The sequence below is a fragment of the Dasypus novemcinctus genome, chromosome 1, assembly GCF_030445035.2.
Source record: "Dasypus novemcinctus isolate mDasNov1 chromosome 1, mDasNov1.1.hap2, whole genome shotgun sequence".
Classification (NCBI taxonomy): domain Eukaryota; kingdom Metazoa; phylum Chordata; class Mammalia; order Cingulata; family Dasypodidae; genus Dasypus; species Dasypus novemcinctus.
The window spans coordinates 19,804,999-19,949,177 of NC_080673.1; the positions used below are offsets into that span (position 1 = coordinate 19,804,999).

The 144,179-nt window shown below is 41.4% G+C and overlaps 1 protein-coding gene across 12 annotated transcripts; it reads left to right on the top strand.

Annotated features, from left to right (window-relative positions):
• The first annotated feature begins 37,785 nt into the window (after nucleotides 1-37,785).
• Nucleotides 37,786-89,288, top strand: MFAP3L (microfibril associated protein 3 like). 12 transcript variants are annotated; one of them, XM_058309093.1, is made up of 5 exons: nucleotides 64,992-65,125; nucleotides 65,717-66,147; nucleotides 78,300-79,132; nucleotides 84,638-84,683; nucleotides 88,982-89,288. In XM_058309093.1, exons 2-4 carry the CDS (start codon nucleotides 65,853-65,855, stop codon nucleotides 84,668-84,670), a joined length of 1,161 nt encoding a protein of 386 aa, XP_058165076.1. In that variant the 5' UTR covers nucleotides 64,992-65,125; nucleotides 65,717-65,852; the 3' UTR covers nucleotides 84,671-84,683; nucleotides 88,982-89,288. The 12 variants fall into 12 exon arrangements, 11 of the variants coding, with proteins under 11 accessions (XP_058164629.1, XP_058164934.1, XP_058165014.1 ...); XR_009188411.2 differs by lacking the exon at nucleotides 88,982-89,288 and having other exon boundaries at nucleotides 78,300-79,341; nucleotides 84,638-84,733; XM_058308646.2 differs by lacking the exons at nucleotides 64,992-65,125; nucleotides 84,638-84,683; nucleotides 88,982-89,288 and adding an exon at nucleotides 37,786-38,605 and having other exon boundaries at nucleotides 78,300-83,947.
• Nucleotides 89,289-144,179: the final 54,891 nt, after the last annotated feature.

A 144,179-nucleotide genomic window follows, 5' to 3' on the forward strand; every position in this document is an offset into this window, starting at 1 on the left:
CAAAAAGAGCTGGGAGATTATCAGAGGGGTTGCCTTATGCACACCTCAGCAGAGTCCCAGGGACAGCTAAAGTATATTCAACGCCAGGTATTGGTTCTTCTGAGGGCTACAGAGACCCACAGGTTCTATGGTCATGGTAGATGGAGTTCAGTGCCATGTCAGTTGGCCCTACTTTGGAGTTTGTGTTTCTGTGTGATGGAGCTGAACTTAGATATGATCTTGGTCCACAAGCCTCTCCTGTTACTTTTGACTGGAACTGTGATTGGTGCTGGGGTTTAATGTATACCCAGGGGACCTGAATCTCTGGACTGACCATGTGATAGCCAGACCCTGAGCCTTAACAGTCTTCAACTCCTACACTCTGGTTTATTGGACTTACCCCACTCAGCTAACATAGAGGTGAAGAAGGTCAACCACCACACCAGGAAGCCAAGAGTGCCTACAACCGAAAGCAGGAGGATTGCATCCAGTATCCATGTGGAATCTGAGTCCCCTCTTCATATAGATGTGGAGTGGACACAACCATTCTAAGGTCCACAGGTAACTATATCAGCATTTGTTAAAATCTCGACAAGATCTAAGGCAGTGTCTCAAAGGTCTGTTTAATAAAATAATGTCGCTCTGAAGAACTTTGGGGTTGTCCCACTGCAGAAGCACAAGGCAGATAAGGACTTACCATAAGACTTTGGTATACTCAGTTAGATTTGGTATACTCAGTTAGATTCACAAGAAGGCCCACAAAAATTTTTAAGAGAGATGCGGGAGCGCGCGGGCGCCCAGGAGACGCGTGGACGGAGGAGACAGAGTCGCGGAGCCGCCGCGGGGTGCGCTGTGGGTCCCGTCGCCCTCCCAATCCCGGCCCCGCACGGGCGGGCAGGTGCTCACCATCTCCCAGGAAGACCACGTACCTTCCTGAACCGCGGAGCGCGGTGGGATCTTCGTGGTGCACTACATGGGGATGCTTGAAGATGGAAAGAACTTTGATTCTTCTTGGGACACAAACGAGCCCTTTAAATTGACACTAGGCGAGCAGGAGGTGACCCGAAGCTGGGAAGAAGGGGTTGCCCGGAGCAGTGTGGGTCAGAGAGCCAAACTGTCTCCCCAGGCTACGCCTGCGGTGCCACGGGGCACCCCGGCACCATCCCACCAAACGCCACCCTCCTCTTTGAAGTAGAGCTTCTAACACTGGGATGACAGGAAGGGCCTCCGCCCTCCACTCCACGTACCTGCACCTGCCGGGCAGGGATCTGGGCCTCCAGGCGCGCACGTGAACCCACGAGGAGCTTTTCCTGGCGTTCCCCTCCACGTTTGGTATAAACATCTGCCCAGATGTTTGTATAAACATTTCCCATGTCCTCTCCCCCTTTCTCCTCGTGTATGTTGACTTTAATGATATGCCATAAACCTCAAATTATTCACTTTTTGTTTTGGTTTTGGGGTGGAAATTCAGTTTCAGTCTTTTGGCTCTAGGTTTCTAGTTAAGTGTCTGCTCAGGTATTAACTGAACTAACAACGGGTTACCTTTAGGAATTGGTGTTGGGGGGAAGGGTACAAGAATCTTTATTTTATATTATTTTTTTGGGTGGGGGGTGATATTTTTATCTATTATAGGTTAAACATGCTTGCTGTTGTGCTGCAAAGCCATAGCAGATTTGAGGTGCTGTTGAGGGAGTAAAAGGTCCTCCCCAAGACTGAAGGGGGGAAGAGGAGAGCCTTGGCCTCCACCAGTCCTGCCCTATCCTTCCCTCGAGCCCTCTGCCTTTTGAAAGCAGAGAGCTTTCACTGTGGTGTTGGACACCACGGGAATCTGTCCCTGGGCCAGCAGGGACCTCTGAAGCCTTTTCCATGGCCTGGCCTCCCCCCTTCCCGCCCCACTGTAGTTTTTCTAATGGATTTTCAGGACTTTTGTTCACTTGTCATAGTTGTCACAGCTCCACCACTTCCGAAATTTTAAGAACTTTAATCTGAAGTTTCAATTGAAGGTGCTGTTTGTAGACACTTACCATCCAATGAGAGCCCAGCTGTCTGAGAAACCCTTGAGTATCTTCTTAAGAAAATGATGCTGGTCATCACAGCGTCAGCATCTCCTGTTTTCTGAAGCTCAGCCCCTGCTGCTCATCTCTAAGTGTCCTGGCTTTTCCTTTCTTCTCTCACCCTTTGCTGGCCTGTGTAGTGCTTTGGTGAGAGAAACTGTTGCTGCCCCACCCTCCCATCTCCAGCACCACATAGGAGTTTTGAGTTATTGCAATAAAAGTGCTTTATGCTGACTTTTCTCAAAAAAAAAATTTTTTTTTTTTAAAGAGAATTGTATTGGCAAAAACACCACAACCTGGACTAAAAGAGACAGAGATAGTGCAAACTGAAAATATGGCTTTGGATCTCCAAACTTCCATAGGCAGGAAGCAAGCAGAGAAAACCACTCAACTGAAAATAATGGCACCTTTCATAGGAAAGAATGACTTGGAAGGTAGAATCAAGAGTCTAGAGGACAGACACAATATCCATGGAGAATTATTCCTGAGGAGTGGTACTGAATCCTGACCAAGGAATTCCCAACATGTGCTTTGCATGATTTCAGAAGTGCTATGGACCAGGGACTAGTGCCCCCCCCCCACCCTTTATAATGGGAGTGCTTATAGTAGTTACCCTATGCCTGTTCTACCATTGCCTGTCGGATGAGTGGGAGGTAGATGAGCTGAGTCTAGTTCACAGGTATTCAAATTCAAAGGAACTGTACCTGAGAAACTACAGATCCAGTGAGCTTCATTTGCATCTGGACCTGACTCAGATCATGAAATCCTGGATTCCAAGCTGCTGCTGTAATGGGATAAGACTCTGGGTGACTGGGGAAAGGTAACTATATTCTACAAATGGGAGAAATATGAATCTTCGGGGCCATAAGGAGGACTGAAATAGTCAACCTGCAAGAAAGCCCCAGTGATCCTTGCCTCTGGTATTCATGTCCCTCAACACTGAGTAGTTCTGGCCTGTGTAACAAATAGATTATTGTGGAAATGGTGGAGTGTGTCTGAAGAGGTTACATCATAAAAGACATTGCAGCTTCCACCTTCCTGCCTTAATCATTTGCTCTGGCAGAAGCCAGGGGCCATATCATGAGGACACTCAAGCACCTCAATGAAAAGGATCACATAGCCATCATCACTTGGCTAGACATGTGATTGAGCCACCTTGGAAACAGATTCTCCAACCCTAGTCAAGCCTTCAGATGCAGGCAATTTTGCCCAATATCATGACTGCAACTTCCTGAGATAACTCCACACCAAAACTAACCACATAAGCCTCTCCTAAATTCATTACCTACAGAAACTGTTTGAGGTAATTAGTATTTATTGTTGCCTTAAGTCGCTAAGTTTTATGTACATATGTACACACATATACATGCATGAAAAACAATTTTTTCTAGTTCCCAATCCTCCTTACTCTGAAGTTAAATTCATGTTGTACTGGTACTGGAACTGTTCATTAACATAGGCACAAATTAACTCCTATACCATAGAACAGAGTGTTCCAAGATCCACTGAATGTAAAGTTATAAGTTTCCATGGGGAATCAGAATTTTATTTCATTGTTTTTATGCCATCCCTTGTGTATATGGACATCTCCATCACAGTTACGGTCTTCCTGACATCTGGATGAGATGCTACATCTTCCAACAGCTAAACTTATTAAGCAAAAATCTCACCTCAAACCTCAAACCTGCTAGTCCCAAGCCCACATCCCTAATTTTAAGGCAAATGGGGATAATGAGGAGAGATTTAAGAGAGACAGAGCCTGGAAGAGTGCTGACAATTTTAACTGTGTGAAGGCAGAAGAAAAGGTAAATTAGAGAAACTTATAAAAGTAAAATAAACCTTCCATTTACATGATTCAAGCGTTTTCAACAGTAACCAAAATTGTCTAGCAGAGCCTCATAAAAATGAATGGCCTGTTTGTTTGTTTTTTTAACCACAGTCATAGAGTAGTTGACTTATAAATTTATTTACAATGCCCACATTTCAATCAGGGGATTATTTGTCACTGCAATCAAAAGTAATATGTTTCTCCAAAGAAAAACAGAGAGAGAAAAAGGGAAATAGATGGAGAGAGAGAAAGAGAATTAAAGGGAAAGAGAGAACACACAGGGGATGATTAGATGGCCCCTTGTTGCTCAATCTTCATTTTTGACTAGTGAGAATACCTTTCCCCCATGCTTTAACGCATTAGAAAGCTGGAGCTTCATTCACTGCTATTATCATTGGAAAACATTCCAAGGCTTTGAGAAGTAATTTGGCAGTGTGTATCAAGAATCATTAATATGTTGTTTATACCAACATGTTAAATATTGTGGATTGGCTCACTCAGCATTAGTTCTAATCTCCTTCTTGTGCCTTTGAGCATGGCAAAAGCTAAAGTCTGTATTTCTCAGACTCCCTTGCAACTACAGCTATAAACATAATTTAAGTTCTGTCATTTGGATGCCTGGATTCAGAACTGAGTTGAGATGTAAGAGGCAAGGCATCCATTTTTCTGGCACAGATAATGACTAAGGCAGCCTAGGTTTATGGCATGCACTTCTTGGTTTCATGGCTTTCTTATCTTGGCAGAATAAGTGAAATTCTGGGGTAGACACTGTTCCTGGAAGCTCCCTCTGCTTTTTCAATCATTCCAACAATTTTGGAAGCCACAGAACACATGATAATAAATACTTTATTCTAAATTAGCTAGAGTTGTTTCCGTTATCTGTAGCTGAATGACCACCAATATAAGCAGGTGGACCAAAGGCCCTCAAGACCACGGTAGTTGTTTGGCATTGTTTATGAATTCCAAACACCGATATTGGATTGTGTTTGCAAATTGGTCTGTTCCTCTGGGCATATTTGATTGTATTAAATTCAGAGGTTTCACTTTTACTTGACTAAATAATGATTAAGGCTTTGATTGGGCCATGAAAGTAGGACATTGAGTCCCTGCCCCCTGGTGGGAAGGAACTCACAGAGAAAACGACATGGCAGAGGAGTTAGTTGGAGTTTTGATATTGGAGTTCCGGGAAGTGAACTCACAGAGCAGCAGATATGGGAGGAAGGAGAGAAGGCTCCATTAGACATGGCAGAGGCCCCGGGAAGAGAGACGAGCCATTTGTCTGACAGTCTACAGCTGACCTTGTGGAGAGAGCAGAGCAGCCCAGAGAGAAATAAGTCACAGGAGAGAGACAAGACTTATCCCAGCCTACAGCTGATATTGGAAGCTGGGACCACGAAACCTGAAGAGGAAGCCTGAACCCTTGCGCACATCGGCAACCATCTTGCACCAACAAGTGGCAACAGATTTTGGTGAGGGAAGTAGCTTATGCTTTATATCCTGGTAACTAGAAGCTTCTACTCCAATAATAAATACCCTTTATAAAAGACAACAGATTTCTGGTATTTTACATCAGCAGCCCTTTGGCTGATGAAAACAACCACCTTCAGACTTGGTCCATTAAAAAGACTCACAGGACACAGAATTTCTTGTACTCACAGTTACAATTTATTTCAGCAAAAGGATACGGATTAAAATCTCAAAGGGAAAAGGTACATAGAATGAAGTCTGAAAGAAACTAGACACAAGCTTCCAAGAGTCCCTCCCCCAGGAATCATAGGGGTCATTCTGAATTTCAACAGCAACTTGGTGTGACAATATGTGTGAGTGTTGCCAATCAGGAAAGCTCTCCCCAGCCTAGCTGCCCAGTGTTTTGACTGGAGACCAGTCCCATAGGCACACAGAGCCTGCGAGACAGATCTCAGTCACTGAAGCTCCAGAACATCAAGGGAAAGTAGGCATTCACCATATATCACGTTGTTTGTATAAACTATTTGGACACATTGGTACAGCATGGCTCAAGGCCCCAGACATGCAAAATACTCACCACTTAAGACATTCTGAGAACTCAGTTCCCTGAAGCTAGCCAAGCCATAAACTCCTGGGACTTGGAAACATATTTTTTTCATTTAAATTTGAATATTTATTTGTTTAATTTAGGAATGAATTTCCTTCCCTCCATGTAAGAAAGTCTTTCACATTTCCCTGAAATACTTGCATAACATAGTTTATATTCAAATTCCTTTTCAACTATCAACTAATTATATCCTCAGTATATAGGAATTACAAAGTTTATCAATGTAGATTTAATTAAAATCTGAAAGTTTTAAGGAGAGTCAAATATCTGCTAAGCATTTTATTTTAACTGGTAATACATGTTTATTATGATTTTAAGTTCCCTTACAAGAACCATAATTTTCTTTGAAACTCATGGTACCTAAGAGAATGTCACTTTAAAAAATTTTGCCTTGCAAAATGTTAATAGGAAAAACAGTTAATAGGAAAAAAATAGGTGGTTATAGGAGAATGCTGTACTTTTTGCATGATTTTTATGTAAACTTGCAACTGCTCTAATAAAAAAAAGGTTCTGCATTGATTGGCATGCCTTATAGTTATCTCAATTTTGAGCTTCAGGGTGGAACTTTTCATTTACTCATTCATTTAACCAATACTCATTGAGTGTCGACTATTGTAAACACTCAAGATATAGCAGTGAACAAAACAGAAATTCTTGGCCTCATGGAGTTAACAGTGAGGGATAAGGTAGGTGAGGGAAGATCGACAATAAGGAAATATGTTAGCATTGCACATAATGGTGAATGAAGAAAATAAACCAGGGTAAGCGTATTGGAGGGCAGAGGCAGAGTGCTATTCTAAGTAGAGCGCTCAGGGAAGACTCCCAGGACAGGGAGCATTTGAGCGGCATTCCGTGGTAAGCGTTCAACTCAGGGTGTGCTTGAAGGACTCTGAGCATGAAGTGTACTTGACCTGTTCAAGAGTCCAGAATGGCTAAAGAGGAGTAAATAAAAGAAAGCTGTAAAAGATGAAATCAAAGAGACGGAGGTGGCCAGACCAGGTAGTCCTTGCAGGCCATGCAAGAGTTGGAAATATTATTCCGAGGGAAATGGAAAGTCCTCGGAGGATGTTTAGCATGGCAGTACCATAAGCTGACTTGGATTTCCCAGACCACTCTGCTGCAGCAAGGGAAGTGGTTCTGAATGGAGCCAGAGTAGAAGCCCTGAGACCAGTTAGGAATCTGGGGTGGAGGACTTCTACTTTAATTAGAGTATTCAGGGAAACGGACTAGGCCCAGTGGTTAGGGTGTCCACCTACCACACCGGAGGTCCGCATTCAAACCCGGGGCCTCCTTGACCCGTGTGGAGCTGGCCCATGCGCAGTGCTGATGCGCACAAGGAGTGCCCTGCCATGCAGGGGTGTCCCCTGCGTAGTGGAGCCCCACGCGCAAGGAGTGCGTCGCATAAGGAGAGCCACCCAGCACGAAAGAAAGTGTAGCCTGCCCAGGAATGGCGCCGCCCACACTTCCCGTGCAGCTGAAGACAACAGAAGCGGACAAAGAAACAAGACGCAGCAAATAGACACAGAGAACAGACAACCGGGGGAGGGGGGAAAATTAAATAAATAAATAAAAATAAAATAAATCTTTAAAAAAAAAAAGTGATCAAGCAAGACCACCTCTGTGATCGCATCACATTTCAGGCAATATCTGAATAAAGCAAAGGGCAATTCATGCAGCTATCCAGAGAGAGACAGAAGCAAGTATTGCATGATTCCTCCTCGCCTATAATTTGAGTCTGTTAACTCATCTTGTTTCTGTTTTCAGCTTGACTTAGCCTATTTGCTTTTCTTTCCTGATCCCCAATTTCAGATTTCTTCATTCCCATTTTATTTCATTGTACTTTTGTAAACAGTTCCATGCCTTTTTCATTTGGAATTTAGAACGGAAATTGAAAGTTTAAGTACTAACCTGAAATAGGGTCTTAGGTTCAGACATATTTAGTGTTTCAATAGCTTGATTGCCCAGAGGCTGTCATAGGTGATCATTAGAGTCATTGAAAAGCAATCAAAGCTAGAACCCAATGGAGTTCTTAGTGATTTCGCATTTAAGAGTAAAACTGAGAAAAGAGAAAATGAAAACATTTCTCGCTGCACTTCATAAATATTGGAACCTGGCTTGAATGTTCAGATTCTTTGTCGCTCCACATGCTTGGGGCACTGGAACTGCCTCAGCTGACAGACTTGTTGCGGTGTCTTCTTCTCTCCAGGATCCTTGAAACCTATCCAAAACATTTCCTGAGGGAAGTAACAAAATAGGAGAGAGACTAGGACCTCCGGGGGGCACCTAAATCACCACTCTTCCAGCTCTTTGACACATAACAAAAATTAAAACAAAAAGTAGAGAAGGAGGGAAGAAGGGAAGGAGAAAGGAAGGAACAAGGATGGTTTCGTGAAGTAGAGGGATTGAAAAGCTAATCGGACTCAGTTTAGTAGTGCCTGGGAGGAAAAGAATTGCACATAACTGTTCATTGTAAAAAAGCCTGGTAATGTATATTTTTAAAAGTTATCAGGCAGGGAGTGAGTGTAGCTCAGTGGTAAAGCACCTTCTTCACATGTATGAGTCCCAACCTGGTAACTCCTAAAAAAAATAATAAAGTTATCAGGCAAGATCTCCGGGTGGTGAGATTACAGAGAAGGTTTTCCCGGCTACATCTTTTGACTGATTAACTGAAATAAACATCCAGTCGTCCTATTATAAGTAAAAGGATAAATTAGTCAAAGCTTCCCACTCTGAATGCTTCACCCACTGACCTGCCCTGAACTGAGGCTGACGCCGTCCCAGGGTCTCTGGTCTAAGAAATGGAAAGTGTAGATGCCTGTCCTTAGGTGTCAGCTGCGGTTCCCAGAAACGTTGCTCCACCTCCTTATTCCTAAGAACACCAGCATAGCCACGTCTTGTTTGCAGCCCCAAACCCGAGTTACTGAGCAGTGTGCAATTAAATGGAACCCTGACAAACTGAAAATTCTTTTCAATCCTTAAAACAAGTGTTTATGGAACACTTCCATGGAGCAAGAACTCACTAAACTGCATTAAAAAAGGTGAAAGTGGGAAGCAGCTGTGGCTCAGTCAGTTGGGCTCCCGTCTACCATATGGGAGGCCCTGGGTTCACAGCCTGGGCCTCCCTGTGAGGGCAGGCTCGCCTGCACGCTGCAGAGAGCCGCCTGGCCCGCAAGCACCACAGAGAGCCGACTCAGCAAGGTGACGCAACAAAAAGGGAGACAAGCAAAAACCTAAGAACCGTCAGCAAATGAACACAGAGAGCAGAAAACAAGCAAGCAATTGGGGGGGTGGTGGTAAATAAATTAAAATAAATACAGACACAGAGGAACACACAGCAAATGGACACAGAAAGCAGACAGGAAGCAAAAAGATGCAAGGGGGGGAATAAAAAAATCATTAAAAAAAAAAAATGAATGTGCTTCCCCAAATGTTTAATGTGTACACTGAATATTTAGACTATCCAGAGAACAAAATATACCTATCATCGCTACTGAGCAGAGGAGACAAACATGAGAAATGTCAGGCCCTTGAAGCTTGTAAGATCTAAAAAGTTTTAAAGGGGATCTTGGAAAATATCAATTCTGTATATGGAAAAGCCAGAAAAGTAAAAAGAATTTTGTGAACTGCTTTCTAGACAGGGGCTGCTTTCCTGATCTTGTATGCCCAGCACCTCCCCAGAAGCTGCCTGCAGTGAAAACCCAGGTAACGTTTATTGAACTAATCACCTCACTTTCTCTGCTTTCTGAAATATTCATAACAATTATTCCTTCTCTCCTGCACATACGAAGTTAGATATTTAATGAATACAGGCTTCGTGTCAGACAAATAAGCCCGGAGGAACATCCAGTGTTTGGAGAACCGATGGGGGATTTCGCTCCAGGTGCCACGTGAGTTCTGTCCTGCTAATGCTGGAGCTCTCTATTCCAGTTCCCTGTGGTTACAAAATCTGTGAGTCCATGGTCTTCACAGAAGTGCGAGACAGACAAAAACCCTAAGAAAAGGATTTGGCAACAGAGGTGAGGGGGGAAAGTCCTCTTGTCATATCTTAGTGAATCTTCTAACTACCGGTGATAGGCATGTTTAGGAAAATCGTAGGCTCATGAAGAAGAAGAAGAATGAAGCTAAGTGTTGTTGTTATTTAAATATATTACCTAATTTAGTCCTCAAAACAACCAGATGCAGAATTATTAGCCCCATATGACAAGGGAGGAAAATGAGATTCTGGGAGATTGCCACACCGCTAGTTGGGGTAAAGCGCATCTTCAGGCTCAGGAGGTCTGACCCAGAGTCACAAAGCAAGACTGTCACGTTAAGGACGAGTTGAGCAGCACCTGCGCGAGCAGCTCCGCCTAGTGCAGGGCTGGGTTGCAGCGATCCAAAGGGGTGCCGGCGGCCAAGCAGCCCCGCAAATGTGTTTGTGAAAGAGGGAAGAAAAAGAAGAGACAGAGGAACGGAGTTCTATAGCAGGATCAGGGGCAGTTAGGGACTTCCGCGTACAAATAGATTTTTGACTCATAGTTGCTAAAGGGAAAGGAGTCTGAATCAACTCAGTCCCTATATCGAAGACTCAGGAATATGCAGCCATAGATTTGTTGTCAGTGGCCATTGGGAAGAAAGAACAAACACGAAAGGCTTGTGGAAATGACAGTCGTGAGAAAAGCCAAGCTTCAAAAATTTGTGGCCACCTAGGAAATCTCAAAAATCTGTATGTAGTGTTGTTTCCAATTGTATTGGAGTCCCAGGCTATATAGTGAATAACTCCACGCTAGAAATGCAAAATGAAGTAACAGACTTTGACCACCAGGCGGCAGGCTTACTGCATGATGATTTCTTTAAAAACTAGCAAAAGATTACACTTTTTATTTGGACTGAAATCATTAAAGAACTCCAAATATATCTCATAGTTCCAGGAATTATGACTATAATATTTTTAATCATACTATAGTCTGGACTTTCATGACTAATTTTGACTAAAGCAGTTCATTCCATTAACTGTAAAATACAAGATAAATATATATAAGTGACTTCATCATCAAGACATATTTATACACATTAAATATAAAGTATAATGTCTAGACTATTCTAAGTGGTAGTGGAGAAAAAGTGGCATATAGAAATATTGATTTTCCAATTAAGATTTTTAAATTATTTTGTCTTTCTGAGACCTGTATAATTTTATATTACATATTCCTGCAAGTATCAAGTAGTTTTAAAATGCTTAAATCTTTATTCATTCTAGCAATTAATAAAGTTTATTTTCAACTTTTTAAAACTGGTGACCTTATGATTTTAATTTTTATAACATTTAAAAATATATTTCATATACTATTAAAAAATTAAAATGGTAAACTCTATTTGTTAATCATGGTAAATTTATGTTTACTTTCAAAATATTTACTGAGTCTATTACAGTTAGATACCATATTTTTCTTCATTGACCTTATTTACATTAAGAAAATCCCTGGCCTCACTAACAAATCTAATAAATCACCAAACATGCCTTTGCCCCCAGCAATGCTTTGAGCATCAAGAGATAAGAGAGAAGGTTCCTGACTTCAAGAAGCGCCTAATCTTGTTATGCACACAAGACAGATAGAGTCCAATATCGCTGAAAACTTTCTAAAATTCCTAAATATGTGATTGCATATATATTCCCCCAAAAAATGCTTACATTATAAAAATAGAAAGCAGCTGGTTTGATTTTTGGATGGCAAATGATCATCTAGGTCCTCACTCATTAATTCAGTTACTCATTATCCCCTCATTCTACAACCCAACCTCACAGATTCACACATCCATGCTACAAGATTCCAGTGATTAAAACCTTGTATCTCAGAAAAATTTGATGTTACTAAGGACTGCAGGTGCAGGAATATAGAGAGAAAGGCAAAAGGGCTATTTGGGTGGAGAGAGAGACCTGAGAGAACAAAAAGAAGCTTTAATTATTAAGGACATTTGGAGGACTCTTTCCTTAATTTACTTTTTAAGATAATATGCTCTTTATACCCAACTATGGTATGTGCAAAATAAGAGTGCTATCCCCAAGATATTCAGGTTTCCTAGGGGCAGTGACCCTCCATAAGTTGATTATTTTCATGCCAATCACTCCAACCAAAATTCACTGCCTTTATTTAAATATTTTCTAGGTATTACGAGTAGAATCCGATGTAAGTTTTCGAAAACAGCCCATTATAATTGAAGAGCAGGAAAATAAAAACTACTTCATGCAGAGCCTACTGAATTTCAAAGACTCTGGGTGAATCCTGTTTTGCCAATTTAAAATCGTGTGGCTGCTTGAAAGCCAGGGAAACAGCGAAAAGGGCCAAATGAAGCTCTTCTCCAGGTTCCATGTTACGTGGAAGGCTGGTTATACCACTGGTCCATACATAATCATCAGCCTGCTCGGAACATCTGGCAGACTTTGGAGAGTCACATTGCCTTTCCTTGAGTCACTCTTCCTGTTCTTGGTTAAATATTACAGCAGTTGGCATAGTACCTTGTGTGACAGAACTGGGCCATTCTGATGCTGCTCCAGAATGTTCCTGATCCTGATCCTTAGGCGTATGAGTCTGGTGATAGTAATACTGTGATAATCCTGAAAAAAATAAAATACACCCATATTTCCTTGTTTATTTGGGGCACTTATTTAATTAATGACATCCCGATTTAAAAAAAGGACTTCAAGTGACACAATAAAAATACCTGGTCAGGCATTGGGAAGGAGGGATAACCCCCACAGGGTGCACCCAACATCCTGTGGGTGTCTCATTTTCACCACCCCATTTTGCAGATGAAAAAACAGGTTCTGAGGCCCCATTGCTCTTGCTGGATTTAAGACAGAGAATAGGTGCTGAAATGGGACTCCACGTCTCTTTGCAGAGCAGCGCGAGACCCTCTCTGCTAGGATTTTTTCAAACTGGAGGCCGTACCCAGGAAGACTCCCTTTTTGCACTATGGTCCTAACTTGAGCCTTCCCTGCTGCTGCATTCCTGCCTCAGGCTCATCCTCCTCAGCTTCCATTACTGAGCACCTCAGATACTATGGACTCCAGCAAAAGGACAGTCAGATTCCACTACCTCTGATGGGACTCTTGTCTTCTACAAGCCCTGGAACCGCTCTGGGATGTCACAATCCCGTCAACATATTACAGGTTATTATTATTTTTTTGTCTTTATTTTTGTTTAATGTTACATTAAAAAAAATATGAGGTCCCCAAATACCCCCCAACCTCCTCACCCCACTCCTCCCATAACAACCACCTCCTCCATCATCATGGGACATTCATTGCACTTGGTAAATACATCTCTGAGCACTGCTTACAGGTTATTCTTAACATCTGCCATTTCCCCATTTCCTTTATCCAACTTCATCATGCCTTCCTTTCCATCTTCTTTCCACTCCTTTCTCTTCTTGTCCTTGCATGGCCCTGTTACAGGAACTGGTTTCCTTCCCCAGCTTATTGTCATTAGCCTTCCTCTCATCTGAGTTCCCACCATCATTCTCTCTCAAGATGTCCCTCTCACTTACAACTTTCATCCTTTATAAGAAATCAGGATGCATCTCAAAAAGGGCTTTTTAATTTATCTATCCTGAGTTGGCTGGATCCTTGTCCATTATAAAATGCTCTTAAAACTCATCAAAGCTAATTTTATTCTGAAGAGCCAGGAATCAAGATGTTAAGAGCTGGGGTTCTCGAAATATGATGACCACAAATGCAAGCTATGAAGGTTCCCAAAGGTATTTCTAGCCTGAGGTAATGTGAAATTAAATGCTTTATGGTCTCTTTATAAAAACCATTCTTACTAAATATAAAAATGTTAGAAAATAATGCAAATTATAGGAAAACCAAAATGTATCATCAGTGATCAACTAGAGATAGCCCCTGTTGACAATTCATTGCACTTGAAATATTTCCATGTATATCTTTTTATCTTGTGGATAGAACTTTTTTTTCTTTTTTAATTAGTCACATGTAATACACAAGAAAGCTTTTGTTGTCCATGTTATAGCTCAATCCTTTGATTACTTTTTCAATAATTTTCAATTATTCATTTGGGCTTTCAGGGTAAATATATTATCTTTTTCTGAAAATGAAAACTTTTGTCCTTTATAATATATAATTTTTCTGTTTCATCTCTTATTGCTTTGGTCGTAACTTCTAAAACACTGTAAAATAAAAGTTGTAATAGACAACTCTTTTATCCGAACTCAATGGGAACATTTGTAGGTATTTTGCTATTTAGTTTGAGAAAAATATCCTGTATCACCTTCAGGAAATTTTTATTCTTTGTTTCTAAGGAATTTTTCACAGGAATGGTTATTGTAGTATGGTTGTTGTATTATTTATTCCACAGAAAAGGTTGGTGTTCTATTAAAATATAATAGTTTATGTTTCTTTTAAGTTGGGATGTAACTCACATACCATAAAATTCAGCCTTTTAAAGTGTGTGGACAGTTGGTGGTTTGAGCATGTTTGCAAGATTGTGCAACCATCCCCACTATCTAATTCCAGAATATGTATACCACCCCAAAAGCGACCCTGTATCCATTTGGCAGTCACGCCCTAATCCCCACATCCCCCAGCACCTGGCAACCATGACTTGATTTTCTGTCCTATTTGCCTATTCCGGATGTTTTTTAAGGATGGAGCCATACAATACATGGTCTTTTGTGTCTTGGCCTCTTTCCCTTGGGCTGGTGTTTTCGGAGTTCCTGTATGTTGTGGTATATGTCAGTACTTCATTTCTTTTTAAGGCTGAATAGTTTTCCATTGTATGGATATGCCACATTTTGTTTGCCCTCTCATGATTTAATGGACATGTAGGTTGTTTCTACTTTGTGGCTATTGTGAATAATGCTGCTACAAACATCTGCATACAGGGTTTGGTGGACATATGTTTCAGTCCTCAGAATTGATATAGCATGTGGTTATTCTCTGTGTGACTGGTTGGAGGGCATCAGGCAGTTTTCCATGTGGCTGCATAATTTTACATTCCCACCTGCCATGTACAGTTTCTCGACCTCCTCACCAACACTTGCTACTGCCTGTCTTTTTTATTACAGCAGTCATGGTGGGTGTGGGGTGGTGGTTCATTGTGATTTTGACTGGCACTTCCTTGATGGCTGGAGATGTTGAGCATCTTTTCATGTACTTTTTGGCCATCTGTATATCTTCTTTGAAGAAATGTTTATTCCAGTACTTTGCCCAATGATTGACTATATTGTTTATATTTTTATTGTTGAGTTGTGGGTGTTCTTTGTATAGTCTGGATACTAGACCTTTATCAGGTATATGATTTGCAAGTATTTTGTTCCATTATTTGGACTGTATTTTAACTTTCCAATGTTGTCATTTGAGGCCCAGGAGTTCTTTTATTTTGGTGAGGTTCACTTTGTCTACTTTTTCTTTGATTGTTTATGCTTTGATGTCATATCCAGGGAAACTGACCTAGTCCAAGGTGACAAAGATTTACACCAAAGTTTTCTTCTGGGAGTTTTGTAATTTTGCATCTTGGGTTTATGTAGGTCTGTGATTCATTTTAAATTGATTTTTCCATATAGTGTGAGGTAGGGGTCCAGTTTTGCTTTTTTTGCAGTAGATCTCTGTTTGTCCCAGCACCATTTGTTGAGGAGAATATTCTTTTCCCATTGAATTGTCTTAGCACCCAAAATCAACTTTTAAAAAATATGTGTTTATTTCTGAATATTATATCTTTTTAATATCCACTGAGATAATCATAAGATTTTTTCTTTTGATATGAAGTATTGTTAGAATTCTTAATTTTGTACTTTCTTTACGGTTGTAATAAATCCAACTGAGTCATGATGAATTGTTCTTTGATAGTCTATTAAATTCAATTGTCTATTTTTAAAATACCTGGTAAATTGATCAGTGTAAATGGCATAGAAGAGAAAACTGTGGGAACCCCTTAAGTCCTTAGCACATAGCCACATGCTGAATGACCTAGATATAAGTTAAAGGTTAACAAACCTCCCCAGAGGGGAGAGAAAGGATAGATGGTATCATAAACTACAATCTTCCCAAAGCAGTAAACATCCTTGGTAAATATCCTTCCTACATCACCACAGCCCGTGTACATACTTCAAGGGACCCTAGTAGGAACTGTTTTTTCATACCCTATGGAATGACCTTCTAAACCCCTTACATATCACCCCTCATTTTCTCATCTCTTTGCAGAGTGCTAACTTCATTCATTCTTTGACTGGCTGCCAAAGGTGCTCCCCTATCCATAAGCCCCAATAAAGCTTATGCCTGACTCAGTGCCAGGTGTGTTCTGGGGTTTTGTGGTCTCAACAGCCTGTGCCCTTCTGGAGTTGGGTTGTCACAAAAACAAAGTTCTCTATTCCTGTTCTTATCAACTCACCACATTTTACTACAGCAAGTTCAGTAATACATATTAAATGTAATACATATCAAAAATCACATTGTGGAAAATGTTGTTTCCTTTTCTGCATTTCTAGCTTGTTTTTGTGCAGTCTTTGAAGGTGATGAAACTTCTAAAAAATAAAAGAAAAAGAAAAGCCATAATCAGAGCCGAACATATAACAGGAAACAAAACACAAATCAAAGAGTGCAAAAAAATAGGAGAAATAAAAGTTAACTAAATAAGTATATGAATAATATTGTATTTTCTCCTAGAGAAATAACCATTCAACCATTACAAACCTTAACAAGTTTTTTTACATAGAGAAACACAATTCAAGAAAAGAAACTCAGTCAGGGGTGGGGTATTGAATGAGTTACAAAACTTGAAAAAAAAAAATCAGAGGCCAAGAAATTCTTTTAGTAAGAGCAAATGGTGAAGCGGACTTGGCCCAGTGGTTAGGGCGTCCATCTGCCACATGGGAGGTCCGAGGTTCAGACCCCGGGCCTCCTTGATCCATGTGGAGCTGGCCCATGTGCAGTGCTGATGCACTCAAGGAGTGCCCTGCCACGCAGGGGTGTCCCCCGCTTAGGGGAGCCCCACGCGCAAGGAGTGCGCCCTGTAAGGAGAGCCGCCCAGCGCTTATGAAAGTGCAGCCTGCCCAAGAATGGCAATGCACACATGGAGAGGTGACACAACAAGATGATGCAACAAAAAGAAACACAGATTCCCATGCCGCTGACAACAACAGAAGTGGACAAAGAAGAACATGCAGCAAATAGACACAGAAAACAAACAACTGGAGCGGGAGGAGGGGGGAAGGGGAGAGAAATAAATAAATCTTAAAAAAAAAAGAAAAGAGCAAATGATCATAGGCCTTTTCTGTAAGAGAGCTGCTGAATTATCCTTAAGTCTTCCAAAACAAAAAACAAACAAAAACCGAAAGAACCAATTCTACAAAAAAACATAATATGGTATGGTTGCTTTAGAGCCACAATTCCACATATACCACCTACAAACTACTCCATGGCAATACTGCATGCTCTTCTCTGAAAGCTTCCTTGAATTGCATCCATATAAAAAAGAAAACTTCTCACTTCTTCCTACCAACACGTTGCACTAACATGACACTAATGTTAGCTCCTTCTTACATTGTTCTTTTTCTTTCTTTCTTTTTAAAGAAATCAGTTTTGTTGATACTTAGTAATAAAGCATACAATCCATCCAAGGTATACAATCAATGGTATTTAGTATAACATAGTTGTGCATTCATCTCTCCAATCATTATTAGAGCATTTTCATTATCTCAATAATAATAAACAAAAAACAGACAAACAAAAAATTCATCACCTCTCAATCTCCCTATGCTTCCCCATCTGTACATAGGTGCTCTTTCTGGTTATTCTTGCATATTTATTTATTATCTTTTATTTTTATTTATTTATTTTTTAAAGACTTATTTATTTATTTATCCTCTTCTCCCCTCCTCCCCAGTTTCTGTTCTCTGTTTCTATTTGCTGCGTGTTCTTCTTTGTCCGCTTCTGTTGTCAGCAGCACGGGAATCTGTGTTTCTTTTTGTTGCGTCATCTTGCTGTGTCAGCTCTCTGTGTGTGCGGCACCATTCCTGGGCAGGCTGAACTTTCTTTCGCGCTGGGCAGCTCTCCTTACGGGGCACACTCCTTGCACGTGGGGCTCCCCTATGCGGGGACACCCCTGCGTGGTAGGGCACTCCTTGCACGTGCATCAGCACTGCGCATGGGCCAGCTCCACATGGGTCAAGGAGGCCCGGAGTTTGAACCCTGGACTTCCCATTTGGTAGACAGACGCCCTAACCACTGCGCCAAGTCTGCTTCCCTTATTATCTTTTAAAAACACTTTTATTTAGATGCAGTCACATACCATACAATCTGTCCAAAGTGTATTATCGATGGCATTTAGTATAATCACAATGTTGTGCACCCATCACCACAAAAAATTTTAGAAAAATTTCATTACTCCAAAAAGAAAAACTCCACACCTCTTAGCAGTCACCTCGTATTCCCTCTATCCTTCCCCAGCCCTACATAATGAACTAATCTAATTTCATCTTTATAAATTGATTTATATTTACATTTTATATAAATGTAATCACATAATATGTAGTACTTTGTGTCTGGTTTCTTTCACTTAGCATAATCATTTTTTTTTTTTGGTCTGATACTAACATCTTGTAATATTAACATACAGTTTTTCACTTTCAAAGAAAACTGGTCTTATACATGCAATTTTGCTCATATTCATATTTCAAATGAGGTTTTACTACACTGTAAATCTCATTTTAGCTTTTCTTTTACATGACCTTAGACTTTCCCTTTCAACCACTGTCATACACATATAATAGCACTGTTAGTGACAAACATTATGTTGCGCGTTCACCTTTTCTGTTAATTTCCAAAGATTAATACACATCCTTTTTTACCAATTCTGCGCAAGTTAACCCTCAGCTCTCCTATCCCTAACCTCATTCTATTTTCTGGTGACCCATATTCAAGTTATAAACTCTATGGGATTTCACAATAGATCTTATAGATTTCATGAGTTCATAATAGCACAATCGTACAGTATATGTCCTTTTGTGTCTGCCATGCTTCACTCATCATAATGTCCTCTAGGTTCATCCATGTTGTCATATGCTTTATAACTTCAATTCTTCTTACTGCTGCATAATATTCTGTCATGTATATATACCACAGTTTATCCATTCATGGGTTGATGGACACCTAATTTGTTTTAATCTTTTGACAATCATGAATAACACTGCTATGAATATCTGTATGCAGATGTCTGTTCATGCCACTGCTCTCAGTTTTTCTGGGTATATACCCAGCAGTGGTATTGAAGGGCCACCTGGCAAACCTGTTCAACTTCCTTAGGAACTGCCAAACAATCCTCCACAATAGCTGTACCAGTCTACATTCCCACCAGCAGTGAATAAGTGTTCCTATCTCTCCAAATCCTCCATAATACTTGTACCTCTCTGACTTTGTAATAGTGACTGTAGCAATTTGATATAGTTAAGAATTCTGAAAATAGATATTGGATTATGTTTGCAATCTGGTCTATTACTGGGCATGATTGAGTTATGATTAGGGCTTTGATTGGGCCACATCATTAGGACGTTGAGTCCCCACCCCTTGGTGGATGTGGACTCACAGATAAAAGGTATGGCAAAGGACAGAGTTGGAGCTTTTGATGCAAGGGTTTTCGATGTTGGAGTTCTGATGTTGGAGTTTGATGCTGAAGTCTTAAGCAGGAGCCCCGGGAAGTAAGCTCACAGAGGAAAAAGAAGCCAGCTCCAGGAAGAGAGGAATCCTGAGCCCAGGAAGAAGCAGGCCTTGGGAAGAGAGCAACCTTGAAACTAGAGAGAAGCGAGACCCTGGAAGGGAGGAACCCAGGAAGCCTGAACCCTCACAGACGTTGGCAGCCATTTCGCTCTAACACATGGAAATAGACTTCTGTGAGGGAAGTAACCTATGTTTTATGGCCTGGTAACTGTAAGCTCCTACCCCAAACAAATACCCTTTATAAAAGCAAGCAGATTTCTGGTATTTTGCATCAGCACCTCTTTGACTGACTAATACAGTGGCCATTCTAATAGGTGTGAAAAAATAGCTTTATTTTTGGATATACTCATAGTGGCAACAATTAAAAACTACAGCAGGGGGGGTACTGGGTTCCTGGCCAGTGGTGCTCTGTCGTGGTCCCCAGGGGAGCAGCGACAGTCTCCCAGGTGCAGCGGCGGGGACCAGGAGGGAGTGAGGGTTCAACAGTGAGCCCCTGACGCTAATGACTATGCTTGTGAGCTGATAAGCCTAAAATAAGAACAAGGCCTAGAGGAGCATTGTGCCTGGGAATTTCCTCCTGTCAGCCTTCATGTTACTCAAATGTGGCCAGTCTCGAAGCCAAACTCAGCATGTAAATGCAATGCCTTCCCCCCAGCGTGGGACATGACACCCGGGGATGAGCCTCCCTGGCACCGAGGGACCACTATCAACTACCAACTGATGATGCAACTGGAAAATGACCTCATACGGAAGGTTCAACGCGGATCAGCGGAATATCCCTGTCTACATAAAATAACATGACTTTAAAATGCTGTTTGACCTAATGTAAGGGGGAAATGGAAAGGAGAAATGAGTTTATATGGCTACGAGTCTCTAAAAAAGAGTCTGGAGGCTGTCAGAAGGATTGCCCTTATGCACAACTGAGCAGAGTCTGAGAGACAGATAAAGCAGATACAACCCCCAGATATTGGTTCCTTCGAGGGCTAAAGAGACCCATGGGAGTTATGGTCATGGCCGATGGGGTTAACTACCAGGTCAGATGGCCCCTCTTTGGAACTGGTGTTTATGTGTGATGAATCTGGACTCAGATGGGATCTCTCTTCATAAGACTTTCATGCTAATGTGCTGGAGGTGCAGTTAGTGTCGGGGTTTAAGATATATTTAGGGGATTTGAATCTCTGGACTGACAATGTGATAGCCAGGTCCTGAGTCTCAACAGACTCCAGCACCTACAATCTGACTTATTGGGCTCACCACACTCAGCTAAGATGGAGTTGAAGAAGGACAACCACCACACCATGGAGCCTAGAGTGACTACAACTGAAAGTGGGAGGATTGCATCCAGCATCCATGTGGAATCTGAGCCTCCTCTTGACATAGAGGTGCAATGGACACAACCAATCCAATGTCCACATAGAAAAGGTGGCATTGGATTGAGAAAAGTGGACATGATGGCTGATGGGTATGGGGAAAGGCAGGAAGAGATGAGAGGTGGAGGCGTCTTTGGGACATGGAGCTGCCCTGGATGGTGCTTCAGGGGCAATCACCGGACATTGTAAATCCTCACAGGGCCCACTGGATGGAATGGGGGAGAGTATGGGCCATGATGTGGACCATTGACCATGAGGTGCAGAGGTGCCCAAAGATGTACTTGCCAAATGCAATGGATATGTCATGATGATGGGAAGGAGTATTGCTGGGGGGGGGGGGGGGGAGAGGTGGGGTGGGGGTGGTAGGGTTCAAAGGGACCTCATATATATATATTTTTTAATATAATATTATTACAAAGTCAATAAAAAAATAGCTTTAATTCACATTTCCCTTATAGCTAGTGATGTTGAGCATTTTTTCATGTTTTGTGTGGGGTTTTTTTGCCATTTGTATTTCTTCTTTGGACAAGTGTCTATTCAAGTCTTTTGCCCATTGTTTTAATTGGGTCATTTGTCTTTTTATTGTTGAGTTATAACATCTCTTTATATATCATGGCTCAGACATGTGGTTTCTAAATATTTTCTCCCATTGAGTTGGCTGCCTTTTCACCCTTTTGACAAAAGTCCTTTGAGTTCCAAAAGTACTTAATTTTGAAAAGGTTCCATTTATCTATTTTTTCTTTTGTTGCTCATGCTTTGGTTGTAAAGTCCAAGAAACCACCCCCTACCACAAGATCTCGAAGATGTTTCCCTACATTTTCTCCTAGTCATTTTATGGACCTGGCTTTTATATTTCAGTCTTAATCTGTTTTGAATTGATTCTTATATAGGGAATGAGATAGGGGTCCTCTTTCATTCTTTTGATTATGGATTTCCAGTTCTCCCAGCACCATTTGTTGAAGAGACTGTTTTGTCCCATTAATGTGGACTTGGTAAGTTTGTTGGAAACCAGTTGGTCATAGAGGTGAGTGTTTATTTCTGGACTCTCAATTCTATTTCATTAATCAATGTGTCAAAACAGCCAGTATCATGTTGTTTTGACCACTGGAGCTTTGTAATATGTTTTAAGGTGAGGCAGTGAAATTCCTTCCACATTGCTCTTCTTTTTTAAGATGCCTTTGGCTATTTGGGACCATTTTCCCTTCCAAATAAATTTGGTAACTGGCTTTTCTATTTCTGTGAGGTAGGCTGTTAGAAATTTGATTGGAATTGCATTGAACCTATAAATCAGTTTGGGTAGGATTAACATCTTACTGATATTTTGTCTTCCAATTCATGAACACAGAATGTTTTTCCATTTATTCAGATCTTCATTGATTTCTTTTAGAATTGTTTTGTAGTTTTTTGAATATAGATCCTGTATATCTTTGGTTAAATTCATTCCTAGGTATTTGAGTCTTTTTGTTGTTATTGTAAATGGAATTTTCCCCCTGATTTCCTCCTTAGATTGTTCAATACTAGCATACAGAAACATTATTGATCTTTGCATGTTGATCTTTTATCTGCACTTCACTGAACTTTTTCACACATTTCAGAATTTTCATAGACATTTCAGAATTTTCTAAATATAGGATCATGCCATCCATGAATAGTGAGAGTTTTGCTTCCTCTTTTCCTGTTTGAATGCCTTTCATTTATTTATATTCTTGCCTAATTGCTCTAGCTAGAACTTCTAGCACAATGTTGAATAACGATGGTGGCAGTAGGCATCCTTGTCTTGTTCCTGATCTTAGAAGCAAAGCTTTCAACATTTCCCCATTGAGTACAATGTTGGCTGTGGGTTTTTCAGATATGCTTTTTATCATATTGAGGATGTTTCCTTCTATTCCTATCTTTCAAAGTGTTTTTATCAAGAAAGGATGCTGGATTTTGTCAAGTGACTTTTCTGCATCAATCAAGATGCCCATGTGACTTTTTCCCTTCAATTTTCTAATTGGTATTAATTAATTTTCTTATATTGGACAACCCTTGCATACCAGGAATAAATCCCACTTGGTCATTGTGTTTATGTCTTTTTTTAAGGAGGCACCAGGGATTGAGTCTGGGACCTTACACATGGGAAGCACGCGCTCATGCCACTGAGCTATACTTGCTCCCAAGTATAAATCTTTTGATATGCCATTGTATTCAACTTGACAATATTTTGTTGAGAATTTTTTGCATCTAAATTCATTAGAGAGATAGGTATGCAATTTTCTTGTAGCATCTTTATCTGGTTTTGGGATTTGGTGATATAGGCTGCATAAAATGTGTTAGGTAATTTTCCCTCCTCTTCAATTTTTTGGAAGAGTTTAAATAGGATTGGTGTTAATTCTTCTCAAAAAGCTTGTTAAAATTCACCTGTGAAGCCATCTGGTCCTGGACTTTTCTTTGTTGGGAGATTTTTGATGACTGATTCAATCTCTTCATATGTGATTGGTTTGTTAAGGTCTTGTATTTCTTGTAGCATCAGTGTAGGTTGTTTGTGTATTTCTAGAAATCTGTCCATTTTGTATAGGTTGTCTAGTTGTTGGCATACAGTTTCTCATAACATCCTCTTATGAGCCTTTTTATTTCTGTGGGTTCAGTCATAACTCCCCCCTTCCATTTCTGGTTTTATTTATTCACATCTTCCTTTTTTCTTTGTTAGTCTAGCTAAGGGTTTTTCGATTGTATTGATCTTATCAAAGAACCAGCTTTTCGTTTTGTTGATTTTATCTATTGTTTTGTTGCTCTCAATTTCATTTATTTCTGCTCTAATCTTTATTATTTCTTTCCTTCTGCTTGCTTTGGGAATTGTTTGCTGTTCTTTTTCTAGTTTCTCCAATTATTCAGTTAGACCTTGATTTTAACTCTTGTTTTTTAATGTAGGCATTAGGGCTATACATTTCCCTCTTCAAACTGCCTTTGCTATATCCCATAAGTTTTGAAAAGTTGTGTTTACTAATTTCACTTAGTAAAATGTTGCGACCTAACATGTGGTCTACCTGGAAAAATATCCATGAGCAATTGAGAACAACGTATAACCCACTGATTTGGGGTGGAACATTCTGCATGTATTAGGTCTAACTTGTTTACCATACTGTTCAAGTTCTCTGTTTTCTTGTTGATCTTCTGGCTAGTTGTTCTATCTAATGATGTGAGTGGGGTGTTAAAGTCTCCAAATATTATTGTAGAGATGTCTATTTCTCTTTTTAGTTTTGTCAGAGTTTGCCTTGTGTATTTTGGGACACCCTGGTTAAGTGCACAGGTATTTATGACTATTACTTCTTCCTAGTGGATTATCCCTTTTATAAATACATATTGGACTTCTGTATCTCTTAGAACTTTTTTTACATTTAAAGTATGTTTTGCCCAATGTTAACATAACTATCCCTGCTCTTTTTTGGTTACTGTTTGCATGGAGTATCTTCTTCCAGTCTTTTATTTTCAGCTGCTTTGTATCCCTAGGTCTAAGGTGAGTCTCTTGTATGTAGGCAAGATATGGATGGTTCATCTTTCTTTATCCATCTGTCAGCCTACATCTTTTGACTGGGGAGTTTAATCCATTCATATTCAATGATATTGTGGTAAATGCCTTATTTACTCCCACCATTTTATTCTTTGGTTTTCATATGTCACATCTTATTTTTGTCTGCCTTTTTACTTTTGGTAATCCTTTCTGCTATTCTTGTCTTGTATACTCTCCTCCAAGCCTCTCTCTCCTGCCTTTTTCTTTGGGGCTGTAAGGCTCTGTTTAATATTTCCTGCAAAGCTGGATTCTTTTTTACAAACTCTCTTAGTTTCTGTTTGTGAATATTTAAAACTCACCTTCATATTTGAAGGGCAATTTTGCTGGATAAAGAATTATTGGCTTGCTGTTCTTCTCTTTCATCCCTCTTACATTATTAATCTGCTATGCTCCTGTAAGCTGATCCCTCTATACTAGAAGGCATGAGTCAGGAAGAGTCTAATGAAGGATAATACTGTGTTCTCAATGAATGTTTTCTGGAAACATGCAGAGGATGTATCTAGTTTTGTCTCTTTTGAGGACCTCTCTTAAATAAAATACTTACATGAGCACAGTTGGCACACAACTTAGCACTGCTCCAACCAAAGGGTTTTGTGTCTGCACCTCAGGCTTAGGATGGTGATCAGGCATGTTTCCATAGAGCTTTATAGTCTACATCCATACACAGTATATTCAGCACTTTCATACATGTTATCAAAAGCTTCAAAGGAAAAGATTATTATTCCTATTTTATATACATGAAGTGTGACTCAAATGGTGGGAATACACTGGTGGGAGGAAAATAGGCTGGCCAGAAGACGTCAGCAGGAGAAGGGAGGTTCCTGAGGACTCTTCCCCTGAGCAATTCAGCATGTTGCAGGTCAGCTACTACATCGCCACATAAAGCCAGGCCTGTTGAAAAGAATTCATTATATTCCACTCCTGGTTGGAAATATTATGTATCACTAAATCAGAACACAAGAAGTCACAGATCCCATGGAATCCATGCTCTCTCTCCATCATTCAGTTTCACTCAACAGCATGGTACATGTCCATGCACTTGTTTGTTTGTTTGTTTGTTTGTTTATTTTCCTCCCCTTCCCCCCCCACCCCAGTTGTCTGTTCTCTGTGTCTATTTTGCTGTGTGTTCTTCTTCTTCTTTTTACTTCTTAAAAAGATTTTCTTTCTCCTTCCTTCCTTCCTTCCTTCCTTCCTTCCTTCCTTCCTTCCTTCCTTCCTTCCTTCCTTCCTTCCTTCCTTCCTTCCTTCCCTCCCTCCCTCTCTCTCTCTCTTTCTCTCTTTCTCTCTTTCTCTCTTTCTTTCCATGACCATTGACCATGAGGTGCAGCGGTGCTCAGAGATGTATTCACCAAATGCAATGAATGTCCCATGATGATGGAGGCAGTTGTTGCTATGGGGGGAGGAGTGGGGTGAGGGGGGTGGGGGGTATATGGGGACCTCATATTTCTGAATGTCCATGCACTTGTGACCCCAGAAGATCTTTCTGAAGATGAAGTAGTTCACTATAGTATTCTCAGAAATAAATCTAAGTGCTAAAATGGCTATCATAGCCACTGATATTTGGAGCCTAAATTTAAGTCAGCATTCCTTGCACCTAACCATCAAGGTTTTTTTCCCAAAATAAATCTTACACCAGCTTTGAAATGACTTATGCATGTTATAAACAGGGCCCTAGATGACACTTAACTTAACAGGGATATCATTAAAGGAAGAGCTGAGGCTGTGCAGAGGTCTCACACAATGGACCAGAGATACTATACCCTTTTGTCCAGAAACACTGGACTGTTCAATAGGTTTGCATGCTTTTTGCTAATAATGGTGACAAGTTACACTAGCCGCTATTCCTTACCTAATCCTCCTTGTGACCAGAGGAAAGCTTCATAAGATGGTTAGGCATAATCTTCCTAAGACCAGATCAAAGAGAGATAAAATACAAACGCTAATGACATCTTATTTTTACTATCTCTCTGTATTATGTTTTGATCTGAGCACAGTAACCAACCAAGCAAGACTCCATCAAACACCCTTTGCCAGAGCAAAACCTCTCTGTGCAAACTCTGCTCTGGAATGGCTAAAGAATGGAGCTATAGCAACTCTGAGACAATTTAACTGAATCAGAGAATCTCCATAGACTTCCCACTTCTCTTCATATCAGATGAACCCATATTTATAAGACAAAATATAAGGGCAGTGGAGTCCCTGACTTCAGCACCTGACCCTTCCCTGCAGAAGATACAGAACCTGTGACTCCTTACCATGTTTAATCCTCATAGTGATATGCATTAAAGTTAAAAAGCACTTAATAGTAAAATAGAATGGCATTGGAAAGCGGCTGTGGCTCAGTCAGTCGGGCTCCCGTCTACCATATGGGAAGCCCTGGGTTCGCGTACCGGGGCCTCCTTGTGAAGGCAGGCTGGCCCGCATGCTGCGGAGAGCTGCTGGCCCGCAAGCGCCACGGAGAGCCGACTCGGCATGGTGACGCAACAAAAAGGGAGACAAGCAAAAAAGCAGAAGAGCAGGCAGCAAACGGGCACAGGGAGCAGACAGCAAGCAAAAAGCCACAAGGGGGGGTATAAAAATAATAGAATGGCATAAACCCTGCAGGCAAGCAGGAGCCCCTTGGACGTCTCTCCTAAGACTCCATTCACTTGGGCATTTGTAGCAGTTTGATATTGTTTATGAATGCCAGAAGTAGCTATTGGATTATGTTTGTAAACTGGTCTGTTCCCCTGGGTGTGTTAGATTGTGTGTTAGAGTCAGAGGTTTCATCCTTTTACTTGATTAAATTAAGATTGGGGTTTTGATTTGGTCGCATCAGTAGGACATTGAGTCCCCACCCCCTTGGTGGGCAGGAACTTACAGAGAAAATAACATGGCAGAGGAGAGAGTTAGAGCTTTGATGGTGGGGCCCTGGGAAGAAAATGGGCCTGATAGTCTGCAGCTGAAATGAGCCCCGAGCCCCTGGGGAGAGAGACAAGCCTTATGCTAATCTACAGCTGAGAACAGAGTGGGACCAAGGAGCTTTAGGAGGAAGAAGAGGCTGAGCCCTCGCAGACGTCGGCAGCCATCTTGCTCCAGCACGTGGCAACAGACTTTGGTGAGGGAGGGAACTTACGCTTTCTGGCCTGGTGACTGTAAGCTTCTATTCCAAACAAATACTCTTCATGAAAGCCGACAGGGTTCTGGTACTTTGCGTCAGCACCCCTTTGGCTGACTAACACAGCATTTGATAGAAATCTTCAAGATGGATGGGTCTGATTGTCCAGACATCTGCATAGAGACTTTCTTTTTATTCCTTTCTTTGGAAATTTTATGTGCATAAGAATTCCTGTACAGATTGTATACCTAAACAACTCTGTTAAATTTTTTGGTCAATTTAAGGCATGTGGCGCCTCCTCTCCAAAATAACTTGCTTCTAACAAAACAATCATTTTAATTTTTAGGTGAACAGCTATTTCATATGATGTCACTGCATTTCTTTCATATACTTCCTTTCCTAGTATAGACCAGTTTAACTGAAAATGTTTACATTACTACTAAGTTCATATTTGCAAGGACATGAGATGTGGTCTCTATCCTCAAGGGGTTTTAACTCTGCTTTGGAAAAAGCAGCAATGGACATTAAGTGTGGTTTTCATAATGAAGCAATTTTACATGTTATATCAGATAAAAATTAAATCGCTTATTTTGCTTTTTAGTAAAATTCTTCAAACTAATTGAAATGTAGAATTCATTTGATTTTTATTGTCACTGATATTTATTCTCACTGCAGTCCTGTCACTGAGAACTCATTCATCATACTTAATGCTTTTATTAATCCTCTACTACAAATAAATCATGGGATAAGAGTCACTCTCCAATTTGTTTTATGGCTTTAAAAAATAAGAATCCTAGTTCTTTTGTAAATGAACTGTCACTATAAATTATGCAATGTTCCTAAATTGTTAAACAAATCTGGCATATTTATTTTATATTAAATTAAAATATATGTATTAGACTTGATTTTCCCACTTATTTGCATATTAGATTTACTGGTCCAAAATATTGCATCTAAAACTCATGAATTCTATGGCTTATTTCTTGTAATGATATTAGGAGCAAATCCTACTGAAACTCATACAACATTGCCCAATTTACCATTTCATCATGGATGTGGTAGTGATCTATAGCCTCATAGAATGATACAATCTGACATTTAATGCAATGAATGAAAAATATTCTCATTTCAAAATTACCAATATGCATTTATTTCTATTAAAGATATTGATTCCGTTGAAAAGTTGCACTCAGTTGACAAGACTATAAAGTAAAGATATACATACATTTTTAAAAATTCCCATCTCTTGCCTCTCCATGGTTGCACACCTTAACTTCTCTCAAGGAACTCATTGCTCTAATCACACCTCCAGAAATAGCTGCAACTCTGAGAGACCTAATGGGTTTGGGGCCTCTAAGGACCCAGGGGAAAACCACAGAACTGTACGTAACTTCGAAAGGACCCAGGCAGGTGCCTAGAGCAACAGTGCCTGCACATTAGAAACTAGTGGGTCTGGGAAGCGGATATGGTTCAGGTGATTGGGCTTCCACCTACCACATGGGAGGTCACTGGTTCAGATCCTGGTGCCTCCTAAAGAAGACAGGGAACCGACGCGATGGGGCAGGTGCAGAGAGCTGACACAGCAGGATGACACAACAACAGACACAGGGAGGGAAAATATAACAAGAGACACAACTAAGCAGGGGGCAGAGGCGGCTCAAGTGATTAGGCACCTCCCTCCCACATCAGAGGTCCCAGGTTTGGCTCCTGGTGCCTCCTAAAGAAACAAGGATGACAAACAGACACAGTAAGTGCAAACAAGGAGGGGGTGGGGAGAAATAAATAAATAAAATAAATCTTTAAGAAAAGAAACTAGTGGGTCAAAGCCTGTGCTTGTGAGGAGTAGGAGGGGTAAAAGGGCAGTGGGAAGGTCACTGCGGCCGTACCACCAGGCGTCCAACGCTGATGCCACTGCGAGGGGGAGACCTTGAGGGGGAGAAGCTGGAAGAAGCTGGGGAGTTTGAGCAAAGAATGTCTTTGTAAAGGGGAAGGTGTTTGATAGTATAGAAGCCTCTTTAAAGTTGGCTGTACTGCTTTCTTAAAGTGATTTCTTAACAGTTAGATGCATTTTATAAGTAAATCACAAACACAGAAAAGAGGGTATATTCAGTGTGGGTCAAAAAGCTATGATCCTTGAATTATGTAACTTCTGTGTTTCTAGCTTATCTATCAGATAGTATTTTTAATATTTTGTATTTAGAATAAGGAAACCAATGCCTAAGTCAGTATCTTATGAAAACCTTGTATCTGTAAGAAATCAATTCATTCAACCACTTAAGCATGTGGTTTTGAAACAGTCCTGGGTTTAAGGGCTACAGCTCGGCTTGCATCTGAGAAAAGTCTCTTGGATTTTTCCTGTTGTGAACTTGGTTCCTCATCCCCCATTATTCTTCCCATGAGTCTTCCCCATAACTTTGTGAAAGGAGATTTTTATAACATTCCCAAGAAAAAATAAACAGCATGAGAGTCAATATGAGTGAAAATAAGAGAGAAACAGAAAACTAGATTAAGGCATTCAGAACCCAAAGCATCCCAGTACCAAAAGGAATATATAGGTACTTCAAATCCGAACAACTCCAAGCTGTAAAATAATGTAAGGAAAAGTGAAGGAGCGTGACTTTCCTATAAATGACTATTTTAGTGCTCATTTGTAACATCAACACCTTCAGGACTCTGGTTCTCCAGCTTTTCTGGTATCCTAAGCAATGGGGGTGCAGGGGGCATGCGGGGTGCAGGCTAGTTGGTAAATGGCTAAGAACCCACAGGCAATTCTGCTGGAGTGAACCCATTATCTAGCATGTCTCTCATGGGCAATAAGCAATCGTGGACTTTTAATGTAATTAAATGTAATATTAATGGAATGATCAAAGATTCTGAAGACTGGCTGGGTATTCCCCATGTTAAATTTGGTCCATTTTCAGTAATTCGTACTACAGGCCAAAGCACACACACAGTATTATAAATCACTGAAATCGATCACATAGAGACAGATCTGCAGTTCTTTTATACTCTACTCCGTTTTCTCCCTGTCATTGCTAGCCAATGTCATTATGTTGAATAGGAATTCTTGGCTGCATCTTGGAGCTACTTCACCCCACATTCCATACTTTTGAAAAACAAATTGTTAAGTTCTATTCAGTTTAAGGAAATTGTCCCCATTTACATCATAAATCCAATCACAATACTGTTCATGATTCAGAGATGTTTAATTTCAAGAGCCTTTAAAATTTCCATTAAAGCAATAAAGAAAACTCATTAAAATTAATAAAAGAAATGAGCATCTATTATAAGGGAATCCATGAACCATGGTGCTTGTGATGGTTAGGCTAATGTATCAACTCGGCCAGATAATTGTGCCCAGTTGTTTGGGCAAGCAAGCACTGGCTGATTATAATATCAGGAGACTTATGGACTTTAGTCACCAGTGAGTTTACTGCATAGAGGGCTAATTACATCTACATCAGTCAAGGAGATTGCCATCAGCCATGATTGATGCGTTATCCAATCAGTTGAACGCCTTAAAAGGGGAAGTGATTTCCATGCTCAGAGAGAATTTCCTAGCTGTCTTTGGACAGCCAAAGTTTGCCTCCCGGAAACTCATCAAGGACCTTCATTGGACTTTCATTGGAGCCCCTGGTTTGCAGGCTTCCTGTGGAAACTGGACTTCTGCATCCCCAAAGTCACGTGAGGGACTCTCATAAAATCTCATACTATTGACAGATATCTCCTGTTGATTCTGTTTCCCAAAAGAACCCTAACTAATACAGTACTGAACAAATAGCCATGAACTATCCCCTAGTAACTTCTCCTTCAATGTTTTTCATGCATTTGTGCGCAGCTTTGGCTTACTAGCAGCTTTGCCTTTTTGCTGGCTGATGGAAGTCAGGGAGAAAAGTATTGGTAACATCTGAAACTTCAACGGAAAGAAAAGCAGAATTAGTAAACTACAGACTTGTGGCCAAATCCTGAATGGTGTTTCAGACCAACCAAGGGGACTGAATATCTGTATTTTAAAAGGCCTGCCCCCAAGATACTCCAACAAGGAATTCTAACATCAATTTCCAGCATGCAATTCAACAAACCTTTATGGAAACCTATTATGTGCCAGAAACTACACTAGACAGAAAAAGACTACTAAAGTGAAGCTGAAGAGCTTATAGAAGCCTGAAAATCCACGTGTGGTCCAAACGAAAAACCGTATTCCCCCAACAAAATAATTGCAATTATTATAGTTACAACTACGTGATCCATAAGTAAAAAATATTCATGAGTCTATTCACCTATGAAGAAGAACAAGCCAAACACAATCATTCCTGTAATTATGGTAGAAATTGTATTTATTATTTGGGGGAGAAATGAAGGGAAAGTATCACGCTACAAATTACCATGTTTGGACTACGTCTTTTGCAACAGGGCTGAGAAAGATTTCAGTTTGTTAGGAAACGTCATTCCTAAGGCTGAATCATGCCAAATTCGAGATATCATCAAAACTAAATTTCATTGCTCTAGGGGCAGCCCTGCCCCAAACCCCTTACCCTGGAGTGACAGCCTACTTGGCCATGTGCAGGGTCTTTCTGTTTCCCACTCTGGAGCCTCTTGGCGGGTACCTGGGCTTTTTCTATCAAAATCTCACCCCGCAGAGGCAAGGAAAAGGCCCAGAGAAAACGAGCCAGACATCCACATGAAACAGGACTTCTAGCAATAAATTCTCCCAGGTCCTTCAAATCCAACCAAATGAAAACTGGTTTTCTCGAACTCTGGCCAGGCTAGAATTTAATTCTCCCCATTCTCACCTCTATAGGCTCCCTGGATATGCAGACAATCCCCCAAAAGGGCTTTGTGCTCCCCTGACATCTGGGTTGGTCTCTCCCCTCCCTTCTTCAGACACCACTCAGGAGCCTGGTGTCCACGCTAAGACTTTTGGTACTGTATTTATCCAGAAGAAAAAATGTCTAATTTCCTTGCCTTTCCTCTTTATGTCTAGTAGACATCTACTCAAAATAGAGAGGTATGGAAATCACCAGCAGATAAAATGACAACTGACTCCCCAGATTTACTTTGGAATTCTCAACATGCCGCAGGAAAGCCGCAGTTATGCCTGCTGAGGTTGCAGTGAAGCTGCTGGAACCTCATCTGGGCTTGAGTCTCCCTCGGCTCTAAGTGTCCTTTAAAGTGGATATAGGGCCTCTCTGTCCAGGCTTGGGATAAAGGATTCTCCTTGTGGACCATGTTCTTGGAAAATATGTTGGCTTCTTTGGATGCTTGTTTTGCCACTTGTTAACCAGTGATTTTGTTTGTTTTGGATTCCTTGGGTCCCCCAACTGTGACCTCCTCCTCCTATGATGGGAAAGTGGATATTTGGCCTTCCCTCATTCCTGAGGAAATTGTAAATTAGCAGACTCAAACTCCAATCCATGCACAAAATACGGCTTTTCTAGAACCCAGGGGAAGAAATTACCCATGAGGTCAAATTCTTTACAAAGCCCCTCTGAGGCTCAGGCCCATGACTTGGTTTTCTGCTTCCCTCACCAAGAGGCTCCTTCTTCTAACCTTCCCGAGCGAAAATCAACCCACCTTTCAGGAAGCCTCACCCCCCTGCCCAGGAGGTGATGTCCTGAGATCACCCCTCCCCCTCCAAGGATCCAGGTCCCCAAATCTGAGTCACTGTCTGGAATGAAGCCCTGGGGCCAGGGATGTGGCCCTGATGGTCATTAGGGTCCCATTAAACAATTTCAAACTGTTTCCTGGCAAAGAGCTCAGGAAGGAAGGGCTTCTGGTGTGGAGGTCAAGGGAGGTCCAGCCAGGGTGAGGCCCTTCAAGCTGCGTCTTCTGCCCGCTGCGAGGCACAGGCAGGCCCTTTGCTCTTCTGATTTTTCCAGCTGGGTAACTGCTTAGACCACACAGGCTCATACCGCTCACGCCCCGAAGGACCCACAGCCATGCACAGGCTGAAGCCAAAATGAGGAATCATTTCTTACTACTGACTCATACTTTTCAAGAGGCCTTGCTTGCTCTCTTCAGCCAGCAAGTCACAAGACTGCACAGAGAAGTTTTTGCTTTCTTCCATTTCACCCGCATCCCCCTTCCAATCTGTGTCACTTCAGACTCCCAGGAACAGGGAAAAAGCCAAATGTAGCACCATATACCTCACTGTCCTTTTCTAGCAAGGATGTAAAGCAGATACTTCCAGTGTTCCATTCACTCTCTGCTGAAAGCAGCAGAATTTAGGAAAAGAGGTGCTGGTGAATGCCACCTGGATTATATTCGTAATCGACCAGAATCCCTGTGTGAAAAGCAAGTGGAAAAATAAGCAGCTACTTTACTACAAGAGTCTCCGGGATCTCCAGAATAAGTAATTGTTGCTTAATAAGTACAAACATGGACAACTGTATCACACATAAAGGAAAACAAATTTAGGGGCTACTTGAAGTTCTGGATCGACAGTCATTATTTTTCCTTTTATCCATATGACTTAGAACAGTGCTTCTAAAATATAACGTGCAGAATCAACTGGAGGGCTTGTTAAAATATCTGCCTCCTAGACCATCCTATTCAGGAGGTCTGTAATGGATTCATCATGCCCTAGGGGATTCTGAAGCTGGTGGTTGGTCTCCACATACCTCACCCTACCTACCACTCACCCCGGTCCTTGCTATGTTCATTCAACAGACAAGATGAGCTGGCAGAACTGTAAAAAATGTGTTAATTCCTAAATGGTTGATCTGCCCTTGCGGGATGACATGCTTTCAATGGAAAAAAAAAAAAACTCTTCTAGTAAATAAACCTATAATTAGAAGGTTGTAACTAAACTTGTGGAAACACAAGTGAGCGATAGCCATGGCATTTGTGGATTAATTAGCAATACAATGCTGAGTTTCATGTAATTCCAGATTGATAAATAAGTACATCGGACTGGCTCACAAAACACTTCCTGACTTCTGGAGCTGAAGAAAATTCATGGGGTTTAAGAAGGTCATATCTGAGATATCTCGTACTTTACTCAAAGGAGCATAACCATCCAGCTGTTTGCAATATGATGTGACTTTGCACTGATATTTTTTTTCTTTGCAATCTATTTACAATTCTCATGAAGAATTTTAAAAATTAATGAACTTTATATACTAGAGGGATGCATGTATCTATCATTTATTTATTCATTAGGTAAACTTTTATGGAAGGAACCAAAGATCCAGTGATGGTTGGGATATGTTCCCTACTATCAAGTTGCCTAAGGTGTAGTAGAAGCAATGAAGGTCAGTAAATCAAGGTCAGGTGTCGAAATGGAGACAAAGTTCATGGTATAGATGCAGTATTTAAGAGGAAGTCACATTGGGGAGCTCAGGGATTTCACAACAAAAGTGTATGAGTTGATTTTGAAGGTTTAAGAGTTTGCCAGGTAAACAAAGGGAAAGGAGAGACAGGTACTAACATGTCTGAGGACATGGAGGCATGAGATCACACGGAAAGTAACCTGGATTGATACTGGGGGACTCAAGGAGGACACTGGCCAGGATTAACCTGGAGAGGGAGGCAGGGACCAGTTCCTGCTTAAAACTGGGACTTTGTTCTGAAGGCACTACAAATCCATTTAAGGATATGTATTGTGATATGATTTCCTTGGAAAGAAGAATTTAAGGAGGCATAGAGGATGCATTGGAGGGACTCCAGAAAGAGGATCCATCTGGGAAGTTCTTGTTCTGGGACGACTTAGGAAGATGTTAGGGCCTGAAGAGGGCAGTGCAGGGGAGGGTCCATATTCAGAGAAACCTAAGGGTAAAAATAGAGAGTGCCAGATGTCTCGATGGATGACAGGGAAAAGGCAGAGGAATGAGTCTTGAGTAATGACAAGATGCGTAGCACAGATGGCTGAGAAGATGATGGTACCAGTAACCCAGCTAGGAAATGCAGGGGGAAGAGCCACTGCAGCTCGCTAGCTCTGTTTGGGACATGTTGGGTTCAAGTTTCCTGAGCACCATATTACTTAAGTTACCTGGTAGATTACATATAAGGGCGTGAACTTAGGGTGACATGGAGAGGAAGACATGGTTTAGGGCAAAGATGATATTCAAAAAATTTAGCAACTGTATGGACAAATGGTGGAGCACAGCCACTGACCCATCAGAAGAGGTATCTGGTCAACCAGAATGGATTCCAGCAATAAACAACTAGCACGCCACATGGCCACACACTGGCTGAACCCCACCCTTGGCACTGACAATCATCAGAGTAGGTGAGTGCTTCCTAGGGAGAGCAGACAGGATGAGGCCAACAGTGAAGTGAGGCAAAACAAGAGAATCTGGAGAAGGATGAGAAGGTATACTCAGAGGGGTAGGAGAACCTAGAATGCTTGGTGTTGTGGAAGACTGGGGAGCAGAAAACTTCAGAACGATGGGTGTAGTACTATGGACTGTTGAAGAGAGGGATCTTTCCCAGGCTAGACCATTTGTGGGGGTAGCTGTCTCCAGGGACCTAGGCAAGTTCAAGACTGTGCTCAAGAGGCCCCAGCAATATGGCGTCTCAAAGAACAGGAGAGGCGGGGGGGTGACCCCAGCACAAGTATAAATCCTAAGGGAAGCACCAAAGCAAACATATTCTTCCCAGATAAATATGTGACCTCCCACTAGAGATGTCATCTCCATCCATGCTGAAGCTGCACACGGGCTGCGAGAAGGGAAGAGGTTGAAGTGAAGGGCAACTCTCACCGGAGATATTCCCTCTCACACACCAGGCCCCACCTGGGCACCAAATCTGCCTGTCCATCTTCCGTCTGTTCAGAGAGAAAACACAACCATCCCACTCACCGGCCTCTCTCTGGGTTCTTGAGTTTATTAATTTCAAGCCCCTAATATCTTTCAGCCTTCCCTTCTGTAAAACAGATTAAAAGCAAGTTCCTCAAACCTATTTCAAGTTCCTCAAACCTATTCCTAGGATTGCATGAGAAACATTTTGTAGGTTCTATGAGAATTTGAAAGGAAGGGGGGCAGAAAGGAGAGTGTGAGAGTTAGTGCAGAATTGCCTGAGGAAAAAAGAGAATATAATACTGCAGAATTATCTGAGAGTGAGAAAAGCCTTAATTGCCAATAAAATGGCTGAAAACTTAGTGTTCTAATGCAAATGTAAAGAACACTTATTGAATACTGTATTAGGCAGGCCAAAGAGGTGCTGATGCAAAGTACCAGAAATATGTTGGCTTTTATAAAGGGTATTTATTTGGGGTAAAAGCTCACAGCCACAAGAATGGCTTAAGAGTCCAACTCAAGGTACCATAAGAGGTACTCTCTCACTTAAGTCAGTCGCCACGTGTTGAAGTAAGATGGCGGGCCTGATCTCTCCTTCCTTCTTCCTCTTAAGGCTCTGTGGGGCCAGCTTCTTCTGATCTCAGCTGTTGGCTGGCATAGGGTTCTTCCTGGGCTTCATCAGCTCAGCTGCTTTGTTCTCTTCAGCTGCAAACTATTAGGGAAATGGCTCATCTCTCTTCCCAGGGCCGCAGGATCAACGTTCTGTCTGCCGTGTCTACAGAGTTCTCTCTTCCAGTGCCTTCTTCAGTGTGTCTTCTTGAGTAAGTGCCCATTCATACAGCCCACCAAGGGGGCGGGGACTTAACCCTAGTTACACCCTCCTGATGTGGTCTAATCAGAGCCCTAATCTCTACATAATTTAATCAAAGACATCTCAGCTGAATCTAAGACAATCAAAGGGTATCACACCCAGAGGAACAGACCAGTTGACAAACATAATCTCTCTTTTTGGAATTCATAAGTAATCTCAAACTGCCACACACACTTTAAGGAAGCAAGGTTTAGGTTTCTTGAAAAGACTGAAAAGTTCTTAGAGCTAAAATGTGCTCGTATTCAAAAGACCAAAAACTAATTTAAAATAGGATTTCTAATTTCAATCTCTTAAGGAATATCCAGGCTTTGACTCTCCTGTACACCACAGCCTCCCTATAATCCTCCAAGAGGGCTCTCTGCAGGGGTAGCCTGTCCACAGATGCTGCTCCCTCTGCTCTCCTGACCTTCCATGCCCTGAGGAGTAAGCGCAGCGACACCAAGCGGGGGCAAACCCGATGCAGCCGCACGCGGCAGCCTGGCACTGCCCGAAGCATGCTCAATTGGGTACTGACCCAGATCTGCGGGTCCGAGCTCCGGGCGTAGGGTCGCGGGCGCTACTTTGTTTAGTTTGCTAAGGACGAAGAGGAGGAGCGGGACCGGGGGTTGCTTAAAGCCTCCCTTCTTCTTGACAGTAATCCCTGACCCCCGCGGAGGATCCTGCCCAGTCTGGATTCTGTGTGTAAAATCCACTTTTCCGGGGTTTTGTCGCCACCGAAGAAGGGGCGTACAAGGGGCAGAGTGGGCGTGGCCACGGGGACTAGCAGCGAGGGGCGGGCCCAGGCCCCAGACACCGACCACGTGTCAAGTCTGAAACACTGGGGGGCCGCTCTGCAGCAGGACCGCGCGGCATGCCTTCTGCAGGTGGTCTTATAATTCTAGACAGATTTTTTAAGAATCGGAACACGTTTTTTCTTCATTAAGAAAGCAAAAGCAGAATGCTCAGGGGAGAAAACTTCGGAACTATAAATAACCCAAAAGAAGAAGATAAAAATCCCTTGTCACTCCGCCACTGAAAACTAGAACGCCCCGGTTTTCTCCCAGGCTCTTTTTTGCGCGGGCTTTACGCAAAAATGACGCCCAGAATGGACAGCGTAGTCACCCTGGGCTGGGCAGCTTCCAAGGTGCAAGGCGGCCTGACCCCCTCGGAGCCCGGGCAGGCTGGGGGGCTGGCTGTTGGTTCTATTCCCCGTCGCAGGCTGAGACTCCAAGGACCCCCTTCCTGCGTGTCCTTGACCAGCAGCGCGGTGCACGCTCTGAAAAGTTGCGGTGGAAGCCTGGGCGCGCCCTGCCAGCCGAGAGTCACCACTCACGCCGCGCACGCTCGAAGGCGTCAGGTATTAGCGCCCGGCCCAGGCATTCCCGCAAATAACCCCGAGGTGCCGGGTCCCCGACCCGGGGCCAACGCGCCCCGCCCTCAGGCTGCGGGGCCTGAAGGGGAGACTCGGAGCTCCCGCGGCGCCGCCCAGCTCCCCTGCGGGACCCGCAGCCGCTCCCTCAGGTTCGGCCCGCCCCGCCCCTCCCGCGGCTGCCGCGAAAACACGGCGAGCATTCCCAGCCTGGATCTGCGCCTCCGCGTCGCCCGGCGAGCCGCACTGGGCATGCTCGCACCGGCCGGCTCGGGCTTCGGGAGGTGGGAAGCTCCGCACTCGGCACGGCCCGCACCGCGGCGAGGTGCGGGCGGAGACGGCGCTCCCGCGGTCGGCGCGGCCGGTCGGCGGGCGTGGAGCGCGGCGCGGGGACAGCTCTGGGGCCGGCCATGGCGAGGGGCGCACGGCGGCCACCTGAGTGGCGCGGCGGCGTCAGGTTAGCCCGGGCGCTCGGAGAGGCGGGTCGCAGGCTGCAGCCCCGCACGGGGTGGGCGGCCGGGTCGCTGCCGCCGCCGGGGCCGCGGGAGGGAACTTTCGGATGCTTGGTCTGGCGGAGTCGGTGGAGGAGATCGCGCGCCGGGAGGTGCCGCAGGGTACCCGCTGCGGTCTCCTGGGGGGTCGCAGGATGCTGCGAGATCCGTGCGGGGCGGGACCGGGGGCGGCGGAACGGGGCTCGCTTCCTAGAGCCTTCCCAAGGCGGGCAGCGCGGTGAGTCCTGTGCGCCGTCGCGAGCCTCCCTCGGATCTCCGGCGGGAAGGGGACTCGGAGCAGGGGCGAGGGCCTGCGCCAATCCCCGTATTGCTCCCGGCTACGTGCCTCAGTTTACCCGGGGCAGAGGGGAGCGTGTACATTCCCGGGCCTTGCAGGCCTTAGGGGCAGACTCCGCGTTCCGAGCCTGGAGGGTGCTGCATCCTGGTGCCGCAGAAGTGCGGGGACCCGTGGGGGCTGCGCGCCGCCGCCTCGGGACTCGAGCTCGCAGAGTTTGTTACATTTGACTCGGTCGCAAGTTGACATCGAATTGCTTCATGGCGTGGAATGGGGAAACGTGCTTCAGCGGCCTGAAAAACAAAGTAATTACAGAGTCGACTTACTTCAAGCGCCTACCTCCAAAAAAACTTGAGCTTGCAAGTTGTGAAATTTAAAAAGCGAAATGATGAAGGTGATGATGATTGCAGGATCGTTATCTGCTTACACTGTAGAAAATAATCAAGGTTCAGTTCTCATTGTTTTAAGGATACGGGTCAGAAAAGTTTGGTTATTGTAGCACTCATTTTGCGTTATCTTAGCTTTATATTAAAGCTTGGAAACCTAGCATTGCAGATGCGTAATGTTTTTTGTAAAGTTTTCTCACTTTTATTTCTAGATGAAACACATTTTTCAGTTGCTACTGTGCTGAACATAGTAAAATCGTTGAGGATTAAATGCAAGATGAAGATTTATTTTCAGAAGAGGAAGTTAGAAAGTAGTTCTACTGGTATTTTACTTATACAGAAAAATGCAGTTTATAGGTCCCACAGCATTTTCTAATTGGTTCTTTCTCAAACGTTTAGCACCATTACTACTGGTTAAGGTTATTGGATCTAATAGAAGCAAGTGAACAACCCTCCTAGTGGGAACTAGTACTACCTCCTACTAAAACTAAGTTCTCAGAGTCTTTTTCCATAAGTACCACTTAGTGCCTTCGGTTGTTTTATTTATTAAGCCTATTACAAAACTTATTTGCATTCTTAATAGACCTTAATAGACTTTGGAAGTGTATTGGCTTTTCATTGTCTTGTGAGTAGCCTTTAATGTTTGCTCTTGTTTGTAAGCTTCATGGCACCCATCTCCTCCTTTCCAGATAAAAGAGTGGTTGACCCAAGTGGATTCTATACTGTGCTTATATACAGGCGGGATTTAATAACGGGAAATGCTGGAAATGTCCAGTCCACAACAGCAACAACATGATTACTATTTTTTTTTTTTTGATAACAAATTAGAGCTGCAGACTTCATTTTAGCCATATAGTTTGGTTGGTGGTGTTCATTGCTTCTACATGTATTTCTGAATATGCTTATAGAAAAATTTAGAAGTTTGGAAAACCCAGTGCAAATATTGAGAAATTATGCCTTCCCCACTTCTGTAAAAACTCAAGTTTAAAACCTTCTGTGAAGTACTGCATACACGTACCACTTCTCCTGGCCAGCTCTCCAGAGAAGGGTACATTCCCAAATGGAAGTTCTTGGAGCCTCCCCTCAGCCCTGAGTTCTGCCTGATCTGGAAGAAACAGCCTTTTAGCTGCCTCCGTTTCCCCTTTGTAAATGTGAGGTTTAAGCTAGATCAGTAGACCCCATTTTAGATCTAAAAATCATGAGCATTTTCTGAGCGTTACGAAAAATGGTAGAATATAACAAAAGGCATATTTAAACATTGCTTTTGGCTTCAAGAGCTCCAGTCTCCCGACCTAAAACAAAACCAACAGGAATTGGGTTGAAGAGGGGCTTTTTAAAATTGCTAATCAAGAAAAAAAGAGCAAAGTAGACTTTGTATTGAAATTAGGTTATAGGTGGTTATTTCTTCTTTGTGTTTACTCTTGGGTTCTTGTAGCTCAACTACTAGTCACACAATTTTTAGTTTTATTTCCATGTCTTTAGATTTCTATACTGCTCACAGTGTTGTGACATGAGATATTCATAGCACACTATTACCCTTAAAAATAGGTCTTTCCCCATTCATGTGACCTTAATTTATTCAACTCCTTGCTTAGCTAACAATTTAAATGTTTGAGGCTATTTAAACTTTGCTTAATTGAGACTTTTGTATTTTTAATGACAGGACTTTCAGATAGCGAAATACCAAAAAATACTGTGACAACATTGCTTTTAACCTTCAAAAGAGCCTAGTCATAGTGTTAGATGCATGTCTTTTTTTTTTTTAATTCAGAAATATGCAGATAATATCACTTCCCCAACTTGGCATCTGATCAAGTAAGTGCTTGGGGTGTAGCAGGCCCTTTTCTAGCCAAGCTCAGGAGGATACTTAAAATTTTGACAACATTTTGTGATCTGTGATAAATCACATCGAGTTTAGAGATATACCTAGATGCAAATACCTCCATAGACTAGTTAAAGAATTGGGTTTGTTATGGGATAATAGCCGGTAATTTATAAAGCTATACTCAAAACAGAAGCCCTGTCAATTTATTGGTCTTGCCTCTGTCTCCACCTGAGATCTTTTCCTCATTAAAATATCCCATTTGGTTTTTATTTCACATCTTTTTATGGCTAAGCCCCTGGGGCTGCAAAAATGACTAAAACATAGTGACTCACAATCTAGTCTGAGAGACTGGCTTGAGAACAAATAAATTGCCACACAAATTAAGTGCTCCTGGAGCGGTATGCACAGGGGGCTGGGGCTGTGGAGCCCCCTCAGGCTGTAGGAGAGGAGGCAGTCTTCTGGAAGAGGTGGCATTTTCAGGGGACCTTAGAGAATGCCTGAGGAATGGGCAACACCTAGGCAGGGAAGTGGACTTTCCAAGCGGAAGGAATATCATTGTAGCAGGCAGAATAATGCTCTTGCCCCAAAGATGTCTATTTCCTTATCCCTGGAGCTTTTGAATATGGCAAAAGGAACTCCACAGATGTATTTAAATGAAGGACCTTGAGGTGGGGAGATACCCTAAATTATCTGAGTGAGCCCCATATAACATTAAGTCTCCTTACAAGTGGAAGAGGGAGGCAGAATTCTGTGTCAGAGTGATGCCTTATGAGAAAGACTCCACCAGCCCTTGTTGGTTTTGAAGATGCGAGGAAACCAGGAGTAAAGAAATGTGGGCAGTCTCTATAAACTGTTAAAATGTGTTCTCCCCTGGAACTTCCAGAAGGAAAGCAGCCCTGCCAACACCCACTAAGACCTGTGCTGAACTTCTCACCTACGGGAATGTAAGATAATACATTTACATTTGCGGTTATTTATTACAGTGGCCAAGAAAGCTAATATAAACATATACAAAGAAAGAATGTGGTGTTTATGGAGGAGGGACCGAGGGCAGGTGAACGGGGCTGAAGTGGCCTTTCAATGTGATGAACCTGATGCCGTGCCAAGTGGTTTGCATTTTATCCTATTATAGGTAGACAAAGGGAGACCAGCTAAGGATTTTTAAGCTGGAACACGACTTGGGCAGATTCCTGCCCGATTTATCTTCCTGAAAAGGTAACCCCAAGTTTCAGAGGGCACTTTGACAAAGGCTGTCTAGCCAGAGATGGTCAGTGGCCAATAGAGATCTGGAACCAGCATGTTATCTTCAGTTCTCTGAAGTGAACAGAAATGACAATGTTTGTATGCGGATGTGAATGTGGTGGCTTGAGAAAATGTTTACTCAACATTAGCAGTAGGACACAGAAAGTAAAACAGAAGGGCCAAGTCCCATTTTGAATTCTCTGGTTTGTGCTCATTGTCTCCCTAAGGATCATCTTTAGGGAAGCTCTGGTCTGTGGGGCTGTTGACATACCATGCAATGAAATGGGGAGCTGTGAAGGCGCATGTATTAATTGAGAATGATGAGATTTCACCGGGGCCACCTCTGACCCCTTGGTATTGGCTACTTGCAATGTAAGTGGACTTGTACTGACTCACTGGGAGGTGCCACAATCGATTAGAAATCTCTACCTGGAGTTCCACATTTGGCAGGAGTGGTGGCTACAATAGTGGGAGGTGGCCTAACTTCCATGTTTAAATATACGAAATCTCATCATTCTTTCCAGACGGATTTTATTCAGTTTCTTTTATGCACAAGGCCCTGATTCTGTTCTATAGGAATTTATAGTCTGAGTTGACATTTCTCTATGTCTGGAAAACCTGAACTGAAGAAATCTACCATAGTATGGAAGAGTGGCTCTCTATTGAACTACATGTAATAAAAAATTAGTAAGATAAAAACAAACTTTGGAGAGCCTGGGAAAGGAAGCTGTTGGCTAGCAAAAGTTGATACTGGAAACAACAGTAAGACTTAAGATTTATCTTAATAAATTAGGCAAAACTATATTTTATATCTGTATTCTGTGTCTTCCATTTGCATCACTTCATAAGACTTTTACCCAAACTTCCTTATAGCGTGATGCAATAATTATTTTTTTTTTCCACTGTAAAGCTCACTGTAAACCATTCCCTCTGTCTTGAATCTCTTCGGGTTTGGTCTCTGAAATACTGATTACGTAGTTCTCCCCTTGCTCTTTTGACTGCTCTTTCTTAGTTTCTTTAAGGATCTACCCTCTCCTTTCCCCTTTCTAGTCTTGGTCTTCTCTTCATGGCCCATTGTGTTCTCTTCTTGTGGCCGCTGTGTTCTCCCTGGGTAATTTATTTTTCCTCATGACTGCATACTCATGACCCACAACCCAGTGTCTCCAAATGTGTATCCGCAGACCAGCCGCTCTCACATCTGTTTCGTTACTTCATTCATTCAAGAAATATTGACAACCTGAGAATTTATCTAATTAGTGGAGGGAGAAAAGTTGTGTCTGTGGCGATTGGGGGAGTCACAGATGACTGTCTCAGAGAAGACAACTTTGGAACTGAGGCTAGAAAGCTAAGTAGGGGGTTCCCAGATGTGCAAGGTGAAAATGGCAGCATGGCCAGAGTGTGGGGAGCTAGGAGTTCAGGAAAGGATGCATGCAATATGTGGGGAGCGGTTGGGGAAGAGGAGCTCCAGAGCGAGCTTAAAAAGGTGGGGGGGGGGGGGAGGCAGATCATGAAGAATCATGTATATCCTGCTAAAAAGTTTAGTTTATACTGTTGACAAAAGGGAGACAGAATAATGGTCAAAACCAGAGCTTTTAGAGTCAGCTGACTTTAGCGGTAGCCTGGTATGTAGATTGGAAGCGAGCTAGACTAGGGGCAGGTCAGTGAGTCATGTGGCTAGAGTGGTTCCAGGCAGAGATGATGAGCATGTAAGCCACGGATGTGGTAGCAGGGTATTTAGGGATGAGATCACTTGAACACTGTGATTGGTTAAATTTGGGCAGAGAAGAAAAGGGACCCCCATGTATTTGGATTATTTGTGTCAAATACTGCACAAATTCAGAAGACATGCCATTTTGAGGGATTGCAGGTTTAGAGCAGATCTCGAGGGCTGTCCTACGATGAGCAAGACTGTGCAGTACCAGGGAAACTAACTTCCACTAGCATGTGCTTAACGATGTACATAATTTACTTAACGCAGGAGAGAGGTGATAGAGTCATACACAGAGTCAGGGATAAGAGAAGGCGAAACTTACCATTGTAGGGTACAGACCTTGTAAGAGAGGCATAAAAGAAAAAAGGGATGAATTTCCTCATGGTTCTCCAGCTTCTTCTGGAAAGTAACATTTGGGGCTTGCAAATGAGGCTGTGTATTACTCAGCCAAAGGGGTCCTGATGCAAAATACCAGAAATCTGTTGGCTTTTATAAAGGCTATTTATTTGAGGTAGAAGCTTGGTTACCGGCCATAAAGCTGTAGACTGTCAGGTGAATGACTTGTCTCTCTTTCCCCGGGCTTCTGCCATTTCTAATGGAGCCTTCTCTGCTTCTCTGTGTGTTTACTTCCCAGGCCCCAGGACCAAAATTCTCACTCTCTTCTCTGTGGTGCAGTTTCTCTGAGTCCTTACTCACCAAGGGGGCAGGGACTCAACATCCTACAGACATGGCCCAATCAAAGCCTTAATCATTATTTAATCAAGGAAAAGTGAAACTTCTGAATGCAGTATAGTCTAAGATGCCCAGAGGAACAAACCAGTTTACAAATATAATCCAAAATCTATTTTTGGAATTCATAAACAATATCAAACTGCAGTAGGCTGGAAGAAAAATGATAATGATAGAGTTGGGGGTGGGGGTAGGAGGGATGGTATATTAGTCAGCCAAAGGGGTGCTGATGCAAAGTACCAGAACTCTGTTGGCTTTCATAAAGGGTATTTATTTGGGGTAGAAGCTTACAGTTAATTACAAGACCCTAAAGAGTCCAACTCAGGTTACCATAAGAGGTACTTCCTCACCAAAATCTGTCGTCAGGTGTTGTTGTCGTCAGGTGTTTAAGCAAGATGGCGGCTGTGAAGGTTCAGCCTTCCTCTCTCCTCGTAAGGCTCCGGGCTCAACTTCTTCTGTGTATCTCATCTCTAGGCTGGCATAGGGCTCAGCTGATCTGTTCTCTTCAGCTGTGAACTGTCAGGCGAATGGCTTATCTCTCTTCCTGGTGCCTCAGAATCAAAACTGACAAAGTTCTTTCCTCTGGCGTCGAAGGAGTTCTCTCCTGTGTATCTACTGCTGTGTATCTCCTTGACTGAGTCCATTTATATAGCCATGAAGAGGCTGACGTGGTCAAATTAAGGCCCTCATCTTAACGTAATTTAGTCAAAGGCATCTCAGCTGAATCTAATATAGTCAAAGGGGATCACACCCAGAGGAACAGATCAGTTTAGAAACATAATCAGTATCTCTTTCTGGAATTCATAAATAATATCAAACTGCCACATTGATGGGGTGGGGGTTCATTCCTAATTCTGGATTTAGAAGGAAGCTGATTTCTCAGAGGCTGGGCTGAAGTAGACATTTTGTAATCAGTAGGAAAGAGAGGCTAAGCGGGTATTTAAGTAGAATCCCAACTCTTTCCTTCCATTTCAGATTTGAGTTAGTTGATGGTGGCAAAGAAGAGTGCAAAGGAAAGGGTTTGTTTTTTGATGAAATAAACCTGCTGGAGTAAAGTGCTCCAGGATTATCCATTGCAGGACCCACCCAGTTCAGACAGGGCCGGAGGACACAGGCTTGGGGTTAATTTGAATCATTCTCTGTGGTTCATTAAAGCAGTACCTGTTCTAGACAAGTTGAGATACCCTTGTCTATACCTTACTGTGCCCTCTTGAAACTAACAAGGGTTCCAGCTCCCCATGTCCCCAGAGGCCAGGCTCCCCTGCAGGGGAGTAGGTCGATGTACAGTGCCTGTGTTTTCTTGAACATGCAAAGCCCATTTTCCCTTGTTCTGGTCAGGGAAGGTATTTGAGTGAAGATTGCGATGTTGTTTGGCTCCAAGCTTCACCCAGGACTTCCTTATGGGTCTTTACACCTCAGATAGCAGTGGGTGGCCTGAAATTCCAGTAACCATTCAACTGTATTGCTTCTCAGCAACTACTATTGATATAATTTTGTCCGTTTCTGTTTGCCTGCGAAAGCCAAGCACTGGAGCTCACTGCCCTGCTGCCTCCCACACCTGGACTTGTCCTCATCTCAACCCTATACCCCCTGTCTCTTCTGTGCCTGCTGCAATCTCAGGTGGGAGGAAAGGATTTGTTGTTGTTGTTTTCTTCATGGTTTCTTGGTGTCTGAGAGACGCTGGCTCTTACTAGATTTTCCAAAGGTAACCTGTTCTTCTCTCTTTCAAAACACTTTTGAGGAACTTGAAATTCATTTCCAGGAAACATCTGAGTTTCACCTATCCTTTGTCTTGCGGGAGGTGAGTATTTAGCCCTGTACATGTGAACCAAGGCTTCTTAAGGCATCTTATTCCTGCCTTAAGTTTGGGATGGTCTCTCCCCTTCCTTCCCTGGGGTGTTTTTGCCAAGTCTTGGATCATCTGTCACAAAGTCCTCTTTATCAGAGGCTCTGGAGGCCCTCTTATGAGTATTAGATAGGATTTCTGGAGACCGCCCTAATATCCCAGAGTCCTCAGGATGGGCATGCGCAGCTCCGTCACGGCAGGAGCCCCACTAAAACATACCGTAAGGCAGGTTTCCATTTTTAATTGACATCCTGTGTTTATTTCCACACTTGCTTTTTTAAGCTAACTCCTGCTGGGAAAACTTTCCTCTCTCTTTCATCATTCAGGATTGGGCCAGCCCCAGAGAACATTCTGTGACCTTTCTAGTTTGCGCTCCTCTGAATTTCTCTGGCATTTACCTAGTTTAGTGCTTAATTATATGTTGCTTTGTATGCTGCTGTCGCCCAGATTCTCAGTTCCATTAGGGTAAAGACCTAGTTTTAAACTTTTTAAAATCCCCTACAGCACTTGATACTAAGCAGATAATCATGGCCTTGTGCAGTTGAGTTCCTGTTAATTGATATGACCGGTTCCTGATTGTTTTTATCACTTAGATAAATCTGACTGCCAGTGCTGAGAACTCATTGGGAGCACCTGTAATGTATGCTCAGCCTAACACTGCCGTTTCCCCTCAAAGCAGGGAGCAGCAAAACACCTTCCTTCTCAATGGGGAAACCATTGATCCTAAATTTTCGACTTCCTTCTGGTGTTTTTATTTACTCAAGGCAATTTTTTATATTGTCATATTGAAAATCCTTCAACTTTGAGGAAGACTGATCTTAGGATACGCACTAAAACCACCTAGAAAATTATTCAGATCGGACCAAATTTTGAAAAGGTTTGCTTTTAGTCACAAAATTCTAAAGTAACATTTAAAAGAACATGTAAATTCCTGAACATTTATGACAGTTTAGACATTTATGGCCCTTGGACAGTTTGCCCAAGCAGTGCCGTGTCACTCTTTGGTAACCGTGTAAAGGTAACAAAGAGCCCTGGGCTGTGTCAGAAGATGTGGGTTCTACAAGCATCTTTTCCACTTTTCCACTCGTGGGTTGGTGGCCTGGCCTCTGCTTTTTTCATAGCTCGTGTAAAAGGGTGGTGGTAAGGCTCAGGTGTGATAATGTCTGCTTTATAAACCATAAATGCTAGTTGAATAGGATTGTCACTATTTTTTTTAGGAGGTACTGGGGATTGAACCTGGGACCTCATACATGTGATGCGTACGCTCCACCACTGAGCTACACCTGCTCCAGTTGTCACTAAAGAATTGAATCCAATAGTTTGAATTACAGGATCTCTTCTGATCTCTTTTTCACTAAGAGCTAGTTCTTAGTGAAAGAGCCTGTACAAATACTTAGCATTAGGGATTCAGAGAAATGATCATTATGCAATTCCGCTTTGTGATAATGGGCTGGTAAAGGAGGAAGGAGGAAAAAGCCTATTTAAATACCCCCCCGAATTATTGAGCATATTTTTTCTAATTGATGAAATTTTATTCCAATGAAAGAAGAAACTCCGGATGATCCTGTTCCTATGCTAAGTGGCCTTATGCAATCGGAGAGACAGGAATGAGGGATGGTTGGGTATTTTGAAATCTAAATTAAGCAGGCGATTGCTTTTCATTTCAACAGTAATAAGAATGTCTATTCTAGTCATAGGAAATAGTCTCCGTAGACTTTATTCATCTCAAGCAACAGCGCAGAGTCTTCTGACTGAGCAGATCCTGCAGCCTCCTCCTCTTTCCTGTTGCCTTGAACTCGTTCCCAGGACCAAATTTTCAGGTTTAGTACAGGAGCCTCTGAAGGTTTTCTGGAAGGCATGGATGCATTTCTGAAGACTTTGACTTTCTAAAGAAATCGTGGTTTCTATTGCAAGTTAATTTTGTGGGAAAGAATATATATATTTGCCCAGAAACTATGAGCAGTGGGTGGATTTTGTAGGAAACATACGGTAAGTTAATAATATGTTTAATTTAAAGGGCATAAAAGCAGTATAAGTGCACTCGGCAGAATTCACCACAGGAAAAGGCAGAGTAAAGGGGCTAGGAAGCGATGGGGGCTGGGGGATAGCGGAGCATTCTCTTTTACGTAAAGTGGTCAGGAAAGGCCTTGCTGATTAGGTGACATTTGAGTGGAGGCCGGAGTCCCCAAGGAAGTTTCAGGTATCTGGGGCACTCATTCCAGACGAGGGAGTCGTATCTACAAGGGTTCCGTGTGCCTGACACAGTCCAGCATTAGCAGAGTCCTGTGGCTAGTGGGCAGCGAGCAAGGGGTGGAGAGTTTGGAAAGGACATTTGCGAAGTCACCAGGAGCCAGATCTTGTAGGTGCCATGGGAAGGCCTTTTTTGGCATTTGACTCTGAGTGAGGTGGGAACCCCTGGGTTTATACATTGCGATCATTTGAGTTTGGGTATTTTGTTTTAATTGTCTTTGAGGTATTCCCCATGCACAGATTGCTACTAACCGTGAACAGAAATAAAACGAAGATAACGAATGCTCAGAGCTAAGCACAGTCAACAAATATTTGCACACCAACAGCATTTTGTTACAGTGGAATCTTGTTAACGAAATAAATATATCTCCAAATTGCAAAGAGCAAATGTGGGGGCCTCCCTGTGGAGAACTGTCAAAGGAAATGAAGATTCCAAGGCCAGGCGGGGGCAGTGGTATCCTTCAGTCAGCCCCTCATGGGTATTTCAAAGATTCGCTCCACCAGTGGTCCTTGGTCCTTGGTCTGAAGGTCATGGCCACAGGAGCCAGGTTAATCCAGGTAGCGAGGTAAGAGCAGTGAGATTTAGTCCTTACTCGGAGCTGCCCAGGGGAGTGGGCTTAGAGGAGAAACCCACAGTGTAGCCCTCAGGGGCCTCCCTCCTTGTGTGCCTTCTGGCCAGTCCCTTCTAGCCCACCTCACCTGCATGTGAAGGAGCCCTACAGGAGTCTCACCTGCAGTTGGATGAGGCCATCTGGAGGGGGTGGATTGGAGATCCAAATGCTTGGGGAGTTTGGGTGGTTTTCTCCTTCATTAAGTTGTCCAGAATGTAAGGAACATGCAAGAAGTTGCATTTGCTCTAGAGAACAAGTTACCGTGTGCTGTTTGGTGCAGAAGCTGTTTCTACAGGCCATCTGCCAAGTCCCAGGGAGCTTGCTGAGCACAGTGATTGCATTTGGTGCAAGGGGGTTTTTATCTGCAAGACTCCCTTGCTCTTCCCTGCTTCTCTCTACCTTTCGCAGTTTCTTTCCTTCTCCAGCCCTATTCACACCCCTGGTTGTCGTGCCATAGAGGGGTAGGTTTGGAACCAACCTAAGAGGTAGGTCTGCACTCAGAGGGATTGGCTCACCCAGAGGTCAACCCCCTAGGAAATGGCAAAATTGAGGAGAGGACCTAATGTCCTCACTCCCGGCTTGGGGGCCTTAAGGGTCCTCTTCACCACCTCACCCCAGAGCTTCTGTGCTTGACGGTATCCTCGGGGCCTGTCCCATTTCTTTTTTTGTTTTTTTTACCATTTTAAGTGTTTTATTTATTTATTTTTTTTTTTAATTTTTTTATTTTTTATTGACTTTGTAATAATATTACATTAAAAATATATATGTGAGGTCCCATTCAACCCCACCCCCCCACCCCCCTTCTCGCCCCCCCCAACAACACTCGTTCCCATCATCATGACACATCCATTGGATTTGGTAAGTACATCTTTGGGCACCTCTGCACCTCATATACATTGGTTCACATCATGGCCCATACTCTCCTCTATTCCATCATGTAGGCCCTGTGAGGATTTACAATGTCCGGTGATTACCTCTGAAGCACCATCCAGGGCAGCTCCATGTCCCGAAGACGCCTCCACCTCTCATCTCTTCCTGCCTTTCCCCATACCCTTTGTCCATTATGTCCACTTTTCCCAATCCAATGCCACCTCTTCTATGTGGACACTGGATTGGTTGTGTCCATTGCACCTTTATGTCAAGAGGAGGCTCAGATTCCACCTGGATGCTGGATGCAATCCTCCCATTTTCAGTTGTAATCACTCTAGGCTCCATGGTGTGGTGGTTGTCCTTCTTCACCTCCATCTTAGCTGAGTGTGGTAAGTCCAATAAATCAGATTGTAGGTGCTGGAGTCTGTTGAGGCTCAGGATCTGGCTATCACATTGTCAGTCCAGAGATTCAAATCCCCTAAATATATCTTAAACCCCAACATTAACTGCACCTCCAGCACATTAGCATGAAAGTCTTATGAAGGGAGATCCCATCTGAGTCCAGATTCATCACACATAAACACCATTTCCAAAGAGGGGCCATCTGCCCTGGTAGTTAACCCCATCGGCCATGACCATAACTCCCATGGGTCTCTTTAGCCCTCAAAGGAACCAATATCTGGGGGTTGTATCTGCTTTATCTGTCTCTCTGACTCTGCTCAGTTGTGCATGAGGGCAAACCTTCTGCCAGCCTCCAGACTCTTTTTTAGAAACTCGTAGCCATATAAACTCATTTCTCCTTTCCATTTCCCCCTTACTTTAGGTCAAACAGCATTTTAAAGTCATGGTATTTTATGTAGACATGGATATTCTGCTGATCCGCATTGAACCTTCCGTATAAGGTCATTTTCCAGTTGCATCATCAGTTGGTAGTTGATAGTGGTCCCTCGTTGCCAGGGAGGCTCATCCCCGGGTGTCATGTCCCACGCTGGGGGGAAGGCATTGCATTTACATGCTGAGTTTGGCTTCGAGACTGGCCACATTTGAGTAACATGAAGGCTGACAGAAGGAAATTCCCAGGCACAAAGTTGCTCTAGGCCTTGTTATTATTTTGGGTTTATCAGCTCACAAGCATAGTCATTAGTATCAGGGGCTCACTGTTGAACCCTCACTCCCTCCCGGTCCCCACCACTGTACCTGGGAGACTGTCGCTGCTCCCCTAGGGACCACGACAGAGCACCACTGGCCAGGAATCCAGTACCCCCCCTACTGTGGTTTTTAATTGTTGCCACTATGAGTATATCCAAACATTACCATGCACCCTGGACATATGTTCTGTACAGCTCCCTGTCAGTCATATATCATCTGTCATTGGTATCCCATACCAGTATCCCTCCATTGCCATTGTTGAAACACTCTGTGATCCAGAACTCCCCGAAATTTGAAGCCCAATATAATGTCATGGTCCCTTACTAGGGAATGGCATATAGCGATGAGTTTAAAGGATAGATAAAGAACTTGGATAAAGTTAGATAAAGAACTTAGATAAAGAATGTTGACTTGAAAAAATTTGTCCCATTTCTTATCCCAGCAACCTGCTTGCACCTCTTTGTTGCATTAGAACCTCAGCTTCCAGGCTGCAGGGTCTGAGACTGGAATTGGCCGAGCAGGTTCTTCTTCATACTGGCTGTCACTTGGAGTGCTGACTGGCTTCCTGTTAGACATTACTCAGTGTCTTGGTCGGATGCTATTAATACTATCCTCCAGGCTCATAATGAGTTAAAAAGCTTAATCATGGACCATCCCACCACAAAATAACCAACTTGCCTTTATGAAATTGTTTCTGTGGGGAACTGCCCTCTCAGTTCCAGACAAGTGAGTTACATTTGACTAGTTGGGGAGCTGTCAGTGTACACTCAAATGGGAGGACGGGGTAGTTTTAAGTAAAAGGACTTTTAATACCAAGGCCTTAAGAGTTTACAAAGTATGCCAGAATCAGCAAGAAGGTGTCAACTCAGCTTCAGGACTGAATCCTGTTAAAGAAAGCATGTTAAGAATATGCTGTCGGAATCAAAACGGCAATGAGCTACCGTCTCACACTGCATAGAATGGCCATTATTTGAAAAAAGCAGAAAACATTAATTGCTGGAGAGGATGTAGAGAAAAAGGAACACTCCTTCACTGCTGGTGGGAATGTAAGATGGTGCAGCCTCTGTGGAAGACAGTTTGGCAGTTCCTCAGGAAGCTAAATATAGAACTGCCATATGATCCAGCAATTCTTCTATTAGGAATATATCCAGAAGAACCGAAACCTGACGCGAACAGACATTTGCACACCAATGTTCATAGCAGCGCTATTCACAATTGCTAAAAGATGGAAACAACCCAAGTGTCTATCAACTGATGACTTGAGAAACAAAATGTCGTATATATATGTATGATGAAATACTATGCTGCTGTAAGAAGAAATGAAACTGGGATACATATGATAACATGGATGATCCTTGCAGACGTGCTAAGTGAAATAAGCTAGGCACAAAAGGGTAATTATTGCATGGTCTCACTAATATGAACTAAATATGAAGAAAAATGCATAGCATTAAAACCTGGAGTATAGGTTATTAGGCGATAAGAGGAGTGCCGAGAAGGGGACTGATGCTTAACATATGTAGAAGTTTTAATTAACTTGATTGTGAAAGTGTGGAATGGAGTTGATGGCAACACATTATAGTGCCTAGAACAAACACAGCTGGTATATAAATGGAGTTGTGACTGAAAAGTGTAGTCTAGGGATGTAAATGTCAACTGAAAGAAAGCTAGAGAATAATCTAGGGACTGAGTAACATAGTGGACCCAGAGGGGGATGAGAATTGTGGTTGATAGTACTAAAACAAGAATGTCATTCTGTGAACTAGCAATTGGAAGGTGGTAAGAATGTGAAGCGTGGGAAAAATACAGTTTATTTAACTGTATGTATGTACTATGGACTGTGGTCAACAACAATGCTATAATATTCTTGCATCAATGCCAAAGATGTACTCAGTTAATAATAGGAGGTGTGGAGAAAATGTACTAAATGTATGGTATAGACCAAGTTAGTGGTAAAATGGTAATGGTCTGATGGTATTATCTTATAATCTGTAACAAACCTTCCACAACAATGTAGTATGTTGGCAGAGAGGCGCTGTGTGGGAATTCCACACATGTGCATGATTGTTTTCTAAGTTCACAACTTCTCTAATAAAAATATGATTTAAAAAGAGAGTATTGCTGTCTGACCTATAGACCGGTGTGCTCTCCAGGCTGCTCAGGGAACATAAGTCCCGTCCTCCACCTAGGCAGTGCCCTGACCGACTGGGGCTTGTGGGCAGGTGGTGAGGGTCAGCATCTCCGTAGCACGTCTTCCTGATACATGGGCACCTCTGGCTGCTTTTTTAGAACAAAGAGATTTGACTAATAGATGTGTCTAGACTTTCAGATATCCGTCACCTCCTGCCAGGCTTCACTCTGGATGTATACTAGATGCATCAAGAACTTCTCAGGAAATGGACTTAAGATAAAATAAAACAAGAATTACAAATTGGAAGAAGAAGTACTGCATATTAGTGGGTGACCTTACGAATTAATTGGACTAGAATGAAATTTTGCATCTCTCTCTCTATATAATCCAAATGAGTAGGGAGAATGCTTTGAAAGTCTTTAAAAAATTTCTTTAAGTGGGAGATGCTAGAAAAAATATTTTACTGGTAGAAACAGGCAAAGAAAGGCAGAAGTAGCTGAAGCTGCTGCTTGTACTCGCATAAATTGAATACGGAATCTGATAATGGTGATGTGAAAGATTAAAGGAAAATGGCAAGAGAGCATCCTAACCTAATCTGCATCGAGGTGTTTTGGGGATTGGCTTGGTAACATAAAGGCACCATCAACCATCTTTCGCATTTCTATTCAGTTCCCAAGTTTGATTTATTCCCTGGACTGTCAGGTTTCTGAGGATATATCTCTCTGATCAATTAAGGATTTACATTAATTAGGCTCAAAACTATTTCAGGCTATTCATTTGGAATGAGAACTTAAAGAATGTTAAACATGTGCTAAAACATCAGTAAGTTCTTCTAAAAGATAGACTTGCGACTAGAATAGCCTTCATTGCATGTCTCAACTGTCAGAACAATCTAAAAATTCCCTTTATGGGACCAAGAGATTTTAACCTAATACTAAACACAATCTGAGCATAAGATCACAGGCTTTTTATTCTGGTTCTAGGCCACTAAATTAATTTTTTGACCCTGGCTAAATCACTTGCCTTTTCTGGGCCTCCCTTTCTCATTTGTTTAGAGAAAAATCTTTGTGAAAAGATATCCAAGTTTTTCAAGGTCTAATCTAGTGCTGTGAATTTTATATGAAAGACCTGTTTTTATTTTGTCTAACAGTAATCACAGTACCTATAAGGAAAACTTTATATAACTTTTCCTCCTTTATAGGAAGTTTGTGATTCCCTTTAAAATGCCATAGCAACAGTTCCCTAAAATATATCTAAGAACCAGTAATACCAAATCCTTTTATTTAACAGGAAATCAGCACTATCACCCTTAATTTGGGTTGATTGCATACTAAAGTTTTTTTTTTTAATGATTTGATGACCTTAAGCACAATAAACATTATATTTCGGAGAGCTTTATTTTTTTTTTTATTTTTATTTTTTAAAGATTTATTTATTTATTTAATTTCCCCCCCTCCCCTGGTTGTCTGTTCTTGGTGTCCACTTGCTGCGTCTTGTTTCTTTGTCCGCTTCTGTTGTCGTCAGCGGCAGGGGAAGTGTGGGTGGCGCCATTCCTGGGCAGGCTGCTCTTTCTTTTCACGCTCGGCGGCTCTCCTCACGGGCGCAAGGCGCGCGTGGGGCTCCCCTACGCGGGGACACCCCTGCGTGGCAGGGCACTCCTTGCGCGCATCAGCACTGCACATGGGCCAGCTCCACACGGGTCAAGGAGGCCCGGGGTTTGAACCGCGGACCTCCCATATGGTAGACGGAAGCCCTAACCACTGGGCCAAAGTCCGTTTCCCAGGGAGAGCTTTATTTTGTACTATTCTGACTTTTAATCAGAAAAAACATACCATGTGGCAAATGTGATGAAGAACTGTATATTTTTATATTATGCACCATCAGAACAAAGTATTATAAAATGACATCTCTGGGCTGAAAGTTCCTTTTTAGGTTTGAAAAATAATGAATTAAAACAGATCAGTTATTGGGAAATGCATATATATTTGTATTTTTTAAAAGCCTCTACAGAGGCTTTGTAGACCCCATATTCTTGCTTCCCCTAAATTGTTCACTGAGCTTGAGCATCTCATCTGGTAGCCATTCACAGCAGTCCAGTAAGTCAGGGGTAGTTATTTGTCCTACACATTAAGTAGCGGGAAATTATCCTAACACCTCACAGTTAATAAGTAAATGATGTCCAAGAATGCCAGTGAGGTCTCTTCTCTGTAGTCTCCATTTCCTTCTAGGGCCAACCACGTTAATAAGATAGACTCTAACTCTTCCCATGAAGAGATAAAAATTTGGGACAGTTGATACATTTAAATGCCATTACTGCTGCTTGCCATCGCAACACCCCTCATCTGGCAGCTCCAGAGGAGAGAGGCAAGCTAGGAGGTGAGGGGAGTGGAACAAGCAGGGTTACCCTGGAATCTGCTAGGTCACTGCTAGCTGATAAACCTTCATGGGGATGTAGCAGCAGATAGGGAGTGCTGCCTAAGGGAGCTGTTAGTTTAAATTCTTCATCTTTGTATTTGTTCAAAACATATGATGTACCTTGTGGATTCCACTGGTGCTAGGTGCTGGTTTGGGGCCAACGAGACTCTCTTTTCCCCATCGAGTCTTTGCCACCGCTGCTTGTAAGGAATGGCATTCCTGAAACCTGCTGGAGTTAGTCTGCCATTACATCCTCTAAATTCCAGTTCCTGTCTCTCTTTGTTGAATATGCCCACTTTGTTCAACCCCACTTAGTTCAACAGCTTGTTCTTTCTCTCCTTCCTGGATATTGTGGTAGCTTCCTAACCACCTCTACACTATCAGCCATGCTATAAGCAGTGATGTTTTCAGACATAAAACCAGCCATGCCACTTCCCCCTTCCAAAACCTGTATGTTTTGCCAGGTTTATGTTTGCCAGTTATTACTGACCAGTCCCTTCCTGGTCTGGACGCAGCGTACCTTTCCCATCTGTTTTGGCTTCCAGTCTTATACCGGCAACCTAGTGTCTGATCATCGTGCTTGGTGCTTTCTAATCACCATTTCTCTGAATATGCTCCTCCCCTTTCTGGATCAGCTTCTCTTCCCTGGTCTACTTGGTGAACTCCTTTAAAACTAACGGGTCACTTCTTCTATAAAGTTCTTGCTGGCTCTTCTAGACCACTTGGGTCTCCTCTCCTGTACCCTCTCAGATCGTGGACATCTCTCTGATGGCGCCGTTGGCACACTGGATTGTAAATGTTCGTTTACTCACCCCTTTCTTCCAACTAGATTCTTGGGTAAGAAGAGTTGTCCCACTTTTGAACTCCTCACACCCGGTCTTGTGCCTGGCACAGGATAATTTCTCAGAGAATGTATATTCATTTGGATTGAATCGATCCCCTCCAGGTACTTCTAAAAGTAGCCTATGAAATAATGTTCCTTCATATTTGTTTTAATATTGTCAATATTGTCTGTATTGGACATCGAAGACAATATTGGAATATTTGTGCTATGAATTGAATCCTACTTTTTAAATTACCTTTAATAGTCAGTAGGAGGAACAGTTTTTGGCATTGTCTCCAATAAGACCTCCCACTTATTAAAACAATTAAGAATCTTAGAAAATATTTCAATTGTTAGGATTTAATACAAGAAGGTCCTGGGTAGCCAGGTATTTTTATAATATCTGCTATTACCTTGCTGCACATTTTTAATGTTCATTATAACATATTTTAGCAATGCATATTGATTTTTAAACAAAGTGAATTTATATGTTGCCTTTTTATTATTTAATAGAATCTAATAAAACAGACAGTAGAAAGCAAAAAAAAAGAAAAAAATGATAAATGATGTTCCTCACTATTTCAGGTAATGATCACATTTGCCATCTAATTAAGGGATTACTACATTCATGTGATTAGGGGCAACAAGAAACTGCACAGAAATAGACCCTAGTACATGAATAGGGAAGAAAAGATGAGAGGACAGTGACGCTTTTTCTGTAATGTGGCTTTGAACATTGAGATAAAACCTAGCTGATTTAGCACTTCAATAATTTATTCTGGACAGCAGTCATTACTTACAGGAATATTCTTCCACAAACTTTCTAGCCTTTGATTCTGGATTTCCATAGTCCATTCAGTTATCACCCTAACTACTTAAAACCTTAATCTTGAAAGAAACAGGGAAGAATGGCCTAGTGAGAATTTTATTGTTACAGTTTTTCTAAGGAATTGCAAAAGAAAATCATTTTAAATTTTGGTGAAAAAAAAAAAAGGCTTGTGTGGATATTTTTCACTAATTATATATGGGAAAGGAAGTTGTATAAATGTATCCATAACTAAAATGACTTCGGTTAGTTGCCAATTTTGAAAAGTTAGCATTTATGATTTAATGAGTATTTTAGTGTCTCTCTCCATTTGTATGGAGTTGGGATTTCCTTTCCCTGCTTCGTAAGTACAAACTATCAAGAACGTGTCTTTAACCAAAAGGCACTCTTTGTGCCTGTGGCATCGTTCCTGTACAAATAAAAATAGTGGCAACTCTCAGTAAATGGTGTGACAAATTCCAGTTGTGTAACTATACAGAGTGTTCATCATAGTGGATAGAGAAAAGCTAGTATTAACAGCCAAGAAAAAACAATAATGTATATTCATTTATTCAAACGCCCTTAAACAAGAGGCCTTTTTCCTCCCAACTGCAGAAATATGTGGTCATAGTCATTTTCAGAAACAAGAATTAAAACTCAGCAAAGCATTTTATTAGACATTTTTAGATAAAATACCATTGTTGATATATAGGGAACAGGTCAAGTTAAAGGAAGAACTAAGTATTTTCTTGTTTTTTTTTTTTAAAGAAAATAAGGTATTCTATGAAGGGTTTCCCAAAGGCCATGAGCAAGCATAGGAAACTTAACAATTTGTCCCTTGTAGCTTTTGTTATGCCCTGGTTTTGGAATCTGTGGTCTTTGTTCTTGTATTTTGAAAGACTGCATTTTAAGCTGCTGGATTATAATATTTGCATTTTTTCCTTAGTAGCTAAAATATTTTTCCCAATTATTTGTAGTGTTACTAGCTGCACTTTTCTTGGTGCTGTCTGTGAGTGCTTGATCTGACCAGCGAACAAAATACATTTTTTAGAATATTTTTCCAGTGCCCAAGGTCATGTTTTATGTTCTTCAGACAGTGCACTGAGTTTGCTCTTCAGCAGTTGCCATTGAATTCCCCGTGTGATGGCAGTGTGTCAGTATTAAGGGAAATCCTTCAGAACCTCCTGCCAGAGTTCCTGCTGTCAAGAAGTTCTCCTTGTAATTGAGAGTTCTTCAACGCGATGTCGAGAACTGTGCAAGATCATATACCACAGAAGGGTTAACAAAGTTTGGTTCAAGATGTAGATACCACGGGAAGACCAGAAGAACTGGGGTCTCTGTGCGCCGTGGGACTCTCAACCTCTAGGAAAGGAAGGTGGAGGGAGGGGAGGCATGCTGGGCAGGAATCAACAAATGTCTACTTCACGTGTCGCCCAGACCAGCCAGTGCCCCTTCTACTAACCACCCACCCTCCCCCCACCCACAGCACCATGAGCACATACTGAAATTATCCGTACCTCTCTCCCTAACGAATCTGTAATTGGACAGGACCTGTGCTGTATCACGCTTTGTAGCATCCCCACCACCCAGTCCCTGGCAGTGTGGCAGCATATAACAAATACTTTTTGTAAAAAACCTCGACTGAAATGACATAGTATGAGATACAGTGAATTCTCTCTAAAAACGATTAGTTCATTTTGTTATTCAGTGCTTTAGTGTCAAAAATAAATTTTCAGAGTTTTAGATAAAAACTATTTGTTACAAGCAATCTGTAAATAATGCATTCCTTTCTCTGTACCATAGCGACTTTTTGTAATAGGCAAGGATGGAAATGAGAATGGGGAGAAAATCAGTGTGCTAACTGAACTTTCAGCATTGAGTTGAAAATCTCTGATTCTCTACATTTTAAGGTCTCGAAGGGAACTATATGATAGTTTTAGAATAGTTGCTGTGTTTCTAGCCTAAAGTGCCTACTGACATTATTAAAAGATAATAGAACAGCAGTATTCCCTTTTTATTTTTTCTAGCAGTGTGCTTTGAAAGTAGAAAACCAATGTGACTCACCTTTGTTTAAAAACAGCTCTTAAGGTCTGCATTTTAAAACTGTTTGATCTTCCATTCCTTGAATTCTCCCTAATTGTGAGGGAATAAAAGGTTGTCTTGTGCATACTATACATATTTATTAGAACCTGCGTCCCTCTTTGTCTTGTCTCTGATTCTCCCCCAAGGCATTTATTTAATCAGGCATCTGCTCTGGTTTAGGCATCAGGGAGTCAGAGATGAGTGACCCTCCTTGCTCCCGCTCAAGATGCTCACGGCAACGTATGCCTAGAGAGGCAGCTCATGCATTTTCAGACCTGCGACCCTGCAGGAGGACCAGAGCTGAAAAATCTATGTAATAGCTTCTGGTGGCGGGATGCGTTCAGTAGTATACTCAACAGAACCAAAAACAAGATATGCTCAAGAAGTATATATTCAGTGCAGGCTACTTTATACGTTATGCTAATAATACTTGTTAATCCAGCAGGGCAGTTAGTGCGTGTGTATATGCACTAGATCATGAATTGTCATGTGCTTGGTGAGCACTTGTCCAAGAACATAGAGCAGATAAAGGTGGTTAGATCCCTGGTCCTGGCCCAGTCTACCGAAAACATGAGGCCAGGCCCTTAAACAGCTCACTATTCTGTATGGAATATATCAGCTTTGCAACCCCCCCCCCCCGCCCCGCCCCGCTCGTTAAAAGAAAACCACAAGTTTTGCCAAGTAAAGGGAAACATACAGACCCATAGCAGGTTATCTGTCCTGCCATTGTTGATTGTGCTAGCGTCCTTGGCCACAGGAGCTCTGCTGGCCACATAATGCCTTGACCTCGTTAGCTTCAGGGAGTGTGGATGTCTTTGGCTCCAAGAAAACTTTTCTTTCCCACTGCATAAATATGTAGGTTGAAGCTGATCTATCCCTACCTGGTACTGCAGTTTTGTCTTACAGAGAATTGGTATAATAATGTCTGCCTTGGAAAAGATCTTCATTTGTGCAGCAAACAATTCATTGAGCATCTAATGGGTCAGGAACAAGTCCTGACACTGCAGGCGCCAAGGTAAATGGGGTACAGTTCTTGCCCTCAACAAGCTTGTGGACTAGTGGAGGAAACAAACCTATAAGTAAATAGTTATGGTATGGTGTTAAATGCTCTCATGGAGGCATGTGCAGAGCACAGTAGTAACACAGGAAGGGGTTCCCAGCTCTACATGAGAGGGAAGGAAATAGTCAAGAAAGGCTTAAGAGAAAAGGTGTCTTTGAGTTAACCAAGAACAAGCAGAAGTTCACCAGGACAAGAACATGAGGAGCAGTATCTCAGCCGAGAGAGAAGTCTGTGCAAAAGAATAAAGAATATGGCTTGTTTGGGAGTTGAGGAAAAGCTAGAACTCAGGGCGCCTGGAGAACAACAGGGGAATGAGGCCAGCAAGTCAGTAAATTCCGAAGACTCTCAAAGTCCACCTCCAAAGCCAGCATCTCTACAGTATTTTCTGTCCTCCCTCTTGCTACGGTTAATGGGGTATTCTTGATTTTATCAAAGTCCAGCCTCCAGTCCTCTTACCTCCAGAATTTCTATCCTGCAGTGACCCCTGTTTCTCTGGCATCATTACGTTCCCTTCTTTTGGGAATATTCCTCTCAATCTAAAAACATTCTCTAATAGGTAATTAAAATTAAATTAGGCCCTCTTTGGATCTCATATCCCCTCCAGTTCTTGAAATACTTCTTTCTCTTTCCTTTTCATTCCTGCCATATTTCTAGTTTCCCTTCTGCTTCATTGGTGGCTCCTACTCAAGTTTCCTTTATTGGTTCCTCTTCCTCTGCCAAATTGGGCCTTCTTGTCTCCTCTAGCCACAGGCTTCAAACTCTTCATGGCCACCACCACCACCGCCACCCCATGTCTTTAAATGTCTTCTATGCAGCTGACTTTCTGATCACTTACCTCTCTCCTCTGCTCATACATTTTCATTTGGAAATCCAGTAGACATTTCAAACTTAACAGGTTCAAAACAGAACTTTTAAAAATGTTTCCATCTTTATGTAGTATTTCTCACCTCTTTGTATGGAACTCCCATCTACCTAGTTGCTCAAGCAAAAACCTACAAATAGGGAAGTGGACTTGGCCCAGTGGTTAGGGCATCCGTCTACCACATGGGAGGTCTACGGTTCAAACCCCGGGCCTCCTTGACCCTTGTGGAGCTGGCCCATGCACAGTGCTGATGCGCGCAAGTAGTGCCCTGCCACGCAGGGGTGTCCCCCGTGTAGGGGAGCCCCATGCGCAAGGAGTGCACCCTGTAAGGAGAGTCACCCAGCGTGAAAGAAAGAGCAGCCTGCCCAGGAATGGCGCCGCCCACACGGAGAGCTGACACAGCAAGATGACGCAACAAAAAGAAACACAGATTCCCATGCCACTGACAACAACAGAAGCGGACAAAGAAGAACACGCAACAAATAGACACAGAGAACAGACAGCTGGGGCGCTGGGGGCAGGGGTAAATAAATAAATAAATCTTAAAAAAAAAAACCTATAAATATTTCAGTAAGCCTTCTGTATTCTATCAGCAGATCTTATTTGAAAAATATATCCTTAAATTGTTCACTTCTCTTTTCTTTCTCACGGTTACCTCTGTAGCCCCCAGGCTCCATTAACTGGTATCTAGTCTGGTGAAAGCTTCCTAAGTCCCAAACTGCTTCCACTCTTGCCCCAACCAACACGCTACAATTTATACTCCACAGTGCCCTGAGTGATTGTTGGTCCTTTTTCTTGCCTCTCCCTCCACTCCTTCCCCCCCCCCCCCCCGGTTTTTGCTGTCTGTGTCCCATTTGCTGTATGATCTTCTGTGTCTGTTTCTCTCTTTTTGTCTTCTCTTCTCGTCTTCTCCTCTAGGATTCAATCCTGGCGACCTCCAGTGTGGAGAGAGGTTCCCTGTCACTTGCGCCACCTCAGTTCTAGATTCTGTTGCGTCTCACCTTGACTCTCCCCTTCATCTCTCTCTTCATTGCATCATCATCTTGCTCACCAGATGGGCACTGGCTTGCCATGGGGACAAGCCTTTACCAGGAGACCCTGGGGATCGAACCTGGGTCCTCCCATATAGTAGACAGAAGCCCAATCACTTCAGCCACATCTGCTTCCCTGAGTGATTGTTTTAAAACAAAATAAATCAGTGGTATAAAGGGGGAAAACCATATGACCAATAGGAGCATCTCAATAGATTTAGAAAAAGCATTTGACAAAATTCGATGTCATATATGTGTATGTATGTATATATACACATATATACATATACGTACACAGACTCACAGGTATGTGAGAATATGTTGTCTATCTAGGAGAGGACATCTATACATCACCCCCAGCTAATATCATATTTAATGGTTAATGACTGAATGCTTTCCCCTTAAGATGGGAAAGAAGCACGGCTGTCTACTCTTGCTACTTCTATTCAGGATTGTGCTAGAAATCCTAGCAAATGCAGTAAGGCAAGGAAAAGAAAACAAAAGATATACAGATTGGAAATGAAAAAGTAAAACTGTATTTACATTGGACATGATTGTGTACAAAGAAAATCCTAAGAAATCTATCTTAAAATGACTAGAACTTATAAATGAGTTTAGCAGGGTCACAAGATACAAGGCCAATATACAGGAATCAGTTGTATTTCTCTGTGCTAACAATAAACAATTTGAAGTTGAAATAAAAATACCATTTACTATAGGATTAAAAAATATGAAATACCTATGGGTAAATTCAAGAAAATATTGTAAGACTTGTAAAACAGAAGCTACAAAGCATTGCTTTTTGTGAAGATCTAAATGGAGAAGTAAGCCATGTTCATAGATTGGAAGATTCAAAATTGTTAAGTTGTTAGTTCTCCCCAAATTGATCTACAAGTATATTACACTCCTGATCAAAATCTCCACAGGTACTTTTGTAGAAATCGATAAGCTGATTCTAAAATTTATATGGAAACACAAGGGACCTAGAACAGCCAACTTAACACTGAAGAACAGCGACAACAAAGGGAGGACTCATGCAACCTGATTTCATGGCTTATTATAACTTACTCTGTGGTAATCAAGCGACTGTGGTTGATATGGTGTTGGCATAAGTATAACCATGTATCAGTAGAACAGAATGAAGAGTTAAGTAATAGACCCGCATATATGTGGTTAATTGTTTCCAACAAGAGGGCAAAGTAATCTATTGCAGAAAGGATAGTATTTTCTACCATTGGTGCTGAATCAGCCAAGATACTTGGTTAGAAACCTGAAGGTATTTTAGGCATGTGGAAAGAGGATCCTGACCTGTCTAAGTACTGGTCAACAGACTGCTAAACGTCACCGAGGGAATGGCTAGAGTTGGAGGTGGTTCATTTATTTTGGCAATAATTGCATGGTTGTCTGATTCTTTCCAGTCGTGCTCTAGCCTCCTGGATGTAGGAGCCAGGATGACAAGTGATGGGCTTGATCAAGGTTGTAAACTGGCAGAAGACAAGGACAAAGATACGGGGGATTGTTGTCTACGTGGTTGTGTCTAGACTGAGACAGAACTGCTGGTGGGGAGGGAGACAGAGGGACTGCCAAAAGTAAAAGGACTGGAAAACACAGTGAGGCCAAATGGAAGAAGTAAGAGATGTAGAAGAATGGTAGGTTGCAGTTTTAAGTGGTTTATTTAGAACATCATAATTATATGGAATTTCAGAATTTAGAATTTGGGGAGGTAAAAGGTCGATAGGGTGGCCAAAGGAGTAGTGGATGAAACGGAGTAAAAAGAACTGGGTGAAGGTTGCATCTTTGGCCATAAGAGTGAAGTCATCCGTAATGTCACCCCATACATATTGATGTTTGCCAGTCTCAGGGAGGCAGATGAAGATTGAAACCAAGGAATTCTGTGAGTGACCAGGAGTCAGTAGATAACAATAACACGAAGCAGAGCTTAAAAGGCATGAAGCTCAGTGGTGCATGGGTTAGTGCATGATGGGGGAAGGAGGGCCCTGGAAGCTCTCCTGGGGAGTTAGGAGAACGCCTGAGTGATTCTGGTGGCGCCCTCCCAAATGGTGTCAGACCTAAGCCGTGATCACTGAGATATACTAGAAGTCACGCTCACCGGAAGAGAAGAGGTTAAGGAACTCCCTAGATGAGCAATCAGGTCATCCACCATGAGGACGGGATGGGGTAGAAAGAGACCCTGTGCTATGACCTGGGAGAAGTGTGGATTGGTTTTTGAATTCTGTGAAGTAATGTGATATCAATGTAATGTAATAAATATATGTGTGTCTATGTAAGAGCTGAATGTTTTAAAAGCAAAAGGAACAAAGTCACGTCCTGTGGAAAATATACCATTTGGGATGTCTTCTGAATTTTGTTTGTTTGTTTAAAAACTATGTAGGCTTGTATTTTATCTGGATTGCTAATATTTTATAAATAATATTTTTTGAGTTTGAATGTTAATTTTTATGTGTGTGTGTTGTTTTTTTAACAGGTTCTTAATCAAGTATCAGCGCTATGGATCTTCAAGGATGGGTTTGTCCTATGGTCTGCTCTGAACAGTGTGTTGTCCAATAGAAGATCCCGTTGGCAAACCATCTCTCAGTTGCCTTACAGAGCAAGCAAAGAAGATGGATCGATTGAAGAGCCATCTGACTGTGTGCTTTTTACCTTCTGTGCCCTTTTTAATCCTAGTATCCACTCTAGCGACTGCTAAAAATGTGACTAACAGCACTTTAAATGGCACTGACTTAGTCCTGGGATCTGTGCCCATAATTGTTGCCAGAATTGACCATATTATAGTCAAGGAAGGGAACAGTGCCTTGATTAATTGTAGTGTTTATGGCATCCCTAACCCACAATTCAAGTGGTATAATTCCATTGGCAAGCTGCTGAAAGAAGAAGAGGATGAGGAGAAAGGAAGAGGTAGGCTTTAAATTCTGTCAAGTGTCCTAAAGTGTAAACACAGACTTGGGAGCCAGCATTCTAATTTTCAGCTGTTCTTATGCAAGTCAGTTTTAAAGATCTCCTTTTTTCTTACTTTTCAAAGGATTCAAAGCCGTAATGCATTTCCCCCCACTCATTGACTCAGAAGAGCCAAGGGCAAACTATTTAAAGTCTTTTAAAAGATCTCTTGGAATTTTGTAATTTGATGCATGCATGTCATCATAGGGAAAAATGTGAAATGGATTTTACCTAAGTATATATTCCATTTATTTTGATTAATGGAAATGGCTTGTGTAAACAGTATGTGGGGTTAATTCGTTGAGTGTGGATTGAAAGATCACACTTCCTAAACCTGTGTGGAAGTTCTCAGCTACCAGCTAGAAATGGTTCTGTGCCTTTGGGGTCCTGGGCTGCCCTTCAGAGAGTGTCTGCTGCACCTGAGGGCAGGAGGGAGGGAGGAGGCAAGAGCAAGAAATAACATGTAGCAATAGGAGAATGCTTGGTTTTTAATGAGTGTGCTTCTGGCTTTTGCTAGTGGCCTTCTGGCCAAAAAGTGTGACTCACCTTCCTGAGCACCTAGCTTATTTCTGCAAAGACCCTAGTCAGAGAGAGGTTTGAGACATTGGGAATTAGTATCCTGCTAGTGAGCACAGTTCTTGTTTCAGATGTCAGAAGTAATTGTCTGGTAACCCAAGCCCTCTCTGATTGACCTGAAGGAACTAATGTACTTTCCTGAGCATTTAATGTGTGGTGAAGTAGGGAATTGAGGGTGGGGGAGTAAAAAGACTATTGTTCAGAAATAGCAGGTTATGAGTTTCTACCGCCCTTTCATTCATATTGTCCTCCCCATTCCTCAACCTTTCAACCAGGGAACAATCCCTGGAACAGTTTCTGCTCCAGGAAAACCTAGTTTTTCATCTCTTTTCCTCATTTTATCTCAACTGCTCTGAAAAGGATCAGAGGCTAATGCCTTGTGGCTCTTTAGGATCCAAGTAAATGGCGTTTTCTTCTGGTTCACAGCTGTGTTCCTCATGGTTAGCACTGCCAGAGGTCTAACGACCTGGTGTGCGGGGTTTCACTGGCATGCTATCACTTACTTTGCTTTCAGTTAGCCGTTCAAGGTTGTACAACATAAATAAGACTTCTTCCCTTTAGTCAACTCTTTCCCCACCAAGTTAAATTATGGGACCATAGAAATTTTAAATTAGAGCTAACATAGTCCATCTCTTTCTTTCAACTGAAATTTGCCTAATGTCCTAATGTTGTTCCTCGATAGAGCTACGACTAGAACCTTCAGTCCTGACAATGGAAGGATGAGGGATTACCACCCCTAGCTCACAACTGGTTTCCTTTCCTACAGCCCCTTCTACAAGTCAAAAGGAAGTGACATCACACTTGTAATGGGTGGGCAGTAACCACAGTAACATATACACCCTCAGGACCCCACACCTCATCTGATCTTTCTGCATGGCTGGGCCACTGCTGGGAATATTGGGGTGACTGAATGGAGGGGAACGAGGACGCCAGGCCTGAATCTACCTTCCACATGGACCCTGAAGCCAAGGTTGTCACTGGGTATTGAAGAGTTGGGTCTAGAGCACTGAATCCTTGAGTCCTAGAGAGGAAGAGAACCAAAGCTGTGCCTTACTGCTTCGAAAAGATGTATATGGTATCTTAATTGAAAAGGGCATGGTCACAATTGACTCAGTTTTTGGCAAGCAAGACTTCTACCTTGCCTTCTTCATCTGTATCTAAAGGGGGATAGTAATCACCTTTGGCTCAGTTTCGTTTTGTGGGTACTGAGGTTGGTTCTTGGAGCATCCTGATAGTACACCCCAAACTAGTGGTAGCCAGTCAAAACCTGAGCTAGCAGGGCACAGAGAACTGCTCCGTCAGAACTGAGCACTCCCATCACGTTCACAGCCAGCAGCCTTGCTGATAAATCAGTTAGCTATTTAAAAATCTCAGAAGGAAAATGCCCCCCTCATGATATTAGTACCTGATGTTCTAGCTCAGGTTTTGTAATCTCAGTGCTTAATAATAGTAATTTCGGCACATACCTAATATGGGGTAGTATACTGGCTACTAAGCAAAACATGGAAAATAGAAATGAAAGATTCAACATCATAAAATATTATAATTTTAGTTACGGAATGAGAACCTTTTAGAGAATCCGTACTCTAACCTATCATTTATGATGGAGAAATGTCCATACTGTAACCATGGTCATAGATTTCCGTTTTCAGGCAGATCCACTGGAAGTTTAAATGTATCAGTAGTTCACTTATAACCCAACAAGGAGGTGACTGAATACAGGATGATAAGGATGATATTAATATCCTAGGACTTTTCCTCCAGAGGCTGGGACTATTGTTAAAACCAGACTAACAAAGTAAATAGTAATTTTCCATAGCAACCACTATAATTTCCTAAGTGCCTTATGTACTGAGGGACTTATTGTAATCCTTACAGTAGCCTGATGGGTAGGTATGAATCTCAGGCACACAGATGAGGCACCATCTGACTGGAGAAGATATTACACAGCCAGAGGATGGTCAGGCTGGTGTTTAATCCGCTCTCTGCCCAACCAGCATCTGCTTGTCCTTCCGGTCTTGGTGTGACCATCAGAGTTAGTCAGTGTTAGGATGGAGGCTGTCCCGTGTGGGTGTTCATGATGTGAGTACATGCAAAAGAATTCACAGTCATCTGGTGAGCTGCTCTGGGTGCACACTTCCATTCGCTTTGTGATTGGCTTGGAAAGGAACAATTTCATTTCTTGTTTATGCTCAAAAAGTGAGATAGCCATTAGTCATGCCAGCTCTGCCAGGCCTGGAAAGAATGGAGCATTTCCTCTGGCCGGCAGCAGCAGCAGCTGGTTTGCTGTGCTTCCTTAGGACTTGTCATTTCAGTTCCACAGGATCAGAAGAGGCTCCCTAACATGTAATCTATTTCTGGCAGGAGTTTTTTTCTCTTTCTTTTTCTGTTTTTTATTTTTCTTTTCTTCTTTTTTTTTTTTCTTGGTTGTTCACCAAAACATATTTGGGGTGGTCCGCCAACCATGTTACAGAAATAACTCAGAATTCAAGAGTAACATGAATAACCACAAATGGCCACAAAATAGCCTGTTTTCACTTTTCCTTCAAGTAGAAATATATAGTTGCCAGAAATTATGAAAAAACCCCAATTATTTCAGGTGCTAATTATCCCAGTGTATTTTTGCTGTCGCTTCTTCCTCTGACTTCAAACCATTTAACTGCCCTTAGCACCTCTATCAGATGATAAGTAATAAGCATTTCAAGAAAGCCAGGGCCCTTGTAGACACTTCTGGTTTGCTAAAGATTTAAGTTTGAAATTCTTAAAATTAGGTTTTAGATTTTTCTGTACCTTTGTTTCCCATGCTCTTATAGTATCCTATACCAAAAACAGTTAAGAATTATCTTTAATAATAAACTTGCACACAGGTAAACTGAACTAAAGTATGCCAAGTTCACAGTTGGTACAATAGCTACTCTAGCTTTGTGGAAATCATTATTATATATTTTGCATTTCATTTATATTTCCCTATTGTTTTTCCCTCTCTGCTTTTGCAAATTCTTTGAATAATCTATGAAATGTCTTTTAACTACTTGAAGACACAGTGACAAACTATGCCAGCCAAGTTTTAAGACTGTAGTATGTCCCCTCCCCAACCTGATACAGATATAAAAAAATCAGTCTGCACAGCATTAAATATAGATTATTGTCTACTTGTGAGATCAGTGTGAAATACGCATTAACGTATGAAAATATCATATTTAATTCTTTTTGTACATTAGTTAAGTAAAAATTCAGGTTATCAAAAGGCATTAAATGAAATTTGTGTAATTATGACTATATTATCAAAATAGAAAACGTCTTACTAAAATCTTTGAGCATATTCCTTAACTTTTCTGAGCCACAGTTTTCTCATCTGTAAAATGGGAACATGCCTTTTTCATTGCCAGGTGGGGCTGTAAGTATGGAACATTCTACAACACAGGATAGACCCCTACAACAAAGAATTTTCCAGCCCAAAATGTCAGTGCTGCCAAAGTTGAGAAACCCTGGCCTAACGCAAGGAACCCTCCTCAGCTAGCTAAGGAATCATTCCAAAGTCAACTCTTGAGGCAATTGTTTGAACCCATAATGGATTGTCCCATAAAAGTGGTTTAATGTAAGGTCCTTAGGTTTATTTTCCAAATTGAGCCATAGGATGGGCCAGCCTAGTCAGTAACCCCATTTATAGTACCTTTTTTTATTGAGTTGTGCCCTGAATTTAGAGTGGGAGGCCAGATCACTTCATTCTCAGCAGCGGAAAGATCCATCTCATTTATGGATGAGCGCGGAGATTCCCAGAGTGGATGTCACTTGTATGAAGGAGAGTAAATCGTGCCTGTCTTGGAAGACCACCTGTAGCTACACACAGAAAAGATTATTGCTAGCCTGCGTGGAATTACATGCTTGACACTTGTTAAAAATTAAGATTACCAGATCAAATGAACAGAAGGCTCAGCTGTTTCTTTTGCCAGGAAGTGAAAGGACAGTAGTTTCTTTTCACGTACTATTTATACCTTTAAAGTGAAGCTGAGCTGCAGACTCTGTGAACAGCAAAGTTCTCCCATCCCCACCTTCCTGAGCTCAAAATTTGGCTAATCCTGTATTAGCCTAAGCCGCCTTTGCTCCACATGATGTAGGAAATAGCTTGTTCAGGCTGCCCTAGTACTCTCTGAAGAGGCCTCTTGAGAGGCTTGGGGCAGGGGAGGGGATGTGGAATGTGACACCAGAGCCCTGCAGCTTGCAGTGGTTATAACCCGACTCCATCAGTGGCTTCAAGGAGCTCTCATCTCCCAGAAGCCTGTGACACGTGCAGTCACGCAGCAGCCATTGGTTTTCAGTGACATTTTGTAGAGAGACACGCGTCCTTTCTCTTCGGTATCCTGTGTTTCACAATTGTGCCCCACGTTTATGGGCACGCACATTTTGTTCTTGCTTGAAGAGTACCTGTTTGATGTGATAACTCATTCAAGTAAATGCTGGTATCACATCTGTGTGTACATAAGCATTTTCTGGAATTCCTACCAGCGGAAAAACTTTTTTGAAGTTGGTTTCAAGAAAGTAGCATCCCTGCTTAGTATAATAAACGGCAGTCTCCCTGAAAATCATGGGCGTTTGAGGCTTCAGAGCCTAACCTATGTATTTAAACAGGATGTGAGCAGAGTTTTCATCTTTGTACCTCGCATTGGGGAAATAGACAAACCTCCATACAGTTTGTTTAGACACACATTCACAAAAAGAAAAGAAAAAAGAAATTCTTCTCATAAGTAATTTGAGGGCAATTCACAGAGCTTAGCATTTGGGTATAATGTTAATTTCTAATGCCCAATGATCCTCAGGAAAAAGTTGAAAGTATAAGATTTCTGTAGACAGCATGTTTGGAGAAAAGCTGTAATTACAGTATCTTTGTAGGGTTTGCTCTCACTTTCTCTATGGTTCTCCAGTTCCCAAATAGGTTGATGCTGCTCATTACTGTGTAGCAATCATTTGGCCAGACGTTGTTTGCATGAGCAAGAGCTCTGAATTATAATATCAGAAGTGTCTATCATTTCTTGATGTCTGCAGGTTTTACTGATAGCCGTGTGATGATGCTGATCGCTTCTCCAAATGCTTGCTGATCTGACACTGTCCTTTTGACATGATACTGTGTTGTAACTTACCTTGAGCAATTTCCCGCTCCATGTGGGCATGCCACCATGGCAAGCACAGTGGTACCAGCTCAACCACGTTTCTGGTATGGGACCAAAATTATGACTTCTCCCTAAGATAGTTAGCTGGAGAGCTATGTCGCTGGGAGCTGGGATGGGGGGAGTGGAAACTATTCTGAGAAGGAGGTTTATTCTTTTACCTTGATTTTCTTACATTCATGAATGTTTTTCCAGTCAGTCTAGACTTGCCTAATTTGAAGAATTTTTCTTTCAAAAGTAGTAATCCAAAATACCTGTGACTCCCAATTTTATGCATCTTTCAAAAGCATATTACAGAAGCTGTTGCATTTCATGGTTATGGTTTGGTGTATTTAAGTTTGTTTTTGTTTTGATACAAATTGAAAATGTCTGTTTTGAGTGCGATTTTATGCTCTGTATTCACACACCATGCTCCACATCTCTTTTGAATTAGATTTTGTAACACAAGGGACTTTTAGAAATAGGCTACTGAAACTTACATAATGGGTTTGTTTTTCTAATTTGAAAAATGTGAAAAATCGCACAAAAAAGTTAAAGCCACCCACATTTCCTTCTTAATAGACAATCAGATTGTTTCCAGATTTTTTGCTATTGAAAATACCATTGGCATAAACGTTTTAATGTTTTTTAGCACTATTTCCAGAGACTAAAAGCCTAAACGTGGATTTGTTAGGTCATAAGTTGCATTCATTTTAGATTTCAATAGATGCCTCCAAATCAACCTTCCAGAGGTTGTAAGAGCCTGACTTCCACCTGCTGTGTAAGGGAGTGTCCCTTTCCCCACACTTTCAGCATCCTAATGGATCATCAGTGCCCCCACCTTCTTTGGAAGTCTGAAAGTTGAAAAGATTGTTTCTTTGTAATTTTTGCTTTGATATCTTTTAATTTAATCATAATTTTAATTAATCAGTGGTTTTCTGCACTGAGAGACCATTGCCTTCTGTTTTCTGTGAATTATCCATATCCTTTTCCAATTTGTTCTTTTGGATTGTTTTTCTTCACTTGCTTGATTTATAGGAGTAATCTTTTATGTTTTATTGTTATTTTAAGCATTTATCTGTTAAATATTGCACAGGTTTCTCCTAATCCATTATTTGCTTTTAATTTTACATTAATACGGCATATTTTCTAGTGTAAAAATTTTACCCGGGTGGAAGTCCAGTTTGTCATTGTTTTCCGTTATGCTTTTTGGTTTTTTTGACATGCTTAGAAATACTTTTCCTGTATCAGGGTTATAAAAATGTTTTTCTATCTCCTATTAATTTTATATTTTTATTTTTATATTCAGATCATCAGAGTATATGCACTTTACTTTTTTATACCAGTAGGAATTTGACTTTATTTTCTTTTAAATGAATAGTCAGTTGTCCTAATATTCTTTCCCCAATGATTGGAAATGTCACCTTGTGATTAAAATCCCCACATTTCCCTGCATCTCCTTCTGGACTTTAACTTCGTCTTGGTTGATTTAAGCAAGGATCAGAGAAGGCTTTCTCAAGGAATGAGGTGAAGCGCTAGGGTGGTCTCTTCACTGGACAGAGACTCTCTTGGGTGGAGGACCTGGGGTGGAAAGGGAGGAGAGCTTCCCAGGCCAAGAGGATGCATGTGGGAAGGTCCTGTGGCAAGAGAGCCTGGCGACTCTGGGAAATGAAATAAGGCACGTCTGTCTTGGGAAAAAAAAAAGTAAAACAAAGCTCAAAAGTAGGAGGGATTCCTGTTCCCACACAGGATAAGTCTAAAGCTTCTGAACATTTTGAGGCCCTCCTGCACTCTGGCCCTAATTCCTCTGAAGCCCTGTCTCCACCCAGCCCTTGCTGGTTTTGTAAAAGGCTTGTAGCCACCGGCAGCACACACTGTGTTCTCTCTTTTCCTCCTTGCTCCCTGCCCTCCACCTTCCCCCTCGGGCCTTACAAGCCCTTCTCTTTCCTCCGTCTTCTTCCACTGCCTGGGCCTCCCGGCTGCCCTGGCTCAGGTGCTCAGGGCACCTCTGCAAGCCCTTCCTCACCCTTGCGTCCCCCACCCCACTGCACATCCCCTTGCCAGTGGCCACGTGGCGCTCTAATTGTGTCTTCTGGGGAGCCTGTTTCCCTCCCTCTTTGGATCAGAAGTTTGTTGCTGTTAGGGATCATCACGTCTTACTCATCTTTGTAACCTCATAGTCAAATGTGGGGCCTGGTATAGAGACAGTTTATTCAGTATTTGTTGACCAAATGAGTGGGAGAAAAAAGATCACTGTCCTTCTAAAAATGTCAGCCTTGCTTGCAGCAGAACACGTACACTGTGGGACAGCTAAGCTTTCTCTTTGCAAAGGGGAGATGATTACCACAGTGCTTCGGTTCCTAAGTGTGATGTTTTCACGTGTGAGTATGGTGCCCGGGTTTTTTGGGGAAGACTTGACAGATTCCTGGGCAGTGCCTAGTTCCCAGTAGAGTGGAGCTGTCACAGCCCTTCCCGGAGCACGCGTGTCAGAGCTCGGCCCAAAGCCTCCAGGTGTGCATCACCTTTTAGGGCTGGAGTGGGTAGAGAGGGGGTGAGGGGAAGGGCATGCAAGGGTGGGAGGGCAAGGAAATGAAGACTACCATGAAGAGCGCGAGGGAAGTAATTTACGCATGATCTTTCATATTATATTCAGAAAGTAGTGATTAAAGCAAGACGTCTGCCCCTTTTTTCCCCTCAAAATCACTGCATGTGGGAGAACTAGTGTGGTATCAGCAGCTGACATCTTAGGGTTTTTATTTGTGCCGCAGTAACATAGCTTAATGAAAATTCAATGTGATAGTCCCACTGAGTTACAGTGTAAAATGCACAGGGACAGCACTGTGTACACCTGCTCCGTGGGTAGCACTCAGGGTTTCCTGTGCCAGTCATTGTGAGTGCTCGCATTTAACTTTCTGACGGCAAAAGTCAGGACCCTTCCAGAATGAGTCACGGGGCGCGGTACGGACGGACTCTGAGGCAAATGGCAACATGCAACACCGAGAATGTTATCAAGATGTTCTTGGCTGGGTGGGTGCCATGACGAGAGTCTTTATGAAACTGGGTCCCAAAACTGATTTCTGTGCCTTCTTCATAGTTTTCACAGCTGCATATGGTAGTAGTATAAAAATGTTAACGTTTATTTTTCAATAATTAAAAGCTCAAGCTGGGAAGCAATATTTGGAGTCGTAGCTCTTGGGACAGAATGCAGGTGTCAGCCTTTTAAAAAGAAGAGACGATGCACTTAACCTTTGAGGACAGACTCTTTGCTCCTCTGCCATCGTGGTCCTTGGATGAGTGTGTGTGTTGGGGGGAGGGGGGCTTCCAAGACTTGCTTTGGGGTCTGGTACGAGGATGTTTAATCCAAGTCACATATTCATCTTACCATATCATACCTGAGAGGAGGCCTAAGTGGCATTAATGTTACCTTGATCCTCAAGACAAATTTGTTGAAAGAGCAATCTAGTCAAGTGCCAAAGACTAAAAAGATGTCTCCATGCCCTTGTCCCTTATTAGAAACAGATGCTGCTGGCAGAGAGTGAGATGAGCTCAGACATTTAACTAGGGTGTTGACGTTCGTTTTATAGGTAATTACCCAACTATACCAGGATCATGAAATATGTATTCGTATTTTTGGTGGTTTACGATTAAGGTACAATAGTCACTGCAAAAATCCTTGGCTGAGCTTTGAACTCGAAAGAGTAAATGAGGTGAATTGTTGGATGAAGGATGTCAAAGGTTTTAGTCTAAGGAGCCGCTGTCCTGGGCTCAGGGAAGCATGTGCTCCTCCATAGTAATTATCTGCTGAACAACTCACCGGTTTCCCCCAAACAGACCACAAGTTTACCTTATTAGGTTGTATTTTATTCCAAATATGCCCCCTTTTAACAATTTGACAGGAAACTTTTGAAGTGGCTAAACTGTTAATTGAACTGAACTGCTTGGTTCTAGGATAGGTCACTACATGTCAATAGACAAACACATGCCTGAAAATAGCTATAAAGTTCAAGTTCCGGTGCATTTTTTAAGTATTCGGTAGGGTAAAACATTGGTGTATTGTAATTAGTATATATTTTAGCATTTCATTTTCCTTTAACAATTAGAATACAATTATCATTACCATCATTTTTTAAGTGTGGGAAGAAAGCTGTTTATGTCACTATTAGATAACATGTTTTCTTGGTTTAATGCTTACTTCTGCTTTTCCTTTCCTGTGCCCAAGTCCCTACTAGTCTCTCCTTTGTTTACAGATAATTTTTCCATAGAAGTGTTTAAGTATACTAACTGATCCTGTCTCTACCCCTTACAGATAAACTCATATTCTCATCCTCCTCTACCCCTATTTCCTACTATATTTTCCAACAAGAAAGGAAGATAAATATGTGAAACTTACCACAAGTATAGTGTGTAATTCATTGGAATCCAATACTTTCCATATCTAATATACTTTTAATCAATGATAGTTTTTTTAATTGACTTTGTAATAATATTACATTAAAAATATATATATATGAGGTCCCATTCAACCCCACCACCCCCACCCCAATGATAGTTTTTTCCTCTTTGCCTGTGGTAGTCTACTTTTATGAATCACACAAATTATAAGAAAGTAAACTTACAAGTTCCCCTGGCCTCATGTCATTGTATATTCAGATTAATGTGCAGCTAAAGTATCATAATCCATGGTCAGGAAATGAAAAGGGTGAAAGACTTGCCCATGCCCCTTCTGAATAAGAGAAAATTTCACAGACCATATGCCAAGTTTGTCTGGTCATGCATATTCACAAGAGGCTGAAAATTCACTAGATTTTCCAAACTACTGTTTTATGTTCTTAGAGGGTATTTACACTGGCTGACTTGTTAGAAGAAGGTTACTCAGGGACACCAGGAACTACTCCTCACAGATGTTCTTTCAGGAGGCAAAAAAACATGATGGCATCTACGGGAGGCATCCTGCCAGGTTCATGATGTGTGAGAGCAGGAGGAACCGCAGGCTCCACAAGGTCCCTCATCACTCCATCTAGCTTCCTTAAGAATGCTCCTCCGAGCGGAAGACCTGGGATAAAGAAGGCCGTCTGTTGTCTCATTACAGTCCATTGAGACCTTGGTCCATTAGGTGCTCATGAGATCAAAAATAATAATAGTAGTAATAAGCATGCTCTCAGGAAAGGTTAGGCTAAAAGTCATAGCGAGGAGGAGGAAGAAACAAACAAAATTACAATGCAATAATTAGTTAAAAGGAAACTGTAAAATTGCCCCACTTCTCAGGAAGCTTTCTCTAGTTGGCTTGGGAGACTGGAGTCCTTTTATGGCGAAATCTGCCTGCTCATTAGAGTGCCCAAGAGAATTGACCTGGACTGTCCTTTCTCTATGGGACAGAGGAGGCAGGTGGTAGGATTTCAGAAAGCCTCAGATGCAAGACCCGATGCCAAACTTAGAATCATACTTCACAAGGTCCTCTGACCTGCGGGTAGATGGCAGATGGAGAGATAATCCAAACAAAAAGTTTGCCAGATTCAGAATTTCATTCCCAGGGCAACATTGGATCTAATCTGGCCTTTCTTGGAAGAGGGGGAAAGAAGAACCTCATTTATGAGGGTGCACACTCCGTGTCAGGCTCATTTTCGACTAACTCAAGTCCATAATCTATTTGCAAGGCTAAAATAAATTGAAGTTAATTCAGCCTCTGAATTTTCATTGCTATAACTTGTAGCTTTAGTATAGGCAAGTCATTATAGATTCTCAAAATTAATTACCTCAATTATATTTTATTAAACAGGTCATACAAGAGTAATTTCAGTCTCAAACATGAAGAGCTCAGGTACACAATTAGAATTTAATTGATTTAGTCCAGATTTTAAGTTGCTTCTGAAACATTATATTCTAATGTAAGAGGCTTTCAACTGCTTTGACCCTGGTAAATATATTCAATAGAGTCGTGCTCACAGGCAGGTTTGAAAATCCAGTACTAGCAGGAAGGATGACCTCAGTAAAATCACAGTGTTTTCTAGATGTTTTTTTGTTTTGTTTTGCCAGGAGGTAATACACTATAGTTTGATGATTAAGAGTACAAACTCTTGAGCATGAGGTCACCTTCCAGCTCTACTGCTTCCAAAACAGTGACCTCGGGAGGGGGGTTTAACCTGATTGTGCCTCGATTTCCTTATTGTGTAAAACAAGGATGGTATTAGTACCTGCCCTGCAGAGGTGTTGTGTAGATTTAATGGGTCACATAAAGCATTTAGACATGGACACATAGTCAGACCACATTATGCAAATACTTGCGGTGGGGAGGTGGAAGAGGAATAGATGTTTTTAGAAATGTCCAGCTGTTTGTAGTAACTGCGGTGGGAACCGTGTGACCTGGGTTGAATCCTCTCCTCTTGCTTCCGACAGGAAAATGGCAGATGCACACCAGCGGCCTCCTGAACATCACCCGGGTGTCCTTCTCCGACCGAGGTAAATACACGTGCATCGCGTCCAACATGTACGGCTCGGTGAACAACACGGTGACCCTGAGAGTCATCTTCACCTCCGGAGACATGGGCGTCTACTACATGGTCGTCTGCCTCGTGGCCTTCACCATCGTCCTGGTCCTCAACATCACCCGCCTGTGCATGATGAGCAGCCACCTGAAGAAGACCGAGAAAGCCATCAACGAGTTCTTTAGGACAGAAGGCGCCGAGAAGCTGCAGAAGGCATTTGAGATCGCCAAGCGGATCCCCATCATCACCTCCGCCAAGACTCTGGAGCTTGCCAAAGTCACCCAGTTCAAAACCATGGAATTCGCCCGCTATATTGAAGAGCTGGCCAGGAGTGTGCCTCTGCCCCCCCTCATTATGAACTGTAGGACTATCATGGAGGAAATCATGGAGGTGGTTGGGCTGGAGGAGCAGGGGCAGAATTTTGTGAGGCACGCTCCCGAAGGCCAGGAGGCCGGGGACAGGGACGAGGTTTACACGATCCCCAACGCTCGGGAGCGGAGCGACTCTCCCACTGCCGATTCGGACGCCTCGTCGCTGCACGACCAGCCTCAGCAGATCGCCATCAAGGTGTCTGTCCACCCACAGTCCAAAAAAGATCATGGGGAAGACCAAGAGGGGGGACAGTTTGAAGTCAAAGATGAAGAGGAGACAGAACCGTCGGCCGAACGTTCCCCAGATACTGCAGAGCCTTCTACTGATATAACATCCACGGAGCTAACGCCGGAAGAGCTGACACCTGTCGAGGTATCAGATAGAGTTCTGCCACCAGCTCTCCTGGAAACTATGGAGCCAGCAGTGGCGTGTGACAAAAACACCTGCATTATTTATGAAAGCCATGTCTAATATCGACTCTGAAAAGCTATGCATATCAAGAAAATCAGGGGCTGCTCCTCGTAGTACAGCTGTAGTACGCACTTGCCGCTAAGCCTTATCAGGAGACTGTCATCCCTTAGGTAGGAGTGATGCCATTTTAAAAGGGGGAACCCCTGCACACAGGTTTTGTGACAGGAATCTCCCCAGCAGTAAAGGACGTGAAAAATATTGGTGCAGAATTGGTAATATTGGACAGAGGTGTCTCTCCAGGTGAAGGGAGTTTTATAGGCACTTCTCTGCCAAATTCCCTAACTGGTGATGCCCTTTTAGCAAAGAGTACACTACTTGAAGATACTCTGAATTCAGTAGCCCTGTTCAATGCTCTGCACTGCTTTTCCTTTTCCAAAATACAGCTCTCCTACCTACTAATAGCAAATGCATGAACATGGGTTTGTTGCACTTTCTTCTCAGTTTTGATTACTTTCACTGTTCCCTTATAATGTAGTCATTCTTATAGTAATATTCATTGCTCTTTCTGGTTTAGTCTTCTTTGCCATTTTTGTCTTTATTTTGCCCTAGAACATTTACCTCAAAGGCTCTCGTATCGGTCACCAGTACGAGGACTGGTATCGAGAAGTCATTTGTCATGTTCAAAACAGTTACTAAGCTCATTTTTTGTGTATTGCTGTTGTTTCCCATACCTTGCTTTTTTTGTTGTTTCCAATGAAGCTGCTGCTGTGAAACTGAGAAAATTTTGCCCAAAAAATAGCACTTTAATAGCCAAATAAAAATGTTTACCCATCCAGTTCTAAGAGCTTTTTCGTGAGCTCAGCTAGGTGTGGAGGGCTATCCTAAAAGGTTAAATCTACCCATGAAACTGCTGTTTACATATAAGAAACATTGTCCTCCAATCAAACACTGATTCTTTACCTGGAAAATTTATTGCTACTAAAGACAAGAGTTGCTTGATGAATTCCCGTAAATTGTAGAATATTGGCTTCCCAGAAGGCCTGGCAACGACCACATGCCATTGAGTTACTCAAGCACTTTGACTCAGCATTTTGAACCTGTGAGATTGTACAGTCTCTCTGAAGTCTGCCTCACTGATGTGTTGGATTTTGAAGGCAAAAGTAAAGGGTTAGAGTAATGACGTAGAGAACTATACCTTCGAGTTTCATGCCAAAATTATTATATCATTATTCATTCCCACAAGAAAGCAGTTCTATGTGAAGCAGTATGGTATTGGAAAAGAGAACCTGAGCTTAATACCTTCCTTTCTTGACTGTGCCAATAACCAGTGGCCTGGCTTGGGATAAGTCTGGGTCTCAGTTTTCATATCTCTAAGAAGGGGCTGACTAGGTGAGCTCTGCACACCACTGAAATGGTCATGCTCTCACTGAACCAAACCAATATATCACCTTTGCTCTTTTTTGCAATTACTTTAAAGGTCCCCATTTCTCTCTGGGGTCACCTAACATTTTTATGCTGCATTACCTATTAAAATAAAAAAGCTTTACTTTTGGAAAATCATAGCATTTTAAGCAAATTGGGGATCTTCCCCCCTCCCAAGAAGAAAATTAATTTTAACCACTTCCGTATTTTGGAGACTTAGTTGTGGTGAGAATGATTAGCCTTGTTTCATTTTTACTTATGCATGGGGGAAACAATAACCTTCAAGTAATGTTAAGGGACATGGCCAAATCAGGTGACAGATTATGATTTCTGAGGTTACATGGGAGCACACTGGTTATGAGAAAGCCGACCCAGATGTTTACTCCTCACCCTGTCACTCTCTGGGTAAGTTGACCTTGGACAGCTCCTTCTCATGGGGTGAGGGGTTATCTTTTTCATCTGTAAAATATGCATATTGCTCTCAGTGGGCCACAAGATCCCTTCTAGCTCTAACAGTTCTATTTCTATGGAATACTTGCAATTTCCTACAATAACCCCCATTGCATGGGACAAGAAATATTAGGAGCAAAAATGGATACATGAGGTTGGATGCTTTTGTTACTCAAATTCTACAGCTCTGTAACTGAGGGCAGTGGACTTTGCTTTGGAAGTGGCTTTTGCAGGTTTCTTTATGTGTGGATGACTGGTATGGCAGGCAATCTGACAGGGAATGAATTGTTGGCACCTAGCTAGAGAGAAGTGTTTTGGGTGGTCACATAAATTCGTAGTGAGGAAGCAAGAGAAAGTACTACTCCTGTTTGGGCTTCCTGGATGAGGATTTAAAGTATTTGGGTTACAGAAACTTTTGTCTCCAGCTCTTAGAATATAAGTTTTCTAGATGCATGGAGGTCAACAAATTCTCACCATGGACCTACGCATCCAAATCAACAACAGCGACTTAAGCTTGTTTTGTGATATTGCGTGTACTTTCCCCCCCTTTCTATTCAGTTTTCATTCCATCCAAACCCATGTGCAAATTTTCCACAAGACAAGTACATGTAAGCATCCATTCCATCTAAACTTTGCCTAAGAATAATAAATAATGAGCTTAAGATGGGCAAATTCTTGATGAAATGAGCAGAAATGTGTGACCAAAGAATGTTTCCAAGTTGGTTCTAGCTTCTGTAGACTGGAGATAGGGAAGATGGAGAGGGTACACATAGATTTTCAAAACTTTCTCCCCTTTAAGACATCAAACTGCTCTTGTCCTGAAGAGGGGTTGACTTATAATGGTGGTTTCTCCTTCCGGAAATTCTACACTCTTCCTTTCCATCCTTTTGGAAATGAGAAACACCCTCCTACAGAGTATGAAATGTAGAAGACCTCTTGAATTTAGCTTATTTTTTAAAGATAAAGTGAACTCTTCAGCTTCATAAAAATATGACTGTAGTGTATGTGTATATGTGTGTGTGTGAGAAAGAGAGAGAGAGAGAAAGAATCGTTTGGACAGTTTTTAAAGCTTAACACTAAATGAATCCCAAGCTTTGTCCTTCGGGTTTTATGTAGTCATTCTTAAAATCAGACAGCTTGTTTCTGAGTCATCCTGGTCTTATCTCTAGCAAATTTTTTTCTTGAAATTCTGAAAATGATTCAGATGTGTGTGCATATTTGATTCATGTAGTTTATGTGTAAGCTTGGATAGTATTTATTCTAAATGGAAAAATACAGAATTTTATACTGAGAATCTATGTAATTTATAATGGTTTGTTTTGTATATTATATTTTCATATCTTTAGGGCACATCTACTACTATCATCTTTTTGTACATCATGCTTGGCAAAAAGAAATATTAATACTTGACTAAAATCTCTAGGAACCAAATGTGATACACAATATATAGAAATCTCTCTAAAGATATTGACTGTTCTCACCCATCCCAAATATTACTGTGTCATGTCATTACATCCAGAATGATTTGTGTTGGATGCGTATCAGCATTCCTTTTTCAAGATTAAGGCTAAAAGGCCTGGCATCCCTCAGGCCTTCATTCCTAATGATAGAAGTCCATATTGTCTAAACTTCCCTTTGAAGGGCAAATGTAACTTAACAAGAATGCAAGTCTATGGAAAAACTGAATTTAACTGTGGCTATGTAAATTATTTTAGTAGACTGATATCATGTTTAAAATCTAATGCTTGTACTATTATTTATTGGTGATCTCTAGGATCTGCTCGGCTCTTTAGCACAGTGTATGAAGGCAATGTAAGGTACACAGAATATTTGCATGTTTTGAACAGGCACACTCTAAATGCAGTACGGCCAACACAAACCAACTTTAACTATGGACATGCCCAGCCCAGCCACGGGAGGAGACGTTTTAGAAAGGCTAACCAGTTACTTTATACAGATGGAAATAAAGTGCTGTTGCCATGCTAAAATTCTGCAATAGCAGTCTCTGTGGTTCTTGTTAACTATGGGGATTTATTTCCTTTTAATATTTCATTTGGTAAGAAAGTGGAGCCGTTGACTTACCTTTCAGATACCCTTATTTTCTCAGCACAGTTCAACTATTAATCTATATGTATCTTCATATAATCTTTTGGCAATTCCTTAAATTAATAATCCATTTCTATTCTTACTTTTTAAACTAACTTTTTGGAACTCTTTTAAATATCTACCAAATCTCATTGTTATCTTCAAGATAATAGTCATTTTTACATGCATCTACCATTTAAAAATCCCTCAGTAGATGACAAAGTTCATTTTTTCCTAATGACCCTTTAGGATTACTGCAGTGATTAGCCAGTTTGGGATTAAACAGATCAACAGTGGAGGAAAAAAAAAATACAGCAGAATTGCTCACTAAATTTTCCAAAGGACTGCTTGTTAATACAAGAAAATATCATATGAGGGTGATCATCTTTTTTTGTTAGAGAAGGAATTTTTAAAGAAGCTAATGCTTAGAAGATCACAATCAAAATTGAAGCTAGAGAATAGAAAATAAGTAAATAATTCTAGAAATATCCTGGCATCTTTTTATTTAGCCAGTAATACGAGCCTTCAGTTTATCTCATACTATTGAGCTGCTAATAATGAATTAGGGTCAAAGAAGATGCTTGCACTCATGTTTAGTTTGCACTTATGTTTAAGTTAGGAAAATAAGATGAAAATTTTTTCTTGGCAGAAATGTCCAACTGGTGATTTTGTGAACTATAAAATGTTCACTTTTTAAAAATAATCTAAAGATGTAAACAACTAATCATTAAGTTGACCTTACAGTAACAAAAAAAAAAAAAAAAGTGTGATCCATCCTGTACTTTTGATTGTTGCTTTAATAAAGGGAGTGTGCAGGTATGGTGTGATTGTGTGTTGTGTCCCATCCAAAGGGCATGCAGCTGTGGCCTGATTTACTCCTTCCAGTGATATGGAATCTGTAGTCAATTCTCATCCCTAGCTTTTGCATTGCATCATTTCTTGGGTAAAGAGGGAAAAAAGTGTTTATGTTAAAGGACAAAACTTTTTCTAAATTCAGTACTTTAACTCCCTCCTGAAAAATAATTTTTAGCACATAGCATCAATCTCTCCCCAAAAGACTAGGAAACTCACATACCCAGAATGTTCCACAGAGAGAAGGTACACGAAGCCAGAACTGCCACAGAGCACCTGGAAAACCCCAAATCCAGACCAAGGCCAGGCACATGCTAACTTCTTCGTAGATAAAATGAAAAACCAAGAAAGGCAACTACCAAATGGGAAAGTAAGACAAAAGAAAGTGGCAAAAAGTCAGTATTTTAACTGTGGGGTAGACTGAAGAGACAGACAAAATAGCTATAGCTTAGAGAGTTATCAGTAAATTACAATAGAACCATCGATAGGTTCTCTCAGGCAAAGAAGAGTTTAAGAGAATGGTGCTGGCGTTAATGACACAACTTTAGCAATTATGTCATCACAAGAGAAAATAGGAAAGTTTTGTCCTAACTGGGAAATGGTGGCTGGTCCTTATTTTCAAGAGCCAGAACAAACAGTTGCTAAATTTTTTTGCAGGTTTTGGAATGCCATGTACTGCACGGGCCTTAATCAAAGCAGCTAGGTAAGGCTTGATATTACAACGAAATATTTTCAAAGACCCATAACGTACAGTTTCAGAGTTGGAAAATAAATGTAAGGTTATCTGATTTGTGAATCTTCTCTACAGCGTCTCTAACGAATAGTTCAGCTCTGCTGTTAAATCTCTGATAATGGGCAGCTCAGTACCTCATGCAGCAGCATCTCCCTTTGTTGGTTTTAAATGCTGAATCAAAATCTTATAAGTAACTACCCACTGGCCCTTGTTGGGCCACCAGAGGTGAAAGCATGAATTAGTCTCACCCCAATAGTCTTCCTTCCTGTGAAGACAAAAGTAAAATAATAAATGTATTTCTGTAAAAGAATTACAAAAATATGTATATATATGGGTACATCAGATACTACACTTGATCTCAGCCAAAAGCCTGAGAGCGATGGGTACTGCAGGTGCTACTCCACAAATTATATGTCGTGTTGTGTTCACCCTTGGAATGAACAGTTTTTTACAACAGGGATGATAAGGCAGGTGCCTTAGGTATACCTCCCCACCAGTGGGGGGCTTGCTATATGGTGCATCACAGGAACACAGGCTCAGGCACAACAGACTTTCAGCAAATGATTGTTGGTTGCTTACACACCAAAAAGGATCCGAAAGAGCAGGGGAAGAGATCCCATTGTGCCTGGTCTCCTGGGAGGCCAGCTGCTTTGGTCAATGTCAGTGGGTGGCAGCTGTGAACACCCTGCGTGGGAGAGGAGAGACCAACTTGTGCTGCCTGAGGGTGGGGGGTTTATACAGACCAGGGGCGGGGGCCCTGATAAGCTGGGGCTGCTTGTTCCTGGTGTTTTGGAATTTAAGGTATGGTCAGGCCTTCTTAGACGTAACATCTTCCCAGGGCTGCGGAATGGGGACCCTGAACCATCTGCACACAATAGAAAAGGAGGGGTGTGGGTAAGTGCTTGTAGGCAATGATTTCCCCAACAGTCTACCTTCCACCTGCCCTAGCTATTCCCACCTCCCACAGTATGAGCCCACCTTCCACCTGAGACATCAAGGCCGAGATGGGTCAGGCCTAGCGGCCGTGGTTCTCAACGATTCACAGCAAAGATCCGGGAGCACCAGTGACTGGGGCACCTGAGGAAGCTTCACCTGTGCATCCCGTTCCTCCAGGCCGGGTGTCCAGGCCTGGCTGGAGTCATGACTGCATCCCCGCCTCCCTGCCCGCTGGGAGACCGCTGAAGAGGTCCCACGTGGAGCCTGTACACTTGGCAGGCAGTAGGCCTGCCCTTGTTTTCTGTTTGTTTGAGGTACGGGGGCTGGAGATTGAACCCGGGACCTCCTATGTGGGAAGTCGGTGCTCAACTGCTGAGCCACATCAGCTCCCCTGTTAACTTGTTAACTTGTTTAGGAGGCACCGCGGAAGCGAACCCGGCACCTCCCGTGTGGGAAGCCAGCGCTCAACTGCTCCAGCCACATCCTCTCCCCGCTATTGGGTTTTACTTATCTCCTGCCCTGAGGTAGTAACCCAGGCATAGCAGGAAGTATTAGCAATAGCACATATGCCTCCTCGTTGGCCTTGGAAGTCTAAGGTAATGCGATTATCAAGCACTGTTTCGGCTGGAGAGTCTTAACAATTTTTGCATTGATGCTTACTCCCAACCTGGGCAATAATCTGCCAAAAGAGGCAAATCCAGGATCATGGACACTCTCTCCTCCCCCCACACACATAGGCAAATCTCACTTTGCTTGGGGTAATCAATTATTTGCCAGTTTCATTATATCGGAAGTTGTTGCATCCCAGCAGGTTGTCCAGGGATGTGGACAATAAGAGTATACAGGGGAAGCAGACTTGGCCCAGTGGTTAGGGCGTCCGTCTACCACATGGGAGGTCCGTGGTTCAAACCCCGGGCCTCCTTGACCCGTGTGGAGCTGGCCCATGCGCAGTGCTGATGCGCGCAAGGAGTGCCCTGCCACGCGGGGGTGTCCCCCGCGTAGGGGAGCCCCACATGCAAGGAGTGCACCCGTAAGGAGAGCCGCCCAGCGCGAAAGAAAGTGCAGCCTGCCCAGGAATGGTGCCGCACACACAGAGAGCTGACACCACAAGATGACACAAGAAAGGAAACACAGATTCCTGGTGTCGCTGATAAGTATAGAAGCGGACACAGAAGAACACACAGTGAATGGACACAGGGAGCAGACAACTGGGGGAGGGGAGAAATTTTTTAAAAAGTACACAGCCAACAAGCCAACAGCTGTGCCATTATCTCTGTCAAGGTGTAAATGGAGGCTGTCCTGATGTTAGTTCAAACATGGGTCAGGGAAGATCAGCTCCTCGCATGTCAATCTGGACTCAGCAAAGGGGAGCGGGAGTGAGGGGTCGGAGTAGATCCTCATTCAGTCAGCTTCCCTGCTGCCGTGATGACCTGGGAAAAATCGTACAAAGTGGATGGGGAGGTGGGTGTGGAGCAGAAGTCCTAACAGGGTGGTTGTGTGTCACCTCCTGTGGGAGACACTTCTCTCAGTCTATTTGCAGTCACTTTTCCCTCTAAGGCTGCCTAGTCTGCCTGTCCCTTGTCTTGAGCTATAAACTTGCCCACTCATCTGAGGGCCTTGCCCATATCTCCCAACCCACTTCCACTCCTTCCTGACAGATGGGAGTTGTCAGGACTCCTGGAAGGTGTCCCATGCTGCTCCCGGGGCATCTGGTGGGCCAACCTCAAGATGAGTCGCACAGGTGTGCCTGGTTCCAGGATGAGAACAGATGGAAGAGGCCGTGGGCCAGGCCAGTGTGCAACCTCACGATCTCAGTGTGGAACCAGCGCACCAACCCCCTGCCATTTGGGGGGGAGTTCTCAGATTCCCATGTATCGCCACCTTTCCCCCAGAGGATGGAGACGGCACAGCGCAGGTCCCCCAGCCACGGGCTGGAACCTCTACCCAGACTGGCAGGGTGGGAGCAAGCCCTCAGTTTAGCCCACAGGGCCATGCGGCCTGCGTAGCCCAAGACGCTTCAGTGCAAAAGGACAGCGACAACTGCCCCAACTCCAGCCCACTCCATGCGTCCCCACGCACCTGCTCTCTGCACCAGGATCTGTGGGAACAGTTGCTATATGGGGCATCATGAGAGCACAGGCTGGGGCACATCAGAAATTTTCAACAAATGACTGCTTTATTACTTCCTTAGCACAAAGGGGTCCAAAAAGCAGGGAAGGGACCCCATTGTAGCTGGGTCTCCTGGAGGCAACTCCCTTTGCCCTATCAGAGAGGAGAGATCCCATGCAATTCCAGTGTTTATCTTCCTGAGGGGCTTGCCACTGAGAGTTACTGGGCTGATAAGTATCTGGTGTTGCTTGTTCCCAGTTTCTGAGTTTAAGGTAAGGTGGGATCTTTTCATTAGACCTGACATCTCGCCTGGGCTGCAGAATGGAAACCGACTGAAACCTCCACTCCCCGTAGAACAGGTCGCAGGTACGCAGCACTGAGAGGTGGGCTCTGGGCGTGCCTCTGGCTTCCCCTCGGAGGTCCCCCCCGAAGGCACAGCGAGCTCACCAGAGGGTGGCTCAGTACTGGGAAGAAGGAGTGAACACACGAGTTCATTGCCTTAGTAGATCACTTGAGTATGTTTTTGAAGGATCATTAAAATTGACGGACTGAAAGAAGTGAAAAGATGTGTTTCAATGGCACTTTTTTTAATACTAATTGGATTAGAACCAGCACCCATTGCATTTATACTGTTAGGTAAAATGAAGTCACCAAGGGTAAAATAATAGTTTTCCCAGAGATATTAAATAACTAAAAAATATCTATGGATGAAGAGTGATATAACGATACGAACTTTTCAAAAAACAAATTTCTCACTATCCATGTGTTTTCTGCCTTTAGCCAATGTCAATTTAAAAAGGTGATTTATTTTGGTGGGCATTAGGCAACTGACTGAAGACTGGATTTTCTTTAAACTGACTCAGATTCTTAAAATTCATTATGAAAGAAGAATCCCAGTGAATTATGCAAAAAAAAACCCTAACAGCTGAGCATATAACTAACAAAATTATGGGGATTTTTATTGTTCAATATAAATGCTGTACAGCATCTACTTACTGAAGATTTTTAGGATTCATTATCAATTTGTTATATATTGGAGACCCCTGAAATGATCAGTGCTTCTGGTTTTAAGCAAAACAAGGTCTGAGTGATTACTACATGTGCCAGTGCAAGAGATGTCTTCCATTTAGACATTTGGTGACATGAGTGCAGAGTTGTCCCAAAGGCTTGTTGTAAAAGGATTCTTAATTCTAATCACCCAGATTTTTTTTTATGCTACCCAGGACCTCCGTGTGGGAAGCAGGTGCTCAACCACTTGAGCCACATCTGTTCCCCATCATCCAGATTTTTACCTGAAATGAAAACAAAGTAACGGACTTATCTGAAGAAGGTAAAATTATTTTGTAACAGCTGTACAGATGGCCCTTTTGTTAGATGTTTTTTATTCTCTTCCCTTCTTAGCTGTTTGGCCACTGGAGCATGTCATTATGCACAATATGAATTCCTGTCATTACAGAATAGATTCCAGGAGAAAACTCATGTGCCAGGTGGTTGACATTTTATCAGTATAACATAAAAGAGTTAATTATGTTGGTGGTTATTTCTGAAATTATTTTAAAATGGAAACATTTCAAAAACTATGACCCAATGTTATTTGTAGAAATTCCTTCATTTAATTAAGAAAAAAATTTGAAGATACCTCAGAAAAATTTAATTTTAGGATAAAAAATGACAACTGATCTGAGGAATCTGTGGCTTTTAAAGTTTTTAACGTGCAGAATGTGTTTCAGTATCAGCTTGGCCTAAATTCTTTGTCTTTGCAATAATTATTGAGATATAGTAATGATAGTTCTGAAACCTTGCCAGATCTTGAAGAAAATCCAAATTTAAAATACAAATATTATTCTTGGATCATATTAATCATTCTATGTTACTTTTTCTCATTCCAGAATGGATTTAATATGGTTGAGTTAAGTATATTTGTTTTCTAAGAATTGTTTAAAATTGGTGATTGTTGTGTTTCATACAAACATCCTCAGTAATCAGAAGAATCTATTAATCAAATACCCCACTTCCCCTTGTTTTTTAATAAGGGATTTACAGTCTAATTATAAAAGCAAAATGGCTGGAGCTTTGCCAAATTTTTGTCTTTACCAGTAGCTAAAAATGGGAGACTTTCTTTTATAACATAAGAATTAAACATTATTATTATGCTGTGCTTAAACATAGGATGTATAATGAAGAAAAGAACACAAGACTAAAGAAACATAAAACATGTATTTTCCTCCAGGTTCTCACATAAGGATTTGGACTTGCATTTTTTAAAACTTTTCTTATTAGGAGATTTTTAAAACACCTTAATTTAAAAATAAATACAGGGAAGCGACTGTGGCTCAATCTATTGGGCCCCTGTCTACCATATGGGAGGCCCTGGGTTCGCATCCCACGCCCTCCTGCTGATGGCCCACGCTTCGTGGAGAGCTGGCCCAGCAAGATGATGCAACAGAGGAAGACAAGCAGACACAGAAGAATGTGCAGCGAATGGACAGAGCAACCAGATATCAAGCAAGCTGCAAGGTGGGGGAAATAAATAAAATTTTTAAAAAAATAATGCATTATCAAAGGAATAAAAACATTTAAAAAAATCAATACAGACATAGAATTATAAACCTTCAGATTTCCTTCAGAGTTCCTTTCCTGTGAACATGAATGTTTGCTTGAATATTGCATGTTTGAATTTTATTTTACTAAATACTCCGATCCTGGGACATAGAACACATTTTTAATTAGACTTTTTTATTTTGAAATTATTGTAGATTCAAATGCCTTTGCGCAGAGTGTTCCCCCAATGGTGGCATCTTGCAAAACTATAGTACACTACCACCTCTGGGATGTTGTCATTGATCCAATCCACCAGTCTTATCCAGATTTTCCCGTTTTCACCTGTACTTATTTGTGTGTGTGCATATTTAGTTTTATCACATATCTACGTTCATGTATACACCACAAAATAAAGAATGTTTCCATTATCACAAGAATCCCTTGTGTTGCTCTTTTTTTTTTTTAATTTTTTTATTTCTCTACCCACCACCTCCCCTTGTAGTATGTGCTCGCTGTTCGTCTTCTTTTTAGGAGGCACCAGGAACTGAACCGAGGACCTTCCATGTGGGAGGAAGGCACCCAATCACTTGAGCGACATCAGCAACCTGTTTTGTTGTGTCTCTCATTGTGTTCACTCACTGTGTCTCTTTGTTGCATCATCTCCCTGTGTCATCTTGTTGCATCAGCTTGTTGTGCCAGCCCATCTGGTCAGCTCACTGCCTTGCTCATCTTCTTTAAGAGACACAGGAACTGAACCCAGGACTTCTCATGTGGTAGGTGGGCACCCAACTGCTTGAGCCACATCTGCTTTCTTGCTCATGTTGCCTTTTTATAACTCCATCCACTTCCTTCCTGCCCTTCAGAACACCTTATCAGTAAACTGCCTGATTACCTTGAACCAATTATAAGTGTTTTTCCATATGTGCCAATTTGTCAGTTTCCTAAAATCTGATTTACATGAAATCAGGAGGTTTCTGTAACAAAAATGGATGGACATCCACATATGTGAAATCCTAGAAAACCCTCTACAAACAGAGGCTTGGGCGCAGGTCCCCATTTCATGATGGAGGGACTCTTGGACATCCTGTTCACACCCTTATTCTGCTCTTGCAGCCAAGACATGCAGAATATGGAATAAAGTCATTCCTACTACGTATCTTTAAATCTCAAGGAGAAGGAACTCCCTCTGGTATCTAAATTGTCTGATACTTACTACCACTCCAGAAGTTCCAAAACTGAAGCCAGAGAGTGGAGGACGGGAGATCACAGATAAAGACGCAAACAGCCTCCTGATCCTGGCGCGTACTAGGCTCTGCTTGCATTTTTCTCCCTTGGATAAGGCAGGAGTTAGCATTTATTGCCCAGCACTGCAGCCATGATGAGATGTCAATAGCAATGTTATAAGAAAGGCTTAAGAGCCTTGGTAAAAACCTAATGCCACTTATCCTGACTATCAAAATTAAGATGACAGGCACTAGTGTTGAAAGAAAAATATCACACAGCCCAAAGTTAAAAGAAAGTGTAGGAGGCAGGGTCACTTGAGAAGTATGGAAGGTCCTCATCTGAAGCCTCTGAAATGCCAGATTCACTCCTGGGGAGGACATTTTTCCCCTACTCTGCGAACATGCCAGGCCTGCAGTCACAGTTTGTTCCTGCCAGGCAGAATGAATACATGGAACGAAGAGGTTTAACCCGATGACGCTGGCTACCAGCTGAAATCAGAGTGCAGAGAGGCCAGGAGTGCTGTAGAGGGTAGAAGAGATTTAGGAGCAATATTAACTCCAAGGAGACTTCTGGGTAAGGCCAGCCTGGAAGGCCGAGCCGAGCAGCCAGAAATATCATGAATGCAGACCTCCTGGGAGCACGGGAGAGGAGCTGCCCGAGAGAAGCATGAGAAAACGGAAAAGTAACTGCCGCTTCCTACTGTTACCCGGGCCAGCCATGCCCAGGCATCAGGGAATTCTTAAATACAGGGAAGAGTGTATGTGTTACTCTGTGATTGAAATCACAGAAATTATATTCATTACCTAATTACTCATCCCCAAATTCCTCTAGTCTTAGTGCCGGTCATCTCCTAATTGGCACACGCCTCAGTACTTCAAGCATTTTGGTCTAGGCTAATTGATGTCCTATTATAAAAACCAAATGGTTAAATCATTTCCAAGAAATGATTCCCAGTGACAGTGGAGGGTAGACTTTCAGTTAAGTAGCAAGATTAAGCATCTTTCAAATTCTTGTTTATTCAGAGTGTGACCCATTAATTAGGATACTTTATATCCATCAAGCTCAAAGATGTTCATTTTTTAAAAGATTTATTTATTTATTCCCCCCTTCTCCCCGCCCAGTTGTCTGCTCTCTGTGTCCATTCGCTGTGTTCTTCTGTGTCCACTTCTATCCTTATTGGCAGCACTCATCAGGGAATCTGTGTTTCTTTTTGTGGCGTCATCTTGTGTGTCAGCTCTCGGTGTGTGCAGGGCCACTCTTGGGCAGGCTGCACTTTCTTTCTTGCTGGGCAGCTCTCCTTACGTGGTGCACTCCTTGCGCGTGGGGCTCCTCTATGTGGGGGACACCCCTGCATGGCACGGCACTCCTTGCATGCATCAGCACTGCGCATGGGCCAGCTCCACACGGGTCAAGGAGGCCCGGGGTTTGAACCATGGACCTCCCATGTGGTAGACGGATGCCCTAACCACTGGGCCAAGTCAGCTTCCAAGATGTTCTTTTTAATTGCCACATGGACCTCCCATGTGGTAGACGGATGCCCTAACCACTGGGCCAAGTCAGCTTCCAAGATGTTCTTTTTAATTGCCACATGGACCTCCCATGTGGTAGACGGATGCCCTAACCACTGGGCCAAGTCAGCTTCCAAGATGTTCTTTTTAATTGCCACATCGGTTAACATTGCTATTCTATATTTTTCCCTCAAAATTCAAGACTAGACACAGAAACAACATACTGAAGTACAATTTGTTTACTAAAGTTCTACTCTATTTTCTCTGCACATGAAATATCTCAGTCTTACAAAATTGTTCATACTTGTTTACTGACAGTGTGTTTTATCATTTCCTGCCGTTTTTATATCAAAGAGCATTTAGATAAAGCCAGGTAAACCTTTAAGTCTTCTTTCGTTTCCCTGCCATAATAGTACACAACCTTCTTCCTGTGTTACAAGCAATTCAGCTCAAGTATAGAAGGCTCCATCTTCTAAAAACCGAAAAAGAGTAATTTTCCCAAGACATTATAGCAAGTTCATAGTAGATTCTGTAACTACTAGACTGTGAACTCTCCAAAGACAGGAATCACATCCATATCCCCACAGTGCTTCCCACGGAACCTTAATGCTGGCCTTCAGTAAATGTTAATTAAGAGAAAATAAATATGTCTTCCATCTAATTAGGATTTATTGGAACTAGATTAAATGTCTTCATTCATATGGTTCAGTGAAGGGAAAAATACATTTTGAAGAATCTGTTTGGACCTAAAACTGTACTTGTACAGAATCCAATTCCCAGGATGCTTTTCCGGGTTGATTTCTTTTTTCAAGAATAGAATCTAAGTTTAAATTTTTCCTATTTTGCGGCGGCTTGCTCGGTCGGTAGAGGTGGGGTCTGGCTGCGGACGAGGGGTCGGTCCCGCTTGGGACGAGGGGTCGGTCCGGCAGCAGACGAGGGGTCGGTCTCACAGGGGTTGCGCGGTTCGGCTGACGGGGTCGCCCGGCGAAGCCAGCGATGAAGGGGTCACCCGGAGAAGCAGGCGACGAACTGGGGACAAGGGAGGCCAGGCCCTTGTCGGGGGCTCTCAGGACTGGAGGGCGCACGGCAGAAGAACTACCGCGAAGACAAGGTAAACACGAAAGTCCACTTTATTGAGGGAGAGGCAACAGTTTTATAGGGGCTGGGGAAGGCTGATTGGTCGAAGCCACGCCCTGTTCTGATTGGTTGCCGGCGAAAGGTCAGTGGGCGGTGCTGGACGGGGGAGGGGTGGTGGTTAGGGATTGGCTGTCGCTGTTGCTGGGGGAAGGGGCAGGGTTTAGGGATTGGTGGCTGCTGTTGCTGGGGTGGAGGGCAGACTTGAGTTTCCCGCCCACGCCTGGCTGTTGCTGCTGTCGGGGGGAGGGAAAAGGGCAGACTGGATTTCTCCGCCCATGCCTGGCTGTTGCTGCTGTCGGGGGAGGGGAAAAGGGCAGACTGGAATTTTCCGCCCTGCGCCTGCGCAGGGAGAAAGAAGAAGAAGGGTGCCGCCCCACAAGGCATCGTGTGGCGCCATCCGGGAGGAGGGGCGGCCGCGGAAGCATGGCTGCCGAGAAGGGGAGACCCGAGGGCACTCTGCGCCCATGCCGAGCTCCCTTCAGGGGTGGCGGTGAGTCCGACCAGCCACCCTATTATGGGGGCAGGGCTTGGCCTGCCGCGGCTGCTCCCCCGCCAGGCCAGCAAACCACACTTCAGCCCGAGGGGTGACCGCACTATTTTCTTTGCCACTTTAATCCAATATTTAAAAGGACCACTTAAAAGGCTTATGTCCACTCTAGTAGTTCTGTCACGGTGAGACAATTTTCTACAATTAGAAATATGCAGTGAATTTAAGAGAAATAAATTGTGACATTGAGATTACTTCTGTGTCATTATGTTCCATGTTCTCTGCAAGCACTTTATAGTCAGTATAATTTCGAGAAGAATAAAACATCCTTTCTGCAGTGCAGATATTGGCAAGGACAGTAAATGTGTCCGAGTTATAGATTGAATACACTAGCCAGAGTGCCCTGGCTTGCTCTAGTTTTTCCTTACCTCAAAAGAAAACAAAATTCTAATGAATAGCGTGGTAGGGTATGGTCCAACGTCAGCCTGCCACCTGTCCCTGTGACCCGCAGATAAACCCTGTGGTCAGGACAAGATGTGTTCCTCCGATGCCTTGGACGGAACCATAATTGTGTGCTGATTCCCTTCTCAGAGTGCCCAGAGGTAAAACACATCCTCCAGCAGATAGTGGCCTCTGGCACATTCCTTCCTCTTTCGCCCTGAGGTTATATAAGCATTCCCCGGAGCCTGGCTAAGGTAAAGAAAACGTTTTATGGCACTTGGTTCCCCCCCCCCCCCCCACTGCTGTATCTGTTTCCAGAGTGTAGGGAGCGTGACACAAGACCCGTGTGTGAAGATTGCATATCTCCCTGCTGGCCTGGGGGACCAATGCCCACGAGTGAGGCTGGCCTTGCTCTGTCTCCACCATGTGAGTCAACCTCGTTCCATCTGGTGCCTGTGTTGAGTCGTGCTTGTGGAGACCCTGACACCTGCAAACCATGGGCTGGGTTGGGACCTAGGATGGCCATTCCTGGTGGCCTATGGTTCTGCTCTTTGCTAAACCTCCAGGTTGTGTGACACCTGCCCTGGAGGTGGTAATAGATATCTGTATCTTCTGACCAGCAGGATCAGAGAATCTGATTCCCAGAGCTTGGGCTACCTTCTCCTTAAACTTCGCCAAGGCAGGCTGCCTCCAGTGAAAAATTAATCCACAGGCAGATGATGAGTTTAAATTTTCCTTTCCTAAATGATAAGGTGTTTCTCTTCCCTGATTGGCTCTCAGGTCACCAACAGAGCAGTGCTGCACATGGACCTTGCCACAGGAGCAGAAAAATGCGACTCAGGTATTAAACGGGGAAATTATTTCAAGATTGAGGAGAGAGGGCATATAAATATAATTGGTGTGAAATACCAGTTGAAACATGACTTAGTATCAGGATCTTGAGCCTGCCCCTTTCGGCATTGTCCGTAAGCATTTCTTTTGACACAGTTGGTGCCTGTATTTGTGAAGGGCATTTGCACATGGGTGCATGGGGAGAGGAAGGACTTGTGCAGCTTGCTGCTGCTTCATTCTCTCAAGGAGTCCCCAGTGCCTTGTCCTCTTCCTCAGAGAAGTCCAGTTTCCCTTTGTCGTCTCATGCTCCTCTCTCTTGGTCTTGTTATGGTACAGACTAGACCAGTTATCTGGCATTGGCCTCAGCTCCCGGTGGTTGATATCTTTGTTTTCCTTCCATCTTGAGGTTAGCCAAATGCTCACAGGCTGGTGCTCAAATTCATACAGGCAACTAGTGGATATAGCCCAAGAGATACTGGCTTTTATTGGTCCCATATTCCTGCCATAAATCATCTCTGGTCACCTCCTGTCACTCTTTGCCACCATATGTGTCCACTAACACACAGAAAAACATCCAAGCATTAAATTGCTTTCAGTGCTTTGGGTTAACGTTTCCCCCATATTTTACAAAGTCTTTGTGAATTCCACCTCTTTTTACACACTTCAGAACCAACCAGGTCACATTTATTCTACTGACTTGATTCCTCCTTACTGTCCTGATCCCTGAAACTCCCAAACTCCTTCTCTCCGTCTTGGGCCTACTCTGCACTGACCTGGCCTTGTCCCCACCATCAGCTCCCTTTGGAGAACATCATCATCTTCATCCTTCATCCTTGCTCCCAAGCTATCTTCCATGCTTCCAGTAGTTGGGCCTTGAACTGCTTCCCTGTGACACAAACTGCCTACGTACCCATGAGCCCTACATCCCCCCATCACACCTGCACACGTGTGTATGTGTACATGCACACACACGCACACATGTGCATAAAACCCAGCAATTTTTTCTGGCAACTGAGGTAAGCAAGGAAGAGGAAGAAGTGCTAACAAGGTGATGATCTGGAAAATCAAGAGGGCTGATGTTGTTGGAAAATGATGGAAAATCAAGAAGGTTCATCTTAGGTTGGCAGAACCACATCCCCACACGACACATACGTGATCGGGCCACACATGAGCGTTACCTGCAACCAGGGAAACTTACCTATCACCTCTCACATCCTCCACAGTCACAACCAAATTGGCCAGTTCTTTGTCTTGATTCTAATACTAAACCCCCATCCCAATGTTTGGTAGCCTTGTAGAGGCAGAGGCCAGAATCCAAACTGTTTTATTTCTGCTAGAGTCCATTCATAGCCATTCTGTCCCACTACCTTGACTGGCTGAATTCCATAATTTCTGCTACACACCAGCGTCTTGGATTCCAGAGCCCTCCACTGACCTGGCGTCTACCTATGTGCCTCATGCTTCTTCCTTACGAAGCAGCAGCTCTGCCCAATGTCACTGTAAATCCTCTTTTCTAGCGTTTGCAGAGTCAGGAGAGGCTGGACCCTAGTTATTATTTAGTCAAATGGGAGAAATCCTTTTGAACTTTGTAAATCACTTTTCTCATTTGCCGTGTTTTTCTGAGCTCACTTGACCTCTTACTCACCATCTGATTAGGAAGTGTTAGACCCAAATATGGACAGAAGCTGAGCCCAGTTGTTTTGTTTTGCTTTTTTCCTTATGAGACTATTTGTAAATAAAATCTTAGTTGTTCTTGCTAAATACAGAGTAATTTAATTTTTACCGAGTATGGAAGTGCTTACTTTGTAATCTGTTCTTAAACTAACTGAGTCAGAACAAATTCTACTCTGGTATAGAGTTACATTATCTTCTTACCCACTAAGCAGTAAGTTCATGGAAATGAATAGGATGTGTTTACTATACAGCTTTCCTAGTCTAACAACCTCTGGATCTATTTCCCTTTTACACTGTGTATTAAATTTCAGCAAAGTAGCAGAAAAACATTTAAGGATAAAAAAGTGTGGAAAATCGTCCTGATTTTTCCCAGGATTGCCCCATGCGGGAGTATGTGTTGCATTGTTTTTCCACAGCTGATGAGGGATCCTAGCGTTCAACAGAATCTCCCTTGTGTTAATCGGCAACTGGGTAACTGTGCATCTCATCACACTAGCTACAAGTGAACAGCAGTGTGCTAACCTTAATAAGTAGAGAAGACTGCCCAGAGAAGACACACACAGTTCTGTTTCTATAAAAATATCCGTCGCCTTGATACTGATACAAGTGATCTCAAGACTCTGAAAAATAGTGTTTTTCAGTAAAGCAAAACAATCATTCTTTTGTAAAGTTGAAGTAATAATCTTCAGATGAAAAGTCAAAGGTTCTTAGAAATTTGGACACAAATCTTGAAGTATATATCTGTTTTTCAGACTCTCAGGTTGAGTATCTTCTGAAATAGAAAATGAGGGTCTTATCCTATTTAGTAGTTGACATGATTGTGAAACCTTCACCCCCTTAAAAACTTTCCCTAATCGAGGCTATGACTGAATGCCCGGCTGAACCAACTCATTTTCCTTTTTTAAGAACATTTTTTACATTTTAATTTATCAGATGATGATAAGGTTTGGACATACAAAAGAAGATTCAACAGAAAGTCACATTCTTCAGAAATTCAACTTTATTCATTGGCACCCTAATGGCCAAGGAATTATTAACCTCCAAGGAGAACACAAATATGAATAAGATCTGATTCCTGCCCTCCAGGACTTTGACTTTTTAGAGAGGGCATAAGGATATGTAAATAATTACAGCAGATGTTAAAAAAGTAATAAATACCTCCAATTATGTAAACTTCTATTGAAATTAATGGGAAGAATGGTGTACTTTTGACTAGGAGAAACCAGGAGAACTTTGTGACGAAGATAATTTCAGATGATCCATGGAAGATAATTAGCAGCGGCGGACTTGGCCCAGTGGTTAGGGCGTCCGTCTACCACATGGGAGGTCCACGGTTCAAACCCCGGGCCTCCTTGACCTGTGTGCAGCTGGCCCATGCGCAGTGCTGATGCGCACAAGGAGTGCCCTGCCACGCAGGGGTGTCCCCCGCGTAGGGGAACCCCACACGCAAGGAGTGCGCCCCGTAAGGAGAGCCGCCCAGTGCAAAAGAAAGTGCAGCCTGCCCAGGAATGGTGCCGCACACACAGAGAGCTGATGCAGCAAGATGACACAACAAAAAGAAACACAGATTCCCATGCCGCTGACAACAGAAGCGGACAAAGAATATGCAGTAAATAGACACAGAGAACAGACAACCGGGTGGGGGGAAGGGGAGAGAAATAAATAAATCTTTTTTAAAAAAAAGATAATTACAGTCTTTTCATTTGTTTGTTTGGGTTATACAACTTTATTGAAGAAAAGCAAAGTAATTACTGGAAGAGTTATTAGTTGATCACTCATCCAGTGACAAATTGTATCATTTATTCAGTGATATATTAAACAGTGTATTTGAAGATTAATATCTCCAAGGCTCTCAGCAATTTAAATAAAAATTATGAAATGTATGAGACTGTATCTTAAAATACAAAGGTTGTTTGACTTCAGTTTCCGTTGTCTGTAGAACAAGAACAGGTCATTCCTTTCCTAGGCATACATAAAACACACCACATTTTCTGTTGAGCTGATGCCATAAATTTAATATCAATTCTCCAGCCACATCGCTTATGAGTGTAAAGTGTCATGTGACTGCAAGGCTCTAACAGTGGAAGGCTTAAACAAGAACGGATGCTGCTACAGCAGGAGTTCTTAACAAGGTGTCTGAGAGCTTGTCTTGAAATTCAAAAAAGCATTGTTCTTGTGGGGACATGTTGGGGCAGGTGTGATGTATTTATTAAATAATACATAGTATAGTGGGACTTAGTAAGGGATCTATGGTTTTCACCTGATTGGCAAAAGGGTCCGTTGAATGAAAAAGGTTAAGAACTCCTGTGCTAGAGTACTGCTGTTTTCCTTGTTACGATAACTGAGTGTCCATCTCCCTGCTCAGTTGACTTCTTCAGCATCTTAGAGAAATGAGGAATGGTTTCAGTTTCATAATCAAGTTAAAGTGAAGACATTGGTCAAAGAACACACACATTCCATTTTTTTAAATTCTGAATTTTGGGAAACTGTTCTCTTGTAACTACTTTAGCGTTTCTTAAAGCATTTTTTGTCCAAAGCTGGAAGAATTTAGGTCTTCTCAGATGAGCATGAATGAATAAAGGAAGGTTAAAAAAAAAAATTAAAACAGATGAGTTCTGATGGGGGGAAGACAGATTTAAAAAAGAAAAAAAAAAAAAGAATAGTAATTTAAAGTTTATTCCAGCTAAATGCAGGGTATCTGACTTTAAGGTAGCATCATGGAGATATTTCTAAGTCCATTCCTGAGATACTCTATTTTTACTTCTCTCTCTCTGTTTTACAGATCTGTGCAATCTCGGGCACTAAGGGGTCATCTGGGTTCGGATGGCATAGCAGTGAACAAATGGATAAAAGAAGTTTAGAAATAGGTAAAGCAGGAGACCACTGTAATCTTAGAATATGGAAACAAACGCTGATATTACTGTTAATACTTGGATGATAAATTTCTTCTTTGTAAATACCACCGTAGGTGTTTTGAAGGTGTGGTGTGTAGGGGGAAAAAAGAAAAGGTCAAAAAAATATATAGCACCTTGATACGGGCTGTCAGTCGGTTGCAGCTTGCCCATGCAATAGATCATCCAACAGGACCTGCAGAACATCGTGCTCGAGGATCACGGGCCGATTCCAAGCTCCGTATTAATCCTTTCCAGCGCCGTGGACTGAGCTGTTCGCCTGGCCCGCTGCGCGCTGGAAGGGCCAGCACTTGCTTACCTGGGGCAGCGGGGAGGGACGGTACCTTCGTCGCACACCTCCTCTCCAGACACAGGTGCGCAGGGGCGGCTCTGCTGCCAGCAGCTGCCCCCCTCCTCCCGCGTGGCTCGGGCGTCTCCCCGGGCTGTCCGCGCTCGCGCTCACGACCGCGTCGGACTTGAACAGGTGAGGACAAAGGAGTAGGACAGTCCAGGAGAGGGGCTCAGCGTGAGGTAAAGAGAAGAAGCAGTAGCGGCCGACATCTGGGGCCACAGCGCAGAATGCGAGGCAGGCAGCAGTGGAAGGCAGCTGGGGGCCAGGGGTGCAGCGGCTGGGGGGCCTTCCTGGAGTGGAGGTGTGCAGTGCAGGCTTTATTCCTGGGCAACGTGGAGCCACCAGGGAGAGGGAAACGTGGCAGATCTCTGCTTTTGAAGGATGGATGGAGAGTGGAGGCACCCGAGTTCAGGAGGTAGTGGGGAAGTGAGCTAGGTTTGTGGCAGGGGAGGGCAGGACAAAAGGAAGGGATGTAAAGCACCTAAGACAGCATCATCAGGGGCTTGGCAACAGATTCTTTCTGGAGCAATTGAGAGGGAGGAGCCAAAAATAAATCAGAGATTTTAAGACTGGATGACTAAGAGAATAATAGTGCCAATAACAGAAATAGGAGAGCAGAAAGGAAAACATGTGAGACAACTGTAAGTTATCAGAGTGCTTTTAAAAATTCATTTTAGCTGCTGAAGATTGGCATAGGCATGTCCATAAACATGTAATTTGACAGAAATATTTTCTCTCTCAGTACATCTGGGATTATTAAATATCTTCTCCATTGTACGAGCCTGCTGTGATATATGATAATGCAGTGGCATTTTGCATATTGAAAATAAAATATGATTACACTGAATTTTCTACCACTTAAAAAACTGGATCAATAATTAGTTTTCTATTGGAAATGGAGACTCATCATATTTGATATCTTGACATAGTAATTACTAGAAAGTCTTACTATAATCTAGAAGTTCCCAAACCACTGAAGAGAGGGAAATTACAAAGACATGTTGTACAAACAAGTAGAAATGAAATGGCTCAATTAGGATGTTTTGGGCTGCCTGTAGGAGAAAACCCAACTCAAAATGACTTAAGAATAGCATTTTGTAGCTCACATGACAAGAACTCTGGTGTGGGGTAGCTTCCCAGATTGGCCAAATCATCAGCATGATTGAGGTTTTATCTCTCTCTCAGCAGTGCTTTTTACTCCTTGGTCATTCAACTAAGTTACTCATGATATCCAGATGACAAAAGCAACCACAGGCAATACTCTTCCCTTGTGCCATTTGTAAACTGGAAACAGAAAAGGACTATCTCTTCTATTTTTTAATGTAATTTTATTGAATCATGTATCATTCATACATGAATAATAAGTGTATTAGTAAAAGTTGTGAATTTACAACACAAACATGCATATCATCATATTGGGCTCCCATACATCACCCCACCATCAACATCTTGCCTTGTTGTGAAATATTTATTACAGATGATGAAAGAGGCACCATCAAAATATTAATACTAACTATACCTCATATCTTTCATTTGGTGTATTTTCTGCCAACCCACCCAATTATTAACATGCTGTGTTAGTAGTATTGTATATTTGTTATGGTTCATGAGAGAACATTCTCATATTTGCCCTGTTAACCACAGTCCATCTTCTACCACTGGACTCCCTGTGTTATACAGCCCCATGTTTCATACAATCCATTCAAAGTGTACACTCCATGGCTCTCACTTTCATCATAGAGTTTTGTGCTGTCATCATCTCAGTCAATTTTAGAACTTTTTCATTACTCCAAAGGAAAAATCCCACACTCCTTTATACTCCTCTTTAAGTTGTCTCTTAGAATTGATGTATCTTCTTTGCCATTGCTACAAAAAGATTACAATATTACTATATTGTCCATAATTTACATTAGTTGTACTTTTTCCCATATATCACCTTATTCTTAACACTGTATAAAAGAATATTCTTATATTTATACTATTAACCACAATCTTCATCCACCACTGAAATCACTGTTACACAACCCAAGTTTATTCTCTGGTTTCCTTTCAACTGGCATTTATGTCCACAGACAACCCCTTTCAGCCACAATCTCATTTATAAATCAGCAGTGTTAGTTATACTTACTATAAGGTGCTACCATCAACTCTATTCATTTTCACACTTTTACAATAGACCTTATTAAAAGTTCTAGATACATTGAGCATCAACTCCCATTCTCAACCCATATTTTATTTCTTAGTCATCTATACCTTAGAGTTTACCTCTGTGAGTTTACTCATTGTATTTAGTTCATACTAGTGAGACCATACAATATTTTTCCTTTTTGTCTGACTTATTTCACTCAACACAATGTCCTCAAGGTTCATCCATGTTGTCATATGCATCCCGATTTAATTTCTTCTAGTCCATTGTAGGTATATACCACATTTTTTTAGGAGGTATTGAGTATTGAACCCAGGACCTTATATGTGGGAAGCAGGTACTCAACCACTGATCTATACCTCCTCCCTTATATACCACATTTTGTTTATTCATTCATCAGTTGATGAACACTTGGGCTGGCTCCTTATTTAAGCAATTGTGAATAATGCTACTATATTCATAGGTGTGCAAATGTCAGTTTCCATCCTTGCTTTCAGTTCTTCTGTATATATTTCTAGTAACAGGAGTGCTGGATCACACAGCAGTTCTTTATTCAGCTTCTTGAAGTACTGCCAAACTGTCCTCACAGAGGCTGCACCATTCTATATTTCCACCAACAGTGAAGGAGTGTTCTTATTTCTTCACATCCTCTCCAGCACTTGTAGTTTTCTGTTGTTTTAGTAATGACCATTCTGTAAGGTTTGAAATGGTATCTTGTAGTTTTTATTTGCGTTGCCCTAATTGGTAGTGATGTTGATCATTTTTCTCATGTGCTTTCTGGATATTTGTATTTCCTCTTTAGAAAATGTCTATTCAAATCTTTTGCCCATTTTATATTGGGTTGCTTGTCTTTATATCATTGAGTTGTATGATGTCTTTATATAATACGGACATCAAACCCTTATCATATATGTGGTTTCCAAATATTTTCTCCCATTGAGTAGGCTGCCTTTTTACTTTCTTGACAAAATCTTTTGAAGAACAGAAGTGTTTAATTTTGAGGAGGTCCCATTTATCTAGTTTTTTCTTTCATTGCTTGTACTTTGGGTGTTAAGGTTGAAGAAACTACCACCTACCATAAGATCTTAAAGATGTTTCCCTATGTTTTCTTCTAGAAGTTTTATGTTTGTGGCTCTCATATTTAGGCCCTTGATCCATTTTGAGTTAATTTTTATATAAGGTGTGAAATAGGCATCTTCTTTCTTTCTTTTGGATATGGTTCTCCAGTTCTCCCAGCACCATTTGTTGAATACACTGTTCTGGGAGGGCTTGACAGAAAGGGCTATCTCTTCTTATTTTTTGTTTGGTTTGGTTTAGTTCGGTTTGGTTTGGTTTAAAGTAGGAAAATCTTTCTCAGTAGTATATCTGGCAGACTTCCCCTGCAATCTCATTGGCCAGGACTGAAATGCCAATTCTTACATCAATCACTAGCTTATATCAATCACAATAACACCCAATGGTTGGGGCCAATCTCCCCTGAAATCCATAACTGTTGAGAGAGGTGAACAAATCAGGGGGAAAATGGAGATGAATGGTAATGAGGTTTGGATGATATTTCCAAGAACCCTGATTCTAGGTAAAAGACAGAGTCCTGCCAAGAGAGAAAACAATCCACTTGAGAATGGATTTATAAAAACATTTTATATCAATGAATTAAAAAAGTGAGAACAAGCTGCCCTTATTTTCTATCAGTTTCAGGGGACTTTTGTAGCATAGAAACAAGAACTGATTGGAATAAAGTTCTTGGCCTCTCCAGCCACAGCCATCATTTGGGAGGGAATTCGCAGCCACCAGAGAGCTAACACTGATCCTTGGGAGAATGTGAGAGCGAAACCTCCTCACGCTGCCAAACTGGCACAGGATCCTGCAGCCACTCTGCAAATGAACAGCATACAATAAACAAGCCGAGAGAGAAAGCTTAAAGTTCTAAAATGCCCTCTTGAGGAAAGACAGAGGCAGTTCCTGGGAACAGTGAACAAACGCTGTCAGAAAAGTAGAATCATTGATTTCTATCCTGAATGACTAATGATCACGATGCTATGATTTAGAATAGAAATGCAGCTTCTGCAGCCTGGGGAACTACCGGCCCTGTCTCCCAAGATAGTCCATTTACACTTGCCTGATAAAAGCATCCCAATAAATTAGACTGTCTTGGGTTTGTTTAAAACCATCCATCTCAGAGTCAATGAAAATATTTACCCATGAATCCAATTTTCATTTCGATTTGTCATGCCTCTGGGACTTTTCTAACTTGAGGAGGGATGTACGGGTCAAAGGTCTGGGTAAGGTAAATATTTCGTGCACAGCTGAGTCTTTGGTGTCTTTTATGCCAATGCACGTGGTACTTTTCCCATGCCAAATTGTTAGATATGGGCATTTGCCACCACTAGGCAACACAAAAATCTTGAAAAGTGTATGCCATAGTGTCCAACTCCAGCTGATGGGCCCACCTATCCTCATCAAGTTCACAGACAGCCTGTCCAGGATTCTCAACACCCTTGAGTTAGAATAAGCACAACCACAGCTGGGGGCTCATGGACACGCTGGTCTATTTGTTGGCTGTACCATACTCCATTTTCCTCTATTACTTTTCCTTCAAATCTATATGAAAAATATATGTCAACATATCCAAATCAGGACATGATACCATGTCAAATAACAATGATAATAACGGTTCATTCATTCAACAGATGTTACTGAATGCCTACTTACGTATGTGCTAATTATGATTTTGGGTGCTGGAAAAAGCATGAACAAGGCAAAGTCCCTGCCCTAGTGGAGCTTACAGTCTAATCAGGACAGGTAGAAAATAAACACATACTCTTGAATAAGCTAATTTTAGAAAGCTGTGTTAGGTAGACAATAAACCAGGATAATGGTGTATGAAGTTATAATAATAATAGTAATATGACCTGTTGGCGCGCGCTCTCTCTCATGCACAAGCACACCCAGATGTATGCACAAACTTGTTTAGAAATAATTACTGAAACCCTTCTGAAAGCTGTATATGCATCCATCCACACAGAGATCTCCTCTGAATTAGCCAAAATCCTAGACTTTATTTTACAACATTAACCATTTGCCTGAGACGAAAGGCAACAACCCCAACTATTCTTTAATATATTCAACAAATACTTGCTGAGTGCCTGCTATGTGCCAGGCAGGCACTCTTCTGGGCACTGGGGATACTGCATTTAACAAAACGAAGTCCCTTATCTCCTATAGCTAATGTTCTAGGGGGAGGAAGGAGACAATAAACAAATAGATAAGCATGCAGAGTGTCCGATGGTGAAGAGTGCTAAGGTGAAATTTAAGGCAGGATAAAGAGTACGGAAGCGTGGAGGATGGGGGCAGGTCCCTCTGTCATAGGCAGTGGTCTTTCTATGAAGAACTCAGAAATAAGGTAATGCTGAAAAGAACCCTGAGAGAATTGAGGGAGCCTGTGTGGATACCTGAAGGAGGAACTTTCCAGGCAGAGGCCCTGGAGAGCGAATGTTGGATGTGGTCAAGGAACAGCAGGGACCCAGGGTGTCAGTGGCTGGGAGCTGGAGGAGATGAGGCAGGGGAGGAGGCCAGATTTCACAGGGCCTTGTCAGAAATTTTAAGAACTGTAACTTCAATTTGAGATGGGACTCCGTTGCAGAACTTTTTTCTTCTTTTTTAATTTTTAATTTTGAACTAATTTCAAGCTTTTCCAGTTGCAAAAAAGTTAATGGAAAACCTATACAGAGAATTCCAACATAACCCCCACCCAGATACCCAGATCCACCAATTTTGCATCTTACCACATTTGCTGTATCATTTTATGTATGTAAGTATGTATGTATGTATGTATAAATTTATCTATTTTTTAAACATTTGAGAGTAGGTTGTATACATCAAGGTCCTTGAATACTTAATACTTCCATGTATATTTCCTGAGAACAAAGCTATTCATTTATATAACTACCTTAAATAGTTATTAATTTCCAGCAATTTAACATTGATACAATATTTATGGTCCATATTGCAGGTTTTGCAGATGCCAGCAATATGGAGGTTTCCTCCTCCGTTATTAGCATCATGGATTGCATTTAATTGTCATTGTCTCCTTAGATGCTCTCTCTCTTTTTTTTTTTTAGGTACCGAGGCTGGGGATTGAAACCAGGCCCCCATAAGTCAGAGGCTGGCACTCAATCACTGAGCCACAGTGGTTTCCCTGAGTTGGTTTTTTCATTTGTTTGCTTATTTTATTTTTTTTAAAGATTTATTTTATTTATTTCTCTCCCCTTCCCACCCTCACCACCGGTTGTCTGTTCTCTGTGTCTATTTGCTGTGTCTTCTTCTTTGCCCGCTTCTGTTGTCAGCGGCACAGGAATCCGTGTCTCTTTTTGCTGCGTCGTCTTGCTGCATCAGCTCTCCATGTGTGCGGCGCCATTCCTGGGCAGGCTGCACTTTCTTTCGTGCTGGGCGGCTCTCCTTACGGAGCGCACTCCTTGCGCACGGGGCTCCCCTACATGGGGGAGATACCCCTGTGTGGCACGACACTCTTTGTACGCATGACTGCATGTGGGCCAGCTCCACACAGGTCAAGGAGGCCCGGGATTTGAACCGCGGACCTCCCATGTGGTAGACAGACGCCCTAACCACTGGGCCAAGTCCACTTTCCCTGTTTGCTTATTTCTTGTTTGTTTGTTTTGTTTTTCGGAGGCACTGGGACCCGAAACCAGGACCTCCTATGTGGGAAGCGGGTACTCAAGTGCTTGAGTCACATCCACTCCCCTAGATGCTCTTTTTTTCTTTTTTAACTGTGTAAAATATATGTACAACCTAAATTTTCCAATCTCAACAACTCCCACTCTCAAGCTTACCTTTCAGTGAGATTAATCACAATCACAGTGATGCCACAGCCATTGCACCATCCATTACCAGACCTTTTCTAGCACCCCAAACAGAAGCTGCATAACAATTACTGCATTAACTCCCCATTCTCCCTGCCCCCATCCCTGGCAGTCTATACTCTACTTTCTATCTCTATGAATTTGTATATTCAAGTTATTTTGTATAAGGGAGATCATAGGATATTTGTTCCTTTGTGTCTGGCTTATTTCACTTAATGTGATGTCTTCATGTTTCAATCATTTTGTACCATGTATCAGAACTTCATTTTTACTGCTCAATAATATTCCATGGTATGTGTATACCACATTTTATTTATCTATTAATCCATTGACTCCTGTTCCTTCCACAATTTGGCTAGAGTAAATAATGCTGCTGTGAACATCGGTATAAACATATCTGCCTGGATTTCCACTTTCAGTTCTTTGGGTATATACCTAGAAATAGGATTGCTAGGTTATACGGTATTTCCATGTTTAATTTTTTTGAGGAATGGACAAACTATTTTCCACAGTGACTGTACCATTTTACATTTCCACCTATTTTTCTGCATCCTTGCCAAATTTGTTATTTTTGTTGTTGTTTTAATAGTAGCCATTCTAGTGTGTGTGAGTGGGTATCTCACTGTGGTTTAGATTTGCATTTCCCTAGTAGCTAATGATATTGAGCCTCTTCATGTGCTCATTGGCCACTTGTAAATCTTATTTAGAAAAATGTCTATTCAAGTCTTTTGCTCATATTTTAATTAGGTTCTTTGTCTTTTTGTTGTTGAGTTGTAGCAGTTCTTTATATATTGTGACCATTAAATCTTTATCAGATATATGGTATTCAAATATTTTCTCCCATTCTGTTGTCTTTTCACTTTCTTGATAATGTCCTTATATGCACTGAAGTTTCTAGTTTTGATGAAGTACAATTTATCTATTGTTTCTTTTGTTTCTCATGCTTTCCATGTAAAGTTTAAGAATCCATTCCCTACTATAAGATCCTGAAGGTGTTTCCTTATGTTTTCTTTTAAGAGTTTTATAGTTTTACTCTTACATTTAGGTCACTAACCATTTCAAGTTAATTTCTGTATATGGTATGAGATAAGGGACCACTTTCATTCTTTCTTTTTTTTTATTTTTTTAATTTTTATTTAATTCCCCTCCCCTCCCCCGGTTGTCTGTTTTCTGTGTCTTTTTGCTGCGTCTTGTTTCTTTGTCTGCTTCTGTTGTCGTCAGCGGCACGGGAAGTGTGGGTGGCGCCATTCCTCGGCAGGCTGCTCCCTCCTTCGCGCTGGGCGGCTCTCCTTATGGGTGCACTCCTTGTGCGTGGGGCTCCCCTACGCGGGGGACACCCCTGTGTAGCAGGGCACTCCTTGCGCGCATCAGCACTGCACTTAGGCCAGCTCCACACGGGTCAGGGAGGCCCGGGGCTTGAACCGCGGACCTCCCATGTGGTAGACGGACACCCTAACCACTGGGCCTCATTCTTTCACATATGAATGTCCAATACTCCTAGGACAATTTGTTGAAGAGGCTTTTCTTTCCCAATTGAGTGAAATTGGAAGCCTTGTCAAATGTGAATTGGACAGAAATGTAAGGCTTCATTTCTACGCTCTCAATTCTATTCCGTTTGTCTATATGGCTTTTCTTGTACCATTACCACATTGTCTTGAATACTGTAGCTTAGAAACAAGTTTTAAAATCAGGAAGTATGAGCTCTCCAACTTCATTTTTCTTTTCCAAGATAGAAATTCTTGTAGGAATACCTTATCCTTCCATATGAAATTGATGATTAGCCTTTCTATTTATGCAGAGAATATCTTTCCATTTAGTTAGGTCTTCTTTAATTGCTTTCAGCAGTATTTTGTAGTTTTATGTGTAAAGTCCTTTTCATGCTTGGTTAAATTTATTTCTAGATATTTGATTGTTTTAGTTGATATTGTAAATGGAATTTTTAAAACTTCCTTTTTGGATTGTTCATTGCTGGTGTATAGAAACACCACTGATTTTTGTGTATTCATCTTGTATCCCACCACTTTGCTGAAAGTTTTAGCTCTAGTAGCTTTGTTGTGGATTTTTCAGGATTTTCTAAATATAGGGTCATGTCATCTGCAAATAGGGATAATTTTACTTCCTCCTTTCTAATTTGGATGCCTTTTATTTCTTTTTCCTTTTCTTCTTCTTGTCTGATGGTTCTGGTTAACCCTTCCATACAATGTTGAATAGTAGTGATAATGGGCATCCTTGTCTTGTTCCTGATCTTAGAGGAAATATTTCAGTTTTTTGCAATTGAGGAGGATATTCTCTGTGGGTTTTTCATATATGCCTTTTCGCTATGTTAAGTAAGTTCCCTTCCATTACTCTTTTTCTGAAGAAAGTTGCTGGAATTTATTAAGTGCCTTTTCTGTGTCAATTGAGATGATCATGTGGTTTTTACCTTATATTCTATTAACATGGTATATTACATTGGATGATTTTCTTGCATTTCTGGGATAAATCCCACTTAAACACGGGATATAATTCTTTTGATGTGCAGTTGGATTCAGTTTGCTAGATTTTATTGAGGATGTTTGCATGTACATTTATAAGGAATATTGGTCTATTAATTGTTTTCTTGTAAACTCTCTATCTGATTTTGGTATTAGGGTGATTCTGGCCTTTTAGAATGAGTTAGGAAGTGTTCTCTCCTCTGCAGTATTTGGAGGAGTATGAGAAGGATTGGTGTAAAATTTTAGACTATTTGGTAAAATTCACCTGTCAAGCTCTCTGGTTCTTTGTAGGGAGAGAGATTTTTTATTGTTGATTCAATTCTTTACTTGTTAGTGGTCTGTTGAGATATTCTATTTCTTCTTGAGTGACTTTAGATAGTTTGTGTGCTTTTAGGAATTTGTCCATTTTATCTAGGATGTCTAATTTTTTGGCATATAATAGTTCATGGTATTCTCTTATAATCCTTTTTATTTATGAAGATCAGTAGAAATGCCTGCCTTTTCATTTCTGATTTTCACTATTTACCTCCTTTCTCTTTTTTTTTTTTTCCAGTCTAGTTAAAGGTTTGACAATTTATTGATATTTTCAAAGAATCAACTTTAAGTTTCATTGATTTCTATTGTTTTTCTATTCTATTTCATTATCGACTCTTATCTTTCTTATTTCCTTTTTTCTCTTCAATTTAGGTTTGTTTTGCTCTTCTTTTTCCAGCTTCTCATGGTGTGATTTTAGGTTACTGATATAAAACATTTCTAATTTTTATTTAGGCATTTAGATCTGTAAATATCCCTCTAAGAGCTCCCTTTGCTACATCCGTAAGTTTTGTATATTTTGTTCTTGTTTTCATTCATTCCAATGTATTTCCCAGCTTCCCCTGTGGGAATTTTTTTATTGACCCATTGATCACATCATTGATTTCCAGCTTCTTTCCTTTGTGACCAGAGAAGATACATGGTGTGATTTCAATATTTTAAAATTTATTGAGTCTTATTTGTAGCCCAATTATGGTCTATCTTAGGGAATGTCCACATGCACTTGAGAAGAAGGTGTACTTTGCTGTTGTCTAACTGGTGTACAAATTTATTCAAGTTCTCTGTTTCCTTATTTATCTGCTGCCTAGATGCTCTAGTCATTATTGAAAATGACATATTGAAATCTCCTACTATTAATGTAGAACCATCTATTCATCCTTGAAACCTGTCCATGTTTGCATCATATATTTTGTCTCTGTTTTAAGAACATATGTATTTATAATTGTTATCTTTTGATGGATTGAGCCTTTTATCAATATGTAGTGTTTTAGTTTGCTAAGCTGTCAAAAGAAGAAACCTTAAAAAGGGGTTGGCTTTTAGCAATGAGAATTTATTAGCTTATAAACTTAACTGTTTGTTTGTGTTTTTTTTAAATGCAGGTACCAGGGATTGAACCCACAATCTCATACATGCGAAGCAGGTGCACAACCACTGAGCTACATTTCCTCCTCACAAACTTACAGTTTTGAGGCCATGAAAATGTCCAAATCAAAGCATCATCAAGGTGATGCATTCTACCTGAAGACCAGCTTCCAGCAATCCTGGACTCCTCTATCATTTGGCAAGGCACATAGCATTCTCTTCTGGGTTTTGTTGCTTTCAGCTTTTTGCTTCCATGAATTTCTCTCTCTGTTTTTGAATTATATTCTATTACAAAGGACTCCAGTAAGAGGATTAAGAGCCACCCCAGACTATGCCTTAACTGAAATAACCTTATCAAAAGGTACTACTTAAAATAGGTTTACAGCCACAGGAAAGGATCAGCTTTAAGAATATGATTTTCTGACATACATACAATTTCAAACCACCACACATAGTATCCTTCTTTTTTTCCTTTTAACATTATTTTGACTTAGAGTCTATTTTGTCAATTTCACTGCTAGGTATATATCCAAAGAAAGTGAAAACTGGGTCTTAAATGGATACATGTACATCAGTATTTATAGCAGCATTATTCACAATAGCCCAAAGGTGGAAGCAACCGAAGTTTTCATCAACAAATGAATGGATAAACAGAATGTGGTACATACATACAATGGAATATTGTTTGGCCCTAAGAAAGAGGGAATTTATTAGACATGCTGTAATGTGGAAAACCTTGGAAAACATTATGTTCTGTGAAATAAGCAACACAAAGCATAAATATTACATAATATCCCTTAAAAGAGGTGACTAGAAATAACATGTTTACAGAATCAGAAAGCACACTAGAGATTACCAGTGAGAGGCAAGGAGGAGTATTTGTAAATTTGATATATGTTTTAAAAAGAGGATAAAATGACAGTAATTGAATTTTGCACTTCTAAAACGCAGATTCAGAATTAATTTTAACATTTGCTAAAATGCAACAATTGACAACTCTTATGGCCTCAATTTTGGGCCCCAAATTACAAATAAACCTTGTGATCCCAGTATATTTAAACATGGTACTCCCTATCATCAAATTGTTGTGCCTCACCCTAAATAGCAGAGGTAGGTTCTTTCCTAAATTCTCCATAGCCATGGCATCCATTGCCCTAAAATATCCTACAGTGGAGAAGGACACTCTGACACCATGAGTAATATATTAAAATTAAAATTAACTTTTTGGCACTTACAAAATGGCTTGGCAAAATGGAAACTCAAATATAATATTGTGTTTTAAAAGTTTTGTTTTTTTTTTATCTAAGAATAGCCACCCCTGCTTTCTTTTGATTACTATTTGCATGGAATATTTTTTTTCTAGTCCTTCACTTTCAACCTACTTGTGTCTTTGAATTTAAGATGAATCTCTTAAATAGTGTATATTTGAGCCATGCTTTTTTATCTATTTTGCCAATCTCTGCCTTTTGACTGGAGAGTTTAACCCATTTACATTTAAAGTAACTACTCAGAATGCAGGGCTTTCTTCCATTTTGCTCTTTGGAGTTTGTAAGTCTTATATTTGTCACTCAATCCTTCCATTCCTACCTATTTTTATATTTAGTGATCTTTTGTTGTGAACCCTTTTGTATTCCTTCTCATTTTCTTTCATACATTTTAAAAAATATTTTCTTTTTGGTTACCATGGGACTTAATTTAGCATCCTAAATCTATGACAATCTTGTTAGCTTGATAGCAACTTAATTTCAAGATTATACAAAATATATAGTCTTATATTCTTCCATTCCCCTACCTTTATGTAGTTCTTTTCATAAATTACATATATATGCATTATAAGTTCAAAATCATAGATTTATCATTACTCTTTATGCATTTGCATTTTAAGTCCTATAGGAATTAAAATATGGAGTTACAAATCAAATAGTTACAACAATAGTAGCATTTATATCTACCCATGTTACTTCTTCACGCAGCTTTGAATTATTGTCTAGTGTCTTTTTCTTTCAACCTGCAGAATTCTCTTTAGCATCCTTTATATGGCTTGTCTAGTGATGACAAACTCCCTCAGCTTTTGTTTATATGGGAATGTCTTAATCTTTCCCTAATTTTTGCCTAGATATAGAATTTTTAAAGTAAAATTTATTTCAATTTCAAAAAATAAAATACTAGCCAAAAGGCAGCTTAACAAATTATGGAAGAATTACTCTAAGAAATTCTGTCCAAGTATAATTATCTCATTTAATCCTAAAAAAACAAACTCAGCTGTTTTCTCCAGTGTTTAGAAAGATAAATCAATGAGCACAAATTGGCTAACTGACATTACCTTGTTCCTGAGGAAAAAATGCTGAATTTATTCATATCTCATAATCTAAACCTCATATTCCTTTTTTACCTTTAGCATTGATGTAATGCCTTTTTTTGCCTTTGCTATGAAAATATTATAGTGTTACTATTAAGTATAGTCTATACATTACGTTAGTTGTATTTTTCCTTGTATCACTATATTCTTAATATCATGTAATAGAACATTCTTGTATTTATATTATTAACCAGAGTTGTCATCTACTGCCAAAATCACTATGTTATATAGTCCCTAGATTATCCTTTAGCTGTCTTTCAATTAACATTCACCTCCCTAGACTAACCCTTTCAGCCACAATCATATTTTTAAATCAGCAGCGTTTATTATACTTATTATAGTGTGCTACCATAAACTCCATTCATTACCACATATTTAAAATTGGCCTTATCAAACATTCTACATACATTCAACATCAGCTCCCCCTTCGCAGCTCACACTCTGTGTCCTACTAACCTGTACTCTATAGTCCAACTCCATAAGTTTACTCATCATATTTAGTTCATATCAGTGAGACCATACAATATTTGTCCTTTTGTGTCTGGCTTATTTCACTCAACATAATGTCCTCAAGGTTCATACACATTGTCTTGTGCTTCTTAATTTCTTCTTACAGCTGAATATTGTTTCATTATATGTATATACCACATTTTATTTATCCATTCATCAGTTGCTGGGCACTTAAGCTGTTTCCATCTTTTAGCAATTGTGAATAATGCTGCTATGAAAATTGGTATGCAAATATCTGTTTGCATCATTACTTTCAGTTCTTCTGAATGTATTCTTAGTAGTGGGATTGCCAGATCATAAGGCAGTTCTATATTTAGCTTCCTAAGAAACTGCCAAACCATCTTCCACAGAGGCTGAACCATTTCATACTCCCACCAACAGTGAAGGAGTACCTATTTCTCCACATCCTCTCCAGCATCTGTGATTTTCTGTTCTTGTTTTTTTTCAATCATGCCATTCTGTATGGCATGAAACGATATCTCATTGTAGTTTTGATCTGCATTTCCCTAGTAACTGGTGATGTTGAGCATCTTTTCATGTGCTTTTTGACTATTTCTATTTCCTCTTTAGAAAATGTCTATTCAAGTCTTTTGCCCATTTTTAAATTGGGTTGCTTGTCTTTTTGTCTTTCAGTTGTGTCATTTCTTTATATAACATGGAAATCAAATCCTTGTCAAATAGATGGTTTCCAAAGATTTTCTCCCATTGAGTAGGCTGCCTTTTCACCTTCTTAACAAAATTATTTGTGGCACAAAAATGTTTAATTTAGATGATGTCCCATTTATCTATTTTTTCTCTCACTGATTGTGCTTTGGGTGTAGGTCCTAGAAACCACCACCTACCAAAGCTCTTGAAAACAGAATTTTGATATAGAACTCTTGGTTGGCATTTTTTTTCCTTTCAGCACTTTAAATATATCTTCCCACTACATTCTTGTCTCCATGGTTTCTGATGAGAAATCAGCACATAATCTTATTGAGGCTTTCTTGTACTATGACGCATTACTTCTCATTTTTGGCTTTCAGAATCCTCTCTATCTTTGGTGTACAACAGTTTGATTATACATCTCAGTGTACATCTATTTGGGTTTATCCTGTTCGGAATCTGTTGAGTTTCTTGGATATATGTATTCATGCCTTTCTTTAAATTTGGGAGGTTTTTAGCCATTATGTGTTTGAACATTTTTTCTTTCCTTTTTTCTCTTTCTTCTTCTTCTGGGAGTCCCAGAATGCATGTATCAGTGTCCTTTATGGTGTCCCACAGGTCACTCAGACCCTGTTCACTTTTCTTCATTCTTTTTTTCTTTCTGCTCCTCAAACTGAATGGTTTCAATTGTCTTGTCTTCAAGTTCACAGATACTTTCTTCTGCCAATATGCTGTTGAACATTTCTAGGGAATTTTTATTTTCTGTTACTGTGATCATCAGCTAGTCTGTTTCCTTTTCACAATTTCTATCTCGTTTTTTGACATTCTCTTGTCTATTATTTTCCTTTAGTTCTTTGTCACTGTTTTCCTTAAACTCTTTGAGCATATGTGGGATTTTTAAAAAAGTCTTTACATTTATGTCCGAGGTCTGGTCCTACTCCATAATGGTTTCTAATTCTTTATCCTGCTCCTTTGCATGGGCAATTATTTCCTGTTTCTTTACATATTTTGTAATCTTTCATTGCAACATAGACACTTTGGTATTTTTAAATGTTATCTTTGGAATTGAGACACTTCAATGTCTATTCTTTGATCTTATATTCAGCTAGTGTCATAAAAAAAAAAAAGAAAACCCCTTTTCCAGTGTTTTCCACTTGACCAGTGCAAGTGTTCCCCTTCAGAGCTTAGCTGACCTAACAGTAACTTTAGAGAAAAGACTGAAGCAAAAGTGTAGGGCCCTCCTCAGTCTTTTCTGAACATGTATCTCTTGTCCTAGACATGCACACTTGGCTCCAGGAATTCCCCTGTCTACACGGATCCAAATGTTCCCTTTTCTCTAGGAACTGCACTTCCTCACCGTCCCACTGACAGCAGTCCCTTCCTCCAGCTGCTACAGTTTGTTCTCCCACAGCATTCCACAGCAGAGTAATGTGAACTGCCTCCCACTACAGGGCAAGTTTCTGCAATGGCAAGCCCACAATGAGTGTCCTGGTTCAGCCCTTCTGGCTGCCAGTAAACAGACTGGCACAGGTGTATATGTGCACAATGGTTACTCTGCCCCTGCTCAACCTGGGACCAGGGACCACACTGGAAGCATGGGCCAGCTTTGCCCTGAACCAGTGTAGGGCTGGAGAAGGAGCCAACAAGGAAACTATGAGATTCTACTGCAACCCTTAACTTTTTTCTGGGTCTTTGAAAAAGATGCTTCTGCCAGACCTTAGTTATTGTTTAAAACTTCTGTTGGCAAACAGCCCTGGTGCATGGCACTCCACCCTCTTCTTATATTGGAGTGGGGCCACTGGAACATGTTGATCACAGGAATAACATGATCTGACTCAAGTTTTTAAAAGGTCATTTTAGGGAATCTGAAAAAATGGGGAAGTAAGTACTAAATTAAAGGGAAAGGATTATAATGAGATTATGTGTGTGTTAGTCAGGGTTCTCTGGAGAAACAGAACCAACAGCATACATATATATATTAAGAGATTTATAATAAGGAATTGGTTCACACAATGGTGAGGGCTGGCAAGTCTGGACTTCATAGGGCAGGAGATAAGCTGGAAACTCCCATAAAAGGGATGCTAAAGTTGTTAGTCAGAATTTCCCGGGGAAAATTGGTTGGCAGGAAGTCCTGGCAAGAGCCAATTCTGAAATTGAGGCTACAATTCTTCTCCTGACCTCTGAATTCCTCAATGTTGGCTTTTAAAACCTCCACCTGATTGGAGAAGACCTCCCAGTTTCAGCCCCTTCTCTTCTCTTTCTTCCCTCTCTCAACCTTGTCCTTTTCAAAGCCATTCTCCAACTAGGTCACAGGATGTTCTATCAATGAGCTCATCAGACCCTGTTGCTCCTCCACTTGAAACTCTTCTTCCCTTGGCCTACAAGACTCCCCAGTTCCTGTTGCCTTCCCACCTCCCTTCCCATCCATCTCTCTCTCCCCAGCCTTACAACTTGCCATTCCTTATCGCTGGTTTTATGATTCAGGGACGAATGACATGGCTCACATGCTCTGGTGCTTCTTTCCTCTGTCTCTGCTCAAGGGAGTCCCTCTGTTTGGAATTGTCCTTCCTCCCTGTTCCCTTTGTCTTCCTTTCAAAGCCCCTCCTACTAATTCCTGGCTAACTCCTACTCCTTCTGTATCAACTCTCTGTAGTACTTCCCTTCTTCCCTCAGATCATGCACTCCTCCTTTAAACATTCCTAGGTCAGCGGTTGGCATATTGTATCTGTTCAAATGTCTGTCTGCCCTTCATAATAGTGAATTTATTTTTTCTTCTTATATATTTTTTTAAGATTTATTTATTTATTTAATTCCCCCCCCCCCCCCCCCAGTTGTCTGTTCTCTGTGTCTATTTGCTGTATCTTGTTTCTTTTGTCCGCTTCTGTTGTCATCAGCGGCACGGGAAGTGTGGGCAGCGCCATTCCTGGGCAGGCTGCACTTTCTTTCACGCTGGGCGGCTCTCCTTACGGGGCGCACTCCTTGCATGTGGGGCTCCCCTACGCAGGGGACACCCCTGCGTGGCACGGCACTCCTTGTGCGCATCAGCACTGCGCATGGGCCAGCTGCACACGGGTCAAGGAGGCCGGGGGTTTGAACCACGGGCCTCCCATGTGGTAGACGGACGCCCTAACCACTGGGCCAAGCCTGTTTCCCATGATAGTGAATTTATGATGATATGTTTCTTCTGTGCTGCCTCGGTGTCAGGGTTCATATCGGCTCAGAGTAAATAAATTGTGGTTGAAGACGTGAGAGATATGTACACAATGGGCTGAGTGTCTGATGAGATTTGTGTTCATTATCCCAGACCCCTTTATGATTAAATGGGCATGAATCCAGTGGAACCACAATAGCCCATTAGTTCCTTGGGTCTTAGTCTTTTTATCTCTGGAGAGATAATATTTAATGAATAATAGGAGAGAGAGTGTTTAGTAAATAATGGCTTCTTCCTAATTTGGTGCCACCTCTGCTGAAATACCTGGGATGTTTATGACAATTCATTTAGTTTCTGCTGTGCTCTTTAGAAGACTAAAATTCTCTAAAATCAAATCATTGCTATTAATATTGTCATCTTGGAAATCAGTCCGTGGCTTGTGTAACCATAGAACATTGGCTAGTGAAAAATTTTTTTCTTGCCTCTGATCTAGCATTTTGACTGCAACAGTGGCCTCAGTTGCTCCAGGAGAGAAGAAAAATGACTCCAAAAGTTCCTGCCAGCTGTAAAACCTCCATCCATCTTCAGGATGTCAGACTACATTAGCAAGGCACCTTACTATAGATGCCAAAAGATAATTCTTTTTCAGACTACTAGATCTAAAAGCACAGAAGCCGGCAATCAATTCAAACAACAGGGAAAAAATTAGAAAGGAAACCAAGAGGACATTCTGCACGTTTTGACTATTCATGAAATTTAGGAACTAAGGAATACCAGATACAAAGAAAACCACTTCACAAAGAGGCTAGGGTTTTTAAATCCCACCTCTGTGCAGATTTATTATTTATGAATAGCTCTCCACTTAGATGGCCTGGTGATTTGTCTAGAAAAGGTATTATCTCACCATTACCTTGTACTACTCGGGAATACTTATCTTAAGGATCAGTGAGCAAATATGACTGTTAAACATCTCAGTGCCATAGAATATTAGAGATATGCAACATTAGCAACCATGATTGTGGTTGTTAATAAAAAATGCTGGAAAGCATGCTTTTTTGGTTTGTGTTTGTTTGCCAATGAGGCAATAAAATCGAAAATCATGGTGGAAAACGCACTGAATCTTCAGGCTGAAATCTTCAGAGGCTGAGACACATTTCCAATGGTTTGTCGTGTAACTATTTTAGGACATAATATTTCTCAGTAATCGCATGGTTAGGACTTGTGCCTAATCATACAGTCAGACTCCTTCTACCACGCAGATGCAAATAGGCAAAAATAGTCATTCCATACCAAGTTATTATTAGTTTTAGATGCCTGAATCGTGGCTAAGATCTATTTGTTTTTAGAAGTGATATTGACATAATCAAATTAGGACCAATTTGAATATTTCCTTCCTTGTGTTCCCTTTAATAGCTTTGTTAGAAATCCTTTCAAAAATGAAGGAAGTATCCTTCCTAGATATTGTTAGTTCGCTCATAAAACTTGAACCTTTAAGATCTGTCCTACAATATATGTTATAGTAGCACGCTTTCTGTTATAAAACCTTGGTATTAGATGTAACCACTATTGGTTTTCTTAAGTCTAGTCCTCTAACATTGAAGCCAATCACCCAGCAGGATGGGGGAATTCTGGAATTGCGAGAGCTAAGAATTACACAAAGCTTAGAATCAGAATAGTCAAGTCCATGGTGATACCATGACAATGCCCTTTATCTAACAGGGAGCATGACATACAGGGACCAGTGTATAAAGGTGAAATATCTGAGGATGTGTGGGTATGTGGGTGGGTTTAATTGGAGTGATCACTTGGGGAAGTTTTATTTCACTCAGGTTTACATAAGCATCAAGTCTTAAAGTAACAATCTCATGCAACTTAAAATTCTTTCCATTAGTTGTCAGGCATAAATGCAGTTATTTGAACTAGAGTTATAATAACAAAACTATCTCATTATTCAGAAGATATAAATTGGATGTCACATTTGAAGACAACATTTGGTGCTTTCCCAGAACACCAGTTCGGGTTTAACATGAGTTCCTGGCCTAATTAACCCTTCTGTTATTAAGTAGCTCTCTGTAGAAATCAGACCAAATTAAAAAATCATATGTATATGTATACTTACATGTAGATGTGTTACCCATGAAGACCAGACAACTGAGTCAAATCTTGAGATTCATGTGTTTCATCAAGCAACTACTATAATGCTCTGGCTACATCGAGAGGACAGTCGTCTAGTTAATTCTGGGCTTTACCCGATAGGATGTACTTCCCCCTCTCCTTGTCACATAGCAGGCCCCAGACCAAAGGGAAGAAAAAGAAAGTATGGAGTTTTTGTTTTTGGCAATTTTCCATCTTTCCTTTCCTTTTCCCCCTCACTCTGATCCCCCTGCTTTCAGCAACTTCCTATCTTGTACCCCACTTAGAAGTAGCCTGAGTCTTACTTTCATGCAACTGTTCAGAAAATTTCCAAGTATGTTTGAATGAGATACCTTTTTAAACAAGATCAAAGAAATATCTTAAATGCCAGAATTTCAGGCAGATGGTGATAGGCATTTGGAACCAGGAGGGAGAGGCGGGGGTAATTTGTGAAATGGGTTTTGAACCTTTGCCCTATTTGCCCCTTCTGTCTACTCTTAAGCTCTAAGAGGTCAGAGATCAAGAATGCTAAGACTATGCCTTCGATCCTGTTTTTCCCTATCAAAAATTTGGCCAGACAAAACCCATTCAATGCCCCTAAAATAGATCAGCCCAGGACATTGACTCAATCTGACCTATCATTCTCTGTCAATAAAAATGTTTTTAATAACTATAAATAACTTGGAAAACAGTTACTGGAAAAAAAATGGCAAAGCAAAATTCTACAGTGACTGATGAAAGTAACATTTTAAATCAGATCAGAATTGAAGCACTGACAACATTTAATAAAATGTTTCTAAGCAACAGGGTAGAAGAATCTGAGACTTTCAATAGAGCTGGCATTAATAGAATAAAAAAGAATCCAAAAATAGCTTCTTTTTCTTATAAGCAATTTGCTCTGGAAGTTAAAACAAACTTCGTCCCAAAACTTAGTCTGTTGAATTATAATCTCATTCTAAATATCCCATGTATGGCCTCAGCATAGAAGAACCATGTTAATATCCAAGTTTTAGTGTGTGGAAAACTTGTGGAGTAAGTGCTGCAGAACAGTTGATGATTTGAATGTCCTGCCTACATGATAAATCCTTCCTGAATCTTTTATTATCAACATAACTTAAAAATTAAAAGGAATGCTCTATATTTCCTTTTATGTATTCTTTGAGCCCACATAATAGAGGTTTTGATGTTCCATTGCTAGGGACACCCTAACTAATTGCCAACAGGAAGGACTTTCAGAAAAGAAATTAAAGGGCCTACAATGGACATAAGTAACTAATAGAGTCTAGTTAATCTGGAAGAGAATATGTGATCTCTCATGTCACTTTAATGCCACAAAACCAGAAGTCCTTTCAGACTTGTAGATAAACTTTCCCACCATTCTGTCTTTGGAATTACAGCTTAGAAATCAGTGAACATTCTCATTTGTTTATTCAAGAGATGAGTACAGTATGTGTGAATGCCCTTTTCAAATAACAGTCTGTAGAGAAATCTTGTGGAATACAAATGTGTATTTCAGCTCTCTTTTACTTTGCACAAAAATAAATGCATAATGTGTTTAAAAAAAAAAAGAAGAGAATGAGTCCCCTGTACTTGCCACTAGTCTAGCTGACACACCAGTAACTATTTTGATTTCTCCCTTTCTCCTGCCAGCTGGTAGTGGGTATTCAGGGAAGGTGACTATGTAAATCATTTCATTGGAGAAAAAGAAGTTGGTGTGAAATATATATACACTTTCATACATACTTCATTCATATATATAGTGATCAGTTTAACCTGCTCTGGTCTTTTTTGTGTCTTCTTGGTGGTTGTTGTTAAGGCAAGGATTTGTTGTTATTATTTATTTTGTTTTTATTATTCTTACCACTTTTCTAATATATTTCAGCAGAAGTTTAAAGTCATTACAAAGTAAAATGTTTAAGTTTTATGGAAAATGATTTGCACAAAGGCCATTTAAAATCACTTCCACAAACCCAAAATTAAGCTGCCAACTGTTCTGAGCATTTTTCTGAGGAGCTGTTATAGTGTGCCCCCTTTTTTTTCTTTTTTGCCGTTATGCATATTAGGTTCTGTAATAAGTACACGGGGGAGTTGGAGATGTGAGATTGAAATTGAGTGCAAAGTTAATATTCTTTTACTCAGCCCCCATCCCTACTACTCTGTCTACTCATACAGCCGTTTTTCATTTTGATAATGCAGTGGGGTTTTCATTCAGACAAATTGCCTACATTAATGTTGTCTGTCCTGACGTCAGCATTTATATTTAAATGGCACCACACCATGCAGCAAAATATTAGATCAGCTATAGCTCATAGTAGGGGGAGAAAAGTGCTGAATTAATGGAGAAATTCAACTGCTCCTAACTATACACTATGTTTCATCTTTGAGGGTCAAACTACAGAAAAATGCTTTGCGTTGTTCTGGATTATCTTTAAAAACACCTAATTTAGCGAAATCAATTATCTGGCCTAATCTGGGAAGTATTCTGCAGATAAAACCAGAGGGGCAGGGTGTGAGCTGCCTCCATTGCTTGCTTCTTCAAGGGTCTGTGCTCTCGAATCATCATTATAGAGATCCAGAAAGGATGCAGAACCATAAAATACTCCTTCCAGGCACAAGGGCTTAGGGATTAGTGAAGAATATTGAACTAAGAAGCAAGAGCCAATAGTAGCTATGTCCACACAATTTAGATCATGCTTATTGCCATTTCTGATCTCCTAAGTAGCACCCAGTTGCCTTGCAGATCAAATTCGAGCTCCCAATATTTCCTTCAGTTCCAGCCACTGCTAAATTGTCTGAAGGGTGACCGGGTGAGTGGTGAGGTGCCCAAACTCTGAAGCCAGACTACCTCCCTTTGAATCCCGGGTCTGCCGCTAACCTGCTATGTGACCTTGAGCAAGTTACTTAATCTCTATGTGACTCAATATACTAATCTGTAAATGGGAGATAACAATACCTTCCTTCCTTGTAGGGCTGTGGTGAGAGTTGAGCTGAAATTGTCATGTGCTTAGTACAGCACCTAACAAAGTGTAAGTACTACGTATAAGTGTTTGTTAAATAAAAAGTTGACCCTTTACTTTAAACCTTGACTGTAAATCCACCTGCTCCACAATACTTTCCGAGAAAAGCATAGAAAGTTTCATAATCAATGGAGAGAAGCAGATATGGCTCAAGCAATTCAGCTCCTGCCTACCACATGGGAGGTCTGAGTTTGGTTCCCATTGTCCCTAAAGAAGACAGCAAGCTGACGCAACAAGATAATGCAACAAGAGACACAAGAAGAAAAACACAGTGAGAGACACAATAAAGCAGGGAATGGAGGTAGCTCCATATCGAAGATCCTGGGTTTGGTTCCCGGTGCCTCCCAAAAATGGAAAAAGAAACAGGAAAGCCAAACACACAGCAAGTGCAAACAACAAGGGACTGGGGAAAAATAAATAAATAAAATAAATCTTTAAAAAAGAATCATCAATGGAAAAGTGTTTAGCAGTTTAGAGTTTATAGAGTTAACAGTTCAGACATGTTGATGTATACAGGGGATCTGAATGCAATGAGACCGGATTTCCTTTGATGCTTGTGGACGTCACAATCACACTCCCGTATTCTTTCTTGTATTTCTGTGTTTCTTGCCTATGTGTTGCTCCCTTTGGAGAATGCTCTGCTCTCCCACCACACCCCACTTCTCCTGGCAGATTTCTGTTCTTCTTTCATAATGCAGCCTAAAATATCACCTCTTCCTTGTAGCCTTCCTTGACTCCCTGAACTAGTAAGTTACTCTCTTTTCAGAGAAGCTTTTAAAAAATTGCCACAAAGTTCTTTGAAATTCCTCCCAATGAGAGTCGGGGTGTTTGTCCCTTCTCCTTGAATCTGGTTGGCTTCTAGCTGCTTCATCTAGCAGAATATGACAGAAGTGACACCACTGTCCTGTAAGACCGGCCAGAAGAGGTGAGGCATCTTGTACCTTGTTTGCTGGAACACATGCACTTAAAGTACTGAGGCTGTGAGGGAGCCTGGCTAGACAGAGGTCACGTCCATGTGTGTGCAGCTCTGACCAGCCTTCCCAGTGAAGGTCTCCGATGTTGGGATCAGAGAAACGAGCTGTGTCTTCTGTGTCTCTTCCATGCCCTGTCCAAATTCCTGACCCACTGCATCTGCATGGATAATAAAATGATTGTCTTATGCTACTATGTTCTGAGCTAATTTATTACACAGTAAAAGTAACTAGAAGAATATTCTGTGATTTCAAAAGATTTTGTGTAAACCAGTATTGTAACACTCAATTGCATTACAGAATAGTGATTTTTATTTGCCCCACTCCCTGGATTGCAAGCTCTTCAAAGGCAGAAACTGTGCTTTATTCATCTTTGTGTGCCTAGGGCCAAATACATTGCCTGGATTGTGATAGATGCTTGATATATGTTTATTGAATAATTTCTTGGAGGATGCAGACCTCAAATAAATTAAATTAATATGAATAATATTAGATTAAAATATATCATTTATGTTTTATTATCATTAGAAAGTTTTGTCCAGTGCCTTAAATTATATGAATTCTCAAAACTTCATGCAATGGATGGCAGTGTCTGTATACCTGCATATACAAAAATTTAACATATGTGAATATGTGCATACCTTTTGTGTGAATCAGTTCTCCCTAGAAACCCTGCCCTAAGCCCACAACACCCACATATTTATTGGGTTCTTCAATCAAAGGGAACACCTAATTTGGTGTTCAGAGAAAACTCCTTTTTTCTTCCCTGCCACATAAAGTGTACCCGAACATAAAATCATCTTTGCAATCATCCCCATTAGATTAGAACAGAACATGACAAAGAGCTGGCCTCTGGCTTCTGAACCAAGCAGACTGTAAGAGTAATAACATTATTTCATGGGATATGTGCACAGATTTTCACTAGCAGTGGCTTGCACATTGTTCCTTTGATTATCAAACAACTATTTTGGGTCAGTTTGAGTAAGCCAAGAAAGTATAGAGTTTTTGTTTTCATCGCCTGCTTTAGCTGACTATATGCTCACATAAATATGTAACATATATATGTATATTCACACCAAGTTTTCTCCGATAGATTAGCAATCTCTGTAGCTGAAAGATCCTGGTTAACACTTCAGGGAATACTGTTCACTTGCTCTGCTATGTGCAATACAGGAAAAAATCTGTGCCAGCCCTGCTAAATGCCAAGCAGAGGTTTCACTCTGGCTTCATCTACTTATTGGGTTTGTGGTGAATCTTTGATTCAATGTCTACATGCAAACCAATGATGGCACATCTCAGATGTTTTATTCAGTAAACAGCATTTCAAGAGACCCCGTAAGTCTGTAGCCATGTAATGGGGCTTAGATGGACATTGTGCCACATGATATTTACCCAACACATAAGCACAGACTCTGAGATTGGGATTTCTGCCAGTTGGTGAACCATGGAAGTGGGAAGGAGGATTTTCTGGGGCAGGGATGTTGTCTGTGGGACCACAAAGAGAGTTAGCGGGCAAGAGGAAAGGAGAGAAGGCACATTGGCAGATCATCCACTGACCTGTGGGCTCTGGCCTGGAAACAGTCCATATCCAGGGCCTGGAAAATTTCTCAAAAGAAAATAAAAGAGGGGAGTCAAATATTTATGGAATACCACCAATTATTTGGTGATATTTACATGCACTTTGCCTAACTCTCATGGTAAGGGTCTGACCGCTGGGAGCCTGTATTCCGGTCTTTGGTGATGGCTCCCTGCAGAAGCTATTCCCCGTCCCACCCATCCCCTTCACTGGGATCAAGGCCCTCTGGTGTGAAGGCTCTACCTCCAAACTTCTCATTATCTTCACTACTTCTGTTGTTTTTCTTTCCTGAATTCAGAAGAGCTGTTCAAGTCTCTCTCCTTGACCCCAAATTCCTTTTCTCTCCTATCTTCAGATATCATCTCTGGGCCAATCTTTCCCCCTCAGCCTATAAATGTTCTCAAAATTTAGAAAAATCTCAAATCACTACTATCTCCTCCAAGGATTTTCTCTCATTGTCTACTTCAAGAAACATTGACCTCCTGAGCATAATGTTGATGGCTGAAAGAATTTTCAAGACCTGTTATTCTACATCCAGTGCTCCAAACTGAATTGTCTCACGACCATACTCTTCCCCTGCCTTCTTTGTCCACTGAAATCTTACTTATCATTTAAAGTAAATCTCAGGAAGTGGATTTGGCTCAACAGATAGAGCATCCACCTACCACATGGGGGGTCCAGGGTTCAAACCCAGGGCCTCCTGACCCATGTGGTGAGCTGGCCCATGCGCAGTGCTACTGTGCACAAGGAGTGCCCTGCCACGCAGGGGTGTCCCCCACGTGGGGGAGCCCCATGTGCAAGGAGTGCGCCCTGTAAGGTGAGTTGCCCAGAGTGAAAAAAGTGCAGCCTGCCCAGGAGTGGCAACGCACACATGGAGAGCCGACACAGCAAGATGACACAACAAAAAGAGACACAGATTCCCGGTGCCACTGACAAGAATATAAGCAGACAGAGAAGACAGACAGTGAATGGACACAGAGAGCGGACAACTGGGGGTAGGGAGAAAGAAATAAATTTAAAAAATAAAAATATAAAAAAGTAAATCTCATATTGCACCTCCTCACAGAATACTTATTCAAAACCTGCCAGTAAAATGGAACTTCTCTTTCATAGGTACCAATTTATTTCAATGCAATAATAAACGACCCCCAAATCTCAGTGATTTACATTAAGGTTTATTTCTAGTAAAACTACATGTAGACTGTGAGTTGTCTCATTCTGGGACCCAGGTTGAAAGAGCAGCCCATAGAATATATGATTAATTTTTAAGTTAAACTTCCTTACTTTGGATAAGTACAGTATTTAGCAAATATTTTTGAGCACTTATTATTTTGAGCACATGTGCTAAGCTTCTTGTGCCTTAATGGAGAGCCAAAAGTAGTCATACAGAGTGGATTTGATTCCTTAGTTGAGTTTTAACCAAGAGGACAGTTACAATCAGAGTTATCGAGCAGAAATAGATTGCTTATGGGATATCAGGCACTTACAAAATTATCGGGAAGACTAGTAGTCAGGACACCACCACCAGACCACTGATTGAAAGGAGACAGGATTCAGAGGCCAGGCAACTGCTCCTGTTGTTGCCTCTCTCACTGTCATGAGAACCTCCCAGACTCACCAAACTGGCATTACATCCTGGAATGCTGAGTCCATTTGTAACCTCCCTGCTTCAACAACCTGGCATGTCTGCAGCCACAGCACCATGAAGACAGCCTCTGCCCCTCTTCCATCATTCAAAGCGTATTTTAAATCATATGCAACACACCCCATGAAGCTACCAGAACCCTCTGAAACAAGTAGGTCATGTAACTAGCAGAGATACCTGACACCCACACACACTGCTGATTTGGGCAATTTGTTTAATATTTCATCACAAAAATGGAGACTGATTTCACAATATCATTATATGAAATACGTTGTCTTCATGAAACACTCACTGTGATGGCTTAAGGTTTTATGGACCCCAGAAAATCATGTTCTTAGAGTTACTCCATTCCTGAGAGTGTGGACCTATTACAATAGGGGACCTTTTGATTAGGTTACTTCAGTAAGGCATGGTCCAGGGTGGGTCTTAATCCTCTTACTGGAGCCTTTTATAAAAGAATGAAATTCAGATAAAGAGAGAAAGAAAGTCATGGTAGGCAGAAATTGAAAGCAACAAAACTCAGAAGGGAAGGGAGAGACCAGCAGAGGAGTCTAAGATCACCAGTCTTTGGGGAGAAAACATTGCCTATTGATACCTCGATTTGGACATTTTCACAGCCTTAGAACTGTAAACCTGTAAGCTAATAAATCCCTATTGTAAAAATCAACCCTTTTCTGGTATATTGCTTTCAGCAGCCTAGCATACTAAAACATTCATAAAATAGGTGACAATTGCTTAGTGTTACTTATTGCTTAAGGTACCATTTAAATTCAGTACTTCTAGTTCTTTTTAGGAGCTCAGAATTTTGAGGTTCAGATCAGACTCTGATAGCAGCCTTCCTTTATTAGCGTGAGTGAGGGAAGAAGTGATGGTTGAAGACAGGTAGATAAAAGTGGGGGAAATGTAGCCAAGAGATTGAGGATTAGCTGAAGCGCCTGATAAGCTATGGATCTTCCACTTACTACCAGAAGCTAGGATGCTGAAATTCCTCTGCTCTCCAGGGAATTAAAATTCTATAAGGAATGTCTGTGATTTCTTGACTTCTCTGAGAAACAGAAAGTAACGGGAAAACTAGAGTTTGGAAACTGACCAGTACAGATAGGAAACAGAATATCAGGCCTTTCTTTGGAATATGCATTTATAAGACTCACTTCAAAAATAGTTTTTAATACTGAGCTACTAACCTAATTTAGAAGGAAATTCTACATCAGAAATGCTCATTCTTATCACACAACCTCTTTCATTCGCTCATACCCTATGTGAGTCTTGAGTCATGTGTATAGTCATGCCTTCCATGTCGATTAGGATCCCACTACAAGCCAGGAACTGCCATGTGCTGGGACAGAGAGGTGCAGGGAAGACAGGGCATATGCCCTCTTGGAACTTATATTTTATGGGAGAGCAAGATCACAAATAAGTAACAAACGAAAGAAGGAAGAATAGGATCTGGTGAAGTGCTCTGAAGAAAGAACAAGGTGCAGACAGAGTGTCTGCAGAAGGTCATTTTTGGTAGGATGGTCTCAGAAGGCCTCTCTGAGGATTGCTACAACAATGGTTGGGCATTGGCGGTTTGAGTTTTTTCCATTGAATTAGATAATGCTTTGTATATTAAAATTTATTTCTTTCTCCTTAAAATAATATTCATATATATCCCTGTAAGCTTTAGGTAATAGGCAATATATATACTTATACTTTATTATAATCTGTCATACACTGAATTAACTTGTATTTTGTATACATAAAATATAGATGGTTTGATACAGCATTCAGTGTTATATAGATTTAAATAAAGTATATGCAAAACAATGTCAAATTGTATATCCTCAGGATTTACTGGAAGAACATAATGGTTTCAGTGTAAAACATCACACATGCTAGGAACCAATCAGGAAATGCATCTAGCACATTACAATTCAATCAGTAGAACAAAGAAATTATCTCTCTTCTTTCTTCCTATCTTTTGTCCCTATTGTACTCCACTTATACACTGATGCATAACCAATCACACCAAAACTTAATAGCTTAGTGAATAAACAAAATATACAATGGAATATTGTTCAACAATTAAGTTAATGAAGAACTGATCCATGCTACAACATGGGTGAACCTTGAAAATATTATGCTAAGTGAAAGAAGCCAGGCACAAAAAACTAAAGATTGTATACTGCTGATATGAAATGTCCAGATAGGCAAATCCATGGAGACAGAGAGCAGATTTGTGGTTGCCAAGTGCTGAAGGGAAAGTGGTGTGGGGAGTAATGGCTTAATGGGAATGAGGTTTCTTTTGGAATGATGAAAATGTTTTGAATTAGATAGTGATGATGGTTGTACAACTTTATGAATATATAAAAAGCCACTGTATTATATTCTTTAAAAAGGTGATGTATATATTGATTATATCTCAATAAAGCTCTTATTTAAAAAGCATAATGGCTCAAACCAACAAAAATTATTGTTATTTATCACAGTTTTGTGGGATAAGTGGGCTCATCTAGACACATCTCAGTTGGGTTCTCTCGTGCGGTTGCTGTCAGATGCTGGCTGGGGTGGCAGTGTTCTGAAGCTTTGACCAGAATAGATATCTAAGACAGCTTGCTCATATGGCTGGCAATTGATGCTGGCAGTTGGATGTCGACTGGAGTAACTACACATGACTTTTGCATGTGGCTGGGGTTTCTTATAACATGGCAACTGTGTTGTCAGACAGCATTCCAAAGGCAGGAATCTTCCAGGCCAGAATGTCCAGTGTCACCTCAGCCATATTCTGTTCATTAAAGGACTCTCAGGGCCTGCCCACATTCAAGGAAGGAGGGCCAAGGTCCCTTGAAGAGGAGCCATTTTGGGAAAATACACTCAGTCATACTATACTAAATGTCAAGCTGGAGACCTTGAAATCTGTAGGATGCCCCATTTATTGCTATGTATAATTAAAATTTGGTACTCTAATTACATTGACAAAATCTCTATGAGAATAGGCTCTACTCCATTGTATTTAGAAATAAACTCATTTGGAAATCTCATTTGTCTCTGTGGAGCTGTAGAGGACAGGGAGTATGGTTTCTGGTTTTCCTGTCATTGGAGGGTATATAGTCAGGGTTCTCTAGGGAAACAGAACCAAGAGGAGATGTCTGGAAACAGTATGGATTTTATAAAATTGTCACATGCAAATGTGAGGATGCACAAGTCCAAATTCTGTAGGGCAAACTGCAAGCCAGAGACGCTGATGAAAGTCCTCAATAGTTCCCCAGGAGACACTGGCTTACTAAAGTAGAGATGGGAATTCTCTCTCTGAATGCTGAGATCACTTCCCCTGTTAAGGTCTTCAACTGACTGGATGAGAGATGATGGCAAGCTCCTCAGTTGATTGTAGATGTAACCAGCCATCTAAGCAATCAACTCACTGATGACTTGAAGTCCATGAAACGACCTTGTAGTTCAATTAGCCCAGCTGCTTGCTTGAACAAACATCTGGTCACCATTACCTGGCCGAGTTGACACATAAGCCTAACCATGGTAACGTTAGTGGTATTGGGTCTGGGAGAAGGTGCTCAATGTTACAATCCCATCACAATCTCAGGATACTCAAGGAGCATATTCCTCACAGCTCCAAACAGTGTCAGCCATTTCTACAAGACCTTGTTCATCATGTTTCCATTGGCCAAAGTCCTAACAGATTACAATTTCAAGGAAATAGTACATTTTCCTAACTTCTAGTATTTTGGCAGGGAAGAAAGGAGGATCTATGAAAACTAATCTGAACGGAACTCCAGTTCAATGAAATAAGATACTTAGAGGCACATTAACACTCTCTTGAGGCTTATCTTGCTTCCATAATCACAAGTCCTACAGTTAAAAAATATCTAATAGTAACATTCAAAAGGTACAAAGGCCCTCTTTGGTTTTGCTTTGGTTTAAAGAAAAAGGTCTTGGGGGGGGGGGAAAGGATAGGATGTGGAATTATTTCAAGTCAACATTCTTTATCTAAGTTCTTTATCTAACTTTATCCAAGTTCTTTATCCATCCTTTAAACCCATCGCTATATACCATTCCCTAGTAAGGGACCATGACATTATATTGGGCTTCAAATTTCGGGGAGTTCTGGACCACAGAGTGTTTCAACAATGGCAATGGAGGGATACTGGTATGGGATACCAATGACAGGTGATATATGGCTGACAGGGAGCTGTACAGAACATATGTCCAGGGGGCATGGTAATGATTGGATATACTCATAGTGGCAACAATTAAAAACCACAGCAGGGGGAGTACTGGGTTCCTGGCCAGTGGTGCTCTGCCGTGGTCCCTAAGGGAGCAGCGACAGTCTCCCAGGTACAGCGGCGGGGACCTGGAGGGAGTGAGGGTTCAACAGTGAGCCCCTGATGCTAATGACTATGCTTGTGAGCTGATAAACCTAAAATAAGAACAAGGCCTAGAGCAACATTGTGCCTGGGAATTTCCTCCTGTCAGCCTTCATGTTACTCAAATGTGGCCAGTCTCGAAGCCAAACTCAGCATGTAAATGCAATGCCTTCCCTCCAGCGTGGGACATGACACCCGGGGACGAGCCTCCCTGGCAACGAGGGACCACTATCAAATACCAACTGATGATGCAACTGGAAAAGGACCTTATACGGAAGGTTCAATGCGGATCAGCAGAATATCCATGTCTACATAAAATAACATGACTTTAAAATGCTGTTTGACCTAAAGTAAGGGGGAAATGGAAAGGAGAAATGAGTTTATATGGCTACGAGTTTCTAAAAAAGAGTCTGGAGGCTGGCAGAAGGATTGCCCTCATGCACAACTGAGCAGAGTCAGAGAGACAGATAAAGCAGATACAACCCCCAGATATTGGTTCCTTTGAAGGCTAAAGAGACCCATGAGAGTTATGGCCATGGCCGATGGGGTTAACTACCAGGGCAGATGGCCCCTCTTTGGAAATGGTGTTTATGTGTGATGAATCTGGACTCAGATGGGATCTCCCTTCATAAGACTTTCATGCTAATGTGCTGGAGGTGCAGTTAACGTTGGGATTTAAGATATATTTAGGGGATTTGAATCTCTGGACTGACAATGTGATAGCCAGGTCCTGAGCCTCAACAGACTCCAGCACCTACAATCTGATTTATTGGACTTACCACACTCAGCTAAGATGGAGTTGAAGAAGGACAATCACCACACCATGGAGCCTAGAGTGATTACAACTGAAAATGGGAGGATTGCATCCAGCATCCATGTGGAATTTGAGCCTCCTCTTGACATAGAGGTACAATGGACACAACCAATCCAATGTCCACATAGAAGAGGTGGTATTGGATTGAGAAAAGTGGACATGGTGGACGATGGGTATGGGGAAAGGCAGGAAGAGATGAGAGGTGGAGGTGTCTTTGGGACATGGAGCTGCCCTGGATGGTGCTTCAGAGGCAATCACCGGACATTGTAAATCCTCACAGGGCCCACTGGATGGAATGGAGGAGAGTATGGGCCATGATGTGGACCATTGACTATGAGGTGCAGAGGTGCCCAAAGATGTACTTACCAAATCCAATGGATGTGTCATGATGATGGGAACGAGTGTTTTTTGGGGGGGAGAGGGGGGGTGGGGGAGCGGGGTTGAATGGGACCTCACATATATATTTTTGATGTAATATTATTACAAAGTCAATAAAAAAAAAAAAAAGGAGAAAGGAAAAAAAAAAAAAACTTTTCTCCTATGAATCTATTATTGAAATGACACTCCCTTCTTTACATTCTCTTTCTCAGTCTATACACTAACATTTAGATTCTGACCCCACTGCTGAAGTAATACTGTTCTCCATGGGGTCATCTAAATACATCAACATATTTAGGAATGCAGGAAAGGAAATCACAATCTGATTTAGAAAATGGTCCAGTTCCTCTTGCAGCCACTCTTGCTTTGTTCCCTGTATTCTAGCCACACCATCCACTGTGGAACATTCCTCAAGCCCTTTCATACCTTCAAGGCTTTGCTGATCATGCTCCCTTTACCTAAATTCTTTTCTCCCATTGGTTGACCTATTTAACTCGACCTTGAGGACCAGTGCCAAGGTTATGTCCTTTTTGTAGCTCTCCCTATTAGCTATGCCTTCACCCCATTAATTGGTCCTTTACCTATGTTTTCTGTATTTTGTGCAAGCATATATTATGCCATTTGTAGCACTGTGTTTTAACTATTTATAGGGATTCCTTCTCCTCACAGTATGAGAAACACAAAATGACAATAAGTATTTGTTGAATTGAAATCATGCCTCCCAGTTTTCCTTTAACTGAAAGTTAACTGTGACCACTTTTTACCTGCCAACCTTCTCCCCAAACCCAATCTCATTAGGGAGGTAAAATCAGAGCCTGGAAGTATGTATATAGAAAGTATCTGAATTTCTAGTTGTGGGAGAGCAGAAATGCTGGGAGAAAGGCTGCTTTGGAGTTTGGAGGAAACCCAGACACAAAAATGAACTGAGGTTCATTTATGTTGTGGTTGTGGCAAATGTGTAAAGGAAGTGGGATGGTTTTTATAGCTTGTACTAGAAAAATTATGATAGAAATGTAGACATGGGACGGTGGTGGTGGAAGCTAGAAAGATAGAAAGCATCACCTGCTCTGCTTGATGCACTGTCTGGAATTATGTTAACCTAATTTCAACATGAAGTTTCTAGATGGCTGGAAATGGCAGCCAATGTTTTTTCAGTGCCACCATTGTGTTCTCAAGATACGCTTTACTTCATAATTACAGAATTTAACTTCTATAGCCATCTCAGCAGAATGCCTTTTGACAGAAGAGAGTAGAAAATTAATCTTAAATACCTATGACTTGTGGTTACTAAACTATTCAGACAAAAACTTAGCCCAGTGTGGTCCTCAAACTTCTACAGGTCTCAGGATCTCCTTAAGGACTTGTGAAAACACAGATTACTGGGCTCCATCCCAGAGATCCTAATTTAGTAGGTCTGAGGTATTGCCCAAGAATTCACATTTCTAGCAAACATCATCTCAGGTGATGCTGATGCTATGATCTGGAGACCTCACTTTGAGAACTGCTGCCTTAGCCCACCTCCCTTGCTGGTCTTCAAGCAGGATCATGTTATGTTTGATTCTTTTCAAAAAAATATACTCTTTACCAAAATGGATCATTAATCCTCCCTTGTCCCATCCCTTTTATTACTCCACAAAGCTAAAAACAATGCTGAATGGCTTGCAGCCATAATGTTAATGATAATGATAATCAAAGACATACATTTAATTTTCACAACCGGGTGTCATTTGGGATCGCTTAGTATTTTGAAATTCAGATAAAATTGACTCAAATTCCCAGCTCACACATTGTGAGAAATATTCTGACCCTCTCAGTATCTCCATGGACTTCCTGGACTATGTTTTTACACAGCCACCTCTAGCTACCATTATCTCTTCTACTGAATTCTCTCTCTCTCTCATTTATTACTTCTTGGATTTGATCCCTTATCAATCACTCAAATATGGTTTGAACACCACAATATGACTATTGTGCCTCAATTTCCTCTCAAACACTATTAATTCAAGGGTCTCGTGTTGTAGGCTCTACAGAAGGGTGCTAGATAATAGTAGTGTTTTACGTAACTTCACTGCATACTATTAAAATATTAAAGTTGAATATTGGACATCTATTTTTTAAATGTGCCAAAACATAATTGGCATGGGAAAAGGGAGGGGGAAATGTGGAGCCACCCACAGATAGAATCAACTCTTCTTTGGATCATTGCTTAGAATTATTTTACCTCTAAAATTCATTCATTCATTCAACTAATATTTGCTGAGCAATTACTTTGAACCAGATACTGTGGAAGGTATTGCAGATACAGTAAAATAGGACAGAGTAGTGTTTGAGGCAGGTTATTAATATGAAGCATAATAAGCTAATGCTCCAAAAGAGGTTAAACGCAGGATAAAGGAGGCTTCCTAGAGGTAGTAATCTCTAAACTGTGGCAATAGAAAAGAAATAAAAGTGGTAAAATGTTATAGATGGGTATGTGAAAAAGAAAAGGATGGTATCAAGGACAGCATTGAGTTTCACTGTTGAGCAAACAAGTGGATGATGCCACCATTTCCTGAGATAAAAAAAAATGTTTTAAGCCCAAACATTGGAGGAGTTAATGGAGGCTAAGAAACAAAGTGGGGGTGGGTGGGAAATGATACTTTCCAGTTTTCAAATGTGTAGCTTTGGTGCATGTGTGACAAACAGATGGAGATGTCCAGCTGGCATCTAGGCAAAGGCTGAAGCTAATGAGAAAATCTCGACTAGAAATGTAACTTTTGGAAGTTGGTGACCTTCAGAGAGTAATTAAATCCATGGGAGTAAAAGCATCCTGAGAGGATTAGAGAAACAAGCCCAGAGAATAACCCAGCAACCTCTTCTAGTTAGAGGATGAACAGAAGGACTAGAGCCACTAAGACTCCAAGACCCCAGAGAAGCAGGAGAAAACCCCGAAACCCAGAGGGTGTGTTTATGGAAGCCAAGGAAAGAGAACACTTCAAGGAGAGAGTATTTCAAATGTGTCTGAAAATTTAAATAAAATTAAGAAATGAAAAATTTCCCTTTATTCCACCTCCCCCTCGATTTTATTGACCTTACTCTTTTGCAGTCATTGAAATCTACTGCCCTTCAAACATGCCGTCCTTACCATTTTTTACTGATTCTTGATCTCATTTGCCTTTTTATTTTTTTATTTTTTATTTTTTTTTAAGATTTATTCCCCCACCCCCTTTCCCCCCACCCTGGTTGTCTGTTCTCTGTGTCTATTTGCTGCGTCTTGTTTGTCCGCTTCTGTTGTCAGCAGCACGGGAATCTGTGTTTCTTTTTGTTGCGTCATCTTGCTGTGTCAGCTCTCCGTGTGTGCGGCGCTATATCTGGGCAGGCTGCACTTTTCTTTCGCACTGGGCGGCTCTCTTTACGGGGTGCACTCCTTGCGCGTGGGGCTCCCCTGCGTGGGGGACACCCCTGCATGGCAGGGCACTCCTTGCCCGCATCAGCACTGCGCATGGGCCAGCTCCACACGGGGTCAAGGAGGCCCGGGGTTTGAACCGCGGACCTCCCATGTGGCAGACAGACTTCCTATTCACTGGGCCAAGTCCACCGCTTCATTTGCCTTTTTAAATAGCTGAAGTCCCATAACCAACTATTTCAACATTGTCCCTAGCATTATGGGCTAAAGGCAAGAAATCTGTTCAATGGTTATACAGCAATTTATATTACACAACATAAGCTGGCCTGTCTGCTGTCTATAATCCTTTCACTCCTATTATCATCTTTAATCAATACCTACGACAGCCCTCATAGTACCTGTTTTAAATATTTTCCATTTTCCTAAAAGCGTGAATCCTCCTCTATTCTCAGACTCAGCAAGTAGCCCTGCCTCCTGCTTTACCAGGAAGATTAATGCCTCTGACATGAGCTTCCTCAGCAACTTCCCTCCTTCTCACGCCAAAGCTTCTGCCTCCCATTCCTTCCCTCCTCCCATATATATTTTTAAATGCCTTCCTTTTCAAACCTAACTCACTCATATAGTCTTGACCCCTGCTCATCAGTTGTTCCTGACCTTTCCCTTAGGATCGAGTTTCCCCTGCACTGACCATTGCCGTCCAGTCTACAAAGAAATCCAAGTCTTCTGTGGTAAACAGAATAAAATGGTCCCCGTCATGTCTACCTCCTGGTAGTCACACCTTTGTGTGTTCGCTCCCCTTGAGTCTGGGTTGGGACCTGTGACTTGCTTCTAGCAAATATTAATATTATGGCAAAGGTGACAGGATGTACATGACCATGTGTATATGTCTATGATATATAATCAATGCCTTGTAAGGACATTCTCCCTTTCCAGCTTTGAGAAAGCGAGTGGCCATGTTGAGAAGACCCGCATGCCAAGAAACTGAGGACGACCTCACCCCGGCAGCCAGGAAAGCTGAGGCCTGCTGCCTAAGAGCCCACGAGGAACTCAATGGTGTCCACAGTCTTTTAAACTAAGAAGCATACCTTTTCCCATTTGGGCCTTAGATGATACCATAGTCCCTTGACGGTAGCTAGAGCAACCCAGAAGCAGAAGGTCCAGCTACCTATACTCAGACACCTGGCCCACTGGAACTGTGAGATGATAAATGTGTTTGTTTTAATATTGCTACATAGCAATATGTCACTAATACATCTTCTATACCCCATTAAAAAAATCCCTCTCTAAAAACTTTTGTGTTCCTAAACAACCATAATTGTTCTCTCTCTTTTTTTTTTTATGTTCTCTTTTTTTAATTATAAAAGGACAACACTGAGTTTCATTGTTGAGCAAACAAGTGGATGATGCCACCATTTCCTGAGATTAAAAAAAAATGAAGCATGAATAGTCTGTATCAGCTGCATTTCCATTCTTTCCTCTCTGTAATGAATTAAAAAGGACCTCAAATTCTTAGCCACTCATCCCCTTGAAAGGTAGATTCTATTTCCCTTCCTCTTGAATTTTAATTGGCCTTGTACCTTGCTTTTATCAGCAAAATGTTGTTGAAATGATACTGTGTAACTTCAGAGACTAAGACTTAAGAGATCTACAGCTTTGACTTTTGCGAGCTTGGAACACATCCTCTTGGAATCCCACCACAATGCTGTGAGACACCCAAGTCTCATGGTAGTCTATGTGGAGGATAACTAAAGGTCTCTTGTCAACAGCCCTAGCTCTCAGCCAACAGCCTGCACTGCCAGTCATGTGAGTGAACTATTTTGGACATTCCCACGCAATCAAGCCTCCAGATGACTGCAGCTTCCCAGAGCTCCAGTTGGCACCACATGGAGCCAAGGAACCACCCAGCTGAGCCCAGCCAACTCACAAAAATGTGAGAAATAATAAGTAGTGGTGTGGTTTTGAGACACTGAATTCTGGAGTGGTTGTTAACAGAAATAGGTAACTGAAACATTCCTTATAATGGTTTTTATCTTCACTCACTTTCTAGTGAAAGAGTTCCTTTTTGTTGGACTATCCATGAAACTATGGGGAGGGTCAGGGGAAGGAGCAGGTGAACTCTGGAGATTTGCAGGTCTGTGGTAAAACTATAATGTCGGGAATGTTCTTTTGGCAAATATGGCAGGGGAGGGTTACTGGTATAGGGTGTTGGCTCTTGGGGAGTATATGGGACTGGGTACACCTGGGGCAGGCTTCTTTGGAATATGTAAGTGTTCATTTTGTCATCGTGTGTTATATCAGTGGGTAGAGGCCTACATAATAAACAAGAAAATATCAAACTTCCATCCTGGGGAGTTCTGCTATGTTCTCAGTTAGAAGGACAAGAATCCCTCGAGAACATAGGCAGTGCCTAATAAAAGAAAACAGACCAATATGTCAAGCCCTCAATATTATTACAAGTTAACTATGAATCTTATTCTTCAAAATTGAAGAATACTTATGGTTATCATAGGTTCTGAGGGGCAGAAGAGGGAAGAATAGAATAGATGGAATTTAGGGCATTTTTAGGGCATTAGAATTATTCAGCACGATTGCAATAATAGATATAGGCCACTTCAAATTTCATTGAAACCTATAAAATTACACAATTCAAAATGTAAAACTTAATGTAAACCATTGACCATGGTTAGTAGTAATGCTTCGATATTTGTACATCAATTGTAACTAATGTACCATATTCATGTAAAATGTCATTAACTGGGAAAAGGGGAAGGGGGAGGGCATTGGGTATATGGGAATCCCCTATATTTTCTATGTGACTTTTCTGTATCCTAAAGCTTCCTTGAAGATAAAATGGAAAAAAAAAAAGACACTGGGGGAATATATAGAAGAAAATGTCACTGTACATACAAGACAACAGATGATACAGTGATGAAAGACACAATGTCTAAAAAATTTTTATTATTTCTTTTTTTAAAATTTTATATTTTATTGGTTATTTTAAAAATCATTTTGTTTGGTTATTTTGTTGGCTTCATTTTTGTAGAGGTTTTGGATCACAGAAGGGTCACAACAGTGGCAGGGGAGGATCAGTGGTGTCAGTGATGGGGTAGGGGCATGGGTAGGGGTTTGCTTGGGGAATGCGTCTAAGGCATATGAATATATTCAAGTGTTCATGGGGCATTGTCTCAGTGGGTAGAGATCTACACAAAACTGAAAGAATATTGAATTCCCATCCTGGGAGTTCTGCTACATTCTCCAACAGGAGAGCAAGAATCCCCCAGGGGCAAGGGCAGGGCCTAGAGAAAGAAGACAGATCATAATGCCACACCCTTGATATTGATGATTATACTTATGAAACTTTTCTTGTGAAATTGAAACTTAGCCTAGTATTACATACTGCCTAAGAGTTACCTCCTGAAAACTTCCTTGTCTCTCAAATGTGGCTTCTCTCTAAATCAAACTCAGGATATAAATGCACTACCTTCCCTACAACATGGGACATGACTCGCAGGGATGAGACTCCCTGGCACTGAGAGATTATTACCAAGCCCCAACTGCAATGCATCTGGAAAAAGACTTTGACCAAAAGGGAGAACTATTAAATACAAATGAGTTTTATGGCTAAGAGATTTCAAAGTGAGTTGGGAGGTCATTCCAGAAGTTACACTTATGCAAGTCTCAGCAGGATCTCATTGTCCTGCCACAGTAAACAGTGCCTCAAATAGTGGGGCTCCTGAGGGCTCTAGAGACATACAGAAACTATAAGCAAGGCAGATGGCTCAGGAATTCAGCATCCTGTCTGTGGGCCTTACTTTGGAATTTATGCTTACCAGTGTAACAAAGCTAGACTCATTTATAGGTTCTCTACACATGGCTCTTCTGCCCTTTCATTTGAACTATAATTAGCACTATTCTTGATAAATATATGTTCGAGAGACTTAAACCTTTGGTTCTTCCATGTGCCAGTTAAGCCCTGAATTTCAGCAGAGTTGCAAAACCTACTCTCCAGTTCATTGGACTTACTCAGGACAACTAACGAGGAGATGATGATGGACAATGCTCATCCCAAGAAACAGAGTGTCTGCAACTGCAAGCAAGATAGTTCCATCCATCTGCCCTATGGGATCTAAGCTCCCTCTCATTCAGAAGGAGACTGGGCATCATTATCCCCAAATCCTCAAGATCCGGGAATGAACAATGGCCTAAAGTAGACTTATTATTATTCTAATCTAGACACTATTATTCTAGCAATGAAATAACTTTTATCATTGATATATAAAGGCAATGGCCATCAGAGGTTCTGAGGATTGGGAAAAGGAAGAATGGATATAATATGGGGTATTTTCAGGACATTGGTGTTGTCCTGCTTGAAATTGTAGTGATGGATACAGGCCATTCTATATTTTGTCATAACCTAGAAAATTGTATGGGATAGAATATAAATTATAATATAAACTGTAGTCCATGGTTAGTTGCAATGATTCATTATGGGTTCATCAACTGTAACAAATGTACCACACTAATAATGAAGGATGTTGTTGATGTGAGAAAGTGTGGGAGGGGGAGGGAGTGAGGCATATGGAATTCTTTATATTTTTATGTAACATTTATACAATCCAAAACTTCTTTAAAAATTAAAAAAAACAGATTTTAAATGCAAAAAAACAAAAAACAAAAGAAACTAATAATGACCTTTGTCTCAAAGTTCAATGGAGCTTCCATAGTCTTATTATTTCTTGACAGCTCCAAGGCATATGACGATAGTGAAAATTCATTTACTTTCTTGATGCTTTCTTCTCCTTTAGTTTCTGTAGCAAGATCTTTTCTAAGACTCAATTCATTTCCTTCATCCCCTAGATTTAGGTGTTCCCAAGGAACTGCACTTGAACTCTTCACTCTGTGCTTTCTTCTTTGGTAGTCTCACCCAATCTTATTGTTTTAAATATCACCTCTATGCAAATAATCTTCAAATCTTTGAGAGACATAGGTCTGGAAATGGGCCAGACAGGGTTTCAATCTTGGATCTACCAATTATTATTCATGTGACATTGTACAAGTGGGTTAACCTCTCTAAGCCACTGTTTTTCTTCTCTCTGAAATCTGGATAATAATAGGATCTTTTTTTTTTTAAGATTTATTTTATTTAGTTCTCTCCCCTTCTCCAATGAGAAGCTCAAGAGTAAATAGTAGCAATTATCATCCTTATTGCTGTTCCTGCTCTTTCTCCGGGCTCCAGGCCCACATAACAACTTCTCTCTTGGATACCTCCCACCTCCCCAACCCCAAAACAAGAGGGTTGTTCTTAAAGTGAGGTCCTCAGTCTAGTATCACCTGGAAAACTGCTAGAAATGCAAATTCTCCCTCCATACCTACTGAATAAGCAACTCTGTGGTGGAGCCCAGCAATCTTTTTTTTTTTTAACAAAACCTTCACATGATTCTGATGCAAGCTGAAGTTTGAGAACCAGTGGCCTATAGTAGTCTCAACTCTTAGTAGTTAAGCCTGTTCATCCCCTTTCGCTCTGTATCTCACTTGTTTAGTTCCATTACATTCCCAAATGCCAGTTCTAAAAACCTCACTCATTCTTTTTTTTTAAAAGAATTTTTATTTTGAAGTAATTTCATGGTTACAGGATAGTTGCAAGAATAATACAAAAATAATATGGAGAATTCCTTTATACATTCTTTAGATACCCTGATTTACCAACTTTTAACATTTTGCCATGTTTTATTGTTCCCTCTGTCTCTCTCTCATCTATCTATCTATCTATCTCCTAAACATTTGAGAGTAGGTCACATACATCATGCTCCTTTAACTAATATTTCCATGTATATTTCCTAAGAACAACAGTATCCACTTGTATAATCACCTTATTTACAATGATCAAGTGCAAGACGTTTTACATCCATATAAAACTTAGAGTCTATATTCCAATTTTTTCAGTGGCCCCAATACTGTCCTCTTGGGCCTTTCCTTCTCCATGACTAGAGTCAGTTCAGGATTATGTATTACATTTAATTGTCATTGTCCCTTTGCCTCCCTTTTTAAAAAATATTATGGTAACAGGTGCACATGTCATAGCAGCCTGGCAAAACTATGAAAAGCATGCATCAGAGCTCCATTCCTTTTTCCTTTTTATGGCTGAATAATATTCCATTGAATGTATATACATTTTATTTATCTATTTATCTGTTGATGGAAACTTGGGTTGCTTCCACCTTTTGTTTATTATGCATAATGCTCTATGAGCATCTGTGTACAAATATCTGTTCAAGTCCCTCTTTTCAGTTCTTTTGGGTATATACCTAGAAGTGGAATTTCCAGGTCATATGGTATTTCTATTTTCAAGCTTATGAAGAACTGCCAAACTATTTTCCACAGAGTCTGCACCATTGTACATTCATACCAACATTGTAAGAGTCTTCCTAGTTCTCCACATCCTAGCCAGTACTTATTTTTCTTTTTTCAAAATAATACCCATTCCAGTGGAGGTAAGGTAGTTTCTCATTATGGTTTTGATTTGCATTTCCCTATTGGCTTATGATGTTGAGCATCTTTTCACATTTTATTGGCCATTTGTATATCTTTTTTGGAGAAATGTTTATTAAAGTCCTTTTCCCATTTTTAAATTTGGTTGTTTGTCTTTTTGTTGTTGAGTTGTAGTTCTTTGTATGTTGTGACTATTAAACCCTTAAGATTTATTGTTTTCAAATATTTTCTCTCATTCTGTAGACTATCTTTTCACATTCTTGATAATGTCCTTTGATGCACAAAAGTTCATCCAATTTATATATTATTTATTTTGCTGTTCATACTTTTAATGTAAAGCCTAGGAATCCATTGCCTAACACAAGGTCCTGAAGATAATTTCCTATGTTTTCTTCAAAGAGTTAGTATAACTTTAGCTCTTATATTTAGTTCATAGACCCATTTTTTCTCTCTCTCTCTTTCGCCCCACCCTGTTGTCTGCTCTCTGTCATTGACCCATTTTGAATTATTTTTTGTATGTGGAGAATATAGTTTGAGGTAGGGATCCATTTTCATTCTCTGATATGTGCATATCTAGTTTTCCCAGGACCATTTGTTGAAGACACAATTCTTTCTTCATTGAGTGGATTTGGCACCCTTGTCAAAAGTCAATTAGACATAGATGTTTGGGTTCATTTCTGAATTCTAAATTCTATTCCACTGTTCTATATGTCTGTCCTTGTGCCCCTACCACACTGTTTTTTATTACTCTAGTAAGGAAATAAGCTTTACAATCAGGAACTGAATCCTCCAACTTTGTTCTTATTCTGCAAGATGGTTTTGGATATTCAAAGCACCCTGCCTTTTCATATAAATCTGATAATATGCTTTCCATTTCTGCCGGGAAGACTGTTGGAATTTTTATTGAGGTTGTATTGAGTCTGTAAATCACTTTGGGTAGTGTAGCAGGTTGATATGATTATAAATTCCAAAAAATAGATATTGGAGTATGTTTGTAATCTGGTCTATT

Coding starts and splice junctions, on each gene's coding strand:
- MFAP3L (XM_058308646.2), top strand. CDS start 65,853: ATGGATCGATTGAAGAGCCATCTGACTGTGTGCTTTTTACCTTCTGTG. Junction 66,148..78,299: donor GGATGAGGAGAAAGGAAGAG/GTAGGCTTTAAA, acceptor TGCTTCCGACAG/GAAAATGGCAGATGCACACC.